This window comes from Neofelis nebulosa, chromosome 5 (assembly GCF_028018385.1).
Source record: "Neofelis nebulosa isolate mNeoNeb1 chromosome 5, mNeoNeb1.pri, whole genome shotgun sequence".
NCBI lineage: Eukaryota > Metazoa > Chordata > Mammalia > Carnivora > Felidae > Neofelis > Neofelis nebulosa.
The window spans coordinates 69,841,253-69,985,431 of NC_080786.1; the positions used below are offsets into that span (position 1 = coordinate 69,841,253).

At 42.1% G+C, this 144,179-nt stretch overlaps 1 protein-coding gene and 1 long non-coding RNA gene across 2 annotated transcripts; one reads left to right on the forward strand and one right to left on the reverse strand.

Moving 5' to 3' along the window:
* The first annotated feature begins 19,048 nt into the window (after positions 1-19,048).
* On the forward strand, positions 19,049-97,206 carry LOC131512181 (uncharacterized). Its single transcript, XR_009262014.1, has 3 exons — positions 19,049-19,406; positions 32,081-32,132; positions 95,931-97,206. It is a non-coding gene; the product is annotated as an uncharacterized LOC131512181 (long non-coding RNA).
* A 1,520-nt stretch (positions 97,207-98,726) lies between these two features.
* Positions 98,727-99,147, reverse strand: LOC131512180 (cytochrome c-like). The gene has a single exon (XM_058730546.1). It carries the CDS (start codon positions 99,086-99,088, stop codon positions 98,804-98,806), a length of 285 nt encoding a protein of 94 aa, XP_058586529.1. The 5' UTR covers positions 99,089-99,147; the 3' UTR covers positions 98,727-98,803.
* Between the last annotated feature and the right edge of the window lie 45,032 nt (positions 99,148-144,179).

Sequence of the window (144,179 nt, forward strand, 5' to 3'; positions counted from 1 at the left end):
GCATACTTTTTTTCCCTTTATGCTTACAGGCTTTGAGTAAATTGCATAGGAAACTTCTCTGATTGAATGTTGGAGGTCATCTTTTGGTAAGCATGGCACACAGTGAGCCCAGGCATTATGAATTCTAAGATGTAAATTACAGGAGCTTTGAAGATAGGAATGATTCTCCTAGACAATGCATTGCACAAAGGAGCAGAGTGAAAATGTCATCATTTATGTTTTATTTTGGACAGGATCATCTCCTCAATTCTTTCCTTTCCTACTTTGCTTTAGCAGATTTTGACATAAAAGAAATCTCATATTCTTTGTAGATAAAATGTGGAAGTCTAATATTTTTGAATTCAGAATAAAACTTTCTATGCCTTCCTTTAATAAGATCTTAAAGCATTTAAGAAGCATTAATTAAGCTTTATAAAGCAACTGTAAGATGACTTGATCAATTCAAAAACATAGTCATAAAGTCTGTGCAAACTTTCAATTACTAGATGTCCCAGTGGAGAAAAAGCACAGATAACACAAACCACAGATAATACCCAAACCATTTCTACTCAATGAACAACGGCAAAGATACTTTTAAAAATGCAGCTAATCCAAAATCATTTATATTTGATCTTAGAATGCATTATATAATTTTTTTCATAAAACCATATGAAAATATACTACCATAATTGTGCTTTACATAAATGGAATCTATAATGAATTTGGTCTCCTTGTATATATGATGATTACTGGAAGAAAAAAATACCTATGTATCACAAGTGGTCCAGAGATGTATGTTTTTGCCTGTCTACAATCTGCAAAGTGAAATCACCTACATGAAGTTGCATTTCATGTTACTTTAGAGATGGGAGAGCTCTCCTCCTAGATAAACTACACCAGTGTGAGCACCACTCATTTGATAGGCAAAAAATGAGGTCAATATAGTGATACATGACTTGCTAGGATTAATTAATAACATTATTTTTTATAATAGAGGAGAGAGAGAGAAAGAGAAAGAGGGAGAGAGGAACCTAAATTTTCCACAATCGGAGTGTATTTAAGCAAATTATGGCCTATCAACCTCCTATCATTCAACTACCATTAAAACGTTACAACTAGGTAGCAAGAGCCCCCACAGACATGCCCCTTTTTCTGGGCTTGGTCCTTCTCTATTTCCCATATCTGAGTTGGGTGCCCCTCTTGGATTCTGCCTTTAAGACTGAACATACCTATCTTATTTGTACGCTTCACTGTATTATCCCTGAAAGCTTCTGTGCTCTTTGAAAGCTGAGACCATGGCAACCTTGCTTATCACTTCATCTCGAGAAATTACCCAAGCAGTTGACCCATGATTATCATTCACTAAACACTAATTTCAGTTGAATACAATGTTATTAATACAAACAAGGAAAATCCAGAAAAAAATGTATTCACAGCTACAAACACAGTCACATATTCTCAGGCTCTCTTCCTTTCTATACCCACTCCCTTCCATATTTAGCCCTGACTCTTTCCTAGCTGGTTCCTTTGCTTGTTATTCAAGAACCAGAGCAGATGACTTAGAGTGGCAAGATGCTGGGCTGTCACAGGTAATTTACAAAGTGTACATGGCATCTGGAAGTGGTAGCTTTGACAGAGAAACAACTTTTTGATAACAGCCTAAAAAATAAAACACTAAACTTTCAGCTTTCAAAAAAGAATCAACAAATATGCTCAACAGACACTATTACCCCACAGCTGAGCCTCACCTCAAACCTAAGCGAATTAAACCTCTTCAGTGACCTCTAGGCAGTGACACAGGTGACAAAGTGGTCAAGCTGGGGACCAGGTTTTGTGATCCTTACAACAGCGCCTTCTGAGTATCCCCTTGTGTTAGTCAGCTCAGGCTGCCATAACAAAGTGCCATAGACTGGGTGGCTTACACAACGGGCATTAATTTCTCACAGTTCTGGAGACTGGAAAATCCAAGATTAAGGTGCCAGCAGATTCAGTGTCTGGTGAGGGCCCGCTTCCTGATTTGCAGACAGAAGCCTTCTCACTGTGTCCTCACATGGTAGGGAAGGGTGCTGGGGGGAGGGACAGAAAGAGACAGATGCTCTGGTCTGGTCTCTTCCTCTTATAAGAGCACCAACACCATTATGGGAGCTCCACCCTCATGACCTCACATAAACCTAATTAATTCCCAAGGTGCATCTCCAAATACCCATCACACTGGGGAGTTAGGGCTTCAACATGTGAACTTGGGAGGAACACAAACATTCAGTCCATAGCACCCATGCCATCTTAAAGGGGGATTAGAGAGGAGGGACCTACTAAGCACCAAGCCTGTGCTGCCTCAGGATTCTCCTTTCCATGGACAGATATGTTCCATTTCCACAAATATAGGACTAGTTTTGCTTTTAAAATTTATCTTTGAAAAAGAAGGAAATGTTCCCATATATTAGGGCCATTGCCAAGAGCCCAAGTGTCAGAATCTTATAACTAAGTCCTGATGAGGTCATTGTGGTCCAGTGGAGCTGAGTGGGGTGTAACAGTTATGGGGCAGCATTTGGGGGGAGGTGGCCCACCACATGTTTTAGGAAGAGGTCTAGTTCTAGAGCAAGAATTCCTCAGAAGTGGGAAGAACCCAGGAACGGAGACACCAAGGGTGGGCAATATAAAAATGTCCAGGAAGCCAGGCAGTTGGCATCTGGAGTATTTTATTTTTGAGAGAGACAGAGCATGAGCAGGGGAGAGACAGCGAGATAGGGAGACAGAATCCAAAGCAGGGTCCAGGGTCTGAGCTGTCAGCACAGTGCCTAACATGGGGCTTGAACTCACGAACGTGAGATCATGACCTGAGCCAAAGTCAGTTGCTTAACCAACTGAGCCACTCTGGTGCCCTGCCATCTGGAGTATTTATCTTCAGATCTCGGGTCCTCTGCCTCCTGACTGAGGCTGCAGGCTCTTAGAACACCCTGACTTTTGCTTTCCCAGCATTTACCACCAGTTGTAATTATATGCCTCTTTGTGTGATTTTATTTTATTTTTTGGTCCTGCTTCCCCTTTGGCAAACACCATGCATTTTTGTCTTGTTTTATCATTGCTCCTTTATCCTCAGGCTTAGCACAGTGTTTGGCACATAATAAGCATGCATATAGATATTTCTTGACTGGATGAGTGGATTAATTTGAGTTCATGGCAGGCATTCCCAGAAGGGCTGAGTTAGCAGGTAGAGTAGTCACCCAGAGCTTCATCGATGGAAAAGGCAAAAATCACAGTTATCAAATGAAGATGGGTTGAGGCCAGAAAAGTAAGTCATAGATGCCGAGAGTCAGAATCCAGGGCCAAGGTTGTTTGTCTCTCCTGCCTAAGGTAATATGAGGTCCTGGGGCTTTGGATTAGGACTGAGCATATGTGCCCACAGGTGTTCTCAGCAGTGTGGAGAGGTCTTGGGGCCATGTTGTCTGACGCAATGCAGGGCTGACACAATGTGTTTTGAACATATTTGATTCAATTCATCTTTCTCCGCTCTGATGGCTATTATAGATATCTCTCAGAATTGAGTACACACAAGACTCTTTTTCTCCCCTTCTCTACCTGAATTCTTTGATCCAGCTTGAATTATGATATCTATAGTCAAGGAAATACCAGCAATCATCTGAGAACATACCATCACCACCTTCATCCCTCCTTCTCCAAACATCTATAGCATTCTTTTGGCCTGCTACACACACACACACACACACACACACACACACACACACTCACTCACTAATGAAAACCTATAGGTTTGTGCATAGACCCTGATGCATATTGGGAAGGCAATTCTCAGGGTCCTTCCCTCTTCCTTGAGCATGCCTTCCTAAAAGAGAGGCTTCTGTTCCCACCATAGAAAGTGGGGGAGAGAGGCCTATTAGGATTTCTTTGCAATTCCCCTGTGACCCTGTCCCCTAGACCCTCACCATGCTCTGGCACTTGGCTATGGCACTAACCTTTCTCATTCACAGGAAGGCCAGCACCGTCTCCCAATCAAGTTGTCTCTCCAATAAACCACACTGCTTAGGGCTTACCCTTGTGTGATACAACTGTGGTGGGGCTAATAATAGAAACCACAGATCCTGCCTGCCAATCCTGCATTCTAACCTCTAATCCACTTGTAGCAAGGACAAATGTTTTCAGGAAAATAAAACAACGCTGTAGAGAAACAGTGGCATGACTGATCCTATCGTTGGGTCTTCCCCACAAAAGCCTAGAAATAGGGGCTGGATTCCCCCTTCCATACCATACTTGGTATGGTACCATACTTGGTTACCATATACTATCTGGTTTCAAGCTTCCTCTAATTGCTAATGCAGACTGAGTTACACAAGCCGTGAAAAAAAATGAAAAGAGAACACAGGCAGGAGGGGGAAGGAGACCTAAAGTGCCATCACTGTTGCAAGTTACTTAACGATGGGAATGTGTCTTTTGTGTTTCAGTACAATGCAAATAGCCTTATAGAAGTTCAATATTAGATGAATAGGATGCTAACGTTTGTCCGATGGAAAGTTGGCTAAGTGGGCAAATTCCTTAATCTGGCGCCTCGATTTGAGGGCCCGAGGCAGCCTGCTCAGTGGAAAGTATCCTCAGAAAACCTAAGTGGGAGTCCCAGCTTGCCACTCGTATCTGGTTCAAAGGGGCAAACCATTTCATCTCCCAAGCCTTGGAGCTCTTAGCTCTAAAACAGCATGAAAGTTGCAGCCCTGTTTGCTGCACAGAACTGTTTTGAGGCTCAGTGAGAGAGAATGTCTAGGAAATGCTGTATCAACTGTAAATCTATCTGTAACTATGGGGAATTATTATCACTGGACACAAATCCATTTATTGTTCCTGATTGGCTGTACACATAATTCAAATTCCCCAGAAAATAGCTCAGCCTTCATTTCCAGCTGTGTGGTATGCAGCTTCTAAACATTTCTACTGAAACCTTGCCTCTTAAAAGCTTTAGTCTTGGGGGTCTGCAGAGAGCTCAGTTAACTATTCCATTCCCAGGCAGCTGTGGGGCAGGAATTGCTGATTCGATGCATGTTTTAACCAGCTCAGCCCTTCTGCCTCTTCGCCACTCAAGTGTTTTCAAAAAGATGTAGACTAGAGTGAAATCAAACACAAACTTTGGTGAGATGAGTTCTAGGAGGAATCTGGTTTAACAAATGAGATATGTAAACAGGACTCAGGAAGCTGTGGCTACAGACTTCTCTTACAAAGCTTTAACTTGTTCAGTTTTGAAACGCCATGTTTGCTTTTCTGTGTGCTGTCAGTGAAATAACAATGTACATTGAGATTTCTCAGCTGGCAGGGTGGTAACATTTAAAATATTATTCCTGTTTAGTATCATTTTGGAATTTTGAAATGAAACAACCATTGATGAAACATTAATCAAACAACCTCATGCTGTTGGGGAGGGTGAGTGTATTTTCAGCCTGAGTTTTGGGGTGGTTCAGCCTTCTTTAATTAAGTGCATGACAATAGATTTATTATTGAAAAAATAAAGAAAGACGTCAGACAAAATCAGCAAATTATTATTGGAAGACAGTCATTTATTCTTTTTTTTTTTTTTTTAGGAAACAATTTAATAGTTTTTGTGTGTCTTTCCAATATTTTTATACAAATATAAACAAACACAAATGCATACTCATATTTTCCCCCTTTACTTTACAAAGGTAAGTCACCCACTCTATTATGTCAGAAATCTTATACTTGTGTTTCCATAATAATAAAACATAGCTATAAGAGGGTAGATGTTTTAGGGCTCTGCTCTTGCTTGCCAGTAGTGTATAAATGTGAGAGTCCTACAGGTTACAGATGTGTGCCTTGATATAGTAGTCATGATAGCTACCAAACAGAACACGCTTGCCTTCACTCTGGTCTGCAGTGAAAATAAAATCAGAAGAGAAAGAAGAAGATATGAAGTGGAACAATGTGGTTGGGAAATTCCCACGCCTTTACCCTTAAAAAAGAAAGAAAGAAAGAAAGAAAGAAAGAAAGAAAGAAAGAAAGAAAGAAAGAAAGAAAGAAAGAAAGAAAGAAAGAAACTCTCTTGTAAGTGAGGCCAAAGAGAGTATTAAATGCATACAGTATGAGTCAAAGAAAATAGTATTAACATTTATTCATCAAAGTGGATCGTTGGTGTTGGCTGCATATGTGAAATTTCAGGGGCTGTGCTCTCTGTCAGTGCATTTGTATCAAACCATAAGTGTCTGAGTTTTAATTGCTTAAGTGCCCAGTTTCTAAGTGTTTTTTTTTCTTTTTCTTTTATTTTTGGCCCTTGAGTAAGTATCCAAAGAACGGATTTGTTAACAAAGAATAAGACTAGACAATAGATGAGGAAAAATAAGAAAAGTCTTCCGTGATTCAAGAGAAGATTAAAAAAATTTTTAAGTCTTTTCTTTTCCTAAGCAGATTTAATTGAGAAGTATGAACCAAGAAAAATTACAACATCATGCTTTGGCCAGCTTGTCTCAGATAATAGCTTGTGTGACCAATGGAAGTCATGGGGGAGGGGAAATTCAGAGAGCAATGCGGAACTTCTCTGTCATCTCAGGGTTTCACAATACACACAGGAAACATTTGTAGTTGGCCCTTCGTTAGCCCAGAAGATTAGCTAATCCCTTGTTTCACCATAAAATGCCTTTTAAACACAAGGTCCTGAACTGTAAGCAGTGTGGGGGACTCACAGTCCTCTTGGATTACAGTTGAGAGATGCTTTACTTTGTTCATGTTCACTTGGGCAATCCGGAAACTGGGGTGGTTCTGGGAGATGTGCTGGGTTGACATGAGCCCCTCTGTAGCCCACCAATGGAGCAAGCTGATTCCCATGTCCAGCATGCCCTGGGAATTCTACAACAGTGTTCTTAGAGTAGTATCAGATTCCTGAAGCCAAGAGATGGATTAACTGTCCAGGTGCCCCAGCCAAATTCCAACTCATCTTGTCTACACAACCTTTATGTCTTTTTAATGGAGCCGCGATCTGGTGTGCATAAAGATAAGTGGCTACATTTTACCATGGTGGTTTCTAAGCTTACCTTTACTACTGGCCTGTTTTCCCATTTGTAGGTTTCCCACTGGCCCTTTTTTTCTAGACATAGTCATTGATTTCTAAAATGCTTGTGGAAAGTGTTGAGATGATAATTCTTTTAATGTGTATAAAGAATTCATCACAGGTTTATTGTGCCGCAGGAGGCTTTAGAGATTATCTAGTCCAATGGTCCAATGCCTTTTCTTTTACAGATAAAGACCTGAGAAGCCCAGAGAGGTTGTGTCTTGCTCAAGGTCACTCAGCTAGCTAGTCGGCCCCAGTAGATTTGCAGTGTGGGCACATGGGTAATTCTTAAGCTATTCCATAGGTCCTATGTTTTCACAACTCCTCACTGAGCAAAGGCTCTAACTAAGAGCAGTTTTGTCACACATTCTACATCCGGGACTTTTCACCTCTGAGGTGTTGTGGGGATACCACCAAGAATGCCATGGGCCTGAGATCAGCTTGGAGGGTCAGCTGCTCACAGAGTTTCCTGTGTGCTGAGGCAGCATGACAGCTGGGGAGTATCTGTCACATTTGTCTTTCTGAATAGCCCCCATTGCTAAGCTGGATTTAGCTAGATTCCAGATTGCAAATATGGCCAAATTCATGTGGCTTTACCCATCTCGCAGCACAAGTTTCCCTCTCTCTACGTAAAATACAAACAGAAAATAAGTAAGAGGAACAATTAGCATAAAGGGAAAGTTGTTCTGTTTTTGATAGGAAAATGATGAAAGACAGATAAAATTTATACACAAAAATAAATATTATAAAGTCTTTGTTCAGTGTCTGGAGAAGGGTGTCAACTTTGGCTCTGAGTTTCTTAGTCGCCTCAGCAAAGTGGGACAGATGAGCTATTTTAAGATTCTGAATATTCATAAGATTAAAAAAATCAATTCAAGAGAGGCATGGCTTTTACTCACACTAAGACCAGAGAGAAATTTTGCCCCTTAATAACATCCTCTGGGTGGATATAACAGTGAGTTTCATGCAGCTGCTTCTCACTATATTCCTCAGCTCAAGCCATACAGAACTAACTAACGTAAATCAGAAAACGTGTTTCCAGGATATTGCATGTAAGAACAAATAATAGATCTAAATACACACCGCACTGTTTAGAAATCAGTAGATGACATGTCCTTCAGGAAATCTTCTGTATCTACTGTTCCTTAAAACTGCTTTTAAAAGTAATTGCTGGGAGGCAGAGAAAGAAGGCATTCAATAGTGAGTCCGGTGAAAATTCCCGTTCCCGAGGCAAAAGCGACTAATGTTCCACAGTATCCAGGCTCTCCGCCTTTTCACGGGTCACACTAGAGGATTTCCCAGCCACCTTTGCGGTTAGGTGTGACCACGTGACTGAGCGTGGGCCAATGAAATGTGAGCGCCCTTTCCCTAGCCTCTCTTTCCCCTTAGTCCGTCTCAGAGTTCTTGCGGAGAGGAAGTGCACGCGGCATGGGGTTTGGCGTGTGGCGAGCACAGGATTAATGTGAATTGTTAGCTTTGCTATTCTCTAGAAATCTATGCTTGTATGGGTGGATTGCTTGGGGAAGGCCCGCGGCAGGCCGCGCAGCGTCCCTGCAAAGCTGGCTGAATTTCTAGCAGTAAAGCCATTCAGGGTGGCCAGGCTGTCCTCCTAACCGCCACTGCACCTTCTTTCCCTTCCCTTGTCGATCCAAGAAGCAGTCCATTCAGCCTTCAGACTCTGACCCAGGCTGCCACAATCTAGGACTGTTCCATCCATCTGAAACTTTTCAATAACTCTCATACAGTCTTTCTGTAAAAAGATGCTGAAGTAACACCAATGACAATAATTCCTGATAGCAAGTACAGGCTTTTGAGTATATGATGTTCTATTTTGTTTTGTTTGTCCCATTCAAAAAGCCTCTGATGATTCTATCAGTGCATTTTTTGATGTGAGAAAGTCTTAACGATATTCCTTGCTAAGACATGTTTCTGGAAAGATGATTACACAAAAATAAACATTTTTGTATTGAAACAGGAAATAACTCAGTTTCTGAAGAACGGTGTACCACGTAAATCTTTCTTTAGGAACTTAGTATCTTTTTTCTTTGCTCCTGACCAGAAATATAAACATAGCTAGAGTCTTGGCTAATAATAACACCACGATGTATACAGACCTGGCCTTCTCACCAGCTTGCTGAGTTATTTGTGTCAGCAAGGATTTTATCGTAAGTACATTTCTTTTCGTGCTATCACATGATGTGCCATTGAGTTTCCCATCATACAAACTTTCTAATCTCATTTATAGTGACAGAAGTTGAATATAGATAATCAACATTTAAGTACATTACAATCTGTAAAGTAATCCAGATATGGCTAGAGTGGAAGCAGTGTGGAGAATTGCAGGGGCTCCAGCCTGGGGGACCTGCTTTTAGTCACCTATTAATGAGTCCTGTGACTTCCTTTGGCTCCTTGATTTCTCATGACCCACTTTCAATATGTGCAAATTCAGTTTGTTTCTCTCAATATCTCTCCAATCCTCATACAGTAGAGCATCCTCATTTTCTAAATATTTCAACTTAATTTGTGATATAGTCTTCAGTCATGGTGCAAGACGGACTAGGGCCACATATAGGACTGCTATAGCTTTTTTTATGAGCCTAAAAAATGTGTACAGGGAGACCTGCCAGTTTCCTTGTTCTTCATCCTCTTCAGTTCTACCAAATCCTCCCAGAACAACAAGTTATACTGGAGGTGACCTGGGCTGACTTCTAACCATGCCATTCCTTTGCCTTCCATTCCTTCCTTCCTTTCTTCCTTGTTTCCTTCCTTCCTTCCTTCCTTCCTTCCTTCCTTCCTTCCTTCCTTCCTTCCTTCACTTTTACATTTTAATTTCTGTAGCAGTAAAGGAAACTTCTTTTCTGAGGGGATCTGTTAGGCAAGTAGTGAGCTGACCAAGTGGCTAAATAAAACTGTGAAACCTGACTTTGCTTGAGCGCCCCACTGTTTCCTTACATCTATTTGGCATTTACTTATTTGGTTCATCTGACTGCTTGACAATTGACTAATTAATAGCTATCCCTTGTTACAGGAATCCTCTTCATCAAGTGTTCTGTGAGTGGAATTGGAAAGAAGGGAGCACTTGCAAATGGATTTAGAGAATTGTAGGTACAGTTTGCAAGATGATAACAAACAGAAGAATGCAAATTGAAAAAGAAGGGGGTGATTTAGATAGTTGGGTTTCTTTGACTCAAAGATGAGGCTTTACCAAGGAAAGTGGAAGGACGGAGTTGTGTTTCCTGTCTGAGAGGTGGCTGAATAGTGTAGTCAGTGTACCATCTGAGAGGATGTTTCATAACAGGAGAAGGACTGCAAAACATGCAAGACCCAACTTGCCCAGATCGTATGTGATCCCCCTGGACTCGAATCCAGGTCTATCCAAACCTTAGGTGTACCTTGGCTCCCAGCAAGTTTGATTCTTGCAGTGTGACTCAGTGTGATATGCCATTTGCTAATTTTATTATTTTTGGAGAATAGGAAGTGAACTAATAGCCGAATGCTAAATAAAGCTGTACTCCCTGCCTTCAGTTCAGTGTGTAGTGTGCTGAGGAAGCAACCAAACAGCAGGGGGTTGATATGCGAATGTTCTTGTACTCTAGGTTTTGATGCTGCTGTTGTTATTGTGGTTGTCCTTATTTCTGTTGTGCCATCAATGGTGGCAGCTACCAGCGGTCATTGGATAGGCCTTGGCCTGCTCTCTAGGGCTGCTGCTTTGCCCAGTGACTGTACCTTTCCTGTTAGCATGCTGATCATACTTGGAAATTATGAGTCAGTGAAATGTAGCTGTGAGCAGTGAGGATGGGTAGATTACGAGGGCAAGTGCAGCCAAGACTTCCTGTACCCGCTCAGGGTCATTATCTTTGGGAGAAGATAGGGACTCACTGCAGCAGTAGGAATACCAGAACTCACCTGGCATTTGCTGTGTACAAAATGGATTTAGGGAGAGTAAAGGGGAGCAAATTAAAAAGGTAACAGAATTAAACCTTATTTTGCAGACTTTAGGGTGGAGCTTTGAGAGCCATGTTATCGTTTCACTATTATTGACACCTTCAATTTGTTATTAGTTGGTGAGACTCATTAACTGTTCCCATTTGTCTGCCCTCATTCAACTCCTAGCAAGTGCAGCTACAGTCCTATTTAGAATAATAGAGTAAGATTGGTAACATTACTGATTTAACAGGAAATTAGACGACTTACATTCACAGAGCTTAGGTAATTGATACCAACAGCACTTTTCTTGTAATTTATGCACTATGATTGATTTCATTCCCTAGCTGGTCCTAAAAGAATCTCTGAAGCATATTCATATTCAGCCATCAGATTACTGTGCAAAGGAATTAAATGAGTATTACCCTGCTTGCTATCTATTCCAGAGCTGGCAAAAAGTTTCTAAGTGGTTTGGAGCTCAGAAGTCAGTCTAAAATTATAATGCTATTATGAAAGAGTTCAGCCTCAGAGCATTTCTTTGTAAGTGACAGCTCTGAATTTATATGAAGAAACCTTACTGACAACAAGGACACCATTACAGATGGGTCAATTACTTACTCTTTTAAGCGTATTTTTATTTATTTATTTATTTATTTATTTTTTATTTTTTAAATTTTTTTTCAACGTTTTTAATTTATTTTTGGGACAGAGAGAGACAGAGCATGAACAGGGGAGGTGCAGAGAGAGGGAGACACAGAATCGGAAACAGGCTCCAGGCTCCGAGCCATCAGCCCAGAGCCCGACGCGGGGCTCAAACTCACGGACCGCGAGATCGTGACCTGGCTGAAGTCGGACGCTTAACCGACTGCGCCACCCAGGCGCCCCTTTTAAGCGTATTTTTATAAACTCTATGTAAATGTGTATTCCCTGAAATACCCTAAAAAACATTCACTCACCTATAATAGTGTTGTTATAAATGACCAATTTCCAGATGTTAATTTGTATTTGCATCTGGTATTTGCATCATAATATATGACCTTGCTTCCTGCTTCTCTACACCCCTCCCCAGTGTAATTAACAACCTTAGTACAGGAGGTTTGATACATAAGGAATAAACACTAAATCCTTGTGTTCTACCCCAGAAGTTTCATGAAACAGTGGCAAAGAAGACACAATAAACCTACAGTGTTCAAGTAAATCATTATTATCATATTTGGGCTATTTCTTTACCAGAGCAGGCATGGGTTGGGGTCTACTTGCCTACTCCTATGGCTTCATTTGCCACATCTCCTTGTATGACTTGTGTTCAATCATGTGGAACAGTCCCCAGTCCCTCAGGCTCGTCACCCTGTTTCAGGCACCTGGGCTGCTGTGCTGGCTCTTTTTCCTCCCTGGCATGTCCTTCTTCTGCTTCTTCACCTGGTAATGACTGCTTGTCCTTCAAAACTCAGTGAAAGGGTCACTGCCTCCAAATCCCTCTGTGATTCCACAGTCTCACTCAAGACTTCCTCTCTGCGTTCCCTTAGCAGCCCATGATGGAGCATGTCCTAACCTTTGTCACACACTATTATTAATGTGATTTATGTGTTTATCACCCCATCAGACTGTAAGTTCCTTGAGGGCAGAGATCACTGGTTAATTAACTGTGAATTGCAGCATCTATAACAATACTTGACACAGAATGGTGGTTGATAAGTGTTTCCCAAATGATTTGTGAGTGTAGAATGTGGCTCTTTGAAAGGCCAAGTTGATGTGATGCCATCATTTTCAAGTTAAATGTAAAATTCAATCCTATACATTTTTGTCCTCAAAACACAGACACACAAGCGCATGTGTATGATGAGCACTGGGTGCTCATTAGTGAGCATTTCTAGAGTCAAAGGGGTTAAAATTCTCTAAGAAACTACCTCAGCATGCTCAGTGTATCTCAGGTGAGAGTGGAGTCATAGTCAGAGGTCTTGGATTCCCACGATTGCAGGGACCGCAGGAATATCCTGGGCTTACGATTTTGTGCTATAAAGACTAGGAAACAGGTGGCATGGAAGTCTAGAGATGTCTGAACTATAGAATGAGCGCCCTCAACCTCACAGAGGGATTGGCTTGCTCAACAGCATCTTACCCATTCTCATTTAAAAACCCTCACTGCTTGCTGAGGCTAGAAAGCTAAAAAGTACATTTCTTAGTCCCTTACAGCTATGCTTCCACCAATGAGAAAAACTCCAGTGGGACTTTAATTTGGAGGTGAGACGAGCAGGTTTGTGGTGGAGACCACCTGGCTCTGGAGTCGACAGCTGGGCTCTGAATTCCTGACCCGATGGGGGGTCTCCCAATTTGGCGGCTTCTGCGACAGTGCAAATAGGCTTCCTTCCCTGGGGCAGAGGCAGTTGTTCCAGGGTCTGGGAGTTGTGCCTGGGAGATATCAGCCTAGAGCAACGTTTTCATGCCTCGGAGATCTTGTAGGTTCTGTTCCAGATAACTGCAATAAACTGAATATTGTAATATCACAATAAAGTGAGTCAAATGCACTTTTTGGTGTCCCCACCCATATAAAAGGGATGTTTACACTATATTGTAGTCTGTTAAGGTAGTTTAAAAAGTACTTTAATTAAAAAATACTTTATTGCCAAAAATGCTACCACGATCTGAGCTTTCAGCAAGTCATGATCTTTTTGCTGGTGGAGGGTCTCACCTTCACCTTGCTGGCTGCTGACTGATCAGGGTGGTGGTTGCTGAAAGTTGGGGTGGCTGTGACAATTTCTTAAAAGAAGGTAACAATGAAATTTGCCACATCAATGGACTCTTCCTTTTACAAACAATTTCTCTGTAGCAAGTGATGCTGTTTGATAGCATTTTACCCACGGGAGAACTTCTTTCAGAATAGAAATCAATCCTCTCAAACCCTGATGCTATTTTTTTATCAACTAATTTTATGTAATATTCTAAATGCTTCGTTGTCATTTCTACAATCTTCATAGCATCTTTACCAGGAGTAGTTTCCACCTCAAGAAACCACTTTCTTTGCTCATCCCTAAGAAGCAGCTCCTCATCTGTTCAAGGTTTCTCATGAGATTGTAGCAATTCAGTCCCATCTTCAGATTTCACTTCCAATTCTAGTTCTTTTGCTGTTTTCACCACATTGGCAGTTACTTCCTCTACTGAAGTCTTGGACCCTTTAGAGTCATCCAAAAAGGTTGAAATCAACATCTTCCAAACTCCTCTTGATGCTGATATTTTGAACTCTTGCCACGGATCACAAATGTTCTTAATAGCTTGTAGAATGGTGAATCCTTTCCAGAAGGTTTTTAATTTATTCTGCCCAGATCCATCAGAGGAATCACTATCCATGGAAACCATAGCCTTATGAAATGTATTTCTTAAATAACAAGATTTGAAAGTCTAAATCTTCTCGATGGGCTATAGAAAGGATGTGTCAGCAGACTTGAAAACAGCATTAATCTCATGGTACCTCTCCATCAGAGCTCTCAGGTGACCAGGTGTATTGTCAATGAGTAGTAATATTTTGAAAGAAACCCTTTTTTTCTGAGCAGAAGTTCTCAATAGTGGACATAAAATATTCAGATGTGTTGTCATCCAGGATTTGTTGTTCCATTTACAGAGCAGAAATAGAGTAGATTCAGCATAGTTCTTAAGGGCCCTAGGATCTTTGACATGGTCAATGAACATTGGTTTCAACTTCAAGTCACCAGCTGCATTAGCCCCTAACAAGAGAATCAGCCTGTCCTTTGATGCTCTGAAGCCAGGCATTGACTTCTCCACTCTAGCTATGAAAGCTGGATGGCATCTTCTTCCAGTAGAAGGGTGTTTCCTATGCATTGAAAATCTGTTGTTTAGTGTAGCCACCTTCATGAATTATCTCAGATCTTCTGGATAACTTGCTGCTGCTTGTACACCAGAACTTGCTGCTTCACCTTCCATTTTTGTGTTATGAAGATGGCTTCTTTCCATCAGCCTCATGAACCAGCCTCTGCTAGCTTCAAACTTTTCTTCTGCTTCTTCCTTCTCAATCTTCATAGACTTGAGGAGAGTTAGGGCCTTGCTCTGGATTAGGCTGTAGCAAAAGGGAATGTTGTAGCTGGTTTGTCTTCTATCCAGACCACTCAAACTTTCTCTGTGTCAGCAGTAAGGCCGTTTCTGCTATCATTCTTGTGTTCACTGGAGTAGCACTTTTAATTTCCTTCAAGAACTTTTCCTTAGTGTTCACAATAGCTACGTGTTTGGTGCCAGAGGCCTAGCTTTTGGCTTGTCTCGGCTTTTGACATGCCTTTCTCACTAAGCTGAATCATTTCTAGCTTTTGATTTAAAGTGAGAGACGGGTGACTCTTCCTTTCACTTGAACACTTAGAGGCCAGTGTAGGGTTGTTAGTTGGCCTTACTTCAATATTGTTGTGTCTCAGGGAATAGGGAGGTCTGAGGAGAAGGAAAGTGAGGGGGCAGTAGCTGGCCCATGGAGAGATCAGAACCACACAACTTTCACTAAGTTTGCCCTCTTATATAGGCATGGTTTGTGACACCACAAAACAATTATAATAGTACCATCAAAAACCACTGATCACAGATCACCACAACAAATATAATAATAATCAAAAAGTTTGAAGTATTGTGAGGATTACCAAAATGTGACACAGAGACACAAAGTGAGCAAATGCAGTTGGGAAAAAGGCACTGATAAACTTGCTCCGTGCAGGGTTGCCACAAACCTTCAGGTTGTGAAAAATGAAATATCTGCAAAGCTCAAGAAACCAAAGTGCAGTAAAATTAGGCATGCCTGTATAGGAAATAAAACATATTTAGTTGATTTAGTTTAGAAAGAAAGAAAGAAAGAAAGAAAGAAAGAAAGAAAGAAAGAAAGAAAGAAAGAAAGAAAGAAGGAAAGAAAAAGAAGACAGAATAGAATAAATGGGACAATCACATTGTCCCTGGTAAAAGTTAATTTGTTTTAGGGAACTTGTAGTTTAGTTTTGCATGTGTGCGTGTACATACATTTATGTATGTGTATTCTGAGTCACAATGTAAAAGGTATTTCTAGCTATGAGTTTCAGTCACAGAAGTTCAAGAACATCTGGCCTGGAGCCTTACCTCTAGCATTTTCAATAATCTTCTTAATCCCTTCCTGTTTAAACCATCCAGGAGTCCTTTTTTATCTGTAGAACATCTGTTATGATGCCCATCAGGCAGCATAAAGGTATATAGATTTTCTTTTTTTAAGTTGTTAGTTGCAGAGAGAGGTACATGGCATTTTATTTCAACTGACAGCTTTCTCCTATATTTTTTTCCAGGTACTTCCCTATACGTTCTTTAATAAGGACAAGATAAAAGTATAAGGTATGAGTGTATGTTGGGGGGTTCCCAACTTTCTTCTGGTCCTACAGCATGTTCTGGGAACCACTAGGGGGAATTTGTGCTTGAGCCATTCTCACAAACTCCTTGGGCTTCCTGCACACAACTCAGAAGGGACTATGCCCAGAAGCAGCTCAGCTCCAGGCCTCCTCAGAGAAACTGACCTGGGGTAACCATAAAGGTAATAGGTATTGGGTGAAGTTGTCCTGCAAAATATTGTTAAGATGATAAGGAAGCAGAATAAAGATATGATAGCAATCTGTGAAAAAAGTAAAATCCTGTGAAGATTAAGATAGGGACAGGTTTCAACACTCTCTTAATTACTGCTCTGGGCAAAAAGTCAGCTGCTGGTCCAGGATAAAAACATTAGGTACCCCAACAATTATTTTTTCTTAATCAACTTCATGCTTCCTTTTTGGCAGCCTGCTGCTCGGAGTCCTTCCTGACTGGGGAGCCTGGTTGTCTCTGCAGAGGGGAACTAGAGCGCTGGTGGACAGAGGCAAAATAGAGAGATTTCCTCTGCCTCCTCACACTGTTTGTATTTAATACTGTATACAAATATTACCTATTCAAAATCAAACAGCCTCTATCCCTATTCCCAGCTGATGACCTCGTCTTTTACTTCAGGGACAAAACTGAACAGTCAAAAGTCTTCCCGCAGATTCCCACAGTCAACAAGTGCCTAAAACGGTGCCTGAAATGTAGCAGCCAACTCCCTACATGTATGCTGAATGACAGCCAGGCATGCTGCAGCCCAGAGGCTTGCGTCCTCAGCCTGACTTATGAGTCTTCCTATCCGGTTGCCACAAGCTGCCTTGACTTTGCTGCACTGGGACACCCTCCCCCACTCCAGACATCTGCATCCTGACCATTCTTCAATATGGCGCCTTTCTTTCCTATCTAACTCCTCAGTCACGTCTTCTCCTCTTAACACCTAGATATTAGGTAGGGCCTACAGTGACATCGCTGAAATGAGTGAGAGTTGTAACTTTGTTTCATGCCAGGTGGCAACTCCCTCAACACTTCCACTGTGCCCTATGCAGAGCAGACACTCAGTAAATACCTTTTGACTGGCTGAGGACATCTTTATACATTCATGTAAAATTCAGTGACTGGGAATTCTGTGGGAGAAGTGGGGCCTCCCCTCCCCCAGCCACCCTCCTGGAAATCCAAACTCCTTAAATGAAATTTAAGAGAGCCTCAGGCTCACTCTCCTTATTTCTGCCAAGTGTTAATTATGTGTGGAATCTAAGGGGACTTCCATGTATGGATTACAAGGGATATTATGAGGGGACCTTAAGAAAGACAGCTGTGCAGCAGGAAGACATTCTTTTCTAAACTTTCAAAGACCTACAGTTCTCTAATTTGTTTTTGGGAGAAAGACTTTTTTCTCTCCAACGTTTCCTTTGTGCTTATTGAAAAAGGAGAGATTATTTCCAAGAAAAACGCTTTGTCTGATTAGCTCTTTGCATTATCAGGATTCAAAAACATAATGGAAAATTCTCAATCATTTTCTCTGAACTATGACGGCCATGATATTATAGGTCCTGACATTGTTGTTTAGATCTTCATTCAGCCAACACTAACCAATGTGTGTGTAAGAGTATCTCATTCTAAAATATTTCTAAAAATATTGATTATTTTAAAAACAACTTTAACATATGGAGTGACCATGATATAATAGGAAACACCAGATAGATTATTGCCTGTCCTATGGAGTCACTTGAGTCATTTGTCCTATGTAGTCACTTGAGTCACTTGTCCTATGTAGTCACCTTCTTTGACTTAAACACTTATTCCAACTTTGTTGTCATTGCTCAAAATGAGACTGGGTTGCCTTGGAAGCCACTTTTCCAGCTATTTAAGGAAGATCACTATTTCGTAGTCACACCTCATTTTTTTTTTAGTCTTAATCTAAACTATATTAGCTTGATCATGTACCTCATTCACTAGATTTGGCACTAGGCACTTTTGGGCTGTTTCCCAAACACCAAATCAAACAATGAACATTTGCTAACATTAAAACTACTTTTGAAAAGCAAGCGAGACAGGCCCTGGAGGTGATTTCAAAAGAGGAATCACAAAAGAGTTTTGAGTAATGGAATGAGTGTATTGTTGCCTGGGATAGCTTTTCAAATTGGGACAACACTCATTTTGAGGTGGCAGAGTTCATCCATTTCTCATGGTCCGTCTCTTCATCTTGCATTCTTATCTGATATTTGAAAACTCACTTTGGGCTGAGGAAGTAATCTTCGTGGATGAAGACTCTGAAATTTTAAAATTTCTTAAAATTTCTTAAAATTTTAGGGAGAAATTACATCCTGCTGAGCTGAAAGAAAAATGAGTACAAAGGAAAACATCGTTAAAAAATTCCAGATGGGAAAAAAAAAAAGCCAGATGGTAGCAAGTATTAGAACCACATAAACCTAGATTCAAATCCCCACTTTGCCAGTACTTGTTCGCCACTTTGGGCTTGTTATTTAACCTTTTAAGATACTGTTTTCATGTCTATACAATGATGGTCTATTAAATGGCACTATGTAAATCATTTAGTACGGAGACTGGCAAATATTAGAATAGTAGGTACTTGAAAATTGCTATTTTCTTTCTTTTCCTTGGAGAAATTAGTAGAAAGAAGATTCTCTAGGACTTAAAACCTAAGTTCGAGTCCCAGTTTATCAGCTATGTGACCTTGACCAAGTCACTCAAACTTTCTGGGGACTAGTTTTCAAAGTCCATTTGTAAAGTTATGATGTTATTTACTGTGGCATTTAATTTTATGTGTCAACTTGGCTGGGTCACGATGACCTGATACCTGGTCAAACATTATTCTGGGTATTTCTGTCAGGGTGTTTTTGGATGAGATTAACATTTTAATTGGTGGACTCTGAGTAACACAGAATGCCTTCCATAAATGCAGGTGGGCCTAATGTTATCAGCTGAAGCCCAGAATAGAAAAAAAGACTGACCATCCCTAAACGAGAGGGAATTCTGCGAACAGATGGCCTTTGGACTGGAACAGCAACATTAGATTTTCCACGAATCTCAAGTCTGACCTCCAGCCCACTCTGTAGATTTTGAACCGGTAAGTCTCCATAATTATGTGAGCCAATTCCTTAAAATAAATTGATCTCTTTATCTCTGTCTCTCTCTGCCTCTGTCTCTCTCTCTCCCTTTATTTATATATAGGTATTGTTCTATTTCTCTAGAGAACTCTGACAATACACTTGCCTCAAAGTTTTCTTTTATGGCCACAGGATGGAATAAAGGAAGTCATGTATGGAGCACAGCCTGTCACAGGTCTGGATCATGACAGCAGCTTAGGAAGCATCAATTTTCTTTTCCCTTCCCTTCGCTTGTTGAGCCTCAGTTTTCTCATTTGGAAAATGAAGAAGCTAGACGCACTAGATAATTTCTAAAGCTGCTTCAGCTAGGAACATTTATGTATCTATATGAAGCTAATTGCTTGGTCTATAACATTCAAAACCAGTCATGTCTAAGTTGGGTTTCTGCCAAGGAAGAAAGGCATGTGGGGTGCACAAAGACTATTTATGTAGAAAGAAACCCTTTCAGGGGTGCAAAGAGTTAGGGGGACTAAAGGGGAACTCCTGGTAGCCCTATAAATATTCTTTTAAGCATAGATGCTTTCTCAGTGGTTGGGGGAAGCCACGTACAATCTCTTACTCTATGCAGAAGTAACCGGGGAAAGTACCTGTTTTACCTGTTAGTGCATTTCTGTGCGTCTCTGTGCCCAGGTTCAGTGGGCTGAACTGCAGAAAGACTGCAGAAAGTGACTGACTGCAGAAAGAAGAGCCATTTCGTGGATTCAAAAAACCTATGGCATCAAGTCGAACAACACTAACCTTCGATCTCTGAAAATTTAAGGTCCGATATGGTATTTGTTAGAAGGAGAAAAGAAGTACCCTAGGCTGTGTTGTAACTATAGTCTTAGCAATTCATCAGAAAAGTTCCCTAGTGTATTTTAGGACATAAGTGTTATCTCCTTTCTTTTTTTTTAATGTTTATTTATTTTTGAGAGAGACAGAGACAGAATGCGAGTGGGTTAGGGGCACAGAGAGAGGGAGACACAGAATCCGAAGCAGGCTCCAGGCTCTGAGCTGTCAACACAGAGCCCGATGTGGGGCTCAAACTCACGAGCTGTGAGACCATGACCTGAGCTGAGTCGTTCGCTCAACCGACTGAGCCATCCAGGTGCCCCAATGTTATCTCCTTTGTTAACCAGTGAAGTGGCTAGATACTTAAGCATACTGGCTGGAGTACTTTGGGTCTTTGAATTTTTAGATGAGATAGTTGGAAAAATCCTTTGTGGGCTCTGTGGTGCTATATAAGGGTAAGTGATTATTATTCTTACAATACACACTCAAGTGATACCCATGGTTTGAGATTCAGGTGAAAGAAGTCTGGCTAAGAGAGCCCCTCTCACCAATATTTGAGTTCCATATTTTCTTTCTTGTACATACAGGGAGGTCTCATCAGGCAGGCTGATGAGCAAAATTAGCAACTGCTCACACAGCTTGAACTGTGAGGCTCAAACAAGGTTCTTGGTCACCCGTCCAAGTACCCACAGCCTGTCACCTGGGCTCTGGGCTACCGGCCTCTGTGCTATTCTGCTCCATGATGGAGCTAGAGCCACATCAGGCACATTCACTGTCATGAGAGCTCAGTGCTTAAAAGGATTCAGTGCTACTCCATTGCATGTGGATGACATCCAAATAACAGCATAGCACACAAGGCCTTCGAGACATATGGCTTCCACCTATGTCTCTAGTTCTATCTCTGCTGTGATTACTGCCCATCTTCTGTGGCACAGTTCTAGGCTCCAGCCTGTAAACTTTCATTCTCAAATTTCATATTTATTCAGCAGATATTTAATGCATGCCTACAAATGGGTTCAGTGCTGGGGATATATCACTAAATAAAAGGGAGCTTACATTACAGAGGGAGGCAGATGATAAACATTAGGGTGCATGTTAGAAAGTGGTGAGAACTGTGGGAAAGACAGAGCAAAATAAGAGGACTTAGTTGTGCTGAGAATGGGGATGGGGGTTGTGTTTTATGTAGGGTGATCAAAGTAGGCCTCTCTGAGAAGGTAAAAGAATGTTTCAGTTATGTCACATTATTATAATGATGACTAGCTGATGGAGGAGCGAGCCATGCCAACATCTTGGAGATGCAGAGGCAGTGGCTGTCGTGACACAGGAAATGGTTATTGTGTTTGAGAAACAACAAAGATGCTACTATGCTGGGATGCAATGAGAAAGCAAGAGAGTAGAAGGAAACTGGGAGGGAGTAGGTGATAGGACCATACAGTAAGGTCTTGAATGTCATTATCGGGACTTTGGCTTTGACTCTGAGTGAAATGGAAAGCCATTGGAGGGTTTTGTGCAGGAGAGTGACATGACCTGACATATTTCCAAAGGACTCCTTTGGCTGATGGGCTGTGAACAGACTGATGTGCAGAAGTGGGAAGACCAGCTGGGAAGCCGTGGGGGTAAGAGGTAAGTTATGGGAAGAGAGGTAAGAGAGAGTTATGGTTTAGACCAGGGTAGCAGCATGGAAGTAGTAAGAGGTAGTCAAATAAGGGATCTATTTTAAAAGCAGAGACTATAGGATTTGGATGTGCAGTGCTTCAGCATTCAGGAGACAGAAGATGGGTAGGGTGGAGGGATCGGCAAGGAGACTGGGATGGTATAGTCAGTGGGTGGGGGTGGGGGAGTAAAGATAGCATTGTAGATACAAAAGGAAGAAAGTATTTCCAGAAAGCATCAGTGATCAATTATATCAGATACTGCTAAGTTCACTAAGATGGTGAACCTGTGAGATGAAAACTCACAGGTAAGTTTAGCAGTGTGGAGATCATTGATAACCTGGAGAAGAGCAGTTTGGGTGGAATGCTTTGAGGCAGACACAGTAGTGATGAGTAGGAGAAAATAGGAGAAGAGGAATTGAAGACAGTGAGTTAAGACAACCCTTCTGAGCACTATTTAGCAACAAAGGGAGCAGAGTAATAAGGAATAGCTAGAGGGATAAGTGAGGTCAAGAGAGGCTTCCAGGAAAACAAAAAAGAGAGAGAGAGAGAGGGTTCCAGGATCACATGTGGGTAGTCTCATGCCTTCATGCCTCTCTTCTAGACTCTACCTACTGCACCTTCACTTTTTCTTTTTTAATTTTTTTAATGTTTATTTGTTTTTGAGAAAGAGAGCACAAGTGGGGGAGGGGCAGGGAGAAAAGGAGACAGAGAATCTGAAGTAGGCTCTGCACTATAGCCTGACTGACATGGGGCTTGAACTCACAAACCTAGTGATCATGACCTGAGCCGAAGTCGGACGCTCAACCAACTGAGCCACCCAAGAGCCCTGAACTTTTTCTTGAGGATATAATTTACCTATGTCTACCCTGAGCCTTCTCTATTGGCCCTGCTCATTCATCAAAAAGGACTTACTTCATACTTGCTATGAAATAGACCATGGTCAGTGAGCTCAATGATGAAAATGAGCAGCATAAGATTTGATAAGACCTTTGCCTTCCTGGAGGTTCTATTATAATGGGGAGACAGAGAATACAGAATCAGGCAATTAGAAAAACAGAAGTGATCATTACAGATTATGATAAATGTTTTTATAGGCCATCAACTGGGTAATGTGAGAGAAGGTGAGGTGTGGTGGTCATAGGAGGCCTCTCTAGGGAGGTGACCACTGAACTGAAACCTGAAGAATATTGCTCTGGACTGAATGATGATGTCCCCCGCCCTCAAATTTGTATGTGGAAACCCTCATCCCCACTGTGATGGTGTTTGTGGGGCCTTTGGGAAGCAATTAGGTCATAAGTGTTGAGCCCTCATGAATAGGATTAGTGCCTTTATAAGACAGGCCCTGAGAGAGGTGAGCTCTCTCTCCACCATGCAAAGACACAGCAAGAAGGCATGTGTCTGTAAACCAGGAAGCAGGTTCTGACCAGACACTGAATTGGCTGGCACCTTCATCTTGGACTTCCCAGCCTCCAGAACTGTGAGAAATAAGTTTCTGTTGTGTAAGCCACCCAGTCTGTTATGGCAGCCAGAACAGAGTAAGACAGATACCGAGGACCCAGTGGCAGAAAGAACCAGAAGAGTCTTCCAGGCACAGAGTATTAGCTCCAAAAGCAAAAGTGGTCAGGTGGGAAGGGGTGGTGTGGTGGAAGAAGAAAAGGAGGTCTAGTGTGGCTGGAGTCACCTGAGCTGGGAAAGGTGGTGTGGGTGCAATACGGGACCAGATTACATAAGGCTTGGAGGCCTGTGCAGCAGGCTGAGTGTGGAGAGAGGAGGGTGGCTTTGCTGAGTGGTAGCAGTGTAGATGAGAAGTGCACTGGTGGAGATACTTTTGGAGGTAAACAAGCTGGTAGATTGGATATGGTGAATGAGAGAAAAGAACAAATCAAGAACTGCTCCTATGGAGTGACCGGCCAGGTGGTTGTGGCACCACTACCTGGAAGAGAAAGAAGATCTCTACAAGGAGGGGTGGGAGATCATGGGGGGGTGGGAGGAGAGAACTGGTTGTAAAACAGGCATCAAGGAAACCTTGAGAGAACGTGTTTCAGGAAGTTGGGAACAATCAACCAGGTCGAGTTCTCCTGAGAGATGGTGAGGAATGGAGAATGGGAATCATTAGTCTTAGCACAGCCTGCCCCATGGCCCCCAACCTTTGTCTAACCTCCCTTCACTTCTGCCTTTCTCCATTATTTGACAAATTTTAGAGGTTAGGGACCTCCTTTTATATTCACCTTTGTATCCCCGGGCTCAACAGTGTGCCTTAGGAATGGGGTAGGTTCATGATGAGTTCCTGACTAGAAATAACCCTGGGAAAGAGACACCCAAGGTGCTATCAGCTGAGAGATCAGCTGCCAGCTGCCAGAGTGAGTGGGGAGGGCCCAGCCCTACTCCTTTAAGAGCCCGCCCCAGAGCCACATGCAACAGGTTCCACTCAGTGCCTTATAGGCTGAAAAGTGTTCCATCTTCTTGGAACTGGAAAGGGCGCTCAAGATAAGGCAGGGTGGGAACCTGGCTCACTGACACATAATTAGCCAGCTTTTGTCTTTGGATCTGACTGGAAGTGACTCATAGGCTGGAAAAAACCTTTTGGAAACAAATGAGGGGGGAAAAAGTAGGTTAAGTCACTATAGCATTTTCTCAGATAAAATGTGGATCTGCTGTCCCATAAATGTTGAATGCTGTACATTTCTTCAGCCTCTCTCCAACAAAAACCCAGGGGGAATTATTAAGCCTGACGATTCCCTCATTTTCTCCAAGATTTTTATTAAATGCAATTTAGAGGGGATTAAGTTTCTTCTCTTTTCTCTTTCTATTCACTTGAATAAACCCTAATTATTGCTGGGGCAGAATAAATGGGCTTCCAGAAGACTGTGGCGATTTGTGATGTTTCCCCTTTAAGTTAACCAGTTGGAGGCTCCTGTTCCAACAGCTACTGGGGCATTTCCTGTCCACTCACACCTTACTCAATTCAATTTGAAGTATTTATAGAGTGCCTTGTTGTGAGGCACTGACACATACACAGCTCTGCCCTCTGAGGGTTTCTGGTAGGGGTGGGGAGGTAGTCTTGAACTCAACTAAGATACTGTACAAATCAGACTAAGAAATGCCATGGTGGTGTGTATTAATTAGAACTTTTTTTGGTTGCAAGTAACAAAAATGCAAACTAAGTTAAACGATTAGGAGAATGTGTTGTAGAAAATACCAGGTTGTCCCAGGAACCCGGGCAGGCAGGACTGTATCAGGAACCCAGGAACCCGCACTGCCAACATCACAACTCTATGGGCCTCTCAGCTTTGCTCTCCCAGCCTGTGTATCTCTGTCTCTGTTTCCATCTGTCTATCTTTAACTCTACCTCAGACTCTGTTTTCAGACTGGCCTCCCCTCCACATTATGGGAAACATGGTCATATAGAAGATTCCCAACTTTATAATATCTTGCAATTTTAGCTCTGGGGTGAAATGGACTTTTTCACTTCCAGTTTCAAAATTCCTCAAGAAGGCTTCTGATTGGACTCAAATGTGTCAGCTCTTCACTTCTGGACCTATCTATCCCACGTGGGGAGCCAGGGGAGGGAAGGACTTGGCAAGTGTCTGTGAATGGTCCAGCTTGGGTCAGAAGCACATTACCCGCTCCCATGCCCAGCCCGACAATAAAATGGCTTTTCTCAATAACCCTGCCCTGGTAGCTCCAGAGCAGTGGGCTCAGTAAAGCCTGGAGGGTACGGGGAAATCATACATCCAGCACTGCAGCTGACTCTGTTTTCAGAACCAACCATGGGGGCCCTGGTTTGATACGTGTAACTCTACTAATGAAGGCCTGCAATATTTGAAAAAAGGAGTCCCTTATGAAATCTGGCTTTCATATGATCTTCTTCTTTTTAATGTTTGTTTATTTATTTCTGAGAGAGAGAGAGAGAGAGAGAGAGAGAGAGAGAGAGAGAGAGAGAGAGAGAGAGAGAGAGAACAAGTCGGGGAGGGGCAGAGAGAGAGGGAGACACAGAACCTGAAGCAGGCTCCAGGCTCTGAGCTGTCAGTACAGAGCCCAATGTGGGGATCAAATTGGTGAACGGGCAGCTCATGACCTGAGCTGAAGTCAGCTGCTAAACCAACTGAGCCACCCAGGCCCCCCTCATTTGATCTTCAGGACAGTGATTGAGGGCATTACTACCACCCACTTTTTACTGAGCACTCTGTCCACACTGACACAGCTAGTACGCCACAGGGCAGGGTTCAGAACGATGCGATTCCACAGCCCCTGTGCGGTCTGACCATTCGGGTGCTCCACAAACACAGCTCGGTGCGGAGAGAGGGCAGGAGCCCCAAGGAAGAGCAATCCGTCACAGTGGGGGTGGGGAGAAGTTCTGAGCCTGGCTTTTACTTACTGGGAAGATTTCAACAGGTCTAGGTGAGGGAGGTACCGAGCTCGGCCAGAGGGGAGGGCCGGGGCACCTAGTCTCAAAGGTGAGACCAGCAGAGCCGGGTGGGAGGACTGGAGGAGGTGTGGCGGGAGCTTCGTGGCCTGAAAGAAAGGTCCAGGCCCAGTGGGGAATGCCACGCCCCAGTTTGGAGTTCTTCCTTCCAGATCCCGGCCTCTAAAATGCAATTCCATTTAAGGGCAACCCAGCCTGGTTCACACCTAGCCTTGGAGATGACAGATTGCCCTGTGGTCAATTTGCGGGGTGAGAATGGGAGCCTCCAACTCTGCACCTGCACTGCCAGCGCCATAAAGGAAGTCAATCATTTCCCATAAAATGTCACCACTGCTGAGGTGCAATTTACAAGGGGGTCCTCTGCAGACGGAAATACACCACGGAAAGCGACCCCTAGATTTTCAAATTCACTGCAGCGAGGCGCGGGGAGGAAGGCCCGGGTGCAGAGTGGAGGAGGGACCAAGGAGCACCCCCCTTTTTTTTGCCCTCGGCTCCTTGCTTTGTAACCGGCTCTGCCACGTGTTAAAAGCTTCCGGGGGTGGGGGAGGGCGGCCTCAATTATTTCTGCCTGAGATGTGCTGGACCAAACGTAAACAGCGGAGGAGCGGGAGCCGGGAGCCCGGAGTCGAGGCTGGGCAGAGCTGCAGCGACCCTGCTGCCGCCGCCGCCGCCGCCGCCGCCGCCGCCGCCGCCGCCGCCGCCGCCGCGGAGCCTGAGCTCCGAGCTGCCGCGGCGCCTGCGAGCCGCCCCTCCCCCGCCGGGCCCGGGAGCCCATTTTCGCTTGGCCGGTCCCCGCGCTGCCGGATGGATTGCGCCCCACCCCCGCTCCTCTGCTCAGTCATTCAGACTTGGAAAGTCAATAACACGCTGACATCATCAGGGGTTTGTGTATTATTACACGGCTACTTTCCAGAGTACCTGGCATTATCTAAGAGAGGAGCACTGCGGCTGCCCAAGAAAGGGCCCGGACGCGGGGCAAGCTGGCCTCTGGAGGGGTGGCTGCCCGGAGCCAGGCCTTTCCTCCGTGGGGAGCGTCTTCAGGGCACCGATTAGAAACAGATTATGAGCTTTTGCTGCACTAAATGCAGATGCACTTTAGATATCGATACATGCTTCATTTTGGCTTGGGGGTGCACTTATAAATCATTCTTAAGTGACCTCTATTTCTACCAAAGACATCCACTTGGTCTTTAAGGAGCATTTTTAGTGATCTTCACAAAGGAAAAAAGGAAAAGGCTTTTTTTATGACAGGAAGCCAAAGGCTGATTCTTTTGAGACTCTTGGGGTTTTTTTGTGTGTGTGCAATTCTCTATTATGTAATCTCCATCACGGGTGATTAGGTCTTCTCTTTCCCTCCAGGGCTGGACTGGGTGGTTTGGTTGCTGTGTTTTTCTTAAGCCTCATGCAGAGCAAACACACACATAGAAAACATGTCCCAGATTTATGGTGCAAAACTGCTCTCCAAGCAAATTGCCTTAGAAGAGTGTCTCAATTTGAAGGAGGGAAATAGATGAATTTGTTGTTAATTAAGACTCCTTATCTTACTATTCTGGCATTTCCTTTTCCTAGAATGAGTTTTTAAAAATAATTTTATGTATTTTAGATGTTCTCTTTCCTCCCCCCCACCTATTATGATACTTGTAATAGCTTAAATAACTATAGATTGTATAGATTATTGATACTTTTGTTCTGTTAATACTGCAACTCAATAACTCACACAACATAGTACCTTTTCTGTCTGGCCAAAAACACTAGTTCCTTCTTTACCCACACAGGGCAGATCTCCTTTAAATTTTCTTAGTATCTTAAATTACAGAAAATGTCAGCCAGGCCCAAATTGGCTACCTGCAGAATTACAGGGTGAGAGTAGTTCTTCATCAGCCTGATCTCATCTCTCTCTATCTCAGGCAGGGAAAGATCACTGATTGACATAGAAGTCTTTAGCCTCCCCGGGAGAGAGCAAGGGAGCCCTGTTTCTCAACAATGTAACAATTTCCCTCTGTGTGCTTGGTCATTTCAGAAGAATCTGTAGTAGATTGTGACCACTTCCCTCCAGATGGTCTGAAAAAAACTCCCCCACCAGGTTGCACTTCTAAAATCACCTCCCCAGGCCTGTGCTATATTCCTCCCTCCCCACCCCCAAGCTTGCTGCGGGGAAATTCCCTTTTCGTAGCTGCCTGCAGCTGCTGAGGTCTTGTGTGCAGCCCTCCAAGATGGTTCAGTAGGTGTTGGGTCTGTGGTGTTTGAAGCTGCTAAAGGAAGGATGGAGTGGGGTGTGGGGGTGAGCTCCCAGGCAGCCCATGGACTATTTACTTCTGGGGCTTTCCCTCAGCCCTGTACAGAGGAGCCTGCAGATCTGTTTGTCTTTTTGGTTGTTTTCTCACCTGCTGGCCTTCTGGTCTTTGCCTGAACCCCTCCTAGATGGACTACCCTGCTAGGGGGTCCTTGCTAGGCTGGAATGTCAGCCATTTCATTCTAGATGTTGAGCTCTAGTTGATTCCTGGCAATCAAATTCTTTTCCTGGAGCTTTGGCTTAAGCAAGGAGGACAAACAGATCAGTGGGTCACTTGGGCACGCGCTGCAGGATAGGAAGTTGATTACCAGGTACCAAAGCTCCAGAACTAGGTGGCTGATGCCTTTCCCTTATACAGAAGCCTATATGTCAGGAGGAGGAGAGCATTCAGTAGCAAGAACCACGTTGGGGAGATGGAGAAGCAGGAGTCTTGGCTGGAGATGAGATCAGTATGTTCGAAGAGGTAGACATGTGCTCACTGGCGGGAGATCATGGCTTCTGCCCGCCATGGGCCCACCCAGGTCAGGGCCTTGCCTGGGTTGGTCCTCCTGTGCTGTTGGAGGGAGGAGGAGCTCCATGTGACAGATGACATCGGGCCCTTCTTCCCAGAGCTGGCCCTGAAGGGAACTTGGTGGCCTGATGGGCCTAGGAGCGATCCTGCAAAGGGTACATGATATTCCCCCATTCCTCCGGGAAAAAGAGGTCACCTTCAGGGCTTTTACTGCTAAATATTTGTCAGCTGCTTAGAAATGGGTGCATTTTGGGGCACCGGGGTGGCTCAGTCAGTTAAATATCCACTCTTGTTTTCGGCTCAGGTCATGATCTCATGGTTTCCGGAGTTCAAGGCCTGAGTTGGGCTCTGCGCTGTTATCAGGAACCAGCCTGAGATTCTCTCTCTTTCCCTCTCTCTCTGCCCCTCCCCCACCGACACTGTCTCCATCTGTCACAAAATAAATAAACTTAAAAAAAAAAAATGGGTGCATTTTAATTCCCAGGCTTGTGTCTTTTCAGGTAGTCAGTATGAAGATTGGTATTCAGGTATAAAGCCCTAATTTTGGTTTAGAAAAGGCATCATCTTTGGGGCACCAGGGTGGCTCGGTCAGTTAAGCTTCCAACTCTTGGTTTAGGCTCAAGTCATGATCTCGTGGTTTGTGAGTTTGAGCCCCACATCCGGCTCCACGTGGACAAGCTCAGAGCCTGCTTGGCATTCTTCCCCCCCCCCCCCAAATAAATAAACACAAAAAATATTTTTTAAACTAAAGAAATAAAATAGAAAAACAGATATGAAAATACAAGCCTAATTTTTCTTATTAGGTTTAGAAAATTATATTTGCAAAATGTCTCTACCAAACTGCTCTGGCTGTCTCTAAATGTTATTCTCAGTTGCTATGTGCATCCCGTCGTGGAGTGTAACAAACAGTTCTTGGATCCAGGCTGACTCTGAGAAGCACTGGAGCAGAGGCTGCTCTCTGGATGTCCAGCAACTGAATTCAGCTCACATTTGTGTTTTGGTTGACCTAAATAGGTTCTGTTTGTTTGTTTTTTAATTGGATTGAAAATCCAGAGGTTTCACATAAAAGGCAGCTTCTCCTGAAGAGTGGAAAGCTTCCGGCAACACAAGCGTGTCAGCCGCCCCTTTATTCTTGCGCGGCCTGGGGTAGGGTCACTCATTTCAGCTACCTGCTTTGCTCCAAAAGGCTTTCGGATTGTTGTACCCCCTTTCCAGGTGTCCTGTATTTTGCTAGCCTTCTCACAGGAGAAGACCACCCTGAAAGGTCAAAGGACCCCAACCAGGGGAGTGTGGTGTTAGCGTGGAGTTGCTGCGAATCCTCTGGTACCCCAAACATTCTAGATTATGATGGACAGTATGCTTCAGATCAGTATAGGTTAGTCTTGAGATGCATGCCAATGTCGTTTTGATGAATGTAAACGTTTATTTAATAACTCACAAGTGTTACTGTTAAGTGTTACTACTAGTTTTTTGTTACTTTTTCTTGGTGAATAGATATAGAAAGTAAAAATACTACTGCCTCTTTTTCTATGTTCAGGAGGGGATTCTCCCTCATGAAAAGGTTAGGGGCCTGCTGAGCTATACTGGTTCTCATCTTTAGACTCTTGTATATGTACCCCCAAAACAATATCATAATATGATGTATCCTCAGCTCTTTTTGAAAATGACAGCTACAGTTTTGCATTCTAAGTTGAAGTGTTGGCAAAGGATAATACCCACTATACTGCAAAAATTGACATTTTAGAATAAAGCCGTTACATCACTTTTTAAAATGTATCCAATGGGATCCAAATACCACAGCAATCAGATACCTATCATCATTCACTTAAAAAATACATGAACAAGCTCTTTTTTAATGGTGGCGGGTTTTACGTGATTTTTTTCTCTTTGAATTTATATGGCCAGCCTTACAGAACCAACAAAATAAATATAAGTTTTAATTAAAAAATTCTGTGTGATTATGTGGCTTTAAGCATTAATTTTTATTGACCATATATCATAATGAGGTGAATGTGCCTTTTTTTTCTAACTAGCTCCTGTACCCATGGATGACTACTGCTGCCTATTGCTAGAATGAACATTCATTCTATTTCTCGTTTTCTGTTCCCACACTTGCGTGCACATAAGAAATGTTATCACGTAAACAGGTAGATAGAAATGGAAGTAGTTTTTTTTTTTTTAATTTTTTAACGTTTATTTATTATTGAGAGACACAGAGAGGCAGAGCATGAGCATGGGAGGGGCAGAGAGAGGAGGAGACACAGAATCCGAAGCAGGCTCCAGGCTCTGTCAGCACAGAGCCTGACACGGGGCTTGAACTCACTAGCTGTGAGATCATGACCTGAGCCGAAGTCGGACTGAGCCACCCAGGTGCCCTAGAAGTAGTTTTAAAATAGCAACATCCTTTCTAGATTCATTTGCCATTCTTTCTTTCTTCACCTCCTGAATCATTTGCCAAAGATCTCATGGCTTGCCCCAAATCAGCTGTGTTTACATCCTACTTCCATCTTGTGGGGAGCAAAGAAGTCACTCATTGTAGACAGAATGTTTGTGTCCCCCGAAATCACATGTTGAAACCTAATCCTCCTGTGAATGTATGAGCAGGTGGGGCCTCTAGGAAGTAATTAGGTCATGAAAGAGGAGCCCTCATGAATGGGAGTAGTGCCCTTAGAAAAGCCACTGCAGACAGCTCCCTTCCCCCTTCTGCCATGTGAAGCCAGTGTGAGAAGATGGCCATGTATGAACCAAAGTGTGTTCTCACCGGACATTCAGTCTGCCAGGGCCTTGGGCTTGGACTTCCAGCCTCTAAGACTGTAAGAAATACATTACTGTTTTTTATAAGCTGTCCAGTCTATAGTATTCTGTGATAGCAGTGTGAACTAAGATGCGTGACAAGCAAAGGTATTTATTTCAAGTCATTAACAGTATTTGCTTCCTCTATACCTACTCTGAGACTTAATTCTTCCTTTGCTCTGCAGGTGTTCATGCCCCAGGGCAGTGTACCACAGTAAGACTGGCACAAGGTGAAAGGTATGTATTTCTTTTCTTTTTTTTCTGGGTAGTTGAGATTTTACTTATTTATTATCATTTCTATTCTATTTATTTTATTCTTGTCTATAGTCTTTCTATTTTATTTATTCTATTGCTTATCTATATTGTTTAAATTTTATTTAAAAATTGTTTTTAATGTTTTTATTCATTAATTTTTTTGAGACACACACACACACACACACACACACACACACACACACACAAAGTGTGAGTGGGGGAAGGGGAGAGAGAGAGAGAAGGAGACACAGAATCCGAAGCAGGCTCTAGGCTCTGAGCTGTCAGCACAGAGCCCGACGCGGGGCTCGAACTCACGAGCTGTGAGATCATGACCTGAGCCAAAGTTGGGCGCTTAACCGACTGAGCCACCCAGGCACCCCAATATTGTCTAAATTTTAAAATTAGATGTAATTGACATATAACATCATTTTAGTTTCAGGTATACAACATAATGATTTGATATTTGTATACATTGTAAAATGATCACCTCAATAATCTAGTTAACATCTAATACCACACATGGTAACAATATATTTTTCTTATGATAAGATCTTTTAAGATTTATTCTTAGCAACTTTCAGGTATAAAATACAGTGTTATTGACTATAATCACCGTGCTGTACATTACATCCCAGGATTGATTTATTTTATAACTGGAACTTTGTACCTTTTGACCCCCTTCACCCATTTTGCCCACCTTCCCCACGCCCCATCCCTGCCTCTGACAACTACCAATCTGCTCTCTCTTTATATGAGCTCAGTTTTGTTTTTGTGTTTGTGGATTCCACATATAAGTGAGATCATATGGTATTTGTCTTTCTCTGACTTCTTTCACTTAGCATATGCCCTGAAGGTCCATCTGTGTCAAATGACAAGATTTCCTTCTTTTTTATGACTGAGTGGTATTTGGTATGCTTTTCTTTAGTAAAGTAGGAGACAGGAGATTGAGAGATCACCTTGACAGCAAGCTCTTTTCCAGATAGATAATACTCATAGATGCCGAGGAATTTAGTTCTCTTAACACTATCCTTTTTTGTGTGCTCCTTGGAAAGTCTTCACATACCCACAAAAGTGTGTGTGTACTCCAGCTTGAATATAGCTGCCCTGGAAAAAGTTGGGCCTGGGTTCTTACACTTAAAAGGGAAATACCAAGAGGTAAGCGCTGCCAGTGATTGCACTAACAACATATTCATAATGTTTGCCTTGTAAGCCCAGTTATATCTGTGGCCCGTTCTGTGGGAGCTCCCTGTCAGGGCTCCATGAAAGAAATTATGAAGGGGATCTTTGCTGAGAGTGCTGTGAAGGCTGCTGATGGTTCGTAGACTTGCACTGACAACGTGGGCTTTTCACACAGTCATAACTTAGTTCAGCATGCCATTAGTTTCATTCCTCCTTTTTCACTGGGATTCTAGAGGGAATGTGCTCTCCTCCATTCCTCCTTCGCTACCAAACTCTTAGGCTGATGTAAAGAACAGTTCCTATTCCTTCCTAGGTGTGCTGAGCTGTCCTTCAACCCCCCACCCCCTTCCCCATGCTCCATCGCACAAACCATCTTTTCAGTTGGCTGTTGTTTTGAAGAAGGTAGCTCAAAGTCAGCCAAGAATTTTTAGAGGAGGAGCTCATAATATTCAGAGTCCTCTTTTGTTCTCTACTTCCTTTTGCTTATCCTTCCTAGTTTTGAGGCTTTAAGAGAATTTCATGTATGAGCTAAAGTTGCCTCTGTAGGGTAAGTCAGTCTTCACTGCTCCTGGCCTTTTAATGTAATCTCACCAATGAGAATTTTGAGGGCCTCAAGAAGTCAGGTCCACTCTTGGAATACCCTAGGGATTTGGGTCCACTGTAGAGTACACCTGAGAAATATGGTCTGGGCCACTTGAAATGCTTGAAATATTTTTAAACCAAATTTAATTTCTACAGGTATACTGGAACAGTTTTGATCTGGAATCATATGGGATTTCTTTCTAGGTGTATTTCATTCTGCACCAGAAGGCTTAAATTGCCTCAAAATTAGGGGAAAGGAAAGAGAAAGGTGAAAAAAATTTAAAAATAAAATATTTGTTGAAATTTCTGAGCACCCAGCATATGCCAGGCATTTTGCACACGTCTCACGAAATCCCCCCAACATCCATGTGAGGTAAGTATCATTACCCCATTTTATAGCTGAAGAAAGTCTCAGAAAGTGTGGAAGCCGAACACTTGTGCCATCTTTGCTTCGTGTTTGCCTGATTGCAATATTTATTACTCAAGCACATGAGGAATTTCCCAACATAGAAGGAAGAGCAGAAGTTGGGCATAGCTCCACTTTATAAAATAGTGAGTTTGTAATCACCTGTGAATAAGTTTTTCTAGGGCAATGTCAAGGTATCTCAAATAGGGGTCCATCTAGGTCCTAAAAGAGACTTCTTTAGATTTCTAGTGGCACTTCAACAGAGATTGAAGACTAAATAAAATCTCTTAAACTGTTTTGTTTAACATTTTCTAAACAATATAAGCTTATATGTCTTCCAAAGTAGTTAATTAGACACCTCATTTTTGAAACATGATTGATTTTCATAGTTACATCAACAATAGGATGAAAAGAATAAATCTGGACTACTTGGATCAGAACAGTGATAAATAAGAGAAAAACTCTTAAAAATATCAAATACTTTGTTTACACTGGCACTACAGTCCTTCAGAGTAGCCAAGCTATATAGAATGTGACGTTATTCAACAGAATGGTAAACCCAGGAGAGAGAACGAGTTCGAGCAGAACAATGAGCCTGGTTTTGGACAAGTTGAGCTTGAGGAGTTTCTGGCACAGGCAAATGGTGATTCCCATTGGGCCTGTGGTTCTGAGACAGGAGGTGAGCTGGATTGTACTAGTCATTCACATATAGATGGTGATTGAATCCACTGGGGAGGAGGAGATCACTGGGAGAGTAGTACAAAGGAAAAGAGAGCCAGAAAACAAACCTGGGGATCATAGTAAACTAATACCTGGAAAGCCAGCAAATGAGATTGAGAAGTAGCCACGGAAGAGTGAAAACCAGATTTTTTTTCCCCCAAGGAAGTTAAGGGTAGTGGGAGATTCAACAATGTCAAAAGCAGCTGAGAGATCCTGGAAATAAAGACCATTGAATTTGACCTAAGGAGATCACTAGCTATCTTGGCAAGAAGAGCAGCAGGTGTGAAACTGCAGTGGATGAGAAGGGAGTAGATGGTGAGGCTGAGGAGGCAGTGATCAGATACCACAATTTTTTTTTTTTTTTTTTTTTTTTTTTTTTAGAGAGAGAGAGAATGAGAGAGGGAGGGAGAGAGAGAGGGATTGGGGGAGAGAGAGAGAGAGAGAGAGAGAGAGAGAGAGAGAGAGAGAGAGAGAGAGAGAATCTTAAGTAGGCTCCACACTCAGCACAGAGAGCCTGGCAGGGGGCTCCATCCAAGGACCCTGGGATCATGACCTGAGCCAAATCAGGAGTCTGATACTCAACTGAATGAGCCACCCAGGTACCCCAGACAGGACTTTTTTTTTTCATGTTTATTTATTTTTGAGAGACAGAGAGTGAGCAGAGGAGGGGCAGAGAGAGAATCCCAAGCAGCGGGGAACCCTACTCAGGGCTTGAACCCAGGAACTGGAATCATGAAATCATGACCTGAGCCAAAATCGGATGCTTAACTGATTGAGCCTCCCAGATGCCCCACCCCCTTCCTGACTTGTGAGTAAACTTTGGGTTGTGAAGGGCAGTGGTTATAGGAGGGATTTATTTCATATTTTTAAAAGAGGGGGAATATATTGACATGCTTACAATGCTGATGATGGCAAGAGGCCAGTAGAGAGAGACAGCTGGAAGATGTGAAGAGAGTGGGGACAAATAATAGATTGAGGTGGGAAAAAATGTCTGAAAGGATGAGATCCAGAGGGCAAGGAAATTTATGACACAAGCTCTCTTTCTGATGCGCACCGGGTGTTGTATGTTAAGTGATGAATCACTGATGAGTGAATGATGAATGATGTTAAGTGATGAATCAGTGGTACACCTGAAGCCACTATTGCACTGTATGTTAACTAGCTGGAATTTGAATAAAAACTTGGGGAAAAAAGAGAAAGTTTGTCCTCTTTCGTTCTGGTGAAATAATTGTGGAAACTACTACATCTCTATCATTGCCCTCATAGATTGGTTTTCTAATTTACTCACTAGCTTTGGAGCTGTTGGAGGAAGGCACTCATATATTTAGTTCTGCATTTCTTCTTTTTTTTAGTGTTTATTTTTGAGAGAGAGAGAGACAGGGAGAATGGTGCGAGGGAATGCAAGGGGGGAGGGGCAGAGAGAGAGGGGGGACAAAGGATATGAAGTAGGCTTTGTTTTGACACATGAAAGCCTGATGTAGGGCTCAAACTCCTGAATCATGAGAGAGGGGCAGAGAGAGAGGGAGATGCAGAATCCGAAGCAGGCTCCAGGCTCTGAGCTGTCAGCACAGAGCCTGACATGAGGCTCAGATTCCTGAGCTGTGAGATCATGACCTGAGCCACCCAGGTGCCCCTTTGCTCTGTATTTCTACTTCTTAACTCACTGTACTCAGTAGGCATTTTGTTTAGTAAGTGAAATTTTGGTTCTGATTTATGCCATCCAAAAAAATTTTGTTTTCTTTTTTCTCCCCCTGCCGCCTTGGCAAAAAAGTATAGAGCATTAGGCTCTATCTATAAGAAAAATAAATCCTGGGGCACCTGGGTGGCTCAGCCGGTTAAGCATCCAATTCTTGATCTCAGCTCAGGTCATGATCTCACGGTTCATGAGTTCAAGCCCCACATAGAGCTCTGCATTGATGGCATGGAGCCTGCTTGAGATTCTGTCTCTTCTTCTCTCTGCCCCTCACCTTCTTGTGCTCTGTCTCTCTCTCAAAATAAATAAATACATTTTAAAAATAAAAATAAAAAAAGACTAAATCCCAAGTCAAGAGATGGAGGGTGATGGACAGCAGTTCCTACCAAGTTTCAGGCCTGGCTGTCAATCTACCCAGACACATTGCAGTCAAATTAATCGATCAGGAAACAACCCAGGTACATCATTAACTGCCTTCGCTTCCCAGGTCAGGTGTGCTGTTTGGCTGCATACAAACATGACTTTAAATTTCTTATTTCCACAGAAAAATCCAAAGGCTGACAGTTTATGTATTCAGAGTTCCCAAGTTGCATGCACACAGCCCAGAACACAGTGTAGAGATATTACAAAATACTAGCTCATAAGAGCAGTAAGAAATATTTACATGTGCTTCACAAAATTCTTTAAGTTGTTTGCCAAATGTCTTAACCATTGTAGAACAATTTTGTTATGTGCCTCCTCCCACAGAATGTGGATTAATTATCAATCTGCCACAGCAGGAATATAGGCAATGATACAAACTGTGTCTAAGTGAGAACTCTCCCGAGACAAAGGACTGTTGGAGACTTTAACTGAATTCATGTATTAGGTTCCTTGGTCAGCACATGCTCCTGAAGACTATGTACAGGACTATGAAAGTTCATTATTGTTTATTTTTTATTTTTTAAGTTTATTTATTTATTTTGAGAGAGAGAGAGACAGAGAGAGAACAAGTGGAGGAGGGCCAGAGAGAGAGGGAGAGGGGAGAGAGAGAGAATCTCAAGCAACCTCTGCACTGACAGAGCAGAGCCTGAGGCAGGGGCTTGAACTCACTAACCACGAGATTATTACCTGAGCCAAAACCAAGAGCCGGATATTTCACCAATTGAGCCACCCAGGAGCCCCTCATTTTTGTTTAGTAAAAGAAACTTCCCTTGTTTAAAACTTGCTGGTTGAATGTTATCTGTAAATGTTTGGCCAGAGTTAGAGAAAGACTGGCAAGATGTTTTCATTCAAATTGGTTTTTATTGGTCAAAGTTTCCTTTGAAGCCTATGAGAAATTTGCCAAATGATGAGAAAAAAAAATCAGGCTCCATCCCAACACAGAATTTGGAGGTATCCTGGGTGTCCCTATCTGTGGGCAGCTCTTCAGCTGGTAAGCGGGCCTGGTCGATTCTATTTTAAAATGCCTCTTGTATGGATCTCATTTTCTCCATTCCTTCTTGTTATCCCTTAGACCAAGTCTTCATATTTTACCTGCCAGTAACTGCCACCACCCTCCACTTCTGGTCTCTCTCAGTCTCCATCCAGTGTTTTGTAAATTGCCACTTCCTATGGGACATTTCTCTGCTTGAAAATCTAAGTGTCTTGATATTGCTCCCTGAATCAAATAGGGATTTTTATTTTGAATAAAAATTATTTATTAGCATAACAAAGATCATGTGTCTTGATCAAGGGTGACATAAAACATAGACTGGATCCCTTCTAGGACAATGTAAAGTGAGAAAGGCATTAAGGGATTGTAAAAAATGAAAAAAATCTTTGTTCAAACCAGGGGCATCCAGGGCGTGAAGCTGATATGACATGAGGGAATCTCTTTAAGAGAAAGAACAGAAACTGTATCATTACAAAATTAGATGTAGGCCTTGGAAGGTGTCAGTACCAGTGCGGGGCCTGGAGGCTTAAGCTTTAATAGCTTCGTAGTGAATGTGCTTCTGTGTCAAACAAATGCGGCCTAATAACTGAGCTTATTTGTTTTGAATTTTCATATTTGGTTCAGAGTAATACATTCACGTGGTATTAACTCAAATAGTGCAGGAGAGTTTAGGATGAAAAGCTACATTCTCTGATCCCCAGTTCTATTCCTAGAGACAAACTGTTTCAACCTCGTTTACCTTTCCTCTGGTATTTACCCTAAACAGTCTAATAATATATGCTTACACTTTTTTCTTTGATTCATCAAATTTATTTTTTTTTAAATTTATTTATTTTCAGAGAGAGAGAGAGGGAGAGAGAGAGAGAGAGGAGGGGCAGAGAAAGAGGGAGAGAGAGAATCTGGAGCAGGCTCTACACAGCCAACATGGTGCCTGATGCAGGGCTTGAACTCACCAACAAACCGTGAGATCATGACCTTAGCTGAAACCAAGAGTCAGATGCTTAACCAATCTTTGCAACGACAGATGAGAATTTCTCGCATTTTATACCACCTCCTCCCACTGTTTGGTAGTAACTATTGCTGTTGTGAGTTCTAGTCTTTAGTACCTTAGACTAGTAACTAACTTTTGTTTTAGTCTTGTGTCATTTGGAAATTGTTCCGCAATCTAACTTCACTGTCACCCAGAGTGAACCTTTCCCTTGGCAGCTGGTTTCCTAGTGGTTTCCCTTGTACAATAGGGTCATCCTCCTGTTCCCTTCCAGCTCTGCCCCCTTTTGCGGATTTCAGCTCTTTCCATCCTTCAAAGCCCAGATCGATTCTTACCTCATCCTTACATCTCAGCTGTTCCAATACACTTCGGTATCTCTCTTTGAATGCTCTTCACTTGATTCCCAACACACAATTTAGCACTTAATTATAAAGCTTATTGTTTGTTTTTGAGCCCAGCTTCCTCCCCATCCCTGCAGCCAATCACTATATCTCTTGCAAGGTTGACTCTTAGTAACTGCTTATTGAGCTGAAACATTCTGTTCTCCAGTCGGCTCAGGTTTATGCATCTTACCTGTCTCACTAGATTAAAAACTTTATATATGTTTGCATTTTCCCACGGCATTAAACACGGAGTAGGCATTCAGTAATAAGCAGCTGAATAATTCTGATCTTTTTGCTTTACCCACACTATCCTGTAGCATTTTTGTTGCATTTACTGGAAGATAACAGAAGATAGTAGAAAAGGTCCTTTTTAGTGTCAACTTTGGGCTATACAGTATATATTTTTTCCTGCCTTCTCTGTGGGAGCATAATTCTTTCTCTCCATTCAATCCCTAGGCTCCAAGGATGTTGTTAATTGTGGCTTAAAAAAATACCCTTTGGGGTGCCTGGGTGGCGCAGTCGGTTGGGCGTCCGACTTCAGCCAGGTCACGATCTCGCGGTCCGTGAGTTCGAGCCCCGCGTCAGGCTCTGGGCTGATGGCTCGGAGCCTGGAGCCTGTTTCCGATTCTGTGTCTCCCTCTCTCTCTGCCCCTCCCCCGTTCATGCTATGTCTCTCTCTGTCCCAAAAATAAATAAAAAACGTTGAAAAAAAATTAAAAAAAAAAAATACCCTTTAAGGCAGTTTTTGTGTGTAGAAAAGATTACTCAGGTTTTTTTTTGTTTGTTTTAAAAATTAATAATGTTACAAATCCACAAATGTAGCTCTTCTGTAAGCTTTTAAGTTCAGTTTAAAGATCTGATTTTTCTATTTATAAGTTCAGCAATTTTAACAGTCACTTTTAAGGGGGCCTTTGAGTAATGCTCGGTCCCATTTACAAACTTAACTGAACAGCCTGGAACATTTTAAATTTCATTTATAATTTAAACATGCTTGATTTTCTTTTTATAGACTATGATTGTTTTAACTAACAAAACCCTTCCTATGTACTTAAGTAACGGTTGTAAATCTAACAAATCAAACCCATAGATATGGGAACACTAAAATCTCTTAAATCTTCCGACATTATAATATTTTTACAATCACAATTCTAAATCAATAACTCAATTACATATTTCAAATCAGAATTACAAGGCTTAACTATTACTTAAAGAGGCCAAACTCTTGTATGAATATTTGAAATTCTAAATATGCACATATTATTTAATGCAAAATCATAAATGGTACTGGGTTGATTTGTTAAACATTTATGATTTAAATTTAAAATTTGGGGGGGGGCTTAAAATATGCTTATCCATTATGGGAAAAAATGTATTACCTTGATGAATTTTGGGGGTTGCTTTGCCATTGATTTTGGGACTTGCCTCCTCAGCTTGTTGAAGGTGCTTACTGCCTGGAGATATTGGCCTGGGCATGCATAAATCCTCATCTAGGACTAAAATAGTCCAATGGAACCCCTTTTCATTGTTGTGGGGTAAATGGCCTCCATTTGGAGTAATCTCATAGCCAATATCCGCTGGATTCAACTAACAATTTCCCTAGCTTTGTTTATATGGGAAGTCTGCTACTGATTTTCACAGATGCAGTGTGCACTGTCTAGTTGTTCCAAGCTAAGGCAGAGGCTTACGTAGAACCTTGCTTGATTGGGTTTTTCATTTCTTGGGCTCTGAAAATATGTAAATGTCTTTGCATCTAACTCTAAAAATCTTTGGACTGGAGAGAATGATGCATTCTTTTAATACATTTCTTATCCAAAACATCCACAATTGCTATATATATTAAAATATTATCTAGTTGAATTAGGGACATGTCTCTTGGCTCTGATCGGCTTTGCAGTCACAATGTCTAAGAACCTTTCACTACCAGGTGTGAGCTGGGCACGGATTTATAAAATAAAGTCTAGAAGTGGGCATTTTGTACAAAGCAGGGATATTACTCTGCCTGACTCTTCCGTGCTACAGGGTGAATGGAAAGCTAGTGATGGAGCAGTATGTGGCCCCAACTAAGCTGCTTACAACTATAAAAAGTCTATAAAAGGACACAGCTGTGCTTCTTCTGAAACTTTGTCTAGAGGTCAGGAAAGGGTATCCGGCAGGGTAATTTTCATAAAATGGAGTGCATGTCTACCTTGCTTATTCTCAGTGCCCAGGACAACAAACTGTAGGCTATTAATTAAAAAAAAAAAATGGAATGGATGGTTAGGGGGATAGCTGGCTGGCTGGCTGGGATGGATGGCAGGTAGACAGGGTACACCAGGCAGGTCCTCTCCCATGCATGTCAAGGATATATATAGGAGACTGTTCATCTGGCTGCCATTTGGCATGGAACTAGATCCCGACAAACTGTACAGTTCGTGAGTAGAACAGAAAAAGCTGACAATTAGGAAAGAATTGAAATGGTTTTATAAAAATCCAAGATAATACAACAAAGTAAAAGCCCTAGGATCTCACTGTCCTGGGCAAGGAGGTCCTTAATGGTGCTCCTGATATGATGAATATGATGTATGACTTACATTAAAAAAAGTGATCCTGGTTTTCTTTGGTGCTTATTATCACTGAAACAGCAGGTGTTCATTGTGATTTTGCTCCTTAGATTCTCCTTAAGTGCCATACCAAGTCATGTTGTAGGTAGCTTAACTGGCTGCAGAGAGTCTGTCTAACATAGCAGATGGATTCCTGTCTTCTTATTGTATTTCTTGCTGTATAGTTATGGAGGAAAACAGTTGATGAACGAAGATTAACTTATAAAATAAAATCCTTGCTCTCCACAGGCAAAGAAGTACATTAATTTTGTGGGGTGTTGTGGGAAGAGGAAACATAGGAATTACCTGCTAGGGTGTATATTGGGACACAGATTAAAGAGCATTTCTTAGAAGAATATAGGATTTCAGGAGCTGCTAAAGGATGAAGTATGAGACCTTAATCAGAAAGAAGATGACACTTTAGTTATCGGGTTGGTCCAGAGGGTGGTGGAAGGATTGAATGAGTGGGGGCTTGGAGCGTACAGAGGGTACTGCTGGGGAATGAGAGATCTTGCTTTTGTTAAGAAGCATTACTCTTTAATGGTGAGAGGACTGGAAAAGGCCTGGATCTTGAATCATATTAAAGATCAAATCAACAAGTATTTTTTGGAGCCCCAGTTGTATGCAAGGCATGGGAACATTCTTTATTTTCCCCTTATGTTTGCGCCTGCTTCTCCTGAAAATGTCTGTGGATGAGAAATAAAGAGTTAGACTATTTTTGTCTATCTTTGGCCATTTTTGTCTGGGGGCACAGTTAGTCAAAGACTAAGTCTCAAAGACTGAGCCTTAAAAAAAAAGCAGTGCATTTGTGGACTCTCCTCCATTACTATTTTTATTCTTATAGCCTAAAACTTAAGTGCTATGACACAGTAGCTCTAACACTCCCCATGGCTCTACACAATATGGAAATTACTGAAAATGGTTTCTTTCCCATTATGCAGCCAAAAAGCAGTGAGATCATGAGGAAGGAGGCAAGAGAAAACAATATTTAATTTGTTCTAGAAGGGTGCCGTGGGAATAAAAATATTCTCCTTTTTCCCCTGAGGTTTAAATACATGGACACAACAACAACAACAAAAATGCAGAAATGATGTTGCTCACCAAACAAGCCCACACTTCACTGCCTAATTAAATCATTTTAATCTAATGAATATAAGCAACAAAATAAATTGGCATAGCAGTGAGTCAGGGAGTGATTCCAGCTGAAGCCACGCACAACCGGCGCTGCCCTGCTGGGACACGCATAGCCTTTCCGCTTCCTTTCAAGTGACGCCCTATTGCACTTTCGCACAAGTTGAGGCCTGTGGAGGCGGCTTTACCTGGCAGTCTCCCAAACAGGACTGGACCTCCTACATACCTTCATTTTTAGCCTGGAGAAACCTGGGTTTTAGCAACTAGAGAATGCTGGGGAACCTAGCCCCAGTTAAGTGTGCTCCCCAGGACCGTGGGTGCAGGGGTTTCCCCAGCTGGCCTGGAGTTTGGTGCTAACAGATTATTTACAAAGATGAATGCCAGGTTCCTTGATCTTGGTAGTGGTAGATGGAAAAAGTTCATGGTGTTATTCTGTGTTGTTTTGACAGCAGATCAAAGAGGAGCCACATTCTGTCTCAATATAGTAAGGGATGTTTTGGAAACATTTCGAGAACAATTTTTCAGCCTTATCATCTCATTTGAGTTTTCCCTTTAAAACCGCCTTCTTTGCTTCTTGCTCTTACTATAGGAATGAGAGAAAAAAACCCACTAGAATAAGTTGATGTTAGGGACAGGCTAGTGCATTTTAACATGGAACAAACAATGATGCTGGATTGATTCTGACATATACGTGCTGATGACTGGATTTTACCACTTACAGGTTTGGTGACCATGGCAAGCTTAGTTTCCCCATCTGTAAAATAGAAATAATAATGCAGATTCATGAGAAAGCTTATGAAAAATACAGATCGAGCTGGAAAAGATCCAGGGAAGTTTAGTTTCCTTTACTGAGAGGTGCCTACCCATTTACGATGGACATCCCTTACTTTCTAGATGCCTCTGTGGCAGGGGGTTCCCATCTTGTCATGTAGGCAGGAAAGTCCCTTCTTATTATATGGGTTGCAAGGGTGTGGGAAGATTTCTTTTCTCACTATGGTGGCAGTGAGGATCAGGGGAGTCCCTTTTCACCCCTTTAATACTGATGGAAAGGAGGGGAAAGAAACGGCAGGGAAAGTCACTTCTGAGCAATGTTGTTCAGAGTTTGATGGGACTGGAGACAGACTCTGTTCTTCCCATCTGTCTCCTGCTTCTGGAGGTGGGGAGTGATGGTCTGTTTCTAAGGCACATTTCGTTATAGTCTGACCCCCACCCCCCTGCACCATCGTCCCAGAAATCTTTTTAAATCAATAATATCAACATGGTACTGTGTTCCTGCTTCTGTACTTCTCCTTTCCTCATTAGCCATGGGTCTTAATCCCTAGTTGCAGGATATGCCGGTAATGTGGAAACCGTCCTATTTTTAGTGAAGGGAGATTGGAGAAACTCCGTTCCAGTCCTCACGTACAAACACAAGATAGTAATAGCCCTCATCCTTGCGGGGCTTGCTGCCTAGGGGAAGAATCCAGGATGTGTGCCCAACTGTGATGGAGGAGAAGCTCTGGGCCTTTGGGCTGCGTTGGTACTTCCAAGAGGAGATGCGGAGGTGGCTGTTGGATTTAACATGTTCATGTTTAGAAGGCAAGATATACAGATTTTGAAGCCATTGACATATGTTTAAATGAATCCAGGGGAGCTGATGACATTGCCTAGGGAGATAGTCATGAGCTGTAGTTCTCAAACCTTGGCTGCATATAAGAAAGCCTTGGGGATCCTTCCTCCAGAGATTTTGATTTGAAAACAGGTATAGAATGCAATCTGGGAATCAGGAGTTTAAAAGCTCCTTAGATGATTGTAGTGTGCAGCCGGGTTTAAGAATCACTGCTCTATCCTTGCCTTCTCTCCTCTTCTCTCCTCTTGTCATGTTACTTCAGCACTTCACCCTGAGCTGTGTATTGGCGTCACTGGGGGAGATTTTGAAAGTCAAGATGCCCATGCTGCATCCCAGATCAATCAAATAGGAACTTGAAGACTGATGACTCCATTGGGCAGCCCATGCTGAGAAGAAGATACCAAGGAAGGAGTGTGTGTAGATATCGGGTAGATGCTGAGGTAGCAAAGTCAATTGAGAAGTAGGCTTAGCACAGAAGCCAGGAAGACTTGCTTTATTAAGCATTTGCTATCAGTGGAGCCTTCAATACAACGTTAGGAAGAAGTCATGATAGTTGATCTCATTCCTGATTTTAAAGATGCTTTCAACATTTCCTGATAATAGATACCACGCTTCTAGTCTTTTCTCCGTTTACTATGGGTTTGTATTATGATGAATTTTTATTAGATGCTTTACTTGCATCTGTTAAATTGGTTGTATGGTTTTCTTTTTTTAATCTGTTAATGTGCATAATTCCATTATAGATTTTCAAATATTGACAACTATCCCTGCTTTCCCAGGTTAAAAGTACCTTGAACATAGCATATTGATTTTTATCTGCACTGTTCCATTTGACCATGCTAGTACCCTGTTTAAGGTTTTGTGTCTTTATTCATGAAGTAGAAACCTGAAAGTTAACCTTTTCCTAATGTGTACGTGGTTTTAGTATCAGGACTATTCTGGTTGTGTGAAATGACTCAGGGGCATATTTCCTCTTTTTCTATTTCCTGGAAGATATTGTATGAAACAGATGATTTCTTCTTTGAAAGTTTGGGAGTATTTTTGTCTAAAGCCATCTGAGCCTAGTGTTTTCATTGTGGGAATATTTTAAAATATTGCTTTCATTTCTTTCAGAGTTATAACACTCTTCAGGCTTTGCATTTTTGCTAAAAACAATCTCAAAGTTGTATTTTTCTAGTTCCCAACCTCTCCTATCCTTGCATCTATTTCAGATGCCTTTTCAGCCAATTTCCTGCTGTCTCCATTTTCCAATTAACATGGACTCTGAACACACTGAAAGGTGGTTTCTGCTTCCTCTGAAGCTGCTTTGACAAGGTTGCAAATGGATCTCCATGATGCCAACTCAAAAGGATTCTTTTGAGTTCTTTTTTTTTTTTCTTTCTTTTGACCTTTATGCTTTTTTTTGAGATAGTTTACCAGCTGGTCCTTCCTGAAACTTTCTACTCCTTGGCTTCTATGACAAAATTCTTTTCTAATCTTCCCTCTCTCTAGTTATAGTCTAAAAATCTCATTCATAAGCTGCTTCCCCTTTATACCTTGTAAACACGTTTTCAGGTTTTCATTCTTAGTCCAATGTCCTTTTCATTCTATGCAATCTCTTCAGATAATCTTATGTACTCTTAATGATTTGAACATCACCCAGGGGTAGACTGAGGTTTTGTGGGGTCTGAAGCTTATATAATTTGGGGGGGTTTCTCTTTGATAAAAAGAATACAAAATTGGGTACTGGGTCTCACATTGGAAGTAAGGGGTTTGAAACTCAAAAAATTATAGTAAATTTGCCTCTGTCTACATCTGTGGATAGATGACTCCCAAGTTGGTTTATCTTCTTTGACCTCGTTCCTACACTTAAGATTTGTAAGTTGAATTACTTATTGGACTTTTCTGTCCTATAGTGGAACTTAAGGTGGGGGTTTTAGAACATGGCCCCGAGGTTGTTTGACATGCCTCCCTTTGAGAAGTGGGGTTCATGTCCCTGTCTTTGAGTCTGGGCATGGTAACTGCTTGACCAGCAGAATACAGTAGAAGTAGCATGGTGCCGAGTTCTGGGCCCAGACCTCAAAAAGCTGACAGCTTCCACTTCCATACTTTGGAGTTTTTGCTTTTGGAACCCAGACACCCTATTGTGAAAAAGTCAAGCACCACAGGAGAGCCCACAGAGGTCCCAGCAGGCAGGCAGCACCAACTTGCCAGCTATGTGAGTGAACCATTGTGGAAGTGGATCCTCTAGCTCCCAGTCAAGCTGGCGTAGTTGACACCACTTGGGGCATAAATGAGATTTCCTCACTGAGCTCTGCCCCAATTACAGATTGGCAAGATAAAAAAAAATGAATGTGACTTAGAAACCTTGAGTTTTGGGGTCATTTGTTACACAGCATAAGATAGCTAGCTAGAACACACAGATACCTGAACCTATTCCTTTCTCTGTATGTCCATCATAATTAATGATGGTACCAGTGACACTGTTACCCATACATTATATGAACATTCATTTTAAATTTTTTCCTATTCTCTCTTCCTCATCTCCAGTTAATCATTAAGTTATGTAGTTTCAGATTTTGCCTCTTAGATGTTTCTATCATCTACTCTTTTTTCTCTGTCACTTGGTTTGTAATGCCCTCTGTATCTCAAAATATTTTGCAGGAGACTCCTAATGTATTTTACAGTATCCATTTTTGTCCTGCTCAAGATCCATTCCCTGCACTGCCACAAAAATGCTAACAAAAGGGACGCCTGCATGGCTCAGTCAGTTGAGGATCTGACTTTGGCTCGGGTCATGATCTCTTGGTTTGTGTGTTCAAGCCCCACGTTGGGCTCTGTGCTAACAGCTCGGAGATTGGAGTCTGCTTGGGATTCTGTGTCTCCCTCTCTCTCTGCGTGTCCCTTGCTCATGCTCTCTCTCTCTCTCGAAAATAAATAAACATTAAAAAATCTTTTTTAAATACTTACAAAATTCTAAACATTACTTCCCTGCTTAAATCCTTTTGATATAATAAACAGAATAATTAAAGATATGATGTATTTATCACATTTTTCAACTGAAGAAAGATCTGAGCTTACAGATTAAAAAATTGCAACACTAATAGATAAGTTATTATAAAATTTCCTAAATACATCCTAACTGCACCCCCCTGCCCCCGTCCTCACTTCTGCCTCTATCAAACAACTACAACACTAAAGTTTTCCCAACAGTGGATTAAAAAGAAATGGTCTTGGATTTCCAATTTGCCAGTTATAAAAAATAAGAAAAAGCAATAGAACAATCTTTGTGGGATTTCAAGGTGTACAGTGTTAGCATACCAGCCAAATCATCATGTGTAAGTCAGATATAGAAATGCAGGAAAGAAGAATATCACCCACATATAGTTTCTAGAAACAAAAATGTTTCTCAGTATTATTTACAATCTGTGTTCTATTTATAGTGAAAGTTTCCATGCCCCGTTATGTCATGAGATTGGACAATATTGCAGTAGCCACTATACTATTGTCATGTAAATATAGTATCATTAGTTACTACTTTTCAAATATCTAATAGCTCAGCAACATTATAAGGCTAGTCTGGGGGACTAGCTGCTATTTTGAAATCTTGTTTTAGTGAGAAAATCCATTTCCAACTTCTATGCATCTAACTTAGCAAACAATTTTTGAAGCTCAGTGTGGACATATCTAAAGTGATTTGTCTTTCTGTCACACAAGTGATAGGTTGGGTTTGAACATCTTATAGTCAAAATTCATACTCCTGATATTTAAAAGATGCACATATTTATGAGAAGCCTGAACAATGTTTTTCTGAAAAACAGTCCTTTTATTTCTTGCTACTTCTTCAGATCAGTAAAATGTGTGGAGATCAGATACTGAGTCTGTTTCAAAGTGCGACACATAAGAATTGGCTTCGGTTTGACATGAATTGCCATTTCTTTTTGTTTTCAGGTTGCCTCAGGTCTGAATTATTAAAGAAATGTCTCTCCTAAATCAACAGGGGCAGGTATGAAGGTTTAGAAGATGATAATACCAATATTTTAACATTTGACAACGAATTTAATATTTGGAGTACAGAATAACAGGTATGTGTGGTACCGATGACTTTTCCGGAATCACATATTAATTACAGGAATATCTGGGAATACAGGGATATTTTTTTCAGAGTAGCTTGCAAGTGACTACAGTGCTAAAACAGTTTTTCTTTGGGGGGAGATTTTAGCAATTTGGGGTTTTTTTTGTTTTTTTTTTTACATGTTGTTACCACAGAGGTGGTTATGTTGGGGCAAGGTGTACGTTCGTAGATGACAAATTCTAACCCAAATTCCACATATGAGATGGTTATTTTAATCCAGAAATCATTTTGACAGGTGATCTGGTAGGAAGTTTAACAGGCAGAAACAAATGAAGGAAGGTGCCCCCAGTGAGAAGGAAGGTTGTATGTAAATAAGTCTTGGCTTGGACTTGCTTTTTATCTTTATTTTCTGTTTTAAAATTCTTTCTCTTAGTAGGTTTGGGAGAAAAAAAAAAGAGAACTAGCAGATTCTTACTGTACATCTTTTTAAGAAGCATGGGGAGTTGTGAAAGACATTGCATGTTTTTCTAAGGTCTCAGTTACTAGAAAACTTGAGAAAGTTTGGGTTTTGGAGCACTTCGTGAGCAGATGAGAAAGAGAGAATGGTTAAAAGAACCGTGTCAAGTATCAGATGATCCTATTGTTAGGGTGTTGGCTTAATATGGCTGGAAGGACTGGTTATTCAACAGGCACAGCTCCTGAGTTAGGCATTGGTACCATTTCCCCGCCCCCCCCCCCCTTTTTGGTTCCAAGTCTTAGAAAAGATTAATGTGGGCAAGGAAGAGCCAGGCAGCATGGATCATGCAGATAAAGGAAGATCTCATCCTACGACTTAATTTGGTTTCACCCTTACCTCAGTGAAACCACAAAAGACTCATGTGAGCTGAGATTTCTCGTGCCTCGGGCCTATTGGTCCCCAGTTCTCTGAAACCTGGAGAAAATCCTGAAGTTCTAACATTATTTTGGGAAGTCCCCACAGTCATCTCTTTACGTGTTATGACTGAATAAAACATGAATGTTGGAGAGTGTCCTGGGTTTGTCAGCTGTGGCTCATCTTCTCTTTTCCAATCTTGTCATTAATCATCTTCTTTATGAGCTCATTGACTCTTTCTAGGTCTTCTACCACCTAGTTACGCACAAAGTATCTTGTAGTTGGGTTGCTTGAAGACTGTGAAGCTTACAAAATGCTTCTTTGAATCTTTCTCCCTATAACCGCACCTTATTATGTAATCAAATCATTTGCATAATTGTTTGTTAATCCAGTCTAGGGTTATCTATGAGTGGTACTCTCCTGCCAAATTTTAAGGTGAATGTGACATCACCATCTTGGAACTTTGGCCAAAATCCTAGGCAATGACCTTGAGCTGATTGATTTCTGCTAACACTGAACTTCCTGGGTCCAAAAGGTTTAAGTAGCTCATTAGGGAATCACAAAAGCCATCCTGACCGGGAGGCATTCCTTGAAACTATTAAATGGATCAAGTAAAATTGATTAGATAAAATTCCTGTGGTTGAAATTTTATTGATATGCAGTTCATAATTATCCAGAGAATTGCTAAGCAAATTTGTGTTTTACTGTACTATGCCTTAAAAAAGAGTCTTACCTAAGTCAGTTGTGGCTTGGCTTGAGTTTTCTTCCAAGGAGCACAGTAGTGGGGCATTGCTTAGCTGAGGAAGTATGGTATAGTTGTAGGCAGGGAATTGTAGGGTTTGGGTATCCAGTTATCAGGGTAAGAGGAAACCTGTACTTTTTCTATGCCAGTCTCTGATCTGTTATGTTTATTTTCCTTGTATAAAAAGGTGACATTCTTTTTAATTGGGGAAGCAAGTTCTAAGAGTATCCTTGATCTATGTAGTGTGAAGAAGGTAATAGCTGCTGCTCTCACAGATGGGGCACATAGTCTGTGCCTTAGTGTTATGAGATGCACAAACATTATCTCTCAAACTTACACCAATGTAAGTATAAATAGCTCCAATGGACAGATCAAGAAGATAATCCCTGGAAAAGGGCAAGGGAGGGTCAGAATCCTGAATGTGCAAAGTCACTTCCTGAAGTGACTATGAAAATATTTGCTAAATTAACTGGAAGTGATGAGCCAAAAATGACTAGATCACATTTTCTATATCAAAAAGAATGGAGCTTGACAAAGAAACAAAGGTAGCTTTAGTGGGAGAAAAAAGTCTTTGTTCTTTGCATACCAGTGGTTAAGATGTGTGAAATTAGTCCCCAGTACACATGTACCTTGATGTATTTTTACCTTTTCTAGATGATAAGCTCATTAAATACTCACTGAGTATCTACCACGTGTGTGGCATTGTGTTAAAGTAGAGGCTTCGTTAGTTGTTCATGATCAAATAACTGTGAGGGTCTTTCTCTTTCCACCTCTCTCTGGGAGCTTTTATTCAAGCTTTAAAAAGCAGCTCTTCATTTCCTCTTTGAAGCCTTCCCTGAATGCAACAACCAGACATTAATCAGCCCCTGCCGTAAATTTCTGTGTGTAGTACATCTGTTACAGAACTTATCCCACCGACCATATTTATTTACTAATATGCCTGTCCCTTCCTGGCGGGTTATGAGACTGAGTTCCATGCCACAGAGATTAGTTCCTCCTTCCTTCTCCCTACCTCCACCACTACCCCCAAACCCACACACTCATTCCCCAAGTGGTTATGTGAGTTTGGCTCTTAGTATCAGTTCAATAAAGCTTGCCTAATATATGAGTTACTGTCTACCAGTGAAGCAGAAAGTTACTCTCCTTCAAAGTCACACATAATTATAAGAGGTACGATTAACTGAACATTTGTTTCTGCATGCTTTACTTACATTATCTAATTTAATCTCACCACAACTCTATGAGGTTGACATTGTTTTATTGGCTCCTTTACTGATAAGACTGTGATATTAAGAGATATTAAGTTGCAAGCCCATCTTGCATCTCTGAGCTGGTAAGTCATGGAATAGAAAATGAAACCTTGCCTGCCCAACTCTGAAGCCATGCTTATTCCACTAAGTTAGGTGGAGTCCCATAAAAAAGAATGACCTACATCTTAAAATGTCATTATCGATCCACTTCTCTATTTTTTAAAACAACATATAATAGAGTATTGTACAAACACTGACTTTTCCAGCTCTGGGTACATGCTACCTTTTAGCATTTAGTTGGAGAGAAAATCTCACAATATCCTTCTGGTGTCATAATCAATATACTCCACATCCACCAAGCTTTTAGCGTGCTAAAGAGGAGAGCATACCTAGGCTCTGAGCTGTCCTTAGGACTCAAGAATCTAGTCTCAAGAGAGTCCAGGAAAATGCCTAGTGCCTGATAGATATGATAGGCCAATCTGAGTGTGTTTATTCAGATAAACTTATTCCTGAAAGATCTGAGGTAAATTCTCAGTCTCTCAATAGAAAGAGATGTGCGACCTGGAAGATAAACATGGAATGCCTGTGTGAAATGCCTCCATCCACACAGGATATTAGGGAAATTGTGAGCTTGTCTTTGGATAAAAAGATCCTGCAGGGCAGGGAGGATATGTCTCCCCATAATACCTGGCTCACAGCATGTGGTACTCACCGGACGTGCTCAGTAAGATTTTGTTGATAAAGAGCTCTCCATCATCGTACAGATAGGCTGGAGACATATGCCCGAAGGATATACCATCATAAAAAAATAAACTACTCCAGATTTGAGAATAAGGTATAGATTATGCTCAGCGAGGCTGAGGGAGAGGAGAAGCTGTGGCAATCAGAATATCTGCATAAAAATCTTAGACATCATCTTTTAAAGAGACTCGAACAGCATGGAGGAGGAAGCAGCATGGCTCTATTAATAGTTGGTGAAATAGCAGGGCATACATCCCGTAGAATAGCTCCATATGGGGAGAGGGGAAGACGACATCTTTTATTACCACACCTTCCCCAACAGCTAAACTGATAGCCTTGTAGTGAAGAGCTGCTGACAGCACGCTGCGAAATGACAAAAGCCCCAGAGCACACTGAACTGCTAGAATGTATTCATCATGCTCTGCACAGAGAGCAGGAAAATCCCACTTACAATGTAATCACATCCACGTGTCCTTCTGTGCGTGTGAAGTTCAGCCTTCTGCCTGAGATTCTACAGCTGAAACCCAGGGAACAGAGCATACATCTGAAGGCAGGAAAGGAAATATAAGGAAAACCGCAGTTTCTCATAAACCAGCCATAAAAGGTCATTTTCCTTATCAAACCCATTAATCTATTAGCACAACTGATTTTCTGAAACAGTGAAAATGTGTAAGTCTCTTGGAAGCAGCGAGAAAAGGATCAGTTTTTGTAAGAATCTGAGATCATTGTAGATATGACATTAATGTAAAATGCTATTTTTGCTTCAAAAGCTGTAACATAGTAATTATAGACACAATTTGAAAAGAAAGACAAGAAATTTTAGGAAATACTGATATTTCCACCCCAAAGAGATACTTACTCTTAACATTTTGGTGAACATATTTGTGGGCCCTTGAAAATGAGATCACGCTTGGAATATTGTTTTATAATTTTTTTCTTTATTTTTTTTAATGTTTTTATTTATTTTTGAGACAGAGACAGAGCGCGAGTGGGGGAGGGGCAGAGAGAGGGGGAGACACAGAATCCGAAACAGGCTCCAGACTCTGAGCTGTCAGCACAGAGCCCAACGCGGGGCTCGAACTCACAGACCGTGAGATCATGACCTGAGCTGAAGTCCGACGCTCAACCGACTGAGCCACTCAGGCGCCCCTATATTTTTTTTCACTTATAAATATATTGGGAGCAGTTCCCCATGACAGTATGTTTTTGTAATTAATTAAAATTACAGAAGAAAAGTGCACTTGTATCATGCCAAGATATATTTTAACATCATTTTTTTTCAATTTTATTTATTTATTTTCACACACACACACACACACATACACACACACACACACACACACACACACACGGCACGAGTGGGGGAGGGGCAGAGAGAGAGGGAGACAGAGAATCCCAAGCAGGCTCCATAGCACTGCCAGCACAGAGGAGTCTGATGCGGGGCTTGAACCCATGAAACCGCAAGATCATGACCTGAGAGGAAACCAGGAGTGGGACATTTAACCGACTGAGTCACCCAGGTGCCTCTTAACATCATTTTTAATGTCTACAGTATTCCATTCTATGGATATATCATAATTTAACTAGTGTTTTGTTTTTACTAATACAAGATTTCCCCACATTTCCCTTCACTGTTAAAAACAATGTGCAGGGGCACCTGGGTGACTCAGTCGGTTGAGCGTCTGACTTCAGCTCAGGTCACCATCTCGTGGTCAGTGAGTTCAAACCCCATGTCGGACTCTGTGCTGACGGCTCAGAGCCTGGAGACTGCTTTGAATTCTGTCTCTCTCTCTCTCTCTCTCTCTCTCTGCTCCTCCCCTGCTCACGCTCTGTTCTCTCAAAAACCAATAATGTTTAAAAAATAAACAATGTGCAAAAGAGTATTGATGGAAATATAGCTTTGCACTGATTTATTTATTTTACTAAAATAAAATTGGAAATACTGGTTTAAAAAAGACGAGCTTTCTAAAGCTTTGCCTCACTGTTTTCCAGAATGGCTATGCACTGTTTCTCCTCCTACCCACAGTGTGGGAGCATGCAGGAAAGAATGGGTGGTGTATCATATAAAAATTGCAAAGGGTTTTTTTTTCCTCTACAAATTATGTGTATTTTTTCAAGCATGTATTGCCTGAATAATTTTATTTTGTTTTTTCTATTGGGATTTTTGTCTTTTTGTTTTAGTTTATACAATCTCTTAATGTAGTAATTAATGCATCTTTTATTTGACATACATGAAGGAATTCTCATTTTGTCATTTGACCTTGAAGTGTGTGTGTGTGTGCGTGTGCGTGTGTGTGTGTGCACTCAGTCCTCATTTTGTGTCGACTCTGTATTTGCATATTTGCCTACTCACTAAAAATTACTTGTAACCCCAAATCAATATTTGTGGGGCTTTGTGGTCATTTGGGGACATGTGCAGAGCAGTGAAAAATTTGAATTGCGTGACAGGAATGATCCCAGCTGATGTCCAACAATGCAACCCTTCACCTCCTTGTTCTACCTCATACTGTAAACAAGTGTCCTTTCACAGTCCACTTAATGCCACATTTTTCACATTTTCTGCTTTTCTGTTGGAGATTTCACTGTTTAAAACGGCCCTCAGGGCAGTGCTGAAGTGCTGTCTAGTTCCTAGTGCAGGATGGCTGTGATGTGCCTCATGGAGAAAATGCAGGAGCTTCCTTTAGGCATGAATTATAGCAGCTGTTGGCCGGGATTGCAATGTTAATGAATCAACAATGTATATTAAGTAAGGGATCTTTAAACAGAAACACACATAAGATAAGGCTATGTATTGACCGGTTGACAAAAATGTTGGGATCCGAGGCTTGCAAGACCCTAGTGCTGTATTTCCCCCCAGGAGTAATGCCACAGCATTTGCTAATTCTGTGTTCATGATGACTTTATAGAACATAACTACAGCAAATAACAAGAGTTAAATATATCTATATCTATATGTTTTGTTATTGCTATATATATGTTATATATATTTATATATGTTCTTTACATGTGGGCATTTACAGTTTTTATCAGGTCAAAAAGTTCAGTTTGTTCTTTGTGGATTGAGCCTTGGTGTTGTGCTTAGTGTTGGCAGAACATTTGTTTTATACTCTTCGTATTTTCCATGTGTGGGATCCTACTGGAGTAACACCTGGCTTCTCTGTGGACTGATCTTGTCTGAATGGTGAATTTGGGAGAAGAGATAGCCCCTTCGCCTTGAATCTGTCCCCTTCTGCAAACAGCATGCATCCTCAATTTCTGATCCTTATTTCACAAGGTGGCCCCCAATGTGAAGGCTCACAGGTAGTCAGCACTGCCTGTAACCAAGAAAGTCAACTCCTGGGGTACCAGCATGAGCAGGGCCGTTGTCATAGCTGACTTAAGCTGTGTTCTCGGATGTCTGCTTTACCTGTGAAAATGTTCATTATCTCTCTGACTCTTGGGTCTATCTCTCATTTGGTTACAAACTTAAGGCAGGAAAAGGAGGGGTGTTTTTGTAATAGCCTCCTTCACTTAAAAAGGTCATAGACTGCGGCTTCTGATTTGGGTGCTCACTGTCTTTCATCACTTACCCTGGGAGGAAGCCAGACGCCATGTTGGGAGACAGCCCTGTGGAGAGGCACCTGTGGTGAAGGCTTCCTCGTAGATGGCGCTGTCGGCCCAGCTGACAGCTTGACTGCAACCTCATGAAAGACTTTGAACCAGAGGCACGGAGCTAACCTGCACTCAGATTCCTGACCCATAGCAACGGGGAGACAACATTGTTGTTTTAAGCTGCTAGGTTTCAAAGTAATTTGTTACTCAGCATTAGATAACTAATACTCACCGTTAATTAGCAGGCTGAAGTAGAGATACCTCACAAAAAAGTTTTCTTAGGGTTGGGAGTAAGGTAATAGGGACAGAGAAAAGACAAATTTTTCAATGTCATTCAGAAACACAGCGCAGTTTCCTGTACACCTCACCCCTCTTTCATGGTGAAGGAGCATTTATGTAGTTAGAGGGCATTGGTTCTCACTGACCTTGTGAAAGCAAAGGTTGCTGCTGCCAGCTTTCACCCGATCTATGCCAAGCCCCCATGGCCTGCTCAGTATAATAACCTCAGACGTCCTAAGGCTGCTGTGCACAGTCAGTGCATCTTACACTCAGCCACTGGTTGGGGACCGCTTCCAGCTGGATGTGTGCCTCCTAGCTAGCGTGTTTCCAGATACCTGTTTTCTCTAAATCATTAGTGACCCTAATGTAGGGATCTTCTGGAAATTACACATTGGGGTTAAGTGGGAGGGTATTTTGAAGGTCAGTTCACTACTCACCTCTTACAGGGATGGTGTTTGGTACAACTGAAACCCACAAGTGTGTGAACCTTTACTCTCTAGGATTCTCCTCCCCCGCTCCCCTCAAAAGTCCCTTTTCGCTTTAAAAATGATATATTCATGCGTGGTTTCATCTAGTTCTTCTTTGGCTTATCTTTTTTACTCTTAACTTTTTGTTTTAGAGTAGCTGATACTGCTGTTGAATTTCTCTGTTTCTAAAAAAGGCACTGTTACCCAGGGAAAAGAGAGCACACCCTGTTTGCCCCTATTGTATCTGGGAGCGGATGGAAGTTCTTCTCTTGTTCCTACCAGCCTTATTTTCTGGGGTCTGAGTCCAGATCTTATTTACTGTGGCTTATTATCAGAATTGTTAATCTCGATTCTTGAAGTGTTTGACACTCAGCCTATTTTGACATACCCCTTGTCTCTTATTCCCATGGACTGTGTCCTTTTAGAGTCATGTTTCACCTCTTCTTTCCTCCATCAGTACCTTTAGATCTTTGGTGTTTCCACTCAGATTTGGGCCAAAGTGTAGTGACTCTGTTCAGTCTCACTCTGTTTGACTAAAGCCCTGTTGACTTCACATTGATTTTTTTTCCCACCCTAAATGCCATCACCCATCACCTTCTGTGTGCTGGGTGGCAGCAGCTGTTCTACTCTTCCCTTGTATGAAATAAACATGACAGATACACCCAGTTTTGCTCAGGTACTGCAATAGCTTTGTAGATATCATATATCTCTCCATATGGAGACCCACGTTTTGGGTGCGTGGGCAGCTTTCCTTCTCTAGCATGCTGAGATTGCCATGGTGGATATCAATACTCCAGGGAGGGGACTGAAAGGCACAAAGGCAGTGCATTAAGGAGGGACAAGCTGAGACTAGTACTCTTAATTCATCTGATATTACCAATACTGATCCAAAGAGCTTGCCTGTAGCACATGCTAATAGTAACACTGGGTATTGTTATTCTTTCTCTGCCAATCAAACTACAGAGGCAGCCCATCAAACTGCTGAGTAGAAGTGCCCCCAAAAGACTGCCATCAGAAGCATGGCTGGCTACACCAGATTTAGGATGGATTCATGAGGCTTACCTCAGGTTATTGACATTTGAGCACTCATGCATCCCTACGTTTAGAACAGAGAAATTACTCTAAACAGAACCAACCCAGCTGAATCAGGGATATGGGATAGATAGCACTGGAACAGTGCAGTCATTGTGTCATACTAAGAGGTAGAAACTGGGTGGCACTGACTGGTTGTACTGCCCAGATATCTGTTGGGTAGCCTCGAAGAGAACCCAGTGATTGCATGGCACAGACATTCATCCGTGGCTTCTGCCTGGGTGGTGGCACCACTGTATCCTGGACATGGAGCACAGGGGAGACTCTGCCCCATAGTAACATGAGTTGACAACCTCCTTCTCCTCAAGGCCAGGTCTGCACATTCTCTTTTCCCTGCACAATCATTTGGCCTCTGTCTTTGTGCCCTCCAGTGGTCTGGAGCACATTATAGCACACACAGAAGCCTTACTAAATTCACCCAGCAAGCCTTAAATGATAACTGACAAAGCCTGTCCTTACCGAACACTGAAATATCTCTAATGAGAAAAGCTGTCCTCCAAAATAGAATGGCTTTGGACATCATTACTGCCCCACAAGTAGTCATTATCCAAGCAGAATGCTGTGTGTTCATACCTGATGAGTCTGCTAATGCATCATCTTTATTAAATCTCATGAAGACACAGTGAACACCCTGAGTGATCTGACTCCCACCCTAGGAGACTTAATAAATCTGTGGTTTGGATTATGGGGCTTTTGGGGGCAAAAAATATCACTTGTTTTGTGAATCGTTATCTCAATCTGTGTTTTCTCTTGTATGTGCTTATAATGTTGCTGTCATATTTGCCTCCAGTGCAGCCGGATAGACACCAAACCAGCCCCTCAATGCTAGAGGAATCCCTTGCTGACTGCTTAGGGCATATTGCAGAAGAGGGGGACATGTGAGATTGTAAGAGTTGGTCATGAGGGCTGGAGTGTTGGAGGAGATCAAGGAGAGGATGTGACCCCTGGTTGACCCAAGAGTTGGACCCAGGCAATTGGAGGCTCTTCATCTTGCCTTTTCCTTAGAATGTGTGTTCTGCCCATCGTTCCCACACTAGGAGCCACTTTAGGGACATAGCCTTAGGAGAGTAATATGTTATTGAGACCATCTGGACTATATATGACTGAACCCTGTCAAGTCCTCTATATAGTCTTAAGATTCTGGCAAGTAGATGCAGAGATCTACTCATCTTGCAGCCATCCAAGATAGATTTCACATGTAAGTTCCCTTGTTTATTAAATCTGCTACCCGCCCCCCCCCCAAAAAAAAAAAAATCAGAGCAGGGAATCAAACTCAGTCAAAATCAGAACTGGATTAAAATCGTATTTTCCTCTCTTAATGGTGTGTAATCTCTCATGTTAACCTATAAGACTGAGTCTCCTTATTGTAAAATGGTAATGATGATAATAGCAAATATGAGAGAATGCTTGTGGGGCACCTAGTACAGTGCTTGGAGATGAGAGAAGCTTGATTAACGTTGGTTAAATGTGTGCTTTATTCTGGTTCCTTCTTTTCTACCTTGGGTGAGATATGAAGTATCTTTTGGTATGTTCATAGGATAAACATCAAAGTACTTTCCATGCATCATTTGGTAAATTATTCTGTCTTATTCCATTCTGTAAACTACTAAAAGTAGCAAGGAAACCATATCTTCTTTTACGGGCCATGACTCTTCTAAGGATCTTGTAGAAATACTCAATATCTGATCATCTGCTCACAGAAGGTGTGTGATCTCATGTTATCAACTCTTGCAACTTCTCAGTGTCTTTCCTTGAGGCTGTCCTTTGGTCTAGGTCATCCTTTGCTCACACGTCTTCCCTTTCTCTAACCCAGCGTTGTGCTTGGGAAACAGTTTTTGAGACCCAGTTTCAGTAACATCTTATAGCCATTCATGCTGTCTTTTCTCAGGTGAATGGACAACTTCCTCCTCTGTGTACACTTTGCACCCCCATTAATGTGTCTCACATAGAATCTGCTATTCTTTTTTTTTTTTAAATTTTTTTTTTCAACGTTTTTTATTTTTATTTTTGGGACAGAGAGAGACAGAGCATGAACGGGGGAGGGGCAGAGAGAGAGGGAGACACAGAATCGGAAACAGGCTCCAGGCTCCGAGCCATCAGCCCAGAGCCTGACGCGGGGCTCGAACTCACGGACCGGACCGCGAGATCGTGACCTGGCTGAAGTCGGGCGCTTAACCGATTGCGCCACCCAGGCGCCCCAGAATCTGCTATTCTTATTTGTTATTGTAACCTTTCTTTCCATTTACTGCCCCAAGGCCCAACACAACATTTGGCATATAGTAAGTGTTAAATAAATGTCTGTTGAAGGCATGAGCAATGAATTTATGAATGGTAAAAGATATAGAGTAGTTATGATGGATGTCCAAAGACATGCTGTCTTTGGAGTGCCGTAGGATGTCAAATGGGGCCTTCAGATAAGGATGTGGACTTCCTGTTTTCTGCAGATATGATCATGTGGCTGAATAAGGTTGAGAGATGACTGGGATGTTTGCTGAACCAAAATGCTTCGGCCAAAGTTCCACATGTTACTTGTTTTTATAATCTGCTTGGGATAAATACACCTAATTTGTATAATACACATAGAGCTCACGTGGGGGTTGGAGAGTGGGTGTATAACCTCACGTGTACATTCTCTCCTGGGCACATTACATGAATATTAAATCTGGTTTATTGAAAAGGCCTTGGAAACAACGATATTTTTTTGAAAATTGAAAGCCCTCATGTGTTTTCTTAGTGTTTTGTATACTTAAGATGTCCATCACTTCAGTGATCTGTCTTATTTTAAAATTAAGAGAAGCAACTCTTTTTTAAAATTTTTTTAAAAAAAATTATTTTTGAGAAAGAGAGAGAGAGAGAGAGAGAGAGAGCAAGCATGAGCATGAGCAGGGGAGGGGGAGAGGATCCAAAGCAGGCTCTGTGATGACAGCAGAGAGTCTGATGTGGGGCTCACTCATGAACCATGAGATCATGACCCGAGCCAAAGCTGGATGCTCAACTTTGACTGAACCACCCAGGTGCCCTGGGAAGCAACTCTTGAATAAGTAAATTGGGAAGAAGAGGCAAGTTTTTCTTATGATATAATTTCTAGATACCCCTCCCGCCCCCCCCCCCCCCCGAATAATACATGGAGACACTTGTCTCTCCAAAAATGTTCTCACCCACCAGCCCTCTTGAGTGTGGGTTGGACTTAGTGACTTTTCCCCAAAAAATAAATAAAAGAAAGAGTAAAATAGTAAACCTAGAGTAGAGCAACTTGGCAAACCCTAGCTTCATAGAGGATGAAGCCTAATGTCACTGGTGATATCATATGGATATCAGGTACCCTGCTAATAAGTGATGAGAAGGGCAATTCACCTCTGTGCTATTCTTTCTAAAAACTCACCAGTAACACCAGTCTAATTGTGAGAAGAAAACAAAACAAAACAAAACAAAACAAGAGGGAAGCTCAGATTGGAGGACATGTTATAGGATACCTGACCAGTCATGAAAAAGAAGGAAAGACTGAGAAACTGTCACAGATCAGGGGGACTGAGAAGACATGTACCTTAGTGCAGTGTGGTAACATACATTGGATCCTGGAACAGAGAGAGGACAGTGATACAGAAACTGGTGGAATCCAAATAAAGTCTGGAGCTCACTGAATAGCAATCTGTCAATATCAGTTTCTCAGTTTCATCAAATATACAATGATAATGTAAGATGGTAAAAAATGGGGAAACTCAGGAAGGGATATGCAGGCACACTCTGTATTACCTTTGCAACTTTTTGGTAAATCTCAAATTGTTTCAAAATAAAGAGTTTATTTAAAAAATAAAGGAGACAGATGTCTTAGTCACTTTATTTCCTTTTCCAACCCATAGTCAAATGACAGACACCTTCAGAAGTAGACAGGAAAAATGAACCCTCGTGGGTTGCTTTTTATTGAGAAATTTCTGTTGTATTACAGAGGAACTCCTACTGAACCAAAAACTTTCCAAGAGAAAAGCACCCAGTTAAAAAAAACAAAATAGAAAAAAAAAACACGAATATCTTACAGGTTCTATCATGTATACTGGCATTTTTACAAGATAAAGGTAAATCCCTTTTGTGTGGTAAAGCTTAACACAAAGATTGGTGGATCTGCTCACCTTTTAAAAACACGATTGCTTTGCTTTTGGGGAAGCTTTAGTTATTACTTTCCTAGATTTAACAATTAAAGCTTTGGTAATCTGCGAGGACAATGGGTTAATTGACCCTTTCATTAGTGACCAAATGCAATATGTTTTTAAGCAAATGTTAACTTCTTTATATTCAATGTGGAAACAAAAATGAGTGGTAGACAATTCTGTGGCAATCTACCAAGGCTTAAGGTGAATTTTCTTGTGTACAGACTAAAAATACTCCTAGCTCAAATCACTATTCTAGAGAATGAAATTTCACAATGTTTGCCTCTTTGATTTTTTCATTTGCGCTCAGCACCAACTCCACATACATGTCAGTTTGCATCCTTAAATGCGCGTGAAACCAAACCCGGGGCTTTTGTGGGACTCTAATTGCTATATGATTTGATATTACTGTGCAGTGAAGCTGTGCTAGTTAATTGTTTTCCGGACTGAATTCCCATTTCTTTTTCTCCCCCTGCCCCCATTCTGCCTGAAGGAGCCTATAAAGCAAAAAACAAACACACAAGAGTCCTTCGGAAGAGCGTCTTTCACTTTCTGAAGCATTGAAACCTCATTTGCAGTGGGTAGCAGGCTCATCATCATGTGGGTGATAATGATGACGGATAATTGTAATCCTTAAGTGGCTTCAGCTTATGGTGATTACGGGAGGGAGCAAAGTGAGGATGGGTATGTGGAAGAAAAATATGGTTTACTCTGCTTTAATGGCCTTTCCAGCATTTCAGACAATAGAATGAGAAAGTCATCTCTTTGCATCTCTTGCCTGACTCTATTCTAGCGTTGGTATGTGGATTTGGATGACAGTCCATTGGTACATAGTGTGATATGCAGCATGATTACTGGAGGGAAATTCATGGAAACAAATTAGATGTATGATTAACCACTTTAAATAATGATCGATTTATATAGTTCCCTGTACACTGCCTTTTTCATACTAATCAATAACTCAGGCAATATATAAACAACAGCCTTCTGGAATAAATAATTGCATTATATAATGCTAGTTAAATTTAGAAATTGCTATTTTATTGCATTTCTCACTCATAAAATGTAGTGCCAAATAGTAATTGAGATTGAGTTAGAGTCTTATAATGTTTTGCTTCACAATCCAACCAAGGAATTGTTTCTCTCCGAAGACCTATAGAAAGACATCCCTTGGGTAATGATGGATGACTGAGGAAGACCAGGATGGGGAGGTGGGGAAGGGGACTGGGGAAAGAAAAAGTATCTAAATGAGATTGGAAAGGAGGGGGAAGGGGGAGAAAAGAAAATAACCAACTTGATGTGGCATGTTGCCTCTTTGGAATCCCAGTCAACCATTTTAATAGATATGGGCGGGAGACAAGGAAGAACCAATTGGAAAACGTTGAGAAACAGGCCCTGTGTCCTCAAGAGAGCAAAATGTCTCAGACAATAAGATGGGAGATTTATTTCGAGGAAACAAAATGTGCTGTTTACCTCTCCTTGATGTTTCTAAAGCCCTTAGCTTGACAGGAGAATGTAGACTCTAGTTGTTTCGGAAACATCACTGGTTGCTTGGAGACTAAATGTCTGCTGGCTCTGAATCAATGATCTCTTTGCCCCTGTCCCCAAGGATGAGTGGATTCCCCCATTCCTTAGATAATCCCATCATCGTCTCCAAGAAAAATGAAGATCTCCCAGGTGGCTAGAAGCAGATGGGGAAAATGGAGCCATACAGCCCTAGCTCTAGAATTGGAAGGTGTACCCTCATCCTCATGCAAAGGGTAATAAGCACTCCTTGCAACAGAGTTTTCTAGAAGGGCAGTGCTTTCTGTTGAAGAATATGTGAGTAGCTGTATTCTGAACACTCTTTTCAAACCCCAGTAAGTGTGCTTTCAAAATTGTAGCTGAAAATATGACTGGGATATAAGACCCACATGGAAGGGAAAAGAATCAAATGAAATTCAGCTGGGAAACAGAAAAGTACAATCTAGAGCTGTTTTGCAAAACTATGTGAGGTGTGTGGTCTTGAAAGAGTTGCTCTTCCTTGTCTGGAGCATCTGACAGGGACTCTGGAGATAACCAGAGTGATGGGAGAAGTCCAATATCAGCTCGAAACTACTACTCTAGTTGTGTCTACAGTGTTCTCCTCTTTGCCCTAACCTGGAATGAGCTCTCTCATTTTTTGCTCCTAATTAAATTTTAGCTCTTCAATGTCAGCTCAAAGTCTACCTCTGCCTTAACAAACCCCACTCCCAGTGTTTTCTTCTTCTTTTGGACTTTTATCACTAATGCCAAATGCTTTGATTATAAGGATTCTTTCATTTTTAATAAGATCTTTGCCTTTCCAACTGAAAAGTAAGTCCTTTGAGGGCAGCAATCAGATCTTGGTTTCTTTTGTGGTTTCACCAATAAGCTTGTCACAGTGAGGAACTTCTGGGTGATGACTAACAAATACTTGTTAGTTAGTTGGTTGAATGATTCAGGAACATGAAGGTCTCCAGGTATTTCCAAACTAGGACAGGACATTTACTTATGGCAGATATAATCATTTAGGAAAAGTATTGGCATGACCATGTATCATTAAGCTCCAGATCACTGTCCTGTCATAAGGTAATGTGCTTAATCAGTCTGTCAATCAGGATCCAACAGGGATCCTGAACACAGAATTTAGAGTGTATTTGCTTTCATGGTCTGAGCGACCAGAGCTCCATTCATGATTCTTCTTCAGACAAATTTCCCTTGCTCTTGGACGTTCCTGTCCTCTGTTGACCATTTGGAACAGACCAATCAACCTGGCTTTGCTAGGGCTGTAATACTGAATCAACAGCTAGAGACTTGGGTGACTTGAGTTGGCATAGTTCTGAGAGAATTTAGGGGGCTCTAAAAGTGTAAATCACTTCATGATTTGTAGATGTGGGAAAAATGTAGTACTTAAAAACATAATTATGATCTGGAGCTAAAAACTGGTAATCAGCAGCAATGCAAAAACATCGCTCAGTATTACATGTGTATAATTTTGTCTTCAGGACACTGCAGCCTGGAACTATGGACTCAAGAGTGTGTGGTTTATGCTAACGGAAGTCTCAGGTTCAAGCTTGTTTGGCATCATGAATGGAAACTCAGTCCTCCAAAGTTCTCCATTTCTTATTGGCATGGTCCCTAGGGTGGTTCAGATGCTTTTGGGGGTAGCATTAATGTTCCTCTCTTTGCTACCATGAGGTCATCATTCAGTCTTTCCTCTCATTACATGGCTTTGCTAGTTGCTGTGTTTGCTACTTCCTCTGTGGACCATAGGGTTCCCACAAATACTGTCTTGTTGATCAGGGTCTGAGCTTTCCTCTGATTTGGGATTCAGGGACTTGAATAGGTGTAGTGCATCTTTTCCAATTCATTAAAAAGAAGACAATTGTTTGACTATTATTTATTCATTCGCTCATTCAGTACCTCATTCCATAAGAGATTAGAGACAGTGTAATAAATGAAGGAAAGCAAAAAATAAATAGCTGTGGAAATCAGGAGCAAAGGAGAATATAGGCAGGGAACTAATAAAACAAGGAGTGAGTATAGTATATTAAAAGACATATTACAGGTATTTGGCCTAGAGAGTTTCTAGATGTGGGATATAAATTTGGCTGAACAATTCCTAACAGCCATAACAAAGATGGAAACCAAACAGGAATAGAATTTACTCTGTTCATATTTACAAAGTGACAATTTAGGAGAATACAGCATTTCCTGATACTGAGAGTAACAGGAAATGTTTCCCCATGGGTCTTGGTAAGGAGGATACTATGTTAAGGTAGTAGATGATGCCTTCAACAACATCTTTGTGTTAGATTTGTTTTGTCCTTCAATGTTAGATTATAATGTCCTTCAATGTCAAGCTGATGGCTGTACAGCTTGCTAGAGTTCTTGCTTGATCCAAGGTTGAAATTTGAAATGTCTGGAGGAATTGACAGACTGCGTATTCTCCAGACACCCTTCCATCAATATTATTTTGGGCAAGAACTTCCTACCTGCCTTAACTCCTAAGAGGCAGTATAGTGAGTGGTTAAGCATACAGACTCCCTGGGTTCAAGTCCCAGCTTTATTACTATGACCCTCAGTTTCTTTAGCATGAAAAAAGGGTAATGCATTCCTTATGGAGATGTTTTAAACACGAAATGAGATCATGTATGCAAAGTGCAGAGCAATGGGAGTGCTCGATAAATATGAGTCACTATAATTAGACCCCAAAACAGAGTGGCTTTCCAAGTCTCAGTGCCTTTCAGGGAGACGTATTGTGCCTTTTTAAAAATTTGCCTCTTTTTCCGCCAGGAGTAGGAAGAGAATCAGAATGCTACCATGAGGCGTTGACCCCTTTTGCTGACATCTGAGTAGCGTCCTTAGGCTGAACTTACAGGCTTGACCCTTTAGGCAGATGGGTGACAACCTCTGATGTGTCCAACCAGGACAGGCTCTCATGGATGCAGAGGCCCAGAAACAGGTGCCAGGAAATGAAAACAGGTCAAAACCAAGAGCAAATATTGAGCCGCGGTAGTGGAGGGGAGCATATGCGCACGTACACACAGGCTCAGAGAGTTCTGCTAGAGGCTTGGTTGTTTTCCAACTGGCTTTTATTTCTGTTTTCTCCTCACAGAACTTTAAATGCACTAAGGTGCAACCTCAGAGAGATTTACTTAGGAGAAAAAAGATATTTTTTAGTGTATCTAGTGAATTTATAAAACCAAGAAGGATAATGACAAATTGAAAATGGGACAATTCCTGGAAAGCTAGAGCTGTTGGCTCCCATCATAGTCATTAAAAGGTTAACTTTACACAGCAGGTGGCAGGCAAAGGGTACTCACCAATGAGAGAGGTAGCCCAGAAATGTAGTAGATTAGTTCAGGAAGATAAATCCAAGGCCAGCATTTCCATTTCCACGAAATTGCAGGTGTTTGTAAGAATGCTCCCTACCTTTGAGAAAGTAGAGAGATTTTGTTTCTGTTATTGTTGTACATTATGTATTTTTGAGGTGGAGATAGTTTGAAGTTGGGACCAGATGGCTCAAGTGTAGGTTGTGGCTTTTTCACACACTTTGGTAGTTATATTATTTTAAGGAGGTCACTATATTCCCCAAGGCCTCGTCTTCCTCATCTATAAAAAGGAGGAGTGGAAATTTATTAGATTTTCTTGACTTCCAAAATGGTGTGACTTGTTACAATTTTTATGATGACCTGGAGAGAACACGTACACTCCTATAGAACACTTCCTGTTGCTCCGTTTCAAGTGCGGAAAAATGCCCTGGATAAGAGCTACCTGTAGAGAAATTTCCATCTTCACTCTGGAAATGTTTGCTATGCAATTTCTTGTATTATTAAGTTCTTTGGGAATATAAGAAGGCCATTGAACTTCTTTAGGTCTAATCTGCTACATATACAAGATAGTGTTTTTATACCTGTATCACAGTCTTGATGTTTTCTGGATGGAAACCCATTTGTTTTATCTGTTAACACAAATGAAGTGATAGGGCCTCTGTGAAGTAGGGTTCACTTAGCCAGCTATATGCAACACTACTCCATTCCTCACCTTCCCCCAGACACATCTCTTCCCTTCCGTGGACCCAGGGGCCAGGAATTCCATTATTTATTCTTTGAGTTAGGGATTTCCCTATCTCTTTGGGCTTCCTTTTACCCAGTGAGGCCTTGATGTTTTTGTCTTCCTTTACAGGTAAGGGTAGATTTCCTCATGCAGATGTCCAATCACATGTGCATGGCCCTCTTCCAAAGCGCTTGTGCTTTCCGACATATCCCACCAACACAATACTGAGCAGACAGGCAGCATCTAGCGAACCCAGAAACAACTCCCAGATTATGGAAATTTGCATTTCAGAAGTTCTGAGGGCCATTAAAGGTTCAAATAAAAACACCCTCCAGAGAGGCAATTCAAGAAGCAGCTTATTCCTTTTTTTTTTTTTTTTTTTTTAACATTTATTTATTTTTGAGAGAGAGAGAGACAGAACATGAACGGGGGAGGGGCAGAGAGAGAGAAGGAGACACAGAATCTGAAGCAGGCTGCAGGCTCTGAGCAAGCTGTCAGCACAGAGCCTGATGTGGGGCTTGAACCCACAAACTGTGAGATCATGACCTGAGCCGAAGTCGGATGCTCAACTGACTGAGCCACTCAGGCGCCCCAAGAAGCAGCTAATTCTTTAATATGAGAAGTGATCACTAACATTTGACTAGGTCTGCTCCTGTTGCTTTTTGTGAAATGCCATAAAAGTCACTTTGCCTACCATGAACTGACACCTTAGAACGGCTAGAATTCTTAGCATTAACTTTGTATCACATTGCTGTTTTTATTTCCTAAAGAGCCTATCTATCTATTTTAAGACTGTATTTTCTCTATTTAGTCTTAGTCACAGTGATAAGAGGGGGGTAGGAAAATAGTTACACTTGAACATAATATCTTGTTTCCGAGAGGCAGCTAGTTGCCAATTAAACAGGAATACTGTAAAATAGCAGGTGGATATTTACCTACAAACAACGGGGAACTGAGGACACAGAGAAGGGCCCCAGGAAAGAAGCTGTCAATAAAAAATGATGAGCAGCTTGGGTCGTCCTCATGCGTGATTTCACCCCCGTATTTTACCCCCATATTTAGCTGAAAAGCCCCAACCTGTCCTTTTCCAACTTTTCCTGTGTTTAAAGTGAAACTACCCGCATCTCTGCTTATACTTGCATTTACTTTGGATGCTCTGGAGAAGTTTGTGAGTTGGAACATCTCCGATGTTTACATTCTTCACTGATCCCATGTTCCCTCCTCTCTGAGCCCTCTCTGACTCTCCAGACAGAGTTTGTCATTTTCCCTTCCTCTGTGCTTACTTCTGTGATGGTGCTGATTTTAGTGTGTGGTCATTTGTTCATGTGTCTTCTGGGGCAGAGAAACTAGCAAATGGAAGGTTCTCAATCAACATTTGTTGGATAAATGCATCAAGACATGAATGAATGATGAAAGGGTGAGCTATCTCTTCATCAGCAGTTGTTTTTCTGGGCCACTTTCCATTACCATGGGGACCCCCAAAGTTTGGTGCTAGGGTGATCACCCTGACTCAGCATTGTCAAAGGACTGCTCTGTCCCATGTTCTACAATGAGCCTTTATTTGAGGGTCGTAAGTAATATATTCTTATAGCCTTTCTCACAAAGAATGAGAGCTTGAACTACCCCCCACCCCACTTTATTTAGCAACCATGGGGCATAGCCCACTGGCTTGGCACAACCACCGTCTTTGGTGAGACTTGGCCACTTCTGCCCTGGGACTTGGGGCAGAACCCTAATGGAAGCTCCTCACCCTGAGCTCCACATATCAAGGAGAGCTTGAGCTGTTGGGCCATAGATGAGGGAGGTGGCTTTGGGAGAAGATAGAATTGGGTTTTTCAGCTGGCCCCAAAGAAGTTTGAAGCTTATAACTGACATAGCACCTAACATCTAACAGAAACTTATAAAATATTTTAAGATGAGTGATTGAATGAATCCCAGATTGAATGAATGCCAGACCTTATCTGACAACTGGCCTTATCCTATACTAAAGCAGATTTTCCTTCTCTCCCATATAACATGCGGGCATCATGTTGCCCTTTGCCAAGCTCTCTGCTGTTGTTATTAACTGAAGGATGCCAGCGTCCAGTTTGCTCTGAGAAATATAGATTTCAGTGTGGTTTATATGAGTACTGATACTGGGCAGGGAGGTGGTTAGTGGAGCCTGGCTTTGCCATGTTATTTCCCGTAGGCCAACTCCCTTGAGGGCTTCTCTTGGACTCCACTTCTGGGCAGGCAAATCTTAGAACAGGTTAGCTTTAGGCCTCTGAAGCATTTAGAGAGTGACTGATGCCAAGAGGAGGGTGGTTTTGTCTGGTGTCTCACTTAGATAAGGATAATATGCAGGTAAGCAGAGAGCATGGAAGAGGCATCATCATCATCATGAAGCCGGCTTAGCCTGGGGCCTGCAATCATTTTAGGCTTTGGAACAGCTTTTCTGCTTGATATTCTTTTCTGCAGAAAACTCCTTCTGCAAACCTGAGCGTCCCTGGTTGTTTTCAACCCAAGGTTTAAGAGAAATCACACACACACACACACACACACACACACACACACACACACACGCACACACACACGCACACACACACGTGTATATATAAGTCCTCTTTGTTGTTTGGTGAGCATGGCACATTTAACTAAAAAACAAAAATTTGTCTTAATTTCTGTTAGACCTTGAAGACTGCCAAATGAAAGAAAGTGAATGGCGCCTTAGGACAAACAACCATGTGAATTTTCTCATAAGGTTAACTTATTTCTTGATTGATTAGCTTTATACAAAGCAGGAAACAGGGATATGGACAGGGGCTCGATTTGGATTCAGCCCTCAAGGCATTTACAGTTTAGTACAGCAAGTAAGGCACAGATATGAGTGACTATTTTACAAGATGGGATGTGGCAAGGGCCTAGGACACAGGTATAAAGTTCTGTGGAATCACGGAGAAAGAGGGCAAGGCTGTCTGCAGGGAAAACCAGGGATGGGTCATGGAAGATGTGGGCCTTGAAGGATGGTGGGTGGATGTTCCATGATCAAGTAGGAAAGAAATTTGTGTGTTCATTTGGCTTGAGTACAGAATGTTTGATGAGGGTAGAAGGAGAGAGAGCGAGAGAAAAGAGGCTGAGAGAGAGAAGCCACAGGGAAATGGAACTAGAGCTACTGGATTAAATCACCTCAAAGCCCATCCTATTTGTGTCCTTCTAGTTATATGAGAAAATAGGTTCCCTTCTGTTTAGGCCAGTTTGAGCTGAGATTTCTGTTAGTTGTTAATGGAAATTATCCTAACTGATGATGAAATTTTATTGGAAAGAGAAATTGGAGCCAGACGTTGAGGAATTTAGACAATATTTCAAAGGCAGTGTGGAGCCATTTAAGGTTTTTCAGCTGAGGAATGAAGTAATTAAAACTTTAAGAAGATTAATCTGGCAGATGTATGTAGGATGGTTTAGGGGAGGGAAGAGAGTGCCCACGAGGAGGTGGTACATTCCCTACAGTAAAAGTCTACACATGTGGAATTACAGTGATTAGAGAATCTGGTTCTCATCTTAAGTCAAATGCAATTTTGCACGTTAAAATGTAAAATGAATCTCTGTATGGCCACAGAGCAATCCTAGATTAGCAAGCCCCTCCTTGGTCCTTCAATTGCTTTGCATGATGCAGCTTTTGTTTGCCCTGTTCTGAACAGATCTACATACTCTTAGTTACCCTATACAAGGTGGAAAGGGTGATGTATTCCAGCAGACCCTTACATGCAATAGGTGTCTTTTCCTTAACGAAGTTTTGGATTTCCAGAAGTTTCTAGATAGACCTCTAATACCAGTGATATTCATGAATGAGCATTCACAAATTTCAAAACAAACATTGAATAGCAGAGCCCTTGGGACCTGATTCTGCTACTTCTTTTATGACTCTGAAAAAAGCTAATTCATTTCTTTAAGCCTCAGTTTTGTCAACTGTAAAATGAAGATGGTGAAAATATAAGTAAACATAGAGTAAGTTACAATAAATTTAGTTGTGTTTGTAGTTGCTAGTTGTTTTAACTACCAATAGGCTTGGAATGGGAGGTAAAACATCTGTTTCCTCAAGAAGCATGAAGGTCTACGAGCCTGTCTAGATTGGTGATTTTCTTTCTGATTTAGATACCAAGTCAGTAGGCACATCTGATTTTGAAAGGGTCAACAAAAGAAATGGGCAATAATAAAGACACTATTTGAGATATTTAAAATTCAAAGGATTTTGATCTTTAATTTTTGTTGACTCACAGATAGGACAAGAAAAAAAAGATTATTGAGATTTGAAAAGAAGAATTGAACCAATGAACTGGAATGGGGAAATTATGGCTTTTGGAGAGTGACAGTTCAAAAGAGAAATGTTAAATATTGATGATATCTGTGAATGCTCTCTGTGGTTATGTGCTGAAAACTGATATAATACATTCCCTATGTTTGCTTTAATCTAATTTTAACCTAGCAAGTTGTAAAAGTAGTATTTTCTGTTCATATATGAGGAGATTATAGGACTAAGACCTTACCTGCCTGGGCTTTCTTGGGGACTTCCCAATAATGTCTAATTCTAGGTATCTAGGTTTGTCCAATCTTGCTTTATATTTAAACTTTTTATTTTGAAATAATTTTAGATATAAAAAATTGCAAAAATAGTGCAGAGAATGTCCATATACCCAGCTTTCTCTAATGTTAATATCTTATATAGCCATATAATAATTATAGAAGCTAAGAAAGTAATAATAGGACAATCCTCTTAGCTCAACTACTGACTTTATTTGGATTCCCCGGTTCTTCCATGAATGTCCTTTGCTTGTTCTAATAGCCAATTCAGGATTTTACATTGCACGTAGTTGTCATGCCACACACTGGATAGTTTTGTGGCCTTTCCTTGTCTTTCATGACTATTAAAGAGAACTGGTCAGGTATTAGATAGAATATCTTTCAATTTGAGTTTGCCTGATGTAATCTCATGGGGAGATGGAAGTCCTGCCTTTCGGACAAGGATACCACAGAAGTGACATGTGCTTCCTTGCAGGGCATCATATCAAGGGGTTCATGATGTTGATGTGTCTCATTGGTGGTAATGTTAACCTTGATCATGTGGTTAAGGTGCTGTTTGCCAATCTTCTCTATTGTAAAGCTATTCTTTCTCCCTTGGTAATTAATAACTATCTTGAAGGAGATGCTTTGAGATTATGAAAATATTCCACTCCTCAAAATCTTGCCCATGAATTTTAGCATCCATTGGTGGATCTTAATATCTTAGAGTCTATCTTCCCATATATTTTTTCTATGCATCTATAATGCATGTATAAACAAACAGCTGATCATGCTGTGCATGCTAGTTTGTAAACCTGCCTCTTTCAGTTAATGATACATTGTGAACATCTTTCTATAGCAATAGATATGTTTCTATAACATTTAAAAATTTTTATTAAAAAATTTTTTTTTAACATTTATTCATTTTTGAGAGACAGTATATGAGCAGGGAGGGGCAGAGAGAGAGAGGGAGACACAGAATCTGAAGCAGGCTCCATGCTCTGAGCTGTCAGCACAGAGCCTGACGCGGGGCTTGAATTCATGGACCGTGAGATCATGACCTGAGCCGAAGTCAGATGCTCAACCGACTGAGCCACCCAGGCGCTCCTACAACATTTTTAAATAGCTCAATATTCATTATATGGATACATCATAATTTTGCTTAATGAATCACTTAGTATTAGATATTTTCATTGCATTTAACTTTTCCCTTTTACAAATGGTGGTGTGATGTACCATTGTGATGCCATCATCCTTCTGTATATTAAATAGTGTGGCTCAAGGCCAGTGGCAACATTTATTGAACTTACACACCTTGCCAGGTGTGCTGGTGCTGAGCATTCCCATGTTTGAGCTGTATGATGGCTATGACTATTACCCACAATTCACACACCAGGGTGTTGAAGTTCACATTTGGTAATTTGCCCAGTTTCATTCAGCTGATCAGTGGAATCAGGACCTGAACCCAGATTCTGTTGACATTAAGGGCTAGCTCTTACTCACTGCCCCCAATTGATCTTGTTAGTTACTGTCTTAAGCACATTTCTAAAACTGGAATTTCTGGTTAAGAAGGTATGCACATTTTAAAGGCTTTTGATACATAGTATCTAATGGCCATCCAGAAAAGCCTCTCAAGTTTACATTCTACTCCCAGTGCAGGTAGGTGTGTGTGTGTGTGTGTGTGTGTGTGTGTACATTTTCCTGACACAATGGCAATATCGGCTTTTATAACAACAACAACCCTGTTTGTTAAGGAAGGTTTTTAGAGGGGTCTGCCTACCGACAGGAAAGTCTCATATGGTTGTTCTTGGCTTCCCAAACTTCCTCTTGGCTCCCTGATCCAGAATAACAAGGCTCTAGGGCGAGGAGCACAAAGAAGTTCCTTGTTGAATGAGTGAGTGAATGAATGCATAGATACTCCTGCCGCGGCTGGTAGCCTTAGTGCAGCCCTTCCCTGTTGCAGTGGCTGTGGAAGGACATCTCAGGGAGAGGTTGCTGCTCTTGCCCTGGCCTCAAGGAAAGAAGAGACCTTTTCCACTTGAGGAGGAAGGAATAAACAAAACCTGAGGGATGGCTCTTTCTTTCCCAATCACAAACTTGGATATGCAAACTATCTTCTTTACCTTCTTAAAGTAAATGTAATTTCTCACTCGACAGAAAGTTTTGAATTTAGTCTTTTCCAAGTACACTCCATCCAAGTGAGAATTTTCTCCACAAGTTCAGGTTTATCATCCAGTCACATTCAAGTTCAAATCCCCCCTCAGATCTTTTTCTTCTCCGTCCCACTCCTTCCTGGGGTGGATTCTAATCTCTTAGATGTTTATGCAACTGTCTTGGTCACCTCTTCATTTTGACTTGTCTTGGAATTTTCTGTATTTCCTCTCCAGACACACCCTGGGATGGCCTCAGGGCAGTCTGTAGGGCAGCCTCTGGCTTCCCAGGGCTACTGCTCCTCTGATGTGATCTCCTGTGTGCCCCAGTGCTGTGTGAACCTGACCTCCCACCTTTTCTTATCGATTCCTTTTTTTTTAGTGTTTATTTATTTTTGAGACTGAGACATAGCATGAGTGGGGGAGGGGCAGAGAGAGAGGAAGACACAGAATCCAAAGCAGGCTCCAGGCTCTGAGCTGTCAGCACAGAGCCTGATGTGAGGCTCAAACTCTGGGACCTGAGATCATGAGCCAAAGTCGGGCGCTTAACTGACTGAGCCACCCGGGCGTCCTTCCTATCGATTCTTGTAGACTTTTTGTTCTTCTAGGATCCCAAGGCAACTCTTCTTTATAAATACATTTACAACTCAGAAAAAAATTTTTTTTCTCAAATCACACACCCTGATTTTGATTCAGAAAAATCTGTTTATTATACCTATCACTGACTTTGAAATACAGGGGGCTGTAGAGATATCATTTTGAAGATTCAGTGGATAGACTTTTATCTAACCCATTTACACATAAATGCAGCTGCACATTTCTCTCACTTGGACTCGTGTTGTCTGCACAAATGTTCATTTTGGTGTATGAATGCACCCTTGGCGTTCACGGATTTGACATTCCTGGTTTCAACTATTTGCAGATGACCCAGAGATTTATGACGTGTACCAATTTGTTCTTCTGTTCAAGCACAGATTTGAATCACGTGCTCTCTGGCCACAGTGGCCCAGGAGTCACTCAGCCGGTGTGGAAACGTAGGTGGCTGCCCAGCATCCCTCTGTTGTAGGCTCACTATTTCCATCCCTGCTCACATCTTCCAGTACTCTCATTAAGCATCTGATTACAATGGAGGGTTCATTTCTCTGAATTTAATGGGAGAAAATCTGTTCTGTGCTATGGTAGAATTCATGAATCTAGTACTTACGTATATTCCTTGGAGACACCACTGAGCTTCCCCTCCACTGCCAACAAAGGCCCCCTCCCTCCTGGAATGAGGGTGTGCTTGTAGAAATGCTCTCAGGAATGCAGGAATGTAGGAATGCCGAGCGGTGGCTTGAGTACCTGGGAGCAGCCAGAGATCACTCAGTCCCTTTGTGCAAAGTGAATGGCCAGCCTGGGAACCCTGAAGCCTGAGCTTCTCCCCTCCTAAGGCCATAAGGCCACATTGTGCCTGGGCAGGAGGCATGGGAGTGCTGGGGTGAGGACAGCCTGAGGACTCTAGCCCCGGTCTGCTCCAGCCAGCATAGCTAATAGCCAAGGTTGGTTTTCTGTTTGCTGAGAGTCCACCTGTGACTCTCAACCCCGGCTCCTAGAATCCCAGAAGGAGCCTGTTTAAAAATCAAGGTGACTGATTAAATCAGAATCTCTGGGGGGTATGGCCTGCATTTTATTTAAAATATCCCAGGTGATTCTAATCCACAGCTGGGATTAAGACTCACTAGGCCAGAACAATGTTTTTTGGCATTTTTTGGTCCCTAAGGGAACTGGTAGCATGGCCCAAGTCATCTTTCAGGCTGGGGACCCTTCACAGCCCTGTCATACTCCAGAAACTCTAAACAATTCAGATAGGACTAATGCCTTTGCAACTGATTTCTGCTGAACTGGCCATTTCTTCCTTCTCTGTGAGGCTAATTTCTCCTTATCCAACACTCAGCGTTAAGGGCTTCCTTCTCTGAGGAGCCCTGAAGCGACCTTCCCTCCTAGCTTGCCATTGGCACCCCCAATTCCTGGCTGGTTAGGTGATTCTGTGTCTCTGAAGCCCCTTGGACACACTGAATGTTAGCATTTTTCATATCATTGCTTGTCTATCACCTTTGTTGAACTGCGTTTTTCATCTTGTCTCCTCAAGTCCTTTGGATGGTGCCTGGCACACCTGTGCATGTCTGTTACATGAACGGGTCAAGTTTGGATTATGAAGTTCAAGACCTTGGAGGATATAATAGACAAAAGGAAGAAATGGGCTACTCAATATGTATTTAGATGCATAAATGAAAAGGAAAAAAACACCTTTTTTTTTTTTCTTGAAGTAGAGCCTATTCTTCTTTGTGTAAAGTTATGGGAGCAGTGGTTCTAGAATACTGGCCCTCAAACTTGGTGGCACATTGGGATCACCCTGGAGAGTGCTACAAAGTAGTGGTGCCAGAGACCCATCTCCTGATACTTGGATCTCATTGGTTTGGGGTCTAGGTAATTCTATGAACCGCAGTGTTTAAGAACCACTCATCCAGGCTGTGTCTCAAGCTGCTATCATTGGAACTATCTGTGGAGTCTGTTACCAGGGCAGGGCCCTGGGTCCTGCCTTGAAGAATCTGATTCCACGGGACTGAGCAGAGGCCATTATGCCTTTTTTTTTTTTTTTAATGTTTGTTTGTTTTTGACAGAGAGAGAGAGAGAGAGAGATACAGAGTATGAGCAAGAGGGCGGCAGAGAGTGAGGGAGACACAGAACCCAAAACAGGCTCCAGACTCTGAGCGGTCAGCACAGAGCCCGATGCAGGGGCTCAAACTCATGAACCATGAGATCATGACCTGAGCCAAAGTTGGATGCTTAACTGACTGAGCCACCCACAAGGCCTGAGGCTGGTGTGCCTTTTAGCAAGCATCACACATTACTCTGATGGGTCTCTCTAGTAACCAGACTTTGAGAAACGCTGACCTACAAAGTTGGTTCTGAAACTCTCTTTTACTAGAGCACACTGCTAGCTGAGGCAAGGTGCATTTTGTTTTCAGTTGTCCAGGCTCAGCTTTTCACTTTGCATAACCCAAATACCTCCGCAAGATTTACATTTCAGATGCACGCATACCTGTATGGTTTCTATCCACTACTAAATATTTGTTATTTGTAATCATATTTTATATCTCTCTTACTGAGTTGCAAATCTCTTTGGGGCTCAGATATTTTATTCACTTCGTTTTCACCCACTTATGCTTGGCACAGTGCCTCGCAACTAGCAAGTGCTTAATAAATGTTTATAAAATGAAAGGATTATAAAAACAATTAGGTGTTGTTCTGAATCAGCAGCTTGCCTAATTCAGTTTAAAACAAAAGATGGTCAAGAGAGGAGTACGAAAAAATAACATTAGTGAGAATTCATATCAATTTCTAATATTTGCAGTTAAAAAGAGAAACTTAAAAAATGGTTTGAAGCACTTCCTTGAGGCATATATTTAATTACCAAATCATTTTTGTCTCTACCACCCCCCCCCCCAAATATTTAAAGTAGCTGCTCTCTCAGTAGACTATAATTAAGGAAGAAAATCAGAGTCAGGACATAGAGTTTGCCCCACTCTGAAGGCACCTTTGTATGATTGGAACTCTTCTCAGTATCTTATCTCAGGTCTAGAAGGCACTCTCTGGGCACCTGGGAGGTTGTCACGCTCCACCGTTTTTCAGGCAAGATGTCATTTTGGCTTTCTAAACCTGTTCCCCTTCTCCACTTTCACAACCCTGTAGCAGAGAGGGAAGTGGCTTTAAGGGTCTGGCAGCCAGGGAGCTCCTTTACCAGTCCAGGCTGGCCGACCTGCTCCCCCTCAGTGCTCGCCTTCTTCATGTAGGCATGTTGTCATAATGATGCAGGTAGAGGCTGCAGGCCTGGGAAGTTTTTCATCTTTCTCTGGTGTCTTTGCATGTTGTTTACCTTTCTGTTCCATTGTTCTGAGTCCTTACATGGATAGAGGCTTTCCAGCCAGGAAAATCTGGCGCTGGTTGCCCTCTCTCCACTTGGGACAGGACAGAGGGGAAGACTTGGGGCCAGGGCTAGAATCGACTTCCTGTCCCTCAGTCGGGCACTTGGTTTCCTGAAAAAGAATGTCAAACTCCCTTCTAAATATTGTTAATCACCTCTTTCTCCACATGTGTGAAGCAGGGGTCAGTAATTTTTTTTCTGTAAAGGGCCAAGATTGCATAATAAGATAATATGTGCTTTAAATTATGTGCACGTTAGGGTCTAACTACTCAACTCTGCCACTGTAGTGAAAGCAGCCATAGGTAATACAAGGCAAACAAATGGTCATGGATGTTTCAACAAAACTACATATTTATGGACACTGGATATTTGAATTTTATGTAATTTTCATGTGTCACAAACTATTATTTTTGTTTTGCTTTTTTCCAACCATTAAAAAAAATTTTAAAACCATTCTTAGCTCAAGGGCCATGCAAAAAACAGGCAGCAGGCTGGATTTAGCCTGTGGGCTATAGAAATAAGGAAGAAGGAATGGGGAAATGGTTTTCTCCAAAAAGCGTAATGTGGTTTCCTCTCTAGACCCATGCATATGGGGTTTGGCATGCAAAAGCGTCTACAGGAAACTGGAAACATAGTGGTTTGAGCATTCTTACCTGGAAATAGCCCCTGAACTATGTCTAATATATAAAGATTTTAGAACATGATATAAGTTGCGTTCCTTAAATCTCTGAATAAAATATAAATTGCTCCCCCTCCTTTGACTGTTAGTAGACTGAAATCTTTGCTCCTTCGTTGGGATTGCACAAGAAGTTAGGATTCTTTGGTGCTCATCAGGCACGGTGAAGGAGATGCCCACCACTAGTCCATAGTGCTGTCTTTACTCTTGCTCCTTCTACTTGGTGCTGGTGTTGGGGTTGATTTCTTCACTAAGATGGGAGTTCAAGCATATGTTTTGCTCCCCACTGACTGGTCAGGTTCCCACACCCTCTATGCTGTCAGAGCGTCCCCCTACTAAAGGCTTACCGTGGTGATGCATGAACTCCCCACCCACTGATAAAGTCAGATCCGAGAAAAAAGCCTTTCCATCCTAAGGCTCCTCAATTCTTGTGTCCATGGTGCTAGATCTTGCTGCATCAGCCTAATGAATTCCAAGCCATTTCCTTTATCTCTGAATGTCACCATTCCCTCTGTGTTCATGGGTGATCCCAGAGCAATTTCTCTTCCTGGATGATGTATATAGAGTGGAGACATTTAGAAGCACAATGTTCTCCTCTTTGGGGACTGAGGCTGGGGTGGGAGGAGTTAGGGAAAGGAGACACTAATATTGGTTATTTTCTTTCATAATAGCACACACTTTTGTTTCCTTCTTCTGTACCAATTCTTACAATGAAATGCCTCAGCTGCTTCCTGGTTGTTTGGACTCTCTTCTTCAGATGTCAGTTCTTATTGGAGGCAAAATTAGGAAGGGATGAGTCCTGCTGAAACAGGGAAGACCCTACACTACTTGAAGACCTATACTGGAATCCTTAGTCTTTTCAAGTCGAATCACTTTTTTTTTTAATCTATTGTTCTCCAGAGTGTTATTTGAAGAGGATATGGTTGTTTCAGCCTGAGTGTTGAAGGGCCTTCTACTAAAGAGTCTGGACTATATTTTATAAGCAATGGAGAAATTTATGCAGAAAAGCAAAACAAGTGCATTTTTATTTTGGGTAACTAACTCAGGCAGCAATATGGAGGATGGATCAGGAGTCTGGGGTTGGGAGTCCCTTATTTGATCACTGCAACAATTTACACAACTCTGGTTCAGATTATTTATGCACACACCTGCCTATCTCTCACAACAGATTGTGCTCTGTTCAAGGGTAGGTATTGTAAGGCTCAATTTTGATTCCCTCCACTCCCACCCCACTCCTAGAGTCTCAAATATATTTATTTTCACATTTTTGACACTTAATAAAATAGTGATCGAATTAGATTGTCCCCACATGGACTCTTAGAATACAAACACTGAAAAATAGAACACTTCCATCTTCGCAAACTTTTCACTGTGCTATACCTTTGGGGTGAAACAGGGTTCTTTAGTTTGACAGTAAAACTGATGACAGCTTTGGGTAAACCTGTCTTCCCTTCCCTCTCCTATTAGCACCAGGAACTAATTCTCTGTTTTATAATATATATTCATGACAATGGAATATTAAAACCACATTCTCAAGTCGTAAATATTATACACCACAATTTTACATGGTATTGCATAGCCACTGTCTTGTGCAACAACTTGGCATGGAATTACAAATAGTATGCATTAAATTTCATATGCTCTTTAATTTTTTTATCTCTTCATTTGCATGCATATATTTTATAATCATTCATTCTGGTAATAAACCCCACAGGATTTTAAATTGAATTGAAGTCCCAGATGCTTTAAAAGAATTTATGTTGCATAATTGTACTGGTTTGCCTGAAAACAAACAATAATGTGTGACTTAAATATTCTGCCCAGGAGAGAAGTCAGACTCTTTCTTGAAAGTCTCTGGCTTCTATTGACTTGTTGTGAGAGAAAGATCCCAAAAGCTAAGAGAGTATGCAAATGATGGCACAAAGGAAAGAGAGACAGTCTCGGCTTTTGAAAAATTCACTGTCCAGAAGCATATACATATTTCAAGTGAAAATATTTGTGAATTAGCTATAGAGCTTACTCCATAGCCAGAGAGGGGAAGTTAGTGTATTGACACAAATGTTTATGGAAGACAAAGAAGAATTGTTCTTCCCTCAACAGGAACAACCTGAGTGGACCAAGGTAGAAGAAGTGTTTAGTACCTGGAAGAACATCTCAGGGCTTGAATTTGTTATCTATAACTGCATAACAAATTACACTCAAATGTAGCAACTTGCAACATCATTTTTCCCCTGTGATCAGCAATCTGGGAACAGGTTAGCTAGGTGGTTCTGAACCAAGGACTCTCATGAGGTTGCACGCAAGCTGTTCGACAGGGCTGTAGTCTTATCTGAACACTCACCTGGGGAAGATTCTTTTCTAAGCTTACGTAGGTGGTTGTTGACAGGCTTCAGTTCTTTGCTGCTGTTGGCTGGAGACTTTAGTTCTTCACCATGTGAGCCTCCCTGCAGGCTACCCAAGTGTCCTCATAACATGATAGCTGGCTTCCTACAGAGTGAGTGATTCAAGACAGAGAGAGAAAGACAGAAGGAAAAATCACTCAAGACAGATGTTGCATTCTTTCAATAACCTACCTTCAGAAATGAGGCATCGTTATTTCCATTATATGCTGTTGGTTACCCAGACCAACCCAGGTACAATGAGGGAGGTACAACCCACAGGTGGGAATACTAGTGGGTGAGGATCATGGGTGGCCACTTTGGTGGCTGTCTGCTCCATGGCTGGATAGGGGCAATGACTCAGGACCACAATCTGAAGATGGTTTTTGAATCATGTCCTTGTGTGATGAAGGCCAGACAAGAAGATGAGAGAGGGTTGAGGCAATAAGGGTACTCTCAGCTGCCCTCCTACATCTATGCACCTATTTCTCTGACCTGTATCAGAAAACTGTGGAATAATTAGTGGAGAGAGCACTTGTTTAGGAGTCAGGAGTCATGTAATTTGGGTTTGAGTGTGGTTTGACCACTAACACTTTGGACGTAGAGGATGCATTATTAAATGAACATAGACTAGAGTTTAAGAAGTTTCACTCAAAGCCACTCCTCACTTCTTACTGGTTATGTGATCACAGGCAAGCCTTGTGAGCCTCACTTTCCCATTACAGGAAATGGGGATAACATTTTATCTTTTAGAGTAGTTGAAAAGACTAAATAAAATGTTATTCTCCTGCTCCTTCCTTGCGTGGCATTAACTTGTCACTTCACTTCTCTGGATTGTGTGTCAATGGAGAAATGACAATAATGGGGAATTTTACCCAGCAGAGTCACTGAAGTGCTCTCTGTGGGGCCCAGGCACTGTGGTTCTTAGCTGTGCCTTATCTAGTTATGCAGCCTGAGCAGGGGACAAGGCTGGGGCTGGACACATGATCAAACCTAGATAATGGTGAAGACGGGAATGGGTGAATGCAGGGTGAGGAGAAGGGCTGAGGGCTGGGCTTTTCCTTATGCATGGAAGATATTTTTGGACAGTGATTAAAGGGAACAAAGAAGGAAGTATGACTGATGGTTTGTATATTGCTGGTATTACAGAAATAAGGAAGAGAAAATGACTAGCAAAAAAAAAAAAAAAAGCAAAAAACGAATGGTAAGTCCCTCTTTTGAGAATGCATGAAATTAGTCCATGTTTTCAATTCTAGACAATGTTCTTTCAGATATGGAACGGATACCCTGTAGCTCAAGTACAGAAAGGGAGACAGCAGAGGAAGGGGTGAAATAAGGAACTTGATAGAATCCCATTGGAGTAGGGAATCAGAGCTAAAAAACGAAGGTACTTTGATGTTTTCTGAGGCATTTGCTTTTCTCTTTCAGTCCTCTCTGATGTGTTTCTTGACTACCTGCCCTTGCCCACTCCCCTTTCATGCAACATGACTGCCTTAGTCCCGACTTTGTGACATGGCCTGCCAGCTCAGAATCCACCATGGACTGGTCTTTAAGTCCTGGTAACTCAGATTTGGAGAGGGGATCTTGTTGGTAATTGGTTAGAAAATGCATTGGCTGGCCTTGGGTTAAAGGTCTGTGCCAGAACCCGTTGCATGGCAGTTTTCTGGGAGAAACTATGAGAGATACAGTTAATGAAATTACACCTGGGACATCATTTCTCCTTCTAATAGATGGCGATTGTACAGAAAGTGGTTAACAGGCCGCCTGTTTGCATTTAGGAGGATAATGCTGAGGGATAGAAGAGTTTGAAAAGTTTCATGTGGCAAATCTGGGATGGGCAAAGAGAAAGCTTCTTTTTTCTTGTGACCGAAGTGATGCATGTTCTGAAAGTCAGTAGTTTTCAGACTTGGAGTTCACAGAGCATTAAAATTAGAACAACAACAACAACAACAACAACACTGACATAAGGTTGTGGACTTTATATTATGCCAAGAAAAAAATCCTAAAGACCTCCAACAATTACTACTTAAATAAAAATCATTTCATGAGAGAAATGACATTTCTACCCCAGAGAAATATGAAGGGCTTACTCTCAGGCTAGCAGAAATTCCTTGAAGTGGAATATGCTTTGCCTCATGAGAAACCAACTATGTTATACTTACTTATTTTCTCTTACTCCGTGCCAGCTCTTGAAAATTTTGTTGCAGGTTGATCTGAGTTGGTTTCTTGGTACTCGTTGGCTGACTTGTTTTGGGGGAACGGTTGCTGTAGTTTAAAAGAAGACACGTAGGTCATAGAAGGTTAGAGCACGTCATCTAGTAATAGGACGAGAAAACTGACCATTATTTGATCATTTATCTATTCATTTTGCTCATTCACTGAATGAATATTTGGTGCACACTGCTATGTGGTTCACAGATATCAAACGACTCATCCAAGATTATTCATTAATTTTAATTAATTGCTGAATTGGCTTTTTAAAAAAAGCAGTCTTGGGGCGTCTGGGTGGCTCAGTCGGTTAAGCGTCTGACTTCGGCTCAGGTCACGATCTCGCGGTATGTGAATTCGAGCCCCGCGTGGGGCTCTGCTGACTGCTCAGAGCCTGGAGCCTGTTTCAGATTCTGTGTCTCCCTCTCTCTCTGACCCTCCCCCGTTCGTGCTCTGTCTCTATCTCAAAAATAAATAAATGTTAAAAAAAAAAAAAAAAAAAGCAGTCTTCTTCCTACTGATACCCTTTGCTTTTCCAATTGGACAGGTTGTGGGGGATTAAACGCAAGTTTTAAACATGTGGAATCAAGATTTCAAATTGGGTTTTTCAGAGAAGGGGTCTTGGCTAGATTAAACCTCCAGGAAAAGAAAGGTTGAACTAGCCGCCGCGATTCAAATGTAAAAAAATTGCAGGTACCGGTGCACTAAAATGTAAAAAAACTGAACCCCTCCGATTAAATTAAATCTTTAATTTAAAATTTCTTTCAAAAAATTTTTTTCTCCTTGGTAGACATTACTTTCATAAAGGCATATATGTGGAAAACCTTTTCATTTCAGGGAAGACTGCTTATATAGCTATATATTTGTTCAGAATGATTCTCCCTCCACCCCCCCACCCCCCCTTCTTCAAGGCATTATTGTATCATTTATGTGGGTGTCTGGAAATTTTCTAATTCTTAAGATTTCTGATCATGACCAAATTTCATTCAGGTGCTGCTCCTCTTCAAATAGAAAAGTTTGAATAAAACCTTTATCTTGGTCTGACAGAGAGAAAAAGTGAAGGGAGAGATGTCCCAATTCTCTCAGTTTCCATTAAGTTTAAGCAGAAGCTTTGCCTGTGGAAAAGGAGATATTCTGATGGCAAAGAGACTGAGGAGATTAGGTGGCTTTCACACCACCATGTAGGATGTCATTCACTGAATATCTAGATAACCTGATTTCCAGGTCCACACAGAGGTATATGCTCTGCTCTGTGCAGTCAGTAACAGCGCTGATTTACTCTGGGAACCTTCCCTACACTACAGTTAACTTACAGTGCAAGTGATTTGCACTTTAATGGAGTTGCAAAGTCTGTGAACTTCATTTCTATGCATTCCATTCCCATTGCCTATAGCTTGCATTTAATGTCAAGTCAGTGTAGACATTGTTAATGTCTTCCTGTGTCATTTCCCCCCTCTTAAATGCACTTATAGGATTGAAGAATTTTCATGATATTACCTTTGGCTTTAAAGTATGAAAATTTTAGTAAATAGAGAAAAGAATGTAAATACAAATTAAAATTACCAGAAATTCCATTTCCCAAAGAAAACCACTGTTAGTATTTTGGCATATGGCCTTCCCCCACATCGTGGCAAAATAGAAAAAAAAATGCTATTTAGAGGAGCAGTGACTACAGAAACTTCTGCATTTTAGAGGACTAGTGTAAGTCATCTCCGGTAAGGTTGATAAATTGTTTATTTGTTTGTTTGTTTATTTATCTAGGCCAGCAATAGTTTGGGAATAATTCTGGATCAGGACAATAGAACCCAAAAAGTCCTGCATTCGAAAAGCCAAATTTAAGACTTGATGCATACCTCAAAAAGTAGGTCCACAAACAATTCGCAAGAAGTAAAAATTAGCACTCTGTGCAAAGGACAGAAAAGGAGAAATAGTAATTCATTCAAATTACAGTCTTGTGTCTATTTAGATACAATATGCTACAGCTCTGTTTATTGTCTTGCCCATTCAGGCTATAACAATGTTACTGCTTTTTGGCTTTGCATATTGATATACAGTGTTTTTCATTGTGATCAAGAACTGAGGAGGGAAAAAGGAGAGAGATTTAGTGAGCTATGACACAATTAAGATTTTACGTTGCAATGTCTCTTTGGTTTGTTGTGTTTTGTCAAAGATGTGTCTGGTCTCAATTGTTTTTATTATTTCCAGCTGTCCTAATTATTTTTCTCATTTGATTTTAATTCAGCTTTCGAAGAGGAGCTGGCTTGCCAGGTGGTTATCATTTTTTCTAAACTCTTTCAGCTCTAATGAAAAAAGATGTCCAAAAAAGTCGTTATTTCAGCATTTACGTGTAACATGTTTATGACCCCATTGATGAGGGAGTCACGTGTTCCTAATGCTGATTCCTATGTTGACACTGACACCCAGACCCTGGGAGAGAAGAAAAAGGCACAACCTTTCAGAATGTGTGTGTATTTGTTCTTAAAAGGGAAGAAAAACCAAAACAAAACATAGTGTGTTCTTGATTGGGAATAAAATGTTGACGTAAGACAAATGTTGTATATGAATACCCTTAAAAAATAATCCTAACTAACATTTATTGCTTGCTAATACTTTTAGTTTTCATAAGCTAGGTTTTCTTTGGGTTACATGTTAACCAACCTATTAAAACTCATGAAAAAGGGAATAAAAGACTTGATCTAGAGGTAAAGGGGTCTATGAAGTCAAGTTCAGCTCCATGGAGTGGAGGAGTATTTCTTTAGCACAGCCCAGATGGAAATGGTTGTCTACTCCTGAATTTACACAAAAAGATAATTCTGTACTCCCTTGTGATTACTAAAATAATTTTTTAAAGGTGTACTTACAGCTATTTCAGGCCCCTGTATGTGATAATCGTGCAAAGGCCCTTGTGAATAGAAGTAGAGTGTACTTATTTGATAATCACCTGGAGAAACTTTCCCACCCACCTTGTCATCCTTCCATGTCTGCTTACCTCTTGCTCATCTTCAGGCGTCAATTCTAACGCCCCCTTCCTCAGGGAGGACTTCCCTGACCCCCTGGACCAGGTTTACTTTTGCAACAATTACCTTAATTAATATTAAAGACTTATTTGTGTCAAAGAAGCAGAAACAAGGCTCCAGAATCATACACCTAATGTTAGAATCTTGGCTCTGTCTCTTACTCGCTTTGTGGCCCTGGGCAACTTATTGAGCTTTTCTGTCTCTGTCTTAGGCTGCTTGGGCTGCTGTAGCAGAATACCACAGACTGGGCGGCTTACAAACATTTATTGCTAGTAGCTCTGGAGGCTGCAAGTGCAAGATCAGGGTCTGGCATGGTGAGGTTTAGGGGAGGGCTCTCCCCTGGGTGGCACATTGCCCACTTCTGGCTGTGTCCTTCCAGGGTGGAAGGAGCAAGGGAGCTCTCTGGGGTCTCTTTTATAAGGGCACTAATCCCCTTTCTGAAGACTCCACCTTCATGATCGAATCCCAAAGCCTCCACCTCCTAATACCATCCACTGGGAGTTAGGATTTGAACATGTGGATTTTGAGGGAGAAACAAGCATTCAGTCTATAGCAACGGTCATTTCTCTATGAAGTGGTGATTCCCTATTATATGTCATAGAAGACCAAACTCTCCAGCCTGGCTCAAATCCCAGACAAATAGTTAAATAAAGGATGATATGAGTTTAATTTAAAAAAGTGTTCATTTACCAGTAGGGATAGTTTTTTCTTTTAAAGAATTTGGCATTATGAATGTACGATGGCCTGAATTCTCACTGGACATTCTCTTTCTTTTTTCTACTCATATTAATGAGCAACACTTCATTATTTAAAAAAAATTTTTTTTAATGTTTATTTATTTTTGAGAGAGAGAGAGAGCACGAGTGAGCATGAGTGGGGGTGGGGCAGAGAGAAAGAGGGAGACTGAAGCAGGCCCTAGGCTCTGAGCTGTCAGCATAGAGCCTGACATGGGGCTTGAACTCACAGAGCCGTGAGATCATGACCTGAGCTGAAGTCAGACACTTAACCAGCTGAGTCACCCAGGCGCCCCCAAGCAACACTGTAATTTTTGCCGTATTTTCCTCCTATTTGTTTTGTGTGCCAGGTTTTACCTTCTACACTTCTGGAAATTAACTTTGTTATTAGCTATTACCTTCTTTAGTTAGGTTTCCAGGCCTTTTAAAATAGAATTGTTTCTGCTTTCCTTTTTCCTTTTCTGGACTCCTGTTGCTCTTCCTGGTAAGAGCTCGTGAGCCCAATATACCATCTGCCCCCTCCTTCTATTTTAGCTAGCACAAATCTTTTATAGACTCCCAGCCTCAACATGTTAGAGTTGAATGGGACCTTCAGGAATCAAGGCCGGCCCCATCATTCTGTAAATGAGAAAATTGAGCCTCAAAAAGGGAAGCAATTAGCCACCAAGTGGAGCTAGTTAGGGGAGAGGCTCCTCATCACAGCACTGGACACCACCCCCCCCTGCAGCACAGGGCTGCAATAGGCTATAAACCCATTGCTGTGCATGGACATCATTCAACCTTTTCAATTTCTTTACCACATCATGAACTCTCTTCTACTAGACACCATTAACATTTCCTTTAAGAAATCTGAGACCAGCCCAACCGGGTTTTCCTGCTTTCCTTGTCTTCTTTTCCTTTACTTAGGGAATGTGTTCAGGGTGCTCTTTGGGTCTGATGTGGGTCCATAGACCCAGATTGTTTGGTAAAGTCAGGCTGATACTCAGCTAGAAAATAACCAAAGCATGTTGCACACTGTTCTGCTCAGATAGTTAGCAATGATGCCCCAAATTCCCAGGCTGGACAGAAACACTGAGATCCAACAGTTGGCCTTTCTGGATTGAATTTCAGATAGTCCTTCCCTGGGCCATTCTCTCAAGGATTGCTTTGACAGTTAAGTGAGAGAAGAAAAGGGACAACATTACTGATTTTAAACAAAAGATAGATCAAAAGCATCATATATTTTAGCAGACCAATTCACACAAATGGAGTAGGTTTGCAAATAGAATTAACTAATTGAAGTGGATATGAGACATTTATGAACTTTGTATCAGAGCATGCTATGGTATAAAAGATGAGCCTACTTTTCAGGGAAGTTACATATTTCAGCCTTGAGAAGGGTTATCCATCCCCTCCCCTCCCCCACCAGGACCACACAGTGGCTGATTCAGAAGGGGCAGGTGATCCTTAGCTTACTACACAATGTACAAAGAAGACATCACATTTATTAATCAACTGAAAATAATCGCTCATAACATGCCATTAAAAAAAAACAAAAACAAATGAAACACCAAAGAAGAAGAGAACTTTGTGTTCAAAGCAGAAGATATTGTACAAGTCATAGATTGCTAAATTTATGCAGTAGCCATTTTTAAAAATTATCTAAATGTCACAACACAAACACTATGTCACAGCAGAAAATAATCTTTTCCCCATGCAAAGCATGGCGTCATCTCTAAAGTTCCCTGCTATTAGAGGCACTTGCCAATGTTGTGGGCCAATTAAAAACTTTGGGCACATTGATCGTAACACTATACTTTTTTGTTTGTTTTTATTTGCTTTAGTTATAATAAAGCAGAATTAAGTGACAGTTGTGCCAATACAGGCAGATTAATCAATAGCTGTGTGCTCATTAGCTGCGGTTAGGAAGCTTCTAGTAATGGTGACTGTTGTCTCTCCGACTTCTATTCCACCCCTTCTTTCTGTTGTGGAGCAAACCTCTGATTATACATGATGCTATGCATCGCAAAAGAAGCGTGGTACTATTTAAATATTATAAATAATATATAAATTAAAATTTTTAAATATTCATTTTTGAGAGATGGAGAGTGAGCGGGGGAGGGGCAGAGAGAGGAGACACAGGATCCGAAGCAGGCTCCAGGCTCTGAGCTGTCAGCACAGAGCCCAACGCGGGGCTTGAACCCACGAACCGTGAGATCTGAGGCAAAGTCGGACACTCAACTGACTGAGCCACCCAGGTGCCCCAATAATAAATAATATTATTTGTGCCTTATAGAATATGTGTAGTTTCAAAGATAAGTATTCTTGAAGTATAAAACAGCACTACAGTTTTGCTACAGCAGAGTGAGAGGGGAAACGTAAGTTTGATGTACGATGCCAGATGCCAAGGGGCAAAATTCCAAGCTCTCTTATAATCCAATTGACACATACAATATTTATTACAGAGCAGTGGGAGTTCATTATTTCATCAATAGGCTGAGAGATAGGAAGATTTGTTTTTCTTTTTGGGTGAACGACTGTTTACAATAACAGAATTCTGTATCAGGTGTGGATCAACCCTTTCTTTTTATAATTCCAGTTAGTGAAATAAACAAGGTGCCAGAACAAGGTGATGAACAGTGTGGCACGAGCATGCCCTTTAAATGGCTTCCAACAGTGGTTTAGCTAGTTGAGACTATAACGCAAACATTAAAAAGGGTACCTTTGTCAGATTTCTTGTTCTTACGTGGCCAGAATTTACAGCAATGGGAAAGGAAAATTAGGGCAGCTAAAAGGGGTGGTCTATTGCTTTTTTTTTAAAGTAGTTTTTTTTTAAGCTTATTTATTTTGAGAGAGAGAGAGAGAGAGAGAGAGAGCAAGTGCAAACAGGAGAGGAGCAGAGAAAAGGAGAGAGAGAATCCCAAGCAGCCTCTGCAGTGTCGGCACAGAGCCCGATGCAGAGCCTGAACCCACAAACCATGAGATTGTGACCCGAGCTGAAGTCAAGAACCAAATGCTGAACTGACTGAGCCATCCAGTAACCCCTTTCCAGAGTAGTTTTTAACACTTTTTTCCGTATTACCCGAATAATTTATACTTGACTAGCTGCAACCTTGCCTCCTCCAACGGAAGTTGTGTACAAATTCAATGATGCTCTTGTACCTTCAGGATCTCCCGGTAAGCAGGGGTGGTATTTGAAATATCTAACTAGTAGGATAGAGATTCTGACCAATTGGATTGGACCCTGGCTGGGATGCTTTGTCTGCAGGCTGAAGGTAAGCCCTGCCAGATGGCTTCTGTTGAGATAATTTGGGATTTGTGGGGGACTATCCATGACTAATGGTTTGGAGTATTCATCTCTGGGCCCTCCCACTTTGTGGGAGATGTTTAGATAATTCAGATCTGTGGATTACTCCAAGGTTGCATATCCATTCCTGTATATGTTTTTGTTGTGGGTTTAAAAAGCATGGGCAGCATGGCATGTTGGTAAGAGTTTTGGATTAAATGACCAAAAAAATCTGTATTAATGTAATGTCCCAACTCTGCTACTTAACCAACTGCATGAACACAGATAATACACATGATCTCATGCTTAGCTATAGAATGAGGGTACTGGACGAAAACTCCCATCTGTTCCATAGTTCATTTAGACTTAACACTCATGCCTGCTCACAGACCATTAATACAAAAAACAAAACAAAACAAAAAAACCTTGCAGCTTTCTGAATTGTGGAAGTGCGTAGTCTCCTCTCAGTGGAAATTTGCAACTGTAATGCATCTTTGCCCCAGAGATGTGACTTTCTCCTACCTTCACGAGGTCCGTATTTTTGGTAGTTGAGTACTATGAAGTGAAAAAGTGCTGTCGGTGCAGGTACTTAGTGTTCTATTCTGTCTTACAGTCTTCAATATCATGTCACATGAAATTGGCATGGTTTCTTAAATGGAAAACATTGCATACCTGGGCTCCAGTCTATACCTCCGAAGGAGAAATGTCACCCCTGCGGGAAGTTTGGAAGCCACTATGGTGGAGCGAGTTATCTGCTTTATGTGCTGCCAGTCTCACTCTGCAGATTGTAAAAGAGGAATAAGTAGACTAATTTTGTCACTTTCCATGCATCTCTTTCATTACTACAAGGAGGGGTGAGCAAAGACTTCCATTAATGCCTCTGGCTCAGCTGCCGTGCTGGCCATCAATAATCCTCTACCCTGCCCCTTCCTGCCACTGCATTTTATTGAAGGTTAAAAATATCTATTTCCTAAAAATTGTGGCAAGAAGGAAGCATTGTTCCCGCCTTCCTCACATGTGGGTAGGTAGACAGGGTTTGCTTGCCAAATCCAAATCTTTGTGTGGGGTAAATTACTCCTTACGCTGATCATAAAATAAGCATCTGACATTTCCTGCAAATGCTCTATTTCTTCCTACAGAATTAACCTGCCAAAAATATTGTGTTTACAATCTAAATATTTGGATTATAAGCCAAAAGGGTGGGGGAGTCTGTCGTCCTCCATATTTTGCACCGTGATGTGTCCAATAAATGTTAATTATGATAATAATAAATAATCAAAAAATAACATGTTGAGGGGGGAAGTGTGAGGAGTCAGGAACGGTAAATTGCATTAGTTATAAGAATTGTTAACAGGGAAAAATATGAAAAGATGCTGCCTCACTGCCTATCCTGCTGCAGACATTTTCCTAATTTTAGGATCTAGAGACACATGGGAATGTCGTGCAAACTGACTCAAGGGCTCAGGCTGGAATGACAGTCAGAAGGTGTGATGTTTCCTAACGGGCGTTGTTGTGTTTGGTCCAGGGGCAGGTTGAAATCTCAGAGCACCATCCCTGGAATCGGAAGACTTGTGTTCAGATCTGTGCTCCAACAATTCCAAGTGACTTTTCCAAGCCCCTGTCCCTATCTCACCACAGGGCTAGTGAAGGTCTTGTCAGGGCTTTTCTGAGTGTTCGATGAGATCGTGCACGAAAGCACTGGTGCACACTGGACACAGTAAATACTCAAGAAGTGTAACTGTGATGGTGATGATCCCTGGAATCTCCTTCCTTTAATTGGCGGCTGCCCTGGGCCCGACCCAATGCTCAGGACACAATGCCCTGGGCATGCCTTCTGTCGCGCTTTCCCTCCTGCAGAGGGATGCCTGCTTCTGGCCTGGACCATATGTCTCTTTTTTGGAGATAGCATCAGTTTCAAATATTCTGACCTGTTGTCTCCACAAATCAGTAAAATAACTGAGACATTGCAGTAACTGATAAATAGTAACTGGATGTCTTTGAGCAGTAATACAATAAAAATAGATACGACGCAGAAATTGAGTCACTGGCTGAAGGAATTCAGGGATTGATGAGGACACGTGTGCATGCTAGCCCATATTCAGTTCACTTATGTGTATGTATGTGCTGTTTCTTCGTTGTAAAGTTGGGAGAATATCATGCTTCTAAAATCCTGTCGGTTGGGGCTGATGCAAAGGTGACAGAGTGCCATGGTGGGAGGAGAAGGACACGGTGAATTTCCCAAGTACTACTGAAAGTAGTTAGGCCATTTAAAATGAATTCAAAAGAGTGTCAGAGGGTCAGAAGTATTTCCTTTAAAATTTCTATTTTATTTTCACATTAAAATAAATAACGGATGGCCAAAATTCAGTTGGATAAGACATTTTGTAAGAAATCATAAAATCATATCAGATTTAATTTCAGAAACTGTGTCTAGAGTTTTGATTTGAAATTATGGTTAACATAATTGTTCTATGATAATCAAAATTCATGGAGCAGAAGACTTTGTCAATACCGAAGATGTCCAAAGGAAGGTGCAATGTATTTATTTCTGAAATGATGGCCACAGAGCATACATGAGTCATGTTCAAAAGAAGGATAATGGAGCTGCATTCACAAGCCTGTGACTAATTGCAAAAAGCCTTGGAAAGCTGCTTAAAATTCTTTGCTTTGTTGATAGTGGTTTTTTTTTTTTTTCATTTAAAAATTATCCCATTTGCAAAACTGTCCCAGGGCACATGCTCAAATTATAATTGTTATTATTTTAAATGATTATCTATTTTGAGAGACAGAGTGTGTGTAAGTGAGTGGGGGAGGGGCAGGGGAGAGGGAGAGAGAGAATCCCAAGTAGGCTGCATGCTCAGTGCAGAGCCTGACATGGGGTTTGATCCCATGGCCATGGGATCATGACCTTAGCCAAAATAAGAGTTGGACGTTTGACTGAGCCACCCAGGTGCTCCTCAAATTATTTAATACATCATTTATATGGCAAATGACCTAGAGTAGCAACTAAATAATATTACGAGCAAATCCTCACTGTAGTATCAACCCACTGCACAAGATTAACTAGAATAAACAGAAGATGCTGAACCTGGAGATCTCCTTCTTGGCTTTGTGTTCATACATGGTGATAAAGGTCAGGTATACTCAGGATTTTGAATTATGACACCCCTCTCAGGGTGGAGATAGAAATTTCACTAATAATGATTGAAAGTAATGATCTTCGGTGGCGCCCGGGTGTCTCAGCTGGTTAAGCATCTGACTTCGGCTCAGGCCATGATATCACAGCTTGTGAGTTTGAGCCCTGCGTCAGGCTCTGTGCTGATAGCTCAGAGCTTGGAGCCTGTTTCAGATTCTTTGTCTCCCTCTCTCTCTGCCTCTCCCTTGCTTGCACTCTGTCTCTCCCTCTGTCAAAAATAAATTAAAACAACATACAAAAAAAAAAAAGAGTAACCATTTTCAGTAGTAACAGAAGGGACTGGCTGGTCTATACATATGTGGTTGTGATTTGGAATCCTGTGAAGGTAGCCAGAGTGCTTTCTTTGGGTGTGTTCATAGTGTAGGACCATGGCATCTGGTAGCTTAACCCATGCTGCCTGCATTTCATCATCCGAAGAACTGTTGTGTTGATAGGAATGTGGCAGGCAGAGGACTGAGAAGGGGGAGACAGGGCTGGTTGCAATGTGAGCATTTGGGGGTGTGGGCCGCATTAGACTGTGGCTGTGTGCAGAACCAACAGGTAAGATACTCTGACTAGTTCCCCTTGTTGTGATTTCATGTTTAAAAATTTTTTTTAAACATTTATTCATTTTTGAGAGACAGAGAGAGACAGAGCATGAGTGGGGAAGGGGCAGAGAGAGGGAGACAGAGAATCCGAAGTAGGCTCCAGGCTCTGAGCTGTCAGCACAGAGCCCGATGTGGGGCTCGAACTCACAAACTGTGAGATCATGACCTAAGCCGAAGTCAGACGCTTAATGGATGCTTAACCCAGGCGCCCCATGTGATTTCATGTTTGATAAGCACTTCCTGACTATAAAAAAGTTGCCTATTTAGGTTTTCAAACAGGAGAATCTGTACCAACAACCAATATTTGGCATTTCTAATTGTCTTGGCAGTTATAGTTCTCAATGTAAACTCATTAACTGCCTAGGTGAGGGGGAGAATGAAGTGACTTATTCTGTGCCAAGGAGAAGCAGAGTGAAAAACAGGCTTTAGAGGGCTTTGGAATCCCAGGCTTGTTCTATCATGGACCCATATGTACTTCCATTGGCCTCTAGAAGCCTGACAAAGCATAGATACATCTTACATCGTCTGGCTTCTTGGTGTGCACTTATGTAAGTATATGAGCTTGTGCATGTGTGCATGCTGGGAGAGAATCCCCCACCCCTTCTCTCCAGCAGTTGCCCCTTCTCTTCAGGTCTTTTGAAGCAGGCCTAGGCTCCATGGATGGAATACTGTGCAAAAAGTGGCCTATTAAGCCAAGGAGTGGGTCATAGAGTCCAATGCATGCTTCAAGCATCAATCACTGTGTTCACTTTATGCTGTGATCTAATTCCTAGAAGACCTGGCATCTTCCAGGGGGATTGATTGTAGATCCTAGTTATATTCTTTTATTTTTATTTATTTATTTATTTTTTTAAAGGTTTTTATTTATTTATTTAGAGAGAGCACACGAGTTGGGGATAGGTCAGAAAGAGAGAGGGAGAGAGAGAATCTCAAGCAGGTTCTGTGCTGTCAGCACAGAGCCCTATGTGGGCTCAAACTCATAAACTGTGAGTTAGTGACCTGAGCTGAAATCAAGAGGTAGATGCTTAACTGACTAAGCTATCTAGGCACCCCTAGTTATATTCTTTTAACACAATTACTTACTTATGAGGACAAAATCTATTTTCTTACTGGAACAAAAAGCCATAAACTGAATAAAACCAAAGCCTTCATAGCCACTGCCATTTTAGATCCCAGATCTACAGATTTTGGAGAGTTATTGAACCATAGGCTTTCTAGTTAGAAAGGACCTTTCTAGTTAAAAGGGACCCTTAAAAGGGGAGCTCTACTTCAAATGAGAACAAAAAGAAACACATTTATATCACAACCCAGTTTATACACACATGTATACAGACACATGTACACACACATGTAACTGAAATAAAAACTTAAGGTAGTAACAGTTTGCTTACCACATGGCGTGTGTGCGGATGTTTTCTAATCTATTTTATGAAAAATATTCCTGGCCACTAACCCTCTAAATTGGTTTTACAATCGGTAATGGAGTATGTGTTTATGTGCGCGGGCGAGTGTGTGTGCGTGTGACTTTGCTGCGTTCAACCCTTATCCTCTGCTTGAGTCCCATCTCTTAATTCTTTTCTTTTCACAATTGTAGGAGCAGTGACCTGATGGGAGTTATCTAGCTTATCTGTCATGGAACTGGGGTGTTATGATGACTCATGCGGGACAAACATTAAGGAAGGAAGGAAGGAAGGAAGGAAGGAAGGAAGGAAGGCATGAAAACAGAGAAATGGAGTCAGTGCCCGAGGGCAGAAACCTGTGTGGTCGACAGTCACGCAGCCTCGGGCAGAGCGAGGAAGAATGTTTTCAGCATCCTCAGAGGTCTTCGATGCTGTCAGTTTTCTGCGTGTCTTTGAGCTCCAATTCTCTCACCCTGGGCACAGCAAGGCCCTCTGAGGGAAACTAATGCTGCTGCCTAAATGTTATGGCTGAAATCATGGTGCGTGTTCACCCCCAGGGTCATATTATTTCTGATTTAATCATAATAATAATAGAAATAGCAGTGATTATAAAAATAATAATCTCCATGATTTATTGGGTGATTAGTATGTACTGGCACGTGATGTACTTTATCTTATCAATTTTTGCTCAGATCCTCTTAAGTAGGCCCTATTCACTCCATTTTACAAAGGAGGCGATAGACGCTTGCAGAGATTTGATGATTGGCCAATGTCACACCACTAGTACGCGGCAAAGCTAGGATTTGAACTTCCATCTGCACGATCCAGCATATCTGCTCAACCACAAGACGTTTGTTTTATGGAATTGGCCGGACGACTTTTAGATCTGAGGGAGTGCTTTCCCTAGGGAGTTGTATCTCCCTCTCTTTTCAAAATTCCTGTGTTTTCTGAAACCGATTTATATTATCTTGTTATTCCAGAGACCTGCAGAGAAGCCAGGCGAAAGATAGTAACCTTTCTCTTAAAAAAATGTTTTTTGAAGATAATAGGGAAAGTATAACAATGTCTAAATTGAAAGCACTCATATTTCTATTTGCATGCCACCTGGATACAAGCTAATGTTAATGGGCCCCAAATCCATGCATTGTAAGTGTGTTTGCACTTCTATCTTCAGAAGATATTATTTAAGAAAACTCTTAAGTAAATCAAAGTGTAAACAAAATCTAGCTTTCATATTGTAAAATGCAGAATGGGAAATAAAAACCTAATTGTGAAAGGCAGACATTTATTTACTTAGTACGACATTATAATCACTGTGATTTAGACCAGGGGCTTTACTTAAATGAGAACAAAACCTCGGGAATATAAGTCCAACTCTTTAATTTGCTAATTACATTTCCTGGTGATAGAATGAGGCTTATCATCTGTGTGGGTGGTGTTTTATTATGTTATTTTATTAATATGTGAAGAAGAGGCTATAAAAATGGTGCAATGTTCCTACTTAATACACAGATATTTTAAGCCTGAAGTTAGTAATTATGAATAAAATTAAAATCCATTGCACATTAGTTACAGAAAATAATATACAAACTTAATTATATCTTCTAGGTAGCAGTTAATTCTATTCCATACTATTCATCATTAGAGAAATTAAGTATTTGACAAAGAGGTTAATTTGAAAAAGAAAGATAGATAGTAGAATTAGAGACCTTCAGAGCTGGGTGGAGTATCTTATAGGTACTATAGTTGTTTTATGAATAGGGGAATCCGGGTGGGGAGAGCTTGGGGAAGTGACGCAGTGAGGCAGTGGAAAACCTCCTCGGAGAAACCAGTGTCTCCTTATGTCTAGGCTGGTGAACTCCTCCAGAATTGTTGTTCAACCAATCAATTATCTTGGGCAGACTCTGGATGCTTGAGCAAATGGGCCTCAATAGTAACAATCAAGAGACTTCAAAGCAAACTCACAAACTCACAAGTCCTTCATAATAGAGTCAGAAAAAAAGTACTTTCAGGGCGCCTGAGTGGCTCAGTAGCTTAAGCGTGTCTCTCTCTCTCTCTCTCTCTCTCTCTCTTTTTTTTTTTTTACTTAGGACTGTTGTATTTAAATTTTGGCATCAGTCATTAGATCAAGCACATTAGAAAAATCATGATCTGTGATTTTGTTTTTAATTATCTTAAGCCTTATCACGTAATTTACAAATTTGTACTGATGATATATCTCCTCTACTTTAACCCTTCTAATGAGTTAGCAAAAGCACCATTACCAATCATACATATGGTAATTCCACAGTTGTATTTTTGAATAGCTGTTTAGAAGACAATCCTAAATTATAACTTAGTAAAAAAAAAGAATTCACAAGCCAAATCTGTTGCTATAATTTATCACATTGAATTTTAAAAGCATCTGACCTTACAGATCATCTATAAAATGTGAGAAGTGTTAATATTCTTTATTTAATATTATACATAAACCACACTAAAATGCCTTTCATTAAGCAAAAGGCAACATTTTAGATGCGGGGAATTTTAATTAAATTGGTGTAGTTAAGACTAAAAAGATAAAGTGGACATTGCCAGCTTATCTTCAGCCCTTGCCTTTAACAGGCTAACAAACACAACTTGAAACACAGCTGAGTCTTGCTGTTCTGATACAGTGAAGGGATTTCCTCAGTATTTAAATATATTAATATAACCAGTTATATAAATCTAAATATAAAACCGATCTCCTGTAAGTTTAGAGATGGCATTTACCATCTCTCTGAAAAGCTCAACATCTAATCAACTCCAATCATATTTTTCAAAGGGGAAAACAGTGACAGCACTTGCTGAACCAGAATTACTATCAAAGTTCAAAAAGCAAATCATATTCATTTAACCACAAGCCAATCTTATTTAAATCAGGACTGTCCAAAAGAAATATTCTCTCAGCCATTCATGATCTGAATTCTGGTGTCTGAGATCAATTTAGATATGGTACACATAAAAAAAGTTATGAGACATTTTTGTTTTGTAATAAATAAGACAACGGCCAACTATTGCTCCTTAGTAGCTTTTTTGAGATAAGCTATCAAGCTTGTTCTTTCCCCTGCCTTTTAATGCCAGCAAAGATCATTTTTGTTCCAGGGATGTACTTCTTGGGATTCTCCAAATACTCCATCAGTGTCTCCTCTCCCCAGGTGATGCCGTTGTTCTTGTTGGCATCCGTGTAAGAAAATCCAGGGGCTTGACCTGTCTTTCGCCCAAATAAACCATGGAGATTTGGCCCAGTCTTATGCTTGCCTCCCTTTCCCACAGTATGGCACTGGGCACACTTCTGAACAAAAATCTCCTTGCCCTTCTCAACATCACCCATTTTTAAATCGCTCTTTGGTTGCACGTGAAACGAAAGTGCCTGCTCCCAAGCCGGACGTCCAGCTCTTTCAAGCGCCTGACTCTTGATTTTGACTCAGGTTACGATCTCACGGTTCATGGGATGGAGCCCCACTTGCACTGACAGCGTAGGGCCTGCTTGAGATTTTCTCTCCTTTGCTTTCTGCCCCTCCCCCACTCCTGCTTGCTCTGTCTCACAATAATAAACATTAAAAAAAGAAAAAAATTTTCATCAGTGTTTCAGTTTACATGTCCTCTGGCACTACACAAATATATTTAGGGAACCAAGAGGAGTTTCCTATGCAACACTCACAGTAATGCCTGTTAATCCCATGAATTAATGGTGAAAGGATCGCTGACTTCAGGACGGCTTGGCAATAAGCACCATTAAGCACCCAGACTCTTTGTAGTTATGCATACCAGCCTGGAGTAAAAATAAGGTTCTCTCCAGTTGATGACCTTTCCGTGAATAAACAGAATCTCTGACAGTGAGCCACGGCACATGGTTCTCGAGACACATGGGCCACTTGTTTTTGAAATAGAGTGACATGCTGAAAGCCTCAGGGAAAAATAGCACTTAAAACATAAAAACATAGCAATTCCTATTGAGCAATCCATCCCTATTCTCGTACGGGAGCCGGAACCATATGTGTTAATGGCCTACAACGTGCGCCTGGAGTCATGATAGATGAATATTGAATACAAGTACCTCTGAAAGAAATTAAAGATGAAAATACCAACACAATCCTTGTCCGCCCAAGAAAGGCAACCCTTAAGCCCCCAATGACTTTTTTCTCTTTCCCATAAACACTTCTGAAAAATAGCAACTCTTTATTGAATAGCATTCACTGTGTACCAGGCACTGTGCCTTAAGTGACTTTTTGCAAGAACCCTGTGAGAAAGCCCTTATTCCCTCCATTTTACAGATGGGGGCTTGGAGAGGTTAAATAATCTGCTACAACGTTATGGAGCTGACATATAGACCCAGGTTGTGGAAAAACAAAGTCACTAAACAAATTAAAAGTAGCCTACATGCTATTATTACCCTTTTGAAATAATCAATCTTAACTGAGTTAGTATTTTCCCTGATATTAGATCACCAGCCTGGTTGGTAGCAGAAGAATTGATGGGCCCTAGAAACCTGATATTAATTCCAAACCCCTTCCTGAGATGAAAAATATTGAGAATCAGACAGTGACCTTTATTTAGCCATTTGAATGAATGTACTGTTATTTTATAATAAAATGTTTATGTGCTTTTTTATATCAGAAATGTGCTTAATTATTTGGTGGTTTTCTGACTCTGGGATGACATAGTGGCTCTTCAGCTGGTTAAGACTGATTATCTCTGGTTTATAACACCAGAGCTTAATTAATTTACATATTCCTTACGGGATTTGGAGAAGAAAATTCTTAAAAGTTAATGGGCTAGTTTTATATTTAGTCAATATATCTTTAGCACAACTCTGGGCAGCAACATTTTATGTTATACAGCTTAGCGCAATAATGGTAGTGAAAGAGACGTTGTTGATGGCTTTAACCGAGGTTTACATTCTAGCTCAAAGCTCTATTTCTTTTTTTTTTTTAATTTTTTAACATTTATTTTTGAGAGAGAGTGCACATGAGTGAGTGTAAGTGGGGGAGGGGCAAGCCAGGGAGACACAGAATCCGAAACAGGCTCCAGACTCTGAGCTGTCAGCACAGAGTCCGATGCGGTGCTCGAACCCACGAACTGCGAGATCATGACCTAAGCTGAAGTCAGACACTTAACCGACTGAGCCACCCAGGTGCCCCTCTTTCCATTTCTTTATGAGCCTGACCTTCACGAATGGAAGGAGTTTGGAGGCACTGACAAAGGAGAGGTGGAAGGTAGAGACTGGCAAAATAGGTGATTAGAATCTGACTGAAAAGTGGGGCTGTGGTCATTGTCCTGAGTTTCAAATGCCTGCTTTGCCACTTTTTGTAAAGCTATTTAACCTCAAACAACGAGCGCCGTCTATACCACAGCTTCCATACCTGTGAAGCGGGGAATCGCAATACCTACTTATAAGGTTGTTGCAAAGACTAAATGTGCCCAAAGCAGGAGCTCGGTCAATGGTGGCAACTATTGAGAGATGCTGATGTACAAGATTTAGAAACTGGCTTCTCCAAAGTGAGGGCCTGCCCTGGCCTGCCACAGCTCTCTGAAGGTCGGAAGAGGCTGGCCAAGAGCCCACGATTGTTCTTAGGGTGCTCCCCTGCCCCCCTTGGTGACATTTAAGTCTCTCCCAGAGAACCAAGCATTTACCTGCATTTTTGAAGCAATTAATTTTCATATTAAAAATGGCTAATTGAACATCATTTTTACTTCTCTCTCTCTACTTAGCAACACTCAACTAAGCTAATTTGTGTTAGTGGATGCAGAAAGTTATAAACTTCTATAGCTAGATTCTTGAAAATCCTGAAAGTTTTATGTTCACATAGCTTGTAATTTCTCTGTCAAAAATGCACAGAACCTAAAATGTATGTGTTTTTAACATGCTGATGGGTAAAAACAAAGCTACATACACCTGCAAGGTAAAGACAACTGATTAGGTAGAGGCCAGGAGATTTTTGAGCCTTTGTAAAGATTCTTTTGATAAACTTAATCGGAAACGCATTTTTTTCTGATTAGCTGTAGTGATAGGTTTGTAGATAAACCGTAATGCAGATGCTTATTTGTACTTTAATAAAACCTCTTGTATGTTATGATTGTCTTCTTGAGAATAGATTTCCTTACTATGAAATAGTGAGCACTTCCTGTTTTAGGTCAAATTGTAATTTCCTTGAAACAATCTATTAGAAACATTTTGGTTCTTCTAGGCAGAGGAAAAGAATGAATAATTAAACACACAGATATAGAAGGCAACTGGGAAAACGAAAAGAGTAAATAAGGAAGAACACTAGGGTCCCCTGTTTCTGAAATATAAGAAAATGACATTCTAGATTTGAGTGTGGTTTTGACTGAGCTCAATCAAAGATTGAGCATATTCTACTTAGCACGTAATCATTAGTTTTGGCTCTGCCGATCTCATTGCCACACGCAGGCCTGAGGGTTTACTGAAAGAAAGGGATTTCCAGGAAAGGTGACCTCACCACCGAAGCAAAGAGGCCAAGAAAGACTTCAGGGCTGGGAAGCTAAGTTCATTACGTGAGTTCCTGTAGATATCCTTATTATTTTGTAAACAAGGCCAGACTTGAGACGGACTGGAAGCAATGAACAGAGGTCAAATGAGCTGCGAGGCTGGTTGAGTCCTGTTCACTGCAAGGACAAAGCAGTTCCCTTCTCAAGTTCTCGATTTCCTTTTGACACAACATGGCAGTTGGACTTAACGGATGTCTAAGTTTCCCCTCTCAGTGCTACAGTTCTGGGTGACTAGAGCGAATAGTGACCCCATCTTTGCAGGACCAGAACTCAGCCCTGCACCGTGGCCTGCGAAGTTAACCCTGTGTCTGAGAAGAGAGGGTATATAAGTAGGGAAGTTATATAATAATGAGCAAAATTGCAGATCAGATCTCATTCCTCTTAAGTACTTTGAAGGATTTCTCTTTTATCTTCTTGCATAATTGCATCCGTTAAAAAATAAATTTCTTTATTTTTAATAAAAACAGTAAACATCCATTGAGTGATTCCTATGAACCAGACCAGATGCTATGGATTTTACATGTACCATCCCATTCGGTTACCCAGATAAACCTCTCCTTTAGGGAGAGGCCAGCATTTTTGCCAGTTTTACATACAGATAAAATTGGGGGTCTCGAGATAGAGAGGAATCAACCTCAGGTCTCTGAACCAGTAATGACAGTACTCGGTTCAAGCCCAGTTTGTTCACAGAGCCTGGGCTAGTAAGGGCTTCTTGATGCTGTCTTTTAATGTCTCATGATCCAACAGGGCACACGTTAAATAAATATAGGTGCGGTCACCTGACACGATTTCACCCCCGGGCAAGTAGGAAGATGATGTGTGCAACAAAGAAAATGCTTTTGTTAAGTGCAAGAGTGATGGAAAATGATACCTCTGCTCCAATAGGCCTTCTAGAAAAATGACGCACACACACAGGCAAATGGAAATGTTTCAATTCACTGGGTGGCAGGATTATGGGTGATAACTTTTTTTTTTTCCTCTTCTGGTTGGTATCCCATTTATGTTGCCTTTGTAATAAGACACAAAGCAAACAATAATTTAGAAACCCCAAAGAAATGGATTTCTTGATCAACGCATTTCTTGTAAGAATTTGGTTTCCGGCGGGAAAGAGCAGAGCAGTTCGCAGTTACCTGTAACAGATGCCGTGGTGGCTGTGTGTCACAGATGAGCTAATTCATGCTTCTCAACAAGCCCCATGTGCCATGCTTTGTATGTATAAGAAAGGGGGATGTGGTATTTGGATTACTCGGCCTCGGTTACTCCTTGTGTGAGCAGTATGGATATTTTTGACTGTCCTTTTGATTCTAGTTGAAGCTGTTTGCCACCGGCATCTCTTAGCAGATTGCTTTGTGATTTATGCGGGTCTAAAGGAGACCAAGGATCATTTATCTTCAAACCAGGAAAGAGATGAAAGCAGCTTGGTAGTAAAATTTCCTGTGGAGTTAGATGAGAGCATCAAAGGGAAAAAAATGTCATTGTTTCATGAAAAACTAGGAAACGTGAGTCAGTTTCTAATGTCACAGATATTTTCCTGTGAAGAGTTCACCTTTAAAAAAAAAAAAAAAACCTCCACTAAGGGATAAAAACAACTGGAGCAGTGAATTAGTGCGATTCGAAAGCTATGACTTCAAAACATGGCCTTTTTCGGGAGGTTAAAAGGAACAGAAAGGAGAAAGAGGTGAAAATCTTAAGCTGACTTAAGCCGTTTGTAATTATTTTTCCCACGATTAAATCTAATTTTCTGCCCTTGCTTAAATATTTGAGTACTAGTCTCACTTTAAGAGGAGAAAAAAAGTGTTTCTTAGAACGGATACCTCTGTAGGCTAGATTCCCTTTGTTCTCTCCCATTCTTCATACTTCATGGCTCCACATTCACAGACAGCCTCTGTAAAAATGATGTGGCTCTCACTGTTCTGTACTGTCTGCTAATTTGTACTGTGGTCTCTGTGTTTGGTATGTTGTGAGAGTCCTGTTCCTTTTAAGTGGGTTCCACAGATTCAGAGATATTTAAAACACTATGATGCCTGGAGGGAAAAAAAAAATGGTTGTGATCAGGACATTTGTCACCGTGCATAGGAATATAAGATTCCCACCAGACAGAAAAGATATTATAGGTTTCTCTCTGGCTACTGCACATGCCATAAGTAAAACAATGATGCATGAAGCTGAACTGACTGCCAAAAATAGATCAGGAAGAAAAATCTCTCCCATGACAATTGGCTGTGATCCTAGGGATTTTCCCTTTTACTCTGAAACCTTGAATAGTATTTCTTTTCTCTCTTTTTATGTCCCTCTCTCCCCCCTCCCTCCTTCCCTTTTCTTTCTCTCCTTTTCTTTTTCTTCTCTCTTTCTCTCTCCCTTTCTTTCCTTCCTTCATTCTTTTACCTTCCTTCCTCCCTCCCTTTCATCCTTCCTTCCTCCCTTCCTTCTTCCTTCCTTCCTTCCTTCCTTCCTTCCTTCCTTCCTTCCTTCCTCCTTTCCTTCCTTAATATGCACACTGTGATTTTTGTCTAGAAATCCTCAGCAAACTAGACAGCAAAGTTGAAGTGTGGATCTACCTGAGTTAGTCTCAATGAATGGCCACTGCATCAACTTTCCAGTAGCAGCACGTTCTTCCCACTCCCAGTTCTCAGACCTCCATTCCTCACTCAGAAGGGCCTGGCAGCCTTGGGTGATGTCATTTTAGTCCTGGGGTGACATCACTATTCAATCACTATTCAATAAATATTATTAAATAATTGGGAAAAGAAAGGAGTCCCTCCAAATGATTATGCTTCAGCCAGAAATAGGATTACTATACAACCAGAGGTTTGCAGCTAAACTCAGAACACCACAACCCAAAACTCAAAAATTCTGAAACTCCTCAGAGTGTCGCTATTGGGCACCTAAACTGTGCCGTCTATGCAACTGTCATCCATAAATATGTGGAAGGTCTAGAAGTTGACACCATTTGGAATTGTCCAATCTATGGCAGAAATGTAGGAGTTTGGGGACAGTACAGCATGTGGACTCTGGCAACTAACAGAATTGGACTAGAATCTTAATTTTGTAGTATTCGTGTTAACTCTGGGCAAGTGACTCCACTTCTTTTTACAGATTTCTCATCTGTACAACCCTCTCTCCTGCTCTGGAGTCCTAGAGGAGCTGTAGTTTGCACTCTCATTGGCTGTTTTCCTGCTGGTGACCTTTCTTTGCTTCATACTTGGTCTTCCCCCAAGGTCATGAGAGCCCATGTCTTTGTTCTCAGAGTGCCTACCGTGGATGAAAGGAGTAGATGAGATCTAGGAGAAAATGGCTTTCAGTAGTTTTATTTTTTAAATGTCTATTTATATTTGAGGGGGGGGAGGGGCAGAGAGCAAGGGAGACACAGAATCCAAAGTGGGCTGCAGGCCGTGAGCTGTCAGCACAGAGCCCGATGCAGGGCTCAAACCCACGAACTGCAAGATCATGACCTGAGCCGAAGTTGGACGCCCAACCGACTGAGCCACCCAGGCACCCCTCAGTAGTTTTATTTTTTTCAATTTTATTTATTATTTTTTAAAGTTTATTTATTTTGAGAGAGAGAACATGAGCAGGGGAAGGGCAGAGAGCAAGGGAGAGAGAGGACCCCAAGCAGGCTCCCCACACCGTCAGTGCAGAGCTGGACATGTGGCTCAAACCTACAAACCGTGAGATCACGGCCTGAGCTGAAGTCGGATGCTGGACTAAGCCCCCCAGGTGCCCTGGTTTTCAGTAGTTTTAAATTAGTGAAATATGTCAGGCTGATTAAAAGATGGGGATAGAACATGAGGGGGGTGTATTTGTGCTGCTCTCATTGTAACAGCCAACAGCCCCAGGTGTGCCTGGAGAAAAGGTTAAGGAGTTAGAATTTTTGGATAAAGTGGGACACTAAAATGTAAAGATAAGAAGAAGGAAGTAAAGGAATTAGGAAAGTCATGAGGGAAATCTTCCTTTCATCGTATGGGTCCCATTTATGGAATATATGTATGGGTTTTCTGGATTCTGGTTTATTGGAAAATATATGCATCATAAACATGATGGCCTCCTATATTCATGTTGGAAAAGAGTAACAGGTTGGTATGTAAAAGTTCTTTGCAATTAAGGAAATGGATCTTTAGGTTCTCAGATCCCACAAAGGAATTTATCCCCCAGGTTTGGGTGCTCCAGACTGTATTCCAGATATGTATCAAGAGTTCTTTGTTTTTAGTCATGCACTATTTTCTTGGAGGAAATTACAACTAAGGATTTAACCATGGACTTCTCAGGTAGGAATAGCCCTTGTTTTGGCACTATCCACAAGGTAGGCTGTTTATGCCTGGCACCTGAATCTTCTTTGCAATTTTCAGTGGGATGCAGCTTGTTCAGAGACTTTTCCCCAGTAACAGCTGAAAGGGATCTTTAAATGTGGGGCTCAATAAAACTGCTATGCTGGTCAGGAGGGAGCCGCGGGCATTGCTTTACTCTGCTGCCTGGAACAACAGAAAAGATGGATCAAAACAGATGAAAAAGCAGTTTTCAAGACTTCAGGATGAGGTAAGAAAGGGCAGTGATGCCCAAGGGGTGGCAAACAGATGAGGTGAGTGGGCCATACGGTCACCTCACTGCCTGGAGAGTTTCCAGGCCCTCGGAATGGAGAGGGAGGCTGGGCAGATCCTAGTGGTCACTTTGAATTGAGAGATGGCACTTGGGAGGCCGTGGCAGCAAGAATTTGCAGGGTGGGTCTCTGGAAAGAAGACAGTTGAACAGACAGGGGTTTCTGGGGCTCTGCCAAGGGGTCCCCCTTGAACATTCAACTGAGTACCGATGGGTGTGTGCGTGTGAAAGGGCTATTTTCAAGAGGGGGGAAAGAACCACCTTAAAACCAGAAAAAACAATCTTTGAGGCCCACACAGGGCCAGGAATTATTCCAGTTTCTGCCAGACAGACTGGAAAACCAAATAATTGTGGGGTGCCAGGTAGAAGGAGTGCTCAGAGGGATTTGCTTCAGTGGTGGAGTAAAACTGGCCGAAGAGTGAATGCATCAGAAATGGAAATAGGTGGGTAAATGTAAAGACTTGTGTTTTTCTTATTGTTTGTGTCTTTATTTTTTTTAAATTCATTTTTTAAGTTTTATTTGAGAGAGAGAGAGAGCATCCCAAGCAGGCTCCATGGTGTCAGTGCAGAGCCCGATGCAGGGCTCGAACCCACCAACCATGAGATCATGCCCTCAGCCAAAATCAAGAGACGCTTGACTGATTGAGCCACCCAGGTGCCTCTAGTTTGTATCTTTAAAAGGTAATTTAAATAGCCATGTATTGTTAGGTTTATAGCATATGTATAACTAAATTATCTGACAGACGCAAAGACTGGGCGAGAAGAAATGGAAGTAAGCTGTTGCCAGGTCCCTCTCTGTTAGAGATTCTGCGGTGCAGTGTGGCTCCACGGCAGAAGTGGTCCGTATTCCAGGGTAACTGTTTAATAAGTGCAAACAAAGGAGAGGCGTCATAGGAAAATGACATCAAGCTGGGCCCCCACGTGGATGGAGGGTTTTAAAGCATTGTTATCAAGAACGAAGGGTCTTCAGGGTCAGGAAATAGCATGAAAAAATTAATGGAAGGAGACCAAAGAGCCTGTGTTGTCAATTGTAGATAGTCCCGTTCAGTTGAAAAATGGGAGTGTTCTCAGGAGCAGTGGCCACAAGGCTAGCGAGGTTAGTGGCAACTGAACCACGGAGGGCATTCTATAAATTTGTGTTTTCTTCTGTCAGCTGTGGTGGTGGCAGTTTCTGGGGGGTGGGAAGATCGGAGCTACACTGTAGGAATTCTATGACGCATAAAATGAATTGGGGTGGAGAGAGGCTGAAAGCAGGGAAGTCAGTTAGGAGGCTAAGAGTTCCAGGGAGCAGCAGTCAGCATTTAACTAGGACATTGGTAGCAATGAGGGAGACGAAGGGGTGGGTCACAGTGCGTCAGAGAGGGAATTGTTAGGTTTGGTGAAGGGCATGAAGGAAGAAAGAGAGAAAGCTGCTTACTGGTTTTGATCTAGCCTGGGAGGATGGTGGTACCTTGAACAGAAAGTTGGAACACAGGCGGGTTTGGGGTTTGTGGTTCTCGGCTTGGGTGTCAGGGAGGTGTCAGAGTACTGCTGCGAGGCAGACAGCTCAGAATGCAGGTTAGGAGCCCGACAAGAGCAGTTGTGGTTAGAGACCGAGACTGAGGAACCACGCACGTATTGGGGGAGTGTTGAAGCTGTGGAATTGGGGATCACCCGGGGAGACAGTAGCGGGAGAAGGGTGCTCAGAGAAAAGAACTCTGGGTTAAACTTTCATACCTTCTCACACCTGCAGGTAAGCAGGAACAAAGCCAGCAGAGTAGGTGTGTTTTGTTTTGTTTTTGTATAACACCTTGGTGAGATTTTTCTCTGGAAGGAAACGTCAAAAATTTTTGAAAAAATGGTTCCTTTAAATGGTTGTGTAGCTCCCTTATGTGCAGGTATGTGTGCATTTGCCAAAAAGGGGATTATTTTGCAGTATTGTAAATGCCGAAAGTGGAAAGATTGTGCGAGGCCTGCGGTTAACTTGTAGAGGCAAAGATCACGCTGAAGGACTTGATACATGTGAGACACAACAGAGGATAAGGCAGAAGAGATCTCTAACACCTGCCCATAGTTTATCACAGGCAAATTCAGCCATGGAACATCTCAGGTGCTGAAGTCCAGTTGGGGGCTGCACATTTTTTCCCCCCATACGAGGGAAAGAAACTGAGGTTTGGTCACCTGCCTTAAGTCACAAGGAGCTGGCAGGAAGTTGGGCTGGGATTAGGCCCCAGGTCTTCTGACAGCTCTCTGGTCCTTTGCACCACAGTGAGCTTCACGGGCTGTGACCTATGCTCTTGAGGATCATTCAGGGTATTGCTAAGGGTGCAGACTTTCGTGCCAGTGAGACGATTTGAGGCCCAACTCCATCACTTGTCAGCTGTGCCCATTACTTGGCCTCTCCAGGTTTAATTTTCCCTGTTTGTGGAACAGGGACAGTGGTATCTGTTTTGTTGGGCTGCTGTAATTAGAGTTCTCTGTATATGAAACTAACAGCATGGGCATTTGTTCTTTTACTAAAAACCAATTGGAAGGTTCAGGGGCAGTTTTGAGGGCAGAGAGCACTCTTTCCAGTGTTCTTTCCCTGCACACTCTGCCCACTTCCCCACGTACCAACATCAGCAAAATGCCAAGTGCATAGTAGGTGCTCTGGAAATACTGTAATTAAATGCCATTAAGCTTTAATGAGATGCCATGGACTCAGGCAGGATTTGCTAGCCATGGCCCTTGAGTGCAGAAATTTCAATGGTTGGGGTGGGGGAGGGGAGGAGAAGGGGGAGCTGGCTTTGTTTACATTTGCAGCAGAGACTGCTGCAAAGAGGGAGGCACTTTTATTTCCCTTGTGGACTGGCAGTTCATTTTGCTGTAGCAGCTGCTAATGGAAAATAATAAAACCCATTTTCGTCAGGCAGTATCTGGAACACTTACAGGTCAATTCAATGCTCAAAACAGATTGTTACAGAGCACATTAGTTCGTCATCAGCATCCACTTTGGTCAGGGGAGTTTTACCATTGGAAATTGAACTTACGGGTCATAGTCTGTTATGATTCCTGAATATCCTCAAATTTTTGTTAGTGGAAGCATATAGCCAATTATTATAAATGAACACACATCATCTTTCCATTTGTTAAAATCACAAAGGTAGCAAATTAAACGGGAAGAATTGAACTAGAGCAGCTGCAAAAATATGACTTCACTAATATTAAACCTATGTTCTGCCTATTAATTGAAGAATGTGGTCCCAGGTTCATAATAACCCCCCTCCTATAATACACTGCCGGGAAGTGATGTCAGTACTATCTTTCAAAGCACTGAAACTGAAGCAGGAGATGGAATTCGAGGTGTTTGTTTGCTGCTGCTCCCACGTATGTGTGCGCGGGTGTCAGGATGGTTGTTTCCGAATACAGAGTTAAATGAAGGCAGCTGGGAGTTTAGAACATAACCGCCATGATGGTGGTTGCCTGGTCTGGTGGAAAAAAAACCACCCTGGGCTTGAGGTGCTAAGTCTGCCATTTGCTGAGGTAGGACCGTGGGCATACTTCCCTAGGCCTCTATTTCCTCTTCTGCAAGATCAGGATTTTGGATTAGATGTTCTCTAAGGACATTTCTTCTGTATACTTAAAAAGTCATTCTTATGTATGTATGTATTTATTTATTTATTTTAACATTTATTTATTTTTGAGACAGAGAGAGACAGAGCATGAACGGGGGAGGGGCAGAGAGAGAGGGAGACACAGAATCGGAAGCAGGCTCCAGGCTCCGAGCCATCAGCCCAGAGCCCGATGCGGGGCTCGAACTCACGGACCGTGAGATCATGACCTGAGCTGAAGTCGGACGCTTAACCGACTGAGCCACCCAGGCGCCCCGTATGTATGTATTTAGACAGCACAAGCAGGGGAAGGGCAGAGAGAGAGAATGGGAGAGAGACAATACTAAGCAGGTTCTGCGCTGTCAGCACAGACCCAACATGGGGCTTGATCTCACGAACCAGGAGATCATGACCAGAGCTGAAATCAAGAGTCAGATGCTCAACTGACTGAGCCATCCAGGGGGGCCCCTGTTGTTTCCTTATTACACAAAACTAATATATATTCATGGTGAATTCCCAAAACATAAGCAAAAAAGTGTTAAACTCATGTATGATGCTATAATCCAGAGATAAATGTGGTTGACATTTTGATGTATATTCTTCCAGCCTTTCTGTTTACCGATATATATTTAAATATACACAAAAAATGGGACCATTCTGTATATACACCATTTGCTACCTACTTGTTTTTACTTAACAACAGTGTGGACATCTTTATCATGATTTTAAAAAATGGAATCCCATTGTATGAATAGGCCCTCAGTTTCTCTAACCAGTTCCCTGTAAGTAATTTGGTATTTTTTAATCTCTTGCAACTTTTCACAGTTGTTATAATGAAAATCCTCATGGCTAAATCTCCAAACATTTCCAAATTCTTGTCTTAGGGTAAATTGCCCAAAGCAGAATTGCTAGGTCAAAAGTGACATGTGTCTATTAGGTGTTGAATATCTATTGCTGTATACACATAAAGTTTAGGTTATAGGACATGCTTTGGTGTCTTCAGACAAAATGAATTACAGTTAGATTCAGAAATCCTGAGCGTGACTATTCCCTTTTATAAGATCTGTTGGAGTGGATATATATGTGTACGTACTTACATGTGGGCAGGTTTGGTGTGCCATTTTGCAATTACTGGGGAAGAAATGCAGTATATATTACAGGGTCATCTTCCAACTTTCTTTCAGGGAGTAGTATTACAGAAAGAAAAAAATATCATTGTTCGTTTCTGAGCATCCAGGTTATTTACAACGGATTCTCTAACACTCTTTTCATCTCTAACAGTTCACGAGGGTGTTAGATTGATAAACATTTATTGAGTACCCAGTAAGCGCTTAGTGATGAGGCATTTGGCACTAAGAAGCACAGTGTGGGGGTGGGGGGAAGTTCATCAGACAAAGGCAAACCTATGTCACCAGAGGCTAGCTGTGTGGCACACGCAGTAATGCTCTAGGTGCCGAGAGAGAAGTCCTGGGGGCCCGCAGGGAGGAAGGGAGTTGAGTGCCATCTCTGAAGACCCTGTGTTAGCCTGCACTCTCTGATCAGCACCTGAGAGAAAACTGCCTCACGTTAGCTTAGCAAATAGGTATACATCTATTGACTCCTATAATCAGCCCCTAGGAAGACCAGGGATTTGGGATTCTTTTTTATTTTTTTTTCCTCCCCTTCTGCTTTCTTCTCTCTACAGGTTGGCTTCATTCTCTCAAAATTCTCTAAGTTGGTGGCTGGAATTACGGTTGCTAGCTGCTTGCGCTTAAATCTTCAAAGTCTTAAGTTCAGAGGGGAAAAACCTCTTTCCTGTCTCCAGTTTGAAAAAATCCTAAGCAGCACTCTGATTAGCCTGGCTGGGGTGCTGGGCCCACAGGTACAACAAGAGGAGGCCAAGAGGAGGCCTCATGACTGACCACACCCGTAGGCAGAGGGTTGGCGCTATTGCCCTAAGAAGAGCAAAAAGGTTCACTTGTGTGGAATCTAAACCTCAACTCCCAGAAACAATAGAATGGTGGTTATCAGGGGCTGGCAGGAGGGAGAAATGTGGAGACCCTGGTCCAAGGTTACAAACTTTCAGTTATAAGAGGAGTATGTTCTAAGCATCTAATGTACAGCATGGTGACTACATGCTTGAAATTTAAAGAGTAGGTTTTACATGTTCTCACCATAACAATAAAAAACGGCAATCATGCAAGGTGAAGGATGTGTTAACCTTATTGTAGTGAGAATTATATGCGTGTACACCTTAAGCTTCTACAATATGTCCATTATATTTCAAGGCTGGGGAAAACGGAACAGGAGTGCTGGGCAGACTTAAACATGATAAACATTTAAGATGGGTAGGGATTGCGTAAACAGCTTTAACAGGGCATATCAGCAGCAGGTGATTAAAGAATATGAATTGGATGAAAGGGCATGAATAAGAATGGAAAAGAAAGTATCTTCTTTAATTACCATAATTTTACATTAATCATTTCATTTTCATCACATCTCACAGATATGCATGTTCACATTTTGTGGATAAGGAAAGTGAAGCGGTTAAATTAAGCCCTTCTTTAATATGATTCTTGTAAAGCCATAACCCACAGAGCCCAGTCCTGTACCATGTTTTGGTTTAAAAAATCAAAAGAAAACAATATACTAATGTACAACAAAAATAGTTTCAGAATTGAATTTCTTTCCTTGGGTTTCTAGAATGTCACGGTGAGGCTCCCTATACCTTTCTGTGATGATCTCCTGCACTGGTTCTGAGCCTTGTTCATCTCAGCACTGTGACCTAATTGGTGCACCTCTAGGCTTTAACTCCCCTGCCCCAATCCTGACTCCACATTTCAAAACCCACAATAAATGGTCTTGAAGAGTAAGACTTTTCCTGGACTTCTGGGCAGGGAAGACAAGCTAGAATCTGTTCAATGGGCAGGTTGAGGAAAGGCTGTGAATTTCACTGTTAATTTGGCTGCAACACCCTTTTTAGTGGAGCTGTGATTCTGACCCAGATGCTTCTCTGAAATTTGCATGTTTTCCGTCCTCCATGCTACCTGGGGAGAGCGCTGGAATAACAGAAGCAAAGACTGACTCTCCCCAGTCCAACCTTCTTGATCTTTGTGCTAAAAATCTCTAACACTTAATGAAGTACCAAATGGTGTAAGGTAATAGTCTGTTTTTCTCATTGTTTTCTGTGTTTTACTTAGGTCAGCCTGATACAGGCTGTCCCCTCAGCCTGGGATACCCTTTCCCTGCTTATCTTCTGATCAATGCCTACTCACCCCTGAAGGCCCAACTGATGTGTGTACGTCTCTTAGGCTGCCCAGAATTCTGCACGTGTATCTTTAGTGTTAAGTTACCATGGCGTGTTGTGGTTATGGTTACCCATTTGCAAGTTGCAGGAAACTTTGTGCTTCTCTGGCACAGGAACCATGCCTCATTCACCTGCTTATTCCTTCCAATGCCCAGCATGGCTTCTACCACTTAGCTGCTCACTAAACACTTTTTTTAAATGAATAAAAAGTTAGTTATTCAGTTAGTCTTGTAGGTAGCGGAGGGCTGTGCCCTAAATGAGATGCTCAATAGCACTAACTGATCTGAGAGCAGGAGGGAGATGCTGTAAGTCCTTGAGCAGGGATTGACGTGATAAAATTCATGTTTCAGGAGAATGGATGTGGCAGCAAGATCTGTCATTTGAGACTTTCAGGCCTTAGAATAATTGCTGGTGTTTTGACATTCTTCTGTATCTTTGGGGAAATATATGGAACTAATGTGAAAGAAATTCTTTTGGGACCTTCTCAGAAGTAACTGGTACTGATTCAGCAAAACAAGGTATCAGAAAGGATCCTAGCCTAGTCCCTCCCTCCCCAAAGCTTTGAGAGGGAGGCATATGCTCTTTTTACCTCCACATTAAGTGCCAGGAATTGTTAATGAACAGATCCTTTCCTTTTTGATTTCCTTGTGCTCTGTCTCCCTTCTGCTTTACAGGTTTAGTTATGTATATTCCACTGAAGGTAAGATTTACAACAGCCATCTTTCTTATATTTACAACTTGACTACTTTTTTCTCGTTGTAAATTGGTTCTTTGATGATTGGTTAACATTTGACACAATATTTTCAACCATCCCATGAGGATTTAATTTGTTATTCAGACACAAAATATTCTCTGATGTACACGAATTGTATTTGGAATCTCCAAAGTTGATTGCTATTGCCTGGATGGTCCCAGTGTAAGTCCTGCTGACCTCTGTCTCTGCAAGTGTTAGAGTTCTGTGTCTTCTCACGTGAAACCACGAAGGCAGTGTTTAAAGGTGGTCAAGCAGAGAAAACTGAAGGTCAGTGATGTTAAATGATAGCTCAAGGTCCTACAGCTTGTAGGAGAAGCCCTAGATCTTAAAAACACACATTTCAGGAGAAATTGGGGAAAAAAGAAGACCAGTTAGGAGATGGTGAAGTTAGAATTACTTAGGGTCATTTAAAATTAAGGGAAATCTACATGTCTACTGCTCAATATGTGCTGAATATCACCAACCATTGAAATCACTTCAGAAGTTTCTAGAACTTAAGAATTTTTGTTTGACATACAGATGGGCCACAGAATTAACTGTGTCTTGGGTTGAAATTTGAGGTATAATGGGTTCAATATGAATGGCCTTAATTTATAAAATTTGGGGTTGGGCCCTAATGGTATTTATGGCTGGATATTGCTATCTGTGGATGTATAGTTTTCTATAGATTGAGACCTTAAATCCCAGCTTTAAATATCACTTATCTGAGCATTTATAAAGATGAAAACATTCAATTTGGGTAGTCCAGCTTTTGCTGGGTACCTTATGTGTTACACACATGCTAGGGAATAAAGATATGATGAAGGGCTAGGCCCGGCCTCAAGAACTCCCAGTTTAGAGGAAGGGTCAGAAACCTTGGTGGTCATGGCAGTGGCACAATTATGCACAGGGAGCTAAAGAAATGGAGAGGAGGTAACATTATCCAACCTGGAAATCTGGGAGACAACTGAATCATGTCTTGAAGGTTGTGTGAAGGAAGGTATAAAGGATACTACACAGACTGGAACACTGAGTTGTAAATGTATTATTTTAACATGAGTCCATAACCCAATAACAACAGAGACCCACTATCTCAAAGTAGAAGTTTTATTTCTAATTATGTTTATGAAGACCGGTTCTTCCTATTTCTTAGATCTTCTGGTTGCTTTTGCTGTTGCCCTGTAATTTTCTGCTGTTCATATTTAGATGTGTATCCTCCATTTTCATCAACAGGGAGGATAGGATTACAACTAGGAAAAAAAATGAGGACCATTAAGTAGGCAGTTTTGTTCACAGACTCATGTAAACCTAATGCATAGAAACAATGGACAGCAATATCCAATGTGAAAAGTCAATGGAAAATAGATTAAGTTTAGGTTTTGACGTGGCTATTTGTTATTTGTATTTTGTGGCTTGCCCACTTCCCCAAAGCTCCTATTCCATAATAAGTTGACCCATGACCATTTTCATACTAGCAGCTACAATTTTAGAGAGACTCAAGGATGTTCGGATGCAGATCGGTGTGCTTTAATCAGTTTTTGACTCATTGCTTTTTTAACTTAGAACTTTCCTAAGCTGCAGTTTCCTCATTCATAGAATGGGAGAGAATATCTTAGTGCTATTTTGGAATTAAATGAAATAACATTTAGCAATGTTAGGTACTGTAACTAGAACATAATAGGTGCTGAGTAAATGAAAGCTTATATTGTTACTCTCATTCCCTCAACAGTGTCCTATTGCTTAGGTATCAATTACATGACACCCTTCCCTCCTGCCCAAGAGTGTCCAAATTCAGTCTGAAGCACCGATTAGTAACCAGAGTGAAAAAGCTCAATCCCTCTATTAGTCACTAAGAGCAGAAAGTCTTAGAAGTTCAGTCTGCCCTCTCTAATGGTTGAACTTCTTCCCTGTTATATATCCAGATGTTTTCTGGGTTTATTAGCTTCTCAGGGATGATCTGGTCCAGCTTTGCTCTGTTGAGGTATGCACACCCCGGTGCTTGTAGATGTTGGTTAAAACTAGCATGAGTAAGTTGAATGTGAGGTGGAGAAGGTAAGTGAGGTTCCCAACACATCAGGTGGCAGTGGCTGCTAGGGTGGCATTGCTCCTGAAGCAGCTATAGTTCGTGTGTGTGTGTGTGTGTGTGTGTGTGTGTGTGTGGTGCAGGGGAGACCACCAATTCCTCTGTTCCTGGCACTTTTCTCACCAAAGAAGAGAGGAGGGGCCAACCAACAGTGCAGACTCAATTTTCTTCCACACTAAGTATGCAGTAAATGGTTACATTCGGTTGGGCAAACGAGGGCGAGTGGCCAGACAGTATGCTGCCAGATGCTGTAGCAGGTGTTTGGCCCCCCATTGTCCATGGCATTCCAGGACAGCATACTTGAATCTAGCAGGGATGAGAATCTGTCTCTGGGAGGGGAACCAGGTTCTGGGACTGTGGGGCTTTCCAGCTACATGAATAGGCAGCACTGGCTCCTCCTCTGGCATATTCAAGGGTAGAGATTTGGTAGCAAAATGACCTGGCAGGACTTTAAGTCCATCCTTGTCCTGCCAGCCAAGTGGTTTTCACTGGGGAAGCATTAGTTCTTCCATTGGCAGAATTAGGGGCTAAGGTCCAAGCCTGGAGGTTGTGGTTGGTTTGACCTAGTGAGCTTAAGGCGTATTCATGGTTGGGGAAGCCTTCAACCCTCCCTGGTGCAGCTGGTGAGGCTGGGGTCCAAGCCATGTGGTTGACTAGAATTGATTGCCTTAAGTGCTCAGCAAGGGCTGGTTTCTATGACTACATGTGAGCAGCCTGCTCCTCTTCTGGGAGGCCAGCTTGCAGGGAATGACCACAAGCAAGGTAACCCCTACTATTCACATGATACATGAAATACTGACAGACTGTTCATGTTAGTTTTATATTAGGACTGGAATTAGTTCCATTTTTTTTAGCCATTAGATATAAAATTTAATTTTTTTCCGTGTTAAGCAAAACTGTAATTGGGGGCTATAAGAGTTTACTTGGCATCCTGATATTGTTCTTTGGGATTGACCTTTTGTGGCTACAATAGACCTCCATTTGACACTTATTTATGTTTATCAAGGGTGTTATGTAGAGGTGAGTCCTGTGGACTTCAAGATAGTCATTCCTTCATTCTTTCATTAATTCATAAAACATACATTTACTCAAAATTTGATTACTTGAGACAGATATATGGACAAACAGTAGTTTGAAGAATAGTTTGCTTGGAGAGAAAGGAAGGTGAGCTCAGAACTGTAATCAACGTAACAAATACCACAACAGAAACAATTGCGAAGTCCTTTTGGAGCATAGAGGTAGGAGTAATTGGCCCTGAACAATAGGGGAAAATTTTACGATAGACATGCTATTCAGGTTAGGTCTTGAAATGAGAATAACTTTCCTTGGTGGGGAAGAGGCAGAAGAACTTTCTGGGCAGGGGATATAATTTGTGTCAAGCCCTGGAGGTTGGGGAAGCCTGGCTTGATTACAGAATGGCAAAAGGCCAATGGGGCTAGAATGTAGGTTTGAGGCTCAGGGGAGAAAATAAAAGTAAAGACCATTTATTGACAGGGAGAGTGGGTGTCTGACTATTGGAGGAAGTCAGAAATCTGTATTTCTAAGACAATTTCCCAAAGTATGCCCCATAATTCACTAGTGCTTGAGATATGGACTAAGATTTGCAGGTTAAGCGTGGAAATGCTACTAAACACTATAGCATTATGTGTATATATGTATATGTACAATACTATATTATTATATGAGCTCTGATAGGTTATAGCATAGAAACCTCTTCAACTATTTGTTTTTTTGACTCAACCATAGTATTGTTTTGAGTTATTAACATCTTGAGGAATTAACATTCTATGTTGTCCATCTAGGTAATGCTATTCTAGGGACATGTAAACTCAAAGTAGGTCTGGAAGGGGAAGAGGACCAGTCAGACCTATGTGTATTAGAAAGTGGCCTTTTGGGACCTTGGCTATGAAGCCTGGAGCTAGTGATTACTGAGGGTGCTGAAGGCAGGTACTCAGGAGAAACGGGAGACAGATCTTCAGCACCTAGGGGCTATGTTGGGGAACTAGCCTCAGGGGCAGTGGGTTTACCTGTTCACTGGAGCACAAGACCACAGTGTCAGACATTGGTATATCAAAGTAAGAGTGGCCTATTAATAGAAGGTGAACTGTTAATAATTGACATGAAACTTCTTGTGTTCTGACAAAGCATCCGAATTCGGCACAAATTCTGAAGAATGTCTGATCCTATGGGGTAGGAGTAAGGTGGGGGATTGAGGGCCAAGAGGGTTTGATCGCCAGGAGCCCATCAAGCACCATCCAATCTCCTTCTCATGTTGGTTGCCCTCAGGATACCTGTCTCTAACATGGCCTCCAATTTCTTCTTGTTCTGTTCCCTGCTTTCTCCTTCAGTGACTTGTTTCAAATTCTCACTCACCCAATGCTCCAGAACTCCTTCCCATCCACCAACATGTCCCATTCTATAGAGCTGTTGAAAGTGAACAATTATTGAATGCTTACAGTGTATTGAGTCCTTTGCTAAACACTTGACATAAATGATTTATTTACAGTAACCCATAGGATAGTCACATAGGAATGCATTTAGGGGTAAATAATAGAACACCTCACTAACAGTGGCTTAAACTAATTTGGACAATTTCTTCTCATAGAGTCCAGAGGGAGGCAGTTTTTGAATTGTCTCCCTTCATATTACCTCTAGAGACTCCAGACTCTATGTAACTTCTTATTCCATCTTCCTTAGCCTTTGACAATTGTCTTCATGTTTTAGCTTCATGGTTGCAAAGTAGGTGCTGTATCTGTAGGCATCATGTTGACATCTCCTTTTATATAGTGTGTGTGAGCTGGTGTATTTAGAGCACGTAGCTTTCCCAGAAACTCCTGGGCTGTTTCTGTTCTTGTCTCATTGGTAAGAAGTGGCCTGTGATCTTTCCAGCTGGAAAGAGGCTGGGAAATTGAAGATTTAGCTTTCTAATCTCTACAGTTGAGGAAGGCAAGGGTGAAATGGGTTGAAATTGGGTTTTAGGTTCAGCCTACGTAGAGGACCTATCATGGTAGGCATTGTTATTCTCATATTAAATGACAAAGCAGCACAGGAGGCTGTTAACTTGCTTAACGTAATTGTTAAATTTTAGAGGCAGAGTCCAAGTTGACTTAGTCTGATTCAAAAGCCTACATGAGTTCCCCTATCCCACATAGTCTTTTCAAAATTTTAAAGTTCAGTTGAATTCAATCTCTGTTTACTGAGTGAACATCTATACTGAAAGCACTATATTGGAATTCCAAATGGACACACAGATAATCAAAACATTGTACCCATCCTCTAGAAATCAATCACCCTGATGGAGGTGGACTTGAATGGCTGATGTCAGATGACAATGACTTATTGTCCCAACAATAAGTTGTAGGTGTACTGGGGAGGGACAGTGGAATCCTGCATTGGGAATCCTGAAAAGGCTTTCTGGAGAGAGATATGATCTGGGCCATCTGTATGGAGAGGTTTCTTTTATGAGCACCATGGTTATTGTTATTATTTTCTGTAAACCTCAGTTACTGATAACGTAGTCTTAGTTCATCTTGGGTGGAGTTTTTTGGAAATTAATGCAGAGGCATAATGTCTGCAAGTAAATCAATTGATCAAGTTTTTGGTTTTTATTTTAATATTTCCCCCAAATCCCACAATCTTGGACTTCAAACCCAAACTAGATCTAGTCTATCAAATGAAACCTCATGAAGTAAGACATTTCAAAACAGTAGTAACCACAAAGCCATTTAAAATAAGCTTAACCTATTATATATTTTCCTAAACAAGCTGAAGTGTCAGGTTGCATTCCATAAAGAAAAGTTTTTATATTCCAATTACACAGGAATAAAATGACAGATGAACCATTTTTTACCCTGACACAAGGTAATATAATGTACTATTCTTTCAGTGGGGAAAAATTAGAATGAACCTGAATAGAAGTGAAGTGAGAATACCTTTTTTTTTAAAGTTTTTATTTGGGAGAGAGCGAGAGAGAGACAGACAGGGAGAGGGGCAGAGTGGGGCGGGGGGGGGGGGGGGGAGAGGGAATCCTAGGCAGGCTCCATGCTTGATGCCTCTGTAATCAAGAGCTTAGAGGGAGAGAGAAAGAGAGAGTGCTTAGAGGGAGAAAGAGAGAGTGCTTAGAGGGAGAAAGAGAGAGTGCTTAGAGGGAGAAAGAGAGAGAGAGTGCTTAGAGGGAGAAAGAGAGAGAGAGTGCTTAGAGGGAGAAAGAGAGAGAGAGTGCTTAGAGGGAGAGAGAGAGAGAGTGCTTAGAGGGAGAGAGAGAGAGAGTGCTTAGAGGGAGAGAGAGAGAGAGAGAGTGCTTAGAGGGAGAGAGAGAGAGAGAGAGTGCTTAGAGGGAGAGAGAGAGAGAGAGTGCTTAGAGGGAGAGAGAGAGAGAGAGTGCTTAGAGGGAGAGAGAGAGAGAGAGTGCTTAGAGGGAGAGAGAGAGAGAGAGTGCTTAGAGGGAGAGAGAGAGAGAGAGAGTGCTTAGAGGGAGAGAGAGAGAGAGAGAGTGCTTAGAGGGAGAGAGAGAGAGAGAGAGTGCTTAGAGGGAGAGAGAGAGAGAGAGTGCTTAGAGGGAGAGAGAGAGAGAGAGTGCTTAGAGGGAGAGAGAGAGAGAGTGCTTAGAGGGAGAGAGAGAGAGAGAGAGAGAGTGCTTAGAGGGAGAGAGAGAGAGAGAGAGAGAGTGCTTAGAGGGAGAGAGAGAGAGAGAGAGTGCTTAGAGGGAGAGAGAGAGAGAGAGAGTGCTTAGAGGGAGAGAGAGAGAGAGTGCTTAGAGGGGGAGAGAGAGAGAGAGAGAGTGCTTAGAGGGAGAAAGAGAGAGAGAGAGAGAGTGCTTAGAGGGAGAGAGAGAGAGAGTGCTTAGAGGGAGGGAGAGACAGAGAGTGCTTAGAGGGAGGGAGAGACAGAGAGTGCTTAGAGGGAGGGAGAGAGAGAGTGCTTAGAGGGAGGGAGAGAGAGTGCTTAGAGAGAGTGTGCTTAGAGGGAGAGAGAGAGAGTGTGCTTAGAGGGAGAGAGAGAGAGAGAGTGCTTAGAGGGAGAGAGAGAGAGAGAGTGCTTAGAGGGAGAGAGAGAGAGTGCTTAGAGGGAGAGAGAGAGAGAGAGTGCTTAGAGGGAGAGAGAGAGAGTGCTTAGAGGGAGAGAGAGAGAGTGCTTAGAGGGAGAGAGAGAGAGAGTGCTTAGAGGGAGAGAGAGAGAGAGAGTGCTTAGAGGGAGAGAGAGAGAGAGAGAGAGTGCTTAGAGGGAGAGAGAGAGAGAGAGAGTGCTTAGAGGGAGAGAGAGAGAGAGAGAGTGCTTAGAGGGAGAGAGAGAGAGAGTGCTTAGAGGGAGAGAGAGAGAGAGAGAGAGTGCTTAGAGGGAGAGAGAGAGAGAGAGAGAGAGTGCTTAGAGGGAGAGAGAGAGAGTGCTTAGAGGGAGAGAGAGAGAGAGAGTGCTTAGAGGGAGAGAGAGAGAGAGAGAGTGCTTAGAGGGAGAGAGAGAGAGAGTGCTTAGAGGGAGAGAGAGAGAGAGAGTGCTTAGAGGGAGAGAGAGAGAGAGTGCTTAGAGGGGGAGAGAGAGAGAGAGAGAGTGCTTAGAGGGGGAGAGAGAGAGAGAGAGAGAGTGCTTAGAGGGGGAGGGAGAGAGAGAGAGTGCTTAGAGGGAGGGAGAGAGAGAGAGAGTGCTTAGAGGGAGAGAGAGAGAGAGAGAGTGCTTAGAGGGAGAGAGAGAGAGAGAGAGTGCTTAGAGGGAGAGAGAGAGAGAGAGAGTGCTTAGAGGGAGAGAGAGAGAGAGAGAGTGCTTAGAGGGAGAGAGAGAGAGAGTGCTTAGAGGGAGAGAGAGAGAGAGAGTGCTTAGAGGGAGAGAGAGAGAGAGTGCTTAGAGGGAGAGAGAGAGAGAGTGCTTAGAGGGAGAGAGAGAGAGAGTGCTTAGAGGGAGAGAGAGAGAGAGTGCTTAGAGGGAGAGAGAGAGAGAGTGCTTAGAGGGAGAGAGAGAGAGAGAGTGCTTAGAGGGAGAGAGAGAGAGAGAGAGAGAGTGCTTAGAGGGAGAGAGAGAGAGAGAGTGCTTAGAGGGAGAGAGAGAGAGAGTGCTTAGAGGGGGAGAGAGAGAGAGAGAGTGCTTAGAGGGGGAGAGAGAGAGAGAGAGTGCTTAGAGGGAGAGAGAGAGAGAGAGAGTGCTTAGAGGGAGAAAGAGAGAGAGAGAGTGCTTAGAGGGAGAAAGAGAGAGAGAGAGTGCTTAGAGGGAGAAAGAGAGAGAGAGAGTGCTTAGAGGGAGAGAGAGAGAGAGTGCTTAGAGGGAGGGAGAGACAGAGAGTGCTTAGAGGGAGGGAGAGACAGAGAGTGCTTAGAGGGAGGGAGAGACAGAGAGTGCTTAGAGGGAGGGAGAGACAGAGAGTGCTTAGAGGGAGGGAGAGACAGAGAGTGCTTAGAGGGAGGGAGAGACAGAGAGTGCTTAGAGGGAGGGAGAGAGAGAGTGCTTAGAGGGAGGGAGAGAGAGTGCTTAGAGGGAGAGAGAGAGAGTGCTTAGAGGGAGAGAGAGAGAGTGCTTAGAGAGAGTGTGCTTAGAGGGAGAGAGAGAGAGAGTGCTTAGAGGGAGAGAGAGAGAGAGAGAGTGCTTAGAGGGAGAGAGAGAGAGAGAGAGTGCTTAGAGAGAGAGAGAGAGAGAGTGCTTAGAGGGAGAGAGAGAGAGAGAGAGAGTGCTTAGAGGGAGAGAGAGAGAGAGAGAGAGTGCTTAGAGGGAGAGAGAGAGAGAGAGTGCTTAGAGGGAGAGAGAGAGAGAGAGTGCTTAGAGGGAGAGAGAGAGAGAGAGTGCTTAGAGGGAGAGAGAGAGAGAGAGAGAGTGCTTAGAGGGAGAGAGAGAGAGAGAGAGTGCTTAGAGGGAGAGAGAGAGAGAGTGCTTAGAGGGAGAGAGAGAGAGAGTGCTTAGAGGGAGAGAGAGAGAGAGAGAGTGCTTAGAGGGAGAGAGAGAGAGTGCTTAGAGGGAGAGAGAGAGAGAGTGCTTAGAGGGAGAGAGAGAGAGAGAGTGCTTAGAGGGAGAGAGAGAGAGAGAGTGCTTAGAGGGAGAGAGAGAGAGAGAGAGAGAGAGAGAGTGCTTAGAGGGAGAGAGAGAGAGAGTGCTTAGAGGGAGAGAGAGAGAGAGAGAGTGCTTAGAGGGAGAGAGAGAGAGAGAGAGTGCTTAGAGGGAGAGAGAGAGAGAGAGTGCTTAGAGGGAGAGAGAGAGAGAGAGTGCTTAGAGGGAGAGAGAGAGAGAGAGAGAGAGAGAGTGCTTAGAGGGAGAGAGAGAGAGAGAGAGAGTGCTTAGAGGGAGAGAGAGAGAGAGAGAGAGAGAGTGCTTAGAGGGAGAGAGAGAGAGAGAGAGAGAGTGCTTAGAGGGAGAGAGAGAGAGAGAGAGAGAGAGAGAGTGCTTAGAGGGAGAGAGAGAGAGAGAGAGAGAGAGAGTGCTTAGAGGGAGAGAGAGAGAGAGTGCTTAGAGGGAGAGAGAGAGAGAGTGCTTAGAGGGAGAGAGAGAGAGAGTGCTTAGAGGGGGAGAGAGAGAGAGAGAGAGTGCTTAGAGGGGGAGAGAGAGAGAGAGAGAGTGCTTAGAGGGAGAGAGAGAGAGAGAGAGTGCTTAGAGGGAGAGAGAGAGAGAGTGCTTAGAGGGGGAGAGAGAGAGAGAGAGAGTGCTTAGAGGGAGAAAGAGAGAGAGAGAGAGAGTGCTTAGAGGGAGAGAGAGAGAGAGTGCTTAGAGGGAGGGAGAGACAGAGAGTGCTTAGAGGGAGGGAGAGACAGAGAGTGCTTAGAGGGAGGGAGAGAGAGAGTGCTTAGAGGGAGGGAGAGAGAGTGCTTAGAGAGAGTGTGCTTAGAGGGAGAGAGAGAGAGTGTGCTTAGAGGGAGAGAGAGAGAGAGAGTGCTTAGAGGGAGAGAGAGAGAGAGAGTGCTTAGAGGGAGAGAGAGAGAGTGCTTAGAGGGAGAGAGAGAGAGAGTGCTTAGAGGGAGAGAGAGAGAGAGAGCTTAGAGGGAGAGAGAGAGAGAGAGAGCGCTTAGAGGGAGAGAGAGAGAGAGAGCTATAGATCTTAGTGCCCCCCCCCCGGGCCCCCCCCCCCCCCATCAAAAGATAAAAGGTCAAAGCACATGACCAGAGTGTTCACAAAAGAGGCAAAACAATGGCTAAGGGCATATAGAATATTGAAAGCAATAGAGAAATGCAGGGGAAAACAAGCCATCATTTCCTTTTTGTCTGCTAAATTAGCAAAGAATTAGGATAAATCCATTGACAAGAATTTGGTGAGATGGCAAGATCCTGTGCCTGTTTTAGGATTATAAAGTGCTCTTTCCAGGAAGCAGTTGAACAGTGTATATCAAGAACCTCAAAACATTTACAATGTTTAACCCCTTAATTCCACTTCTGGAATCACATGGAAATAGAAACATCCTGAAGAAGTAATCTGAAATGTGGACAAAAATGGATGCACAAATCTATATATTACAGAGTTGTTAGAAAAATGAAAATATACCCAATAATAGGGGATGGGTTAAGTACACAGTGTATCTATATGATCCAATGATTTAGGCAATATGAAAAAAGATGTGACAACTTAATGATATGGGGAAATACTGAGAAGATGTTCAGGGTATAAATAGCACAATGACCACTATAAAAAACATCTGAAAAAAAAAAAAGTTCAAAATGTTAACAGTTTTTACTGAGTTGTGGCATTTGGGAAACTTTGCTTTTTATATATTTTGTGTCTTCTAAATCTTCTACAGTGAGCACATGTGGTGGTGATGATGATAAAAGAAGGCTGATAAAGCATGGGCCCTGAGTCTGCCAGGGAGAGCAGTTGCTCTTTCTTGCTTCTCCGAGATCCCAGCCTTGCTGCTGGACCTCACAGGCAGGTGACAATCTGGGCTTGCCCCTGCCTGTTCAGAACTTTCTCTTGGGGAGGCAGTGGCTGCTTCAATTCATCTTAGCCGTCTGCTGACACAGGGTTCTTAAAGAAATTCTCACAGACTTGCAGGCTTCGAAAGGCAAGGCAAGACAGCCTGTGGCGGCCATTCTTGAGACCTCCCCTGTTGCTCACTGTGGTCAGGTTGCAGTCTGGCCCTGTTCTGGCCCAGCGACGGGACAGAGCTGTGGGCTTTGTGCTCCGGACACAAATGTGCTATTAGACCTCTATGCGGTTCAAGAAGACGACTTGGCAGAGTGTTCGTACCCATACCTGGAGAGCATTAGCACCTCTGTGTGACAGTTAAGCCCTCAAAGAGTTCTGCCTCCTGCCAGCTGATGAACTCTAGGGTAGCTGTGAGCAGGTGGTACTACCCAGGGGGGTCATGACCATCCTGGAGTGGAGATAGGAGAACAGGCCTACTACGGGCATCACTGACCCCCTAGTCCGGAGTCTAATTGTGAAACTTCTCTAAATGGCATGGCTGTGGGGGGTGGGGGGCACCTGGATGGTTCAGTTGGTTAAACATCTGACTCTTAATTTTGGGTCAGGTCATAGTCTCATGGTTTGTGAGAATTGAGCCTCGTGTCAGGATTCTCTGTCTCCGTCTCCCCCCCCCCCCCCCCCCTCCAACCCATGAGTGTGTGAGCCTGAGTGTGCTCTCTCAAACATTAAAGAAGATCATCTTAAATGGCATCAGGGAAGTTTGCTAGATAGGACTGGTTTTATTCAATCCGTTGAATCCATCTGGTAGTTGTAATGATGGGTGCTGGGCAGACATGTCAGGCTCTCTACCTACAGCTGAAATACTGTAAGGAAAATTTTAATTGAATCTTTACTACTCTCGAGGTCAGTGTCCTTATCCTCCTCTCATAGATGAAACGGACCTAAATCCCACTTATTACAAGAAGGCAATCCAGGGTTCAAGCTCAAGTCCTTGTAACTCCCAAGGTTTATCATGCTTATAATCAGCACACTGACGCTTCCCAAACTTCGGTCGTTTTAGTGTCAGTGTCGCTTTTACCAAAACCGTGTCCCATCCGTAACTTGTTCAATATGTTTCATTGTCAGCTTGTTTTTTCCAATTAAACTTAGCCTCATCTTAAGTAGTAGTGAGAGATGAAATGGATTTAATGGCTGGTTGTATTGTTTTCAAATGTATCCATTTAAAAAGGCACATAAGTTTTAAAAATGTTTGGTTCCTGTACCTTTAAAAATACTTGGGGGGAGCCTGGGTAGCTCAGTGGGTTAAGTGTCCGACTTCAGCTCAGGTCATGATCTCACTGTTCCAGAGTTCGAGCCTTGCATTGGGCTCTGTGCTGACAGCTAGGAGCCTGGAGCCTGCTTCCGATTCTGTGTCTCCCTCTCTCTCTGTACCTCTCCTGCTCGTGCTCTGTCTCTCAAAAATAAACATTAAAAACATTTTTTAAAAATACTTGGAACACCAGAGGATGTGTATCACATTTTGGGGAAACTACATTATGCCGCTTTCTTTAGACCGGACCAATGTGCTGACAGGCTACTGACCAGTTGCTATTCACTGGTGGTCTTCTCTTCCTGCCCTTGGTCGAATTTCACTGGTCCTAACTGGTTCTGCTAATGTACTCATCCCAAGGCAAATGGTGGATCAAAGGGATGCTACCTCCCCTTCTCATCTTCCATGAGGAGTTGGGGTATCTGACATGTTCTGCACGGGACTGTCCAGCCTTTGGATCAAGCATGTCAGGCTTTTAGAGTCAAGAACAGTGGCTTTGGCTCTTTTAGGAGCAGCTCACAGAATAACAGTGTAACAGAACTTGTAGTGTCTCTGTTGAGGAGATGGGGATCCTCCTAGGACTACTTTATTTTGCTTTACGGTGTGGGCCCTAGTTAGACCTCTGAATGCTGTCAGTCACACACTTGCCCATAAAACATTGGTCTGCTAGAAAGTCTCTTGGGGAAAAATTAATATCCCTTCACCTCTGTGCTATAAATGGATGACACTTTGACTATTCTGGTGCTATCTACAGCCTGAGAAAAACCTGGAAAGCAGAAAACTTGCCTCCTATACAGATAGAATGCTGAGCTAGGAATGAACAGGTCTTTATTCTCCTCTTTCCTGGGCCTCTATTTACTCCTCTACGACAATACCTTCCTCATGGGGCTACTCTGTTGTGCCCGGAATGTGCAAAAACACATAGTCCATTAAAATCTTTATACCATGGTAGTTGCTGTGATACATCTAGGTATAAAATAAGGGGGTCAGAGCAATGAACTTTGTGCTTTTTCCACCCCCAGGATACTGTGACTCTGTCAAGGAGGGAGGGGGACAGAGGATTCTGAGCACATAACCTGGGCTTCTTTGGTAAGCTGAGTAAGTTAGATGGATGGCAGCATCCTTTATTTCTATTAAGTTTTAGAAGCTTGTTTGTGATATTTGGTAGTTGTATTGAGGCAGAAATGGAGGAATGAAGTAATGTCAAGAATGCATCAGTCATCCTCCCCCTGAGCAAAACTGAGGGAAACCAGTGTGGCCAGGAAGGGCAAAGACACCAGGGGTAATCACCAAATATCTAGGTCATTGGTCCCCAATCCCCAAAAGGTGCTGGAACAATAGGGTGGTCTGATCCAATTATCACAAGATTCCATATTCTGATGAGATGGAAAGGAGGAGGAGTCATTTGATCTTTACGTATATTCATCTTGTCGGGGGAGATTTGACTTTAGTATCATGTTAACCCTGAACAGCTCCCCAACTTTGGTGATGATTTAAATCATTGTTCTATGATTTTTCTAATAGCTATATTTATGTGCACTGCATTTTAATAGAGAAACTATCCCCAATCCTTACAGTAATGCTGGGGAGTGGACAATATCACTTCAATTTTACTGGTGAGAAGACCAGGGTGGGAAGGTTCAGCCATACTCCTGAGATCGGCTATTTAATAAGTGCCAGACCATGGGGTTCAGTCTGTTTGACTCAAACTCAATTCTGTTGTTGCATGCTAGTTTTGTCTTCACTCAGTAGTAAGTCTTCCTGAGGCGTTACAAGGTTTAAAAGCCTGGCATTTCTTTTCTTTTTTTACGTGGGCCCTATGTCCAATGTGGGGCTTGAACTCATGACTCAGATCAAGAGTCACATGCTCTACCAACTGAGCTGGCCAGGTGCCTCTAAATCTGGCATTTCTTGAGGTCAAACCTTGACAGAACATTAAGAGAAGGAAAAAAATATGCCACTGAATAAGAAGCTGGAAGCTTATTACATTAGTTATCCATATGATTTTGGAAATCACTTATCTAATTAGTCATTATGATTATTAGTCGTTTCTATGGAAACAACTCTATCTTATTACTCAAAATAGGCACCCAGTTATGTGCTTATTTCTGCACAATCCAGACATCAGCACCTGACAGTTCTGACAATAGAAGGAGGAATTCCTGTTTTTTTTTAATTTTAATTTTAATTTTTTTTATTTTTAGTTGGGACATCTATTGGCTACAGAGTCCTATCTTTGTTAATACTCCTAATGGACCTTTCAGGCTCAGTCCTCGTCAATTTCACAGATGTAGTGCAGTGGTCCTCTGATGTGGCCCCACACTGGAGTCACCTGGAAGTAGCCATCTATTCACAGACCATCAGAATCCCTGATGGTGTCTCCAATGGACATGTAACTGGCTCTTAAGTTGCCAAGTATTTCCAGACACACACACACACACACACTCCTCCCCTCCCCTCCCCTCCCCTCCCCTCCCCTCCCCTCCCCTCCCCTCCCCTCCCCTCCCCAGGCTTGCCAGAACATGAAACTGTGATTATCAAACCAAGTTGCTCCTTTAGAATCACCCAGGGTGGGGGGAAGGGGTTCAAAACAGACTGATGCCTGGGCCATCTTCACCGGATTTTTTATTAAATGGTCCCTGGAGGAGGCTGTTCAGACCTCAGTATTTTTTTTTTTTAATTTTTTTTAGTGTTTATTTATTTTTGAGACAGAGGGAGACAAAGCATGAACGGGGGAGGGTCAGAGAGAGGGAGACACAGAATCTGAAACAGGCTCCAGGCTCTGAGCTGTCAACACAGAGCCCGACGCGGGGCTCGAACTCAAGGACCGCGTGATCATGACCTGGGCCGAAGTCGGCCGCTTAACTGACTGAGCCACCCAGGGGCCCCAGTTTAGACCTCAGTATTTTTAAAAGCTGTCCCCCACACCCACGTCCCCAGGTCATGCTATCGTACAACCAGGTTTTGAGCCACTGAGTCAGACCTACTAAGCTTGGCAGGAGGCCGAAGGCTCAAGTTTATTATGTTTACATTAGTTTCCAGTAAGGCCTGATGCTTTTCACCAGACATCTTCCTGGTTGAGACATTAAGAGCTGAATAGTGAAAAACTCAATTTAAATAAGGTTTTCCAGGGCCATAGGGCTGAACATCTTGCCAGCCTGAGTTACAGAATACTGGTGCTACCAATTAACGAAGAAGTGGCATAGGGGTTATCTGTGACAGTGGGGAATTCTAGTTTCGTTGCTCTGTTTGGCCTGGTTTCTCCAATCTGAAGCCTTCTTTCCCTCATGGAAACGAAGGGTTTTAAAACAACAAGGAATCAATGGCCATATCACATTATAATGGAATACTGAAAATCTTCAAGTCGCTTAATAGATTAAAACAACCATGCTTGTATTAACTAGCCAATGGTAAGCCGCTATCTGTAATTTAAATTCCTACCCATTATTTTGACCCGGTGGTGATTCTGCTTTTAGTGAGTGTAGGTAGCTTGCTTGTTGATTCCCTCTCCTTTCTCAGATCAGAATAGCGCTGTGTCCGCAGTGGCCCCTTCACCATGATGAGAAAGAACTTTTCTAATGACTCAGAAATTTCTAAATTAAACCTAAAATGTTTACTGCAATGCTGCCAGGCCCGCATTTTGTATCACCATTGCTTTAGGATAATATAATTCGGATAGAAATTATCTTTTGCACACGGCCATCAATTTTTGCTACTTTTTTTGCTCTCTTGACAATCTGGTCAGTGGGCTGTGGAAAAGTGCTTTTACTTGATTACTTACACTGTTGATAATCACTGTGGGTTTTGGCACAGCTAAGGTATTATTTCACAGACCTGCATTGCAATGGGGAATGGGTGTAACTTTAAAATACTGCCAAAGTTCCTGTGGCTTTAGCCGACACCAAGGAATGTACAAACTCAAACATGATTCTAATGACACTTCATTCTTTTATGGTGGTTTGCCTTGGGCCAGTCCACATACTGGGACAAAGTAAACAAATATGGGTTGGTGGAGCAGAGCTCCCCTGCTGCTTTCAGGGCCCCCCCTGCTGTGGAGGCCTTCAGGAACAGCCTGTGTGTCCAACTTAATTGCCAGGACACTCAGCCTTCCCCTGGGAACCTTGGGTCTGAAAGGAAGAAAACATTTAAAAAAAAAAAATTTAAAAACCTATGGTGCCACTGTGCTATTTTCCAAAGGGAAGGAGATCCAATACTACTGTATGAACGTTTTGTTTGCATCCAAATGTTGGTAAAGAAATGAAAAGAACAGAGACCTGTAATGTGGCAGATAACTTTTGGAAGTGACCGCATAAGAAAGGAGAAGGATGTATGGAAGGAGAGAGCTGTATTAAATGACTGAGGAACACTCTTTTTTTCTGACTCCTTTGCTCAATTTTTTTATTTACTTATTTTTCAACATTTCAAACAAGTCAGGTGTGCACAGTTGAATGCTCTTGGGGAAAATAATGACTCTGATTAGTTTAAAACCACTTCCAGCAGGTAACCCAAGGACTAGAATTGGTTTATTAAAAAAAATATTAACAAGGGTGTCAGTTATAAGGAACACCTGACTTGCTGGGACCTAAACTAAGGTCTCTAAGTCCTTTCACAAAGTCATTGAACAACTGTCAGATATGTGAACAAGGTTCAGACACTTGAGAACTATGACCTGGAGGTCCTCTGTCCCTGTTACTCCACTGAGCCACCTGCCATGGCAGACTACACAGTCATTCTAGAAAACCACATTACCCAGTTTTGAGGCTCTTTCTAGCATGTGTTCAGAATGATCACGATTTTTCTAGTTCAAGTATCACTTATTCCTCATGGCTTTTGGTCTTGATATCCCATCCTACAGTCCCCACCATACACCAAGTCACTAACATTAGAAATAGTCATTATTGTAGTTATGAGCCCAGCTGATCTACCTCTGACGTGCCTCATGGACCCTTGTCCATTGCTCTCTTAGCCACAGGCTTTGATCATTATATCTTCCCTCTCCTTGAACAGCTAAGGAGCCTTTTAGTTCATCCTCCCACACATCCATTCTTTGCTGATTTTCACCTAAACCCAGACATCAGATAACTTCATTAGGATATCCAAGCTTTTCCATGGTACCTCAATTATGTTCAAATTCCTTATTTTCTTTCCTACCCAGTGACCTCCCAATTGCTGCAGCGGACTCTTCTTCCTCAACTCACCTACCTTGACTCTTCTTGGCTCAAGCTCTGTTGGGCTATCTTCTTCCTTCTGCTGGCATAGGTACCATCCTTCCATGTTTATAGATGTTTTCTCCTGCTGTTTCTTTTGCCTACAACTAACTTCCTCTCTTTCTCCAGCTATTGTTGTTCACTCCTCTTTCAAGAGCCAGAGCAAATGTTCCTGTTCAGAAGTTTTTTCTGCCTTGAGAGATGGAATACTCCTTCCTTCGTCCCTTTAACACTTACTTTGTCTATTATCATATTCCCCTCCAGGTCCCCAAATTCCACAAATAGTTGTGCACTCATGTGGTTTTAACGTGAACTCCCAGGGGACCAGACTGCTTATTCACCCTTATCTTCCTGATATTTAATGCTGTGTCTGTCCGTGCTAGATGAAGGTTGTATTAAGGACTGAGTAGCCCAGGTATTTATGGTATTCTGCGTAGTATTCATGGGAAGTGTAGATGTGGTAATGAAGATTGTGGCCCAATTCCCTATCAGGTCTTCCCTTGTGCATTACACGGATTGATCTACATGTTTCTTGAGTTTGGTGACAGCTTGAAAGTTGGGGGAATAAACCAAGAAGTAGACAGTGATTTCCTTCCTGCACTGTCTGCTCAGGCTGGCCTCTTCATCCACTTGCGCAATCCCTTCTGCTAGCCTCGCCTTTGCTCCTGTCTCTGAAGCACCCCAGCCACTCCGAAGGCCAGCTCACTTTGGACCTTCTACAGCAAGCCTTCCCTGTGCTGTCCAGTCTGGGTCTTGTTTTTTTGCTGTCTCTCAAAAGGATTTTAGGATCTCTTTTTCACTATTCGGCATTTTATTTTATACAGTGAGTACTGTTTGCTAATTATTTGACTTGGTAAATTTTTTCCCTGCTCAATTCAACTGAATGCTACTTCATTGTAACTTAATGTTTTCAGCAGAAGCATTCCAATGTCTCTCGTGGAGGCCATGGTTCTGCCATACCAGGTGTATAATAACTCTAAGCAAGTTTTACAAACTGTGTAAACCTCAAATATAAAGTGGAGAAAAGAACTGTACCTATGTTATGGCATGTAGAAGAAAAATATATTTGAAACATTTTGTGTTTGACAAATGTCTTCATATGTGATGGTTATTATTAAGAACAGTTTTAATCAAAGCCTGTTGAAATTGATTTATCTTCTACCCAAAGTCTGTGTAAGTAATGATGGATACTTTGAGGTCTTTATCATCTTGCTGGAGAATTGTGATAATTAGTTTGGCAAAAAGTTTCCTATTGCTGGATAATTGTGACGAATAGTTGGGCAAAAAGTAATGCCTGACAATGGTTCTTGGAAGTCTTCTCCGGAATGACTGCAGAATGGCTGATGCAGACACTGGAGTTGTGGTCTGTTCAGGGATGTCTTGGGGCCCAAATGAACTGCAAGAGCTTATGAATTGTTCCAAAACACACAAATAAAATGTGATTCATTAGATATTAACTAGTAAACTCGGTGTAGTTTTAGTGCCGTCATACCCAGACTGTAAGGTCATTGAAATACATCTGAGGCGTTTCTCCTGAAGGATGGCTACTTGTTCCTCTGCCCAAAGAAAAAAATAAAACCACAACTCTATCTCAGCACAATAACCTGGGAAATATTTGTTTTAAAACCATTCTGTTTGCTTTCTTAATTCCTCCTATCTCCTCCCAGAAAATCTGAATTAACAAGGCAAAAATCCATTGCTGACATTTAGGAAAAGCAGTATAATTCTTCTATCTTTCACAGACTTTGCTCGCTGGGCCAGAAGCCCGGCTCATTTGGACACAGCTGTACTCTGAACTTACGTCGCTAGTTAACATTTCCACTCCTAGGCATTCATTTGGCTTATTTGTTCCAGAAAGCTTTCTGTTCCGTGATTAAATGTTTCACTGTGCTGTACCCACAGATCCATAACCTAGTTCAGTGGCTGAGTTTTCTAGGCTGTAACTTAAAGAGCCAGTGATCTATTAAAAGCCTCCCCCCCACCCCTCCATAATTAGATATGAGGTTGGCCCTATACACAATTTCATTGTAGGTTGAGTTTTAGTCTTGGGCCCTAAATTTCCAAGGTTCTTTCTACCCCCAGGGAGCCGAATCAGTAGGGTTTATCAGATATCCCATTCTTAATCTGGGTAGCTATATCCTGATCCTTATAAGGCATTGATAGATCATTATGGGTTAGCTATTTACATCTGAAGTTTGTAGGCCTGAAATTTGGAAATATTTTAAGACCCTAGAAGATAAAATAATGACAGGATGACCTGGAAAAATTAGGTTTTATCATAACATAAATTTTTACCAATTATAATATTTGGGGCAACAGGCTTTGATTTTTATTTCCCAAACTGAATTGGTCTTGAGGAGATCTGTACTTATTGGAGGCTTCTGTTGGTGTGTTTCCACAAAGAATGACCAAGCGTCAACTAGTTGCTTATTGATTTGTAATTGGTCGCTGATTAAAACCCAGGCCACATAGAAGGAATAAATCTACCCAGAGGAAAATGGTTAAGTGCTGGTGTCACTTACTATAGGGTGATATGGGAAAATAGGAGCCCGGACAGCACAGGAGTCCACATTGATAACTATTTCTTGTGCCGGTTAGATAGCTGCCATGTCCTCTCGTGTGTGTGGAAGTGAATATTAACTCTATTTCATTGAGGTCAACACTGATGCTCTTCTTCTGCTGACCTTGTGTATCTCCCTTCTCCTCCGTGCCCCAACTGTCTTTATATAATTCAGAGTATGGGACAGATGATTTCCAAGGCTCTCCCCTATATGATCCTTGCTGGATACCAGGACAACTTCTGTCCAGTTCACCGGAGACGCTTGAGAAGTGAGGAGAAGCTTGCATCTGAAGGACAACTGGGTCAGGGACATCTGAGGTGGTGGAGTGGCTGGGGATCTGAGCCATGTGGCAGGCTGCTCTGTCAACATCTTGCTGAGGCCAAACAAACCTGCTCAGGGCTGGGGCCTTGAATTAGGAAGGGTGGGTCCTGAGAGTTCTTACTATGACACATAGCTCTTCAGATCACTGGTTCCTTAGGTCCTGTTACTGCTTGCTCCTTCACCTCCTCTGGTCTCTTCTCAGGCACGCCCAACCAGTGCCTGGGTCAGCAGTTGAGCTCTGTGAATCTGGCCGCCCTTCCACAGGGATTAAAGAGCCACTCACTCTGTGGCCACTGTGGTGATCGGTGCATTCTCCAGGATGGCCGTGCACAGGAAATACACTTTTACAACAGACTATTCCAGTGTGGCCATACCTATGGAATATTGGTAATGATGAAAATGGAAGGCATGGCATATTAATATATGTCATAACGTCTTTAAGGGATGAGAAAAACCTCTAATTAGCTTGCACCTATTTGGAATGATTCCAGAAGTTCTGTATTACCTTTCATACAGCATTGTCCGGGAACCTGGCCAGAATTATCCTCCTGTATTGTGAAGTAGAGTGCTTTATCTCTCGATTGTGAACCGCTGTGGGAGGCATTTGGTTATATCTTCTCAGGAATCTAATAGCACTGTTCAGGAGAACTTTTGGTGATAACGGAAAGGTTCTATGTCTAGCCACTAGCCTCGTGTGGTTACTGAGTGCCTTGAAATATGGCTAGTGTGACTTGAATTGGATTTTTAATTTATTGAATGTTAATTAGCTAAATGTGGCTGTTGGCTACCATATGAGGCAGTACAGATCTGGAATATCATTGCACGGATTAGTGGAGGTAGACCCAACATTGTACATCGAGTTGAATCGAACTTTCCCATCCTTCAAGGCACTCGCCAAAATGTACTTTTGCCATGTGTTTTTCAAATGTCTGACATAATTTATTTTCAGTAATTCTAGATTTTCTATTCTTAAGATATTGCAAACAAAAACTTATTCTACACCTGGATCTAAACAGCTGCTATTGCTAGAGCAGTGCTTCAGGGGTCTGGGACTTGAGGGAAAAAGAATCCTACAATGATGCATAATAGTTCTGCTGTTCCCATAAATATACTTTATTATAGATCCTCTCTGCCTCCACAGTGCTTTCTAGATCATTTCCCAGTGCAAGTAGGCAACTGGATATTTCACGAATATTTCCACTTTCTCTCAGCTGATGGGGAAGAAAGAGAGAAGCGCTTGCCAGTGGGAGATGTCTGGCTTTGAATTCCAGTCTGTGACATTGGAAAAATCACTTAATTCATCAACTTTTCTCATTTATTAAATGAGAATAATAATTCTTTTATCTTTAACTATCTTTGAGTTGATAAGGATCTTGGGATGGAAGTGCCTGCAAGTCTTCCTCAGCTGTAAAACACTGCACAAATATTTATGGCTATTGTTATTTTTATCTCAACAAAGACGAGAGCATTTGTATTGGCCCTTATGGCCTATTTTTCCATTCCTGAAATCAATCCTTCATCTACTGCCTGTGATATATGAAGACTTCTCACTGAAAGTATTCAGGATCTTGATGTACTATTTTGTAACCTCATAAGCAGGAACTGGCATGTAAGTGCCAATCTGCATGGGATGGAGCTGATCTCGGCATAGTAGATTGGCCACAGGGAGCCAACTTTCCTGTGACAGCAGAAAATTGGAGTTCACACTCTGTCTCTATTGGCTTGATGATATATGTGTTTCCTGAGATAAGGAGAAATCCTGGATCTGCTCCTACCTATAGGACAGATTCATTGCATGACTTGGAAAATTCATTCAGTCTCTCTATATAGATTCCCCAGAAGGGATATTAAGTTTGTGATAGCAATTTTTGATCTCTGTCAGGTGATTATGTCTGGATTTCTTGATAGGCTTTTAAATTTCTTGAAGATAGGGGCACACCTAATTCTTCATTCTTTCTGGAAGCTGCTCTTTGAATCAATTGTTCAGAAGTGCAGTAGTACGCTGATAGAGAGGCGGCTAACTCGCACCACATGCTGAAGCACAGAGAAAATGCACCGCCTTTTATTTTTCTAGAGCTGACCTGATCTTTCACTTGGACTTTTAATCTTTTGGGTAATGAGGTATGTGTTGGTTATCAGTTGCTGCATAACAAATTACCTTAAAGTTTAGCAGCTTAAAACAACAAACATTTAGTATCTTATGATTCCTAGGTTGGGAATCTGGGTGTGGCTTTGCTTGGTCCTCTGGCTTGGGGTCTCTCAGGAGGCTGCATTCAAGATACCATCTAGGGCTAGATTTAGGGCAACCAGTTCAGGATTGGTCAAGACTGAGCAGTTTCCTGGGATATGGAACTGCTAACAGTGGGAAAGTCTTTGGAAAACTGGGGTGAATTGGTTACTTTAGCTGGGTCTAGGATGAGGGACACTGTTCCAAACTCATCCCTGTCATGTGGTAGAATCTAGTTCCTTTTGAATTGTTGGACACAGGGCTTCAGTTCTTCTCTGGTTCTTGGCCAGAGCCTCCTTCAGTTCCTTTCCACCCAGACCTCTCCATTTGGCAGCTTCTTTTTTTTTTTTTTAATGTTTATTTACTTTATTTTTATTTTTTTTTTATTTTTGGGACAGAGAGAGACAGAGCATGAACGAGGGAGGGGCAGAGAGAGAGGGAGACACAGAATCGGAAACAGGCTCCAGGCTCTGAGCCATCAGCCCAGAGCCTGACGCGGGGCTCGAACTCACGGACTGCGAGATCGTGACCTGGCTGAAGTCGGACGCTTAACCGACTGCGCCACCCAGGCGCCCCAAATGTTTATTTACTTTTGAGAGAGAGACAAGCACAAGTGGGGGAGGAGCAGGGAGAGAGGGAGACACAGAATCCGAAGCAGGCTCCAGGCTCTGAGCTGTCAGCACAGAGCCCAACATGGGGCTCAAACTCACCGGCTGTGGGATCATGACCTGAGCTGAAGTCGGACACCCAACTGACTGAGCCACCCAGGCACCCCATCCATTTGGCAGCTTCTAACATTGTAGCTTATTTCATCAGAACAAGCAAAGGAGAGGGGAAGAGAGGTGAGCAAATGGCAAACCAGAGTCTCTTTCAAACCTGAACTCTGAAGTCACATCCCGACACTTGTGCTGTGTTCTATTTGTTAGAAGCAAGTTCCTAGGTCCAAACCATACTGAAGGGGAGTGGATTATATGAGGGCATAAACACTAGGAGGTACTAGGCATGTAAGGTATACACTACTAGGAGGTAGGGATCATTGGGAGGCATCTCAGAAACTGTCTACCACAAGGAGAGAAAAAAACAAAAGAAAACAAAACTTAGCCCAATTTGGCAAAGGTGGGCAACAGAACCTTATGGATAATCAGTCAGAATTTCAGATTTCCCTCTGTTCCTTTTATGAGGTGGTTTCTCTGTGTATGGCAAGAGGACTGTCTACTGACCCATGGCCGTGGGAAAGAGGCACGTCAGACCCACATGTGTACTCCTCTGGCCTCTCTGTTCTCCGCAGTGGTGTCTCTTCTGTACCTGCTGACCATTTGCCCTGCTGCTCAGTAGCCAAAGCTGGCAGCTGGTGGGCTTGTGCTCCATAATCTCTGGGTTCATTTGGGCTTGGCTATCCTCTCTGCTTATTTGGTGTCCCTTCTATGCTCGAGGAGAGGCTGTTCCCCCCACCTGACCCTCTAGCCCCACAGGCTCCCCCGTGATGCCCCACAATGACCCTCTGGTAAGCTCTCTACCCAGTACCATCAGATATAGCCTGTTTCCTTTCTCAGAGCATATGGAAGTTTCTACATACTTCTGACCTCATGTGATGGCTGAGGGAGCCTCTGGGGGCTGAATTAAGTCTCCCCTGCCACATTGTATGACCAGTGTCCCTCCAAAGCAGCTATTCCATGGCAGCTTGTTCTAAGTACCAAACCTCTCCATTTGGCTCTCCTGTCACCTGGTGTTAACCCTATTCAAGGCTTATATGGGGTCGGGATCGGAGAGGGAGAGAGCGAACAGGCTCTTCCTTCCTGAGGCACCTGGTGAGACTCTCTGGTCAGCCAGGACTGATTCTTACTGTGTTAAATGAGGCAAAGACAGCTTGGAGTGTCCTTTTTCTCTCTACCCAGAGCTTGGCTTTCATGACTGTTATCTTGATGTAGATTTGTAAAAGTCAGATTTATGACTAACACATGATCAATGGCTTCTTATTCTTTGCAGCAAGCAGTATGCCTTTTGGCTAAGCTGGGAGCCTGAGGCTGTGAAGGAGCATAATTTAAGGAGAAAACAAAAATATATCTATTAAAAATGCCAAAAATACTATCCTCATTACATGCATTGGTTTTCACAGCTGCAGATGACTTCCTGTGGTGACCAACAGCCCAGGCTTGGGGGTTTAAAGAACTACTCATTCTAGTGGGACCAAGACAGTCCTGCTAGAAATGGAAGAATTATTGAAAAGATGCTTTTCTAGTGGCACTATGAATCCAGTATTTTCCTGCCAAAAGCCTATGATTTTCCAGGGGTTAACCGGGAGTAACCCCACATACTGAGAACTGGAATCGTGTTGTATGGATATGGCGGAGGAGGGTGGAGGCACCCATTAAGGGCACAAGGACAGAAAGTGAAATGTGTGCAGGGCGAAATAGAAATAAAGTACAAAATGTACATTGTGGGAACAAAATGGTTAAATAGTTCCCTTCTCCCCAGCCCTCAGAAGCAGCTGCATCCAGGAGGGAAGTTTGCCATGGAAACACAGGAAGTATCAGATCTGGGCAACAAGGGAAGCTTTTCTTATAGGATCCAAACTGGAAGTAGCTTGCTTCTCACCAAGAGCCTGGGGCTATACAACGTGTCTCTCCTCTCTTTACAGTGGCACCGGGGTGTGGGGACTGCGGTGCTATTTACGGCAGCAAGCAGTCAGAGATGGCAGTTAGCAGAACATATTTGGAGAGAGCAACCTTTGACAAATGGAACTGATGAGAAATTTGAATTGAAAGTAAGCTTTGAGGGGCGCCTGGGTGGCTCAGTCGATTGAGCAACTGACACTTGGTCTCGGCTCAGGTCGTGATCTCACAGTTTGTGGATTCGAGCCCCACGTCGGGCTCTGTGCTCACAGTGTGGAGCCTGCTGGGGATTCTCTCCCTCTCTCTCTCTCTCTCTCTCTCTCTCTCTCTCTCTGCCCCTCCCCTGCTTGCACATGGGCTCTCTCTCTTTCTCAAAATAAATAAACTTAAAAAAAAAAGTGACCTTTGAGTAATTTACATGTATATAGAGGGGTGGCATTACATAACTCATATTAAGTCTTGACACAGGAGAGTGGCCACTTAGCCCAGACAGAGATGTGGACAGAGGGACTCATCCTTGGGCAAGAAAAGACCCAGATCTGAAAGACAGAGGAATGACATGGAAACAGGACCACGGCAGAGATACTCCCCTCAGCCATATCTGGCTGATGGTTTTTAAAAATTTCTTAGTGACCAGGGGTTATAAATTGTCATCAGCTCTACACTAAATGTTATTCGCTGTTTAGTATATATTTAAGTCAGTTTAAGTCATTGGCATGTAAATTATATATAGTTTCTTTTTCCACATGGGATTTGAGTCCTTCTCAATGGATGTTTTTTCCTTATGAAGTGTGTAAAGACCCTACCTGATAACGTTACATACATTTGCTTCAGTAGGAGGATCTAAACAATGGAATTGGGGTGTCCAGACTGGACAAGGCAGGGCAACAGTTGCCTTTAGGAAAAGCAGCTAACTCAAGCTAATGCCCGCCCAGATGTACCATGACTTATAGGAGCAGAGGACAAAGGGCAAGAGATGAGAAAAGGACCTAAAATCAGAAGGGAGGAACTGCAGAAGAGAGCACGTAAACAGTAGTGTGACTGTGTTAGGTCAGGAGAGTCTATAAAACTGTGGACAGATCTGAGAAGAAAGGGCTGTGTAAGTTGCATGTGTTTTTGCTTTTGGCTGAAGAAAGAAGGAAAGATTGAGTGAGGAGGAAGGATGAATTGTGGTAGGGGCAAAAGGGCATCTGTTCTATACTGGCCCCGAAGACTAATGTGCAAGCCCTCTGAAGAAGAGAAATCGCTAGCAAACGCAGAAGAAACTGTTTTTATGTGACCCAAGTGGAATGGTGCCGGAGCATCCTCCCCCGTGATAAACTGATTATTGCACTTCTCAGGCATCCTGAGAAATTGCTGTTAGAGTCTCATTAGGAGATAGCCTTTCCCTGGGGGAGCACCTATAGCCAAAGGAGTGATGAGGTGCTGAGGCGCTGGTGAGTTCGTAGTGATAATGACTTCCTGGGGCTATCCACTGCGTAAGGGTCTGGATTAGAAGAGAAGAAGCCTAAAGTGGGTATCGTGTGGTGATGAATCTGTAGGCATTCATGAGATACCACCTGGGAACTTCTACTTCTAGGGAGGTGAAAGTTCCCACAGAGCTGTGTAAGAATGTGGAGGCAGGTGTCAGAGATGTTTTGCTTATTTTTATTAATATGCCCCTTCTGTACCAGGTTCTAGAAGTATATTATTGTCCCCATTTCAGTAGTTAAGAAACTGAGGCTTAGCAAACTTAAGTAATTTGTTTACTGCATCAGAACAAAATGTATTAGAGCCAAGGTTTAAACCTGTGTTTATCTGCCTCCAAAGATTATTCATGTTATTACTATGCTGTGTGAGTTCCATTATGCTCCTATTGCCAATATGATCCCAGAAGCAGTTGAAATATAAGAGGAAACTTAAGGGACAAGCCTTTAAGTCCTGTGCCAGATACTTCAGAGATGATGGCCAGATCAATTAGACAGGTAACAGCATCCTGAAAAGTGGTTCCAGGTAGAGCCTGAAATGATGTCCTGTTATGGGATGAAGAACTCTTTGTCTAAACTAAGCTCGCATATGGGTAAGTTTACTAATGGTTGTTGGTATGAGCAAGTGGTTAGGCATGTGTTAAGGGTGGGCTTTGGCTCACCAGTGGTTGTGTTATCTTGGCTAAGTTGCTTAACTTGCCTAAATTCCATTTTCCATCTCCAAGATGAAGAACATGAAAGCATCTGTTTTGTAGGATTATTGTGAGAATTTACCACAAATACATACTGTGGCAGATTGTATTTCCAAAGATGGCCACACCAATATACATATCCCAATCCCACATGCATTTCTTAAATTGTGACTGACATTCTCCCACTGAAAGCTGAGGTCTCTCTTCTCTCTTGTTGAATATGGGCAGACTTGACCTCTCTGATCAATAGATGTGGCAGAAGTGATGCTAGGTGACTTCCAAGGCTAGGTCATAAAAAGGTTATAGCTTCCATCTGTTCTCTCTCTCTCGGGACACTTGCCCTTTGAGCTCAGCTACCATGCTGCGACGAAGCACAAACTAACTCCACATGGTATGGTCAATGTGGAGAGCCATCAAGGCCCCCGACTGAGAGCCACCACCAGACATTAGTGAAGAAGCTTTCAGATAATTCCAGCTCCCAGCCTTTGAGGCTTCCATCTGAGGCTTCAGACATCATAGAGTGGAGACCAGCTGTCCCCACTGTGCCTCATCCAAATTTCTGACCCATAGTATTAGTGAGCATGATTCATTGCTGTTTTACACCACTGAATTTGGGGGTAATTTGTTATGCATCCATAGCAACTGGAACAGGTTTTGATACCATGTAAATAATACAAAAGTATAAGATAGCCAGGAAATTTATGTAACTCATTTCATTTATTTAATATGCATTGCCAGACCAAGCAGACTCCATCAAGAGTCAATCCTAGAATTTAACAACTTACTAACCAGACTGTCTGTAAAATACAACCAAAATGTAGAGGCACAGTGATACTTTATATTGACAGATTAAACATGGTCCCTGTCCCTTTCAGCCTTTGACACAGGAAGCAAACTTTAGTTTACTGGCCTCTAACAAATATTTTAAAAGAACTCTCACTGATTCACTTTGAACAGAAGTTCTCCTGTTCAGGAATGAGGAAATTCTAAAAGGTTGCTCTAATAGGGTAGTCAAGCTTAGCTCTTGTGTTATAGGAGTTCAGAGTAAAGCTCTATAGATGGACTTAATGTGGGGTTTTTACATCCTTAGTCTCAGGTAAGGTTTGTTAATGCATTTGCATAGGCTTAGCATAGAGGCATATAGTGGCCGTAGAGCATACTGATCTGATGTGTTTGCTGCTGCTTACAGCTGTTGAGATATGATGAAGTGTATGCATACCTAAGAGAAATATCAATAACAGTGGGGATGAAACAAAGAAACCAGTAACCAATTCTGGCATCTGTGGAAGTGCGTTAAGAAACGCGGTTCAGGGATAGAACCCTGCGAGGGCCTGGTAGGTTGGCCCACACCCAGGTGCTGTGCAAACACATGGCAGCTATACCACCCTTGGAGGAGAACTAAGTACTATGAGAAGGCTGAGCAGACATAGAAAGGCATTGCATAACTGCCAAGAACCCTGATGGTCTAAGAGTTTTTAGCCTGTCTCCAAGGTGAGACTGCCAGTTTCATGGTGGCTGCAGAACTGACTCCTGAGTCAAAGGCACAGGACCATATATTACTCCAAGCAATAGCATTAACCAGAGAATCAGCATTTTTCATTACCAGTCCCCCACTCCTAATTCTCAGAGGGCATCTTAAAGAGGCCAGATGATACCCACAAACACAGTGGATTTGTTACAGAAGAACCTTGAACTTTGGTGACCCGAATTTTGTATATGTGCAGCCAGTACACTTGAGCTTTACCCTAGAGAGACCTTTTCTTTATTATATTAGATAGTAGGCATGCCTGCCCTTTGTTTCACAGGGAAATACTACCACTATCTTCTGAGTCTGTAAGCAAACCAGCTCTTTGTTCTGGAGGGAGATACGATATCTACATTTCAAGGCTGTTTGCTATATGAATATCCTTGAAAAGACAGTTCAGAACAAAGGACACTTAGTATCTCTGCTCAAAAAATGTGCAGAAATAGAGATCCATGGAAAACTTTTTCCTAACAGTGACTCCCAATCTTCAGAAGATCCAAAGAAATTATGGAACAATCATTATGACTTGACCAGTGCTTGAAGGTCAATGACCTCTGTATGCATCAGGGAAATTAGAAATAAATGTGTACCATAATTTGGATTTGCATATTTTTTCCTCCAGACTATAACTAGCAGTTGTCCTCATCACTGGGGTAGCAAGACAACTTTAAAAACTTCAATTTCCCTTTGGTTCAAGTCTGTCTGTCTTTTCTGGATTTGGTGGCAATTGAGACTCTGAGCAGCATAATTCACCATGACCCTGAAACATTGGGTAATTATCCTTTAAGTTTATGCAAGAGGAAATTTGCCCCATGGCTGGTATGAAGGAAAAGAACCTCAAGTGACAGGTTAGTGGCTAATGCAGAAAGATCGTAAGAAAAGCAGAGTTCTGAGATCAGCT

Bases quoted from the DNA above. Each gene is read 5' to 3' on its own strand.
- LOC131512180 (XM_058730546.1), bottom strand. From the start codon at position 99,088: ATGGGTGATGTTGAGAAGGGCAAGGAGATTTTTGTTCAGAAGTGTGCC.